At 42.6% G+C, this 141,182-nt stretch overlaps 8 protein-coding genes and 2 long non-coding RNA genes across 15 annotated transcripts in view; 6 read left to right on the top strand and 4 right to left on the bottom strand.

Annotated features, from left to right (window-relative positions):
• Positions 1-219, top strand: part of RPL11 (ribosomal protein L11) — a 9,391-nt gene extending 9,172 nt beyond the window's left edge. Inside the window, exon 6 of the mRNA XM_014071339.2 lies at positions 142-219. Within this exon, the coding sequence (XP_013926814.1) occupies positions 142-171 (30 nt within the window). The 3' untranslated portion in view covers positions 172-219. The remainder of the gene's footprint in view (positions 1-141) is intronic.
• Positions 220-6,695: 6,476 nt separating this feature from the next.
• Positions 6,696-17,187, bottom strand: LOC106552929 (kelch-like protein 31). The gene is made up of 3 exons (XM_087727806.1): positions 16,859-17,187; positions 9,680-10,966; positions 6,696-7,578 (listed from the first exon to the last, which is right to left on the bottom strand). Exons 2-3 carry the CDS (start codon positions 10,867-10,869, stop codon positions 6,846-6,848), a joined length of 1,923 nt encoding a protein of 640 aa, XP_087583932.1. The 5' UTR covers positions 10,870-10,966; positions 16,859-17,187; the 3' UTR covers positions 6,696-6,845.
• A 6,479-nt stretch (positions 17,188-23,666) lies between these two features.
• Positions 23,667-44,293, top strand: ELOA (elongin A). Its single transcript, XM_014060432.2, has 11 exons — positions 23,667-23,803; positions 28,035-28,091; positions 28,664-28,782; positions 29,539-30,700; positions 33,017-33,131; positions 34,253-34,408; positions 35,379-35,476; positions 36,882-37,062; positions 37,580-37,691; positions 38,227-38,384; positions 39,007-44,293. Exons 1-11 carry the CDS (start codon positions 23,732-23,734, stop codon positions 39,066-39,068), a joined length of 2,292 nt encoding a protein of 763 aa, XP_013915907.2. The 5' UTR covers positions 23,667-23,731; the 3' UTR covers positions 39,069-44,293.
• On the bottom strand, positions 38,285-82,574 carry LOC148043099 (uncharacterized). Its single transcript, XR_015698290.1, has 3 exons — positions 82,414-82,574; positions 64,964-65,110; positions 38,285-38,407 (listed from the first exon to the last, which is right to left on the bottom strand). It is a non-coding gene; the product is annotated as an uncharacterized LOC148043099 (long non-coding RNA).
• Positions 48,999-58,460, top strand: PITHD1 (PITH domain containing 1). Of its 2 annotated transcripts, none has more exons than XM_087727042.1 (6): positions 48,999-49,304; positions 51,427-51,470; positions 52,485-52,562; positions 54,984-55,088; positions 56,315-56,500; positions 57,728-58,460. In XM_087727042.1, exons 1-5 carry the CDS (start codon positions 48,999-49,001, stop codon positions 56,463-56,465), a joined length of 684 nt encoding a protein of 227 aa, XP_087583168.1. In that variant the 3' UTR covers positions 56,466-56,500; positions 57,728-58,460. The 2 variants fall into 2 exon arrangements, with proteins under 2 accessions (XP_087583168.1, XP_013915912.2); XM_014060437.2 differs by having other exon boundaries at positions 49,004-49,304; positions 56,315-56,423.
• LYPLA2 (lysophospholipase 2) lies at positions 61,280-91,285 on the top strand. 3 transcript variants are annotated; one of them, XR_015698289.1, is made up of 11 exons: positions 61,280-61,429; positions 77,057-77,153; positions 79,286-79,317; positions 80,788-80,853; positions 82,994-83,041; positions 83,787-83,857; positions 85,636-85,709; positions 87,375-87,476; positions 87,660-87,836; positions 88,553-90,480; positions 90,627-91,285. XR_015698289.1 is itself a non-coding variant. In XM_014060433.2 (10 exons), the coding sequence occupies exons 2-10, from the start codon at positions 77,076-77,078 to the stop codon at positions 88,601-88,603; spliced, it is 699 nt and encodes a 232-aa protein (XP_013915908.1). In that variant the 5' UTR covers positions 61,280-61,429; positions 77,057-77,075; the 3' UTR covers positions 88,604-91,285. The 3 variants fall into 3 exon arrangements, 2 of the variants coding, with proteins under 2 accessions (XP_013915908.1, XP_013915910.1); XM_014060433.2 differs by having other exon boundaries at positions 88,553-91,285; XM_014060435.2 differs by lacking the exon at positions 61,280-61,429 and adding an exon at positions 61,744-61,844 and having other exon boundaries at positions 88,553-91,285.
• On the top strand, positions 69,822-73,346 carry LOC148043100 (uncharacterized). Its single transcript, XM_087727920.1, has 2 exons — positions 69,822-70,705; positions 70,788-73,346. Exons 1-2 carry the CDS (start codon positions 70,052-70,054, stop codon positions 73,203-73,205), a joined length of 3,072 nt encoding a protein of 1,023 aa, XP_087584046.1. The 5' UTR covers positions 69,822-70,051; the 3' UTR covers positions 73,206-73,346.
• Positions 91,286-96,271: 4,986 nt separating the features above from the next.
• Positions 96,272-97,874, top strand: LOC148043098 (uncharacterized). Its single transcript, XR_015698391.1, has 2 exons — positions 96,272-96,608; positions 96,645-97,874. It is a non-coding gene; the product is annotated as an uncharacterized LOC148043098 (long non-coding RNA).
• GALE (UDP-galactose-4-epimerase) lies at positions 96,697-114,783 on the bottom strand. 2 transcript variants are annotated; one of them, XM_087728206.1, is made up of 11 exons: positions 114,654-114,783; positions 104,742-104,868; positions 102,915-103,030; positions 101,764-101,877; positions 100,575-100,751; positions 100,378-100,491; positions 100,222-100,288; positions 99,349-99,434; positions 98,961-99,038; positions 98,300-98,414; positions 96,697-98,123 (listed from the first exon to the last, which is right to left on the bottom strand). In XM_087728206.1, the coding sequence occupies exons 2-11, from the start codon at positions 104,860-104,862 to the stop codon at positions 98,068-98,070; spliced, it is 1,044 nt and encodes a 347-aa protein (XP_087584332.1). In that variant the 5' UTR covers positions 104,863-104,868; positions 114,654-114,783; the 3' UTR covers positions 96,697-98,067. The 2 variants fall into 2 exon arrangements, with proteins under 2 accessions (XP_087584332.1, XP_087584333.1); XM_087728207.1 differs by lacking the exon at positions 114,654-114,783 and adding an exon at positions 105,898-106,049.
• Positions 114,784-118,587: 3,804 nt separating this feature from the next.
• Positions 118,588-136,962, bottom strand: HMGCL (3-hydroxy-3-methylglutaryl-CoA lyase). 2 transcript variants are annotated; one of them, XM_087728223.1, is made up of 9 exons: positions 136,823-136,962; positions 129,323-129,406; positions 127,568-127,675; positions 126,309-126,404; positions 124,224-124,372; positions 123,013-123,076; positions 121,534-121,722; positions 120,257-120,382; positions 118,588-119,284 (listed from the first exon to the last, which is right to left on the bottom strand). In XM_087728223.1, the coding sequence occupies exons 1-9, from the start codon at positions 136,931-136,933 to the stop codon at positions 119,183-119,185; spliced, it is 1,029 nt and encodes a 342-aa protein (XP_087584349.1). In that variant the 5' UTR covers positions 136,934-136,962; the 3' UTR covers positions 118,588-119,182. The 2 variants fall into 2 exon arrangements, with proteins under 2 accessions (XP_087584349.1, XP_087584350.1); XM_087728224.1 differs by lacking the exon at positions 136,823-136,962 and adding an exon at positions 132,548-132,661.
• Positions 136,963-141,182: the final 4,220 nt, after the last annotated feature.

The raw sequence follows: 141,182 nt of genomic DNA, 5'->3' as shown, positions 1-141,182 counted from the left end.
AACTTTGAACTGGCTTGAGCCTGCTGCGTGTTCAGACATAGTTTATAAATCGGGGGGTGGGGGTGGTGGAATAGAAGGTAATGAAACTTGCATGTTTAAAGCAGAGCTTGCCTTGATCCAATTTCTTTCTTGTCTTTGCAGTATGATGGCATCATCCTTCCAGGCAAATAAATTATTTCCACTAGGAAATAAGTGTGAATAAAATTTTACGTTGTTTAATTTACTGTCGTGGAATCTTCTCTCCATGGACTCTCTATATTTGGGCATTGAATTTCACTCTTTGGAAAGCAACCAAGTTGAGTATAAACTATTTAGGGGCAGCAATGCTGCATTGGGTTGGAGCATATGGATTTCTTAAGAGGTTGGTTTTTATTCATCTGGATTTGGCTGTTTCTTGTTGACATCCAGAAGTCAACAGTGTGATCCAGTCAGGTTTGATAGCAACATTAATACCTATGCAAAACACTATCATTGGTCTTCCTTTTTTATCTTTTGTACAACTTGGAAAATATCCAGTTTTCATTCAGCCAATTTCCCTAGATCAGTGTTTCTTAAACACAGCAACTTTAAGATGTATCGCATGGCTATAGCTGGAGAATTCTGGGAGTTGACATCCACACAAAGTTTATGGGTTTGGGAAACACTGGCTTGGGCCAGGAACAGACAGTTCCTTAGCACTGCTGAAATCTGATGGCCAATCCTCAATTATATATAATCCTTTGGTTTTGTCCCAAATACAACAGCAGGATTGGCGCAAACCAAACTCTTTTCTACTAAAAAAAAAAAAAACCCTCATCAAAACAGCTGGAAATGTGTAATGTTTATAAGCTGCATCCTTTCAGTTGTCTCTTGAGTTTGAGATGGAGTGGTTTCTCTTCCCAGAAATCCCTACTTCTTCCCTGATCCAAAAGGCCGCGTTGTACCATGGCTCCAGTACAATCTTCTTCAAGAAAGATGAATTCACAGACTAGACGAGCATAGACATTTGACCTTTGCTGGAGGTGACAGACCCGTGATGGTGAACCTGTGGCATGCGTGGCCAAAGTGGCACACAGAGCCATGTCGCCTGGCACAAGTGGTGTCACCTGTTCTTTTCTGGGTTTCTGGCGCGCATGCCCGTGCGACAATCATCTGGCCTTGTGCATGCGGCAGTGTTGGAAACTGGAAGATCTGGTCTTCCATTTTCCAGCATGAGCATGCATGCGGCCAGCTGATCTTTGTGGGAGCATGCGCACCAGAAGACTAGCTGGCCGGCATGCATGTGCACACATGCAGGAGGAGCCTAGGGAGGGCAAAAAGAGCCTCCCCTGAAGGTCCTCCGGAGGCTTCAGGAGTGTCCCTGAAGCCTCCAGAGTGCAAAAAACTGGCCCTATGGGCAAACCGGAAGTTTGGGAATGGACTTATGATTTGCTCGTAGGGCCAGTTTATGCCCTCCGGAGGCTTCAGGGACCTTCAGGCGGCTTCCCTGAAGCCTTTGGAGCGCTCACAACGACCCTCCAAGCAAACCGGACAGAAGCCTCCTGAAGGTCCCTGAAGCCTCCGGGGGGCGGGGGGAGGCTGTTTTTGCCCTCCGCAGGATCCTATAAAGCCTCTGGAGCCTGGGGAGGGTGAAAAAAGCATGCAAAAATGGGTCGCACCTGTAGTACGTGCATGCACACTGGGGGTTGTCACGTATTGCATTATGGGTGCGGCACGCCCACATATGACCCCCCTTCGCTCCCCCCACTTATGGCACGCGAGCCAAAAAAGGTTTGCCATCGCTGGACTATGCTATATAAGTAAATCCCTTGGATTGGTAATTTTGAAGGCTCATCTGACTGTTAAAACATGTGTAGGCATGTCTTAACTCTGAAGAAAATCTTCCTTCCCTGACAACCAATCTCTCAAGACCAGCCTTGGGCTTAACAATAGACCTCTCTCAGCTGTACATATCCCCTTGGGTTCAATTTGTATAAGAACATTCGTCCTATGCTTTCAAAGTGCATTTGCTGCACCCAGCCTGCAATTACTGGTCTTGCCTCCTTCCTGGTTGGTCCTCTGGCAACACCCCTGATTTGAAAATGGGTGTGAAAGAGAGATGGCAATGAAAGAAGACTAAATCCATTTTCTGATACAAGCTAGGTTTTGGGAAACAGGTTCTGTAGCTAAACGTCTTTAAAAAGAAACTTGGTCATGAAATGCCTAAATGAACTAATGGAAACTACATTTGTTCCAAGTAATAAATGTGACTGCAGATGTCTAAAGATGCTCAAAAAACCTGCCTTTTTGTGCATAGCCAGCATTACTGAGACTGAATCTTGCAAGTGGGAAATAAATGATGTTATCCTTAGAAATGGGGCACGTTCAGGACTCCTACAACACCATTACAAATTAGATACCTCGCTATATCAAATGTATTCTGCAAGATTGTTCCAAGCAGGTGCTTTTTAAATCATTTTGTGGGAAGTTATCATCCAGCCCTCTCCCAGAAAAATGAAATATCCTAGGAAATATTGAAAAAAGACAGAATAGTTGCCTGTAGCTTCCTGCCCATCCCCACTTTGTCAATGGGCCATTGAGAAGGCCAGTCCAGTCCACTTTACATAATAAAGACTTCTCCACTCCCAGCCCCAGGGGGGATGGGAGTAAAGGCATGATAATGTTGGAACTTTACTGAACTGACCACATGGCATCTGAGAAATCCATACCTGGATTCAAAACACAGCCTAGAGAGTAGCCCCTGCATGGCCCCATGGGAGTCTGACAACCAATCAGAATACATTTCTTACACAGGAACAGGAAACAGAGAGGTGGGACTAAACAGGTTATAAAAAGCCTAGCAAGCCCCTCCTTCAGCCCTTCTTCTCCACCAACATTGAAGCATGTGATCACCTTTTCTGTTCAGGGCTCAAGCCATGTGGCCCTGTCCAAAAATAAACCATCTTTCCAAGCAGTCTCCAGTGTCTTTTTCCCCACTTGGAGCTGAACCCAGAAGGACATTTCTTTCATCAATTTGATGCAAAACCAGAAAATTGGGAGAATTGACTAAGCCATGGTCAACTTTAGATATCCATGCTGCATGAACAGAACCATTACAATTTGCTGTGAATGGAAGAAAAAAGTTGACCTGTTGCACACGATACGATTAAATAATCTCGTGAATCTGGCTAGACAAACAACATAGAAGACTAAATCCAGCTCCAAGTGTGAACCAGCTTGTACCATCTGAATCTCAATTTTCTGTTCTTGTCATTATGTAGGAAACATCTGGTGTGATCCCCCATTCCTGGTCTTATTCTTTAATATTTTCCTCTGATTATTATGGCAATAGATGGATGTGGTGGCTCAGTGGCTAAGATTCTGAGCTTGTCAATCAGGTTAGTGGTTTGAATCCCTAGTGCCGCATAATGGAGTGAGCTCCCATTACTTGTCCCAGCTTCTGCCAACCTTGCAGTTTGAAAGCATGTAAAAATGCAAGTAGAAAAATAGGAACCACCTTTGGTGGGAGAGTAACAGCATTCCATGCACCTTCAACATTTAGTCATGCCAGCCACATGACCATGGAGACGTCTTCAGACAGGGCTGGCTCTTCGGCTTTGAAACAGATGAGCACCACCCCCTAGAGTCGGGAGCAACTAGCACATATATGCGAGGGGAACCTTAACCTATTATGCCAATACTTAGCATTGCTTTTTATAAATTCTTGTGCTGATACCATCACAACTGCCCCCATATAGGATGGTAAACGGAGATAGTTTGGTGTAGCAGTTAAGGCATTAGGTTTTGCCATCTTGAAGTATTTCTACAAATAAAGATATAGATACATACTGCTGGTTACAGAAATGTCACTAATGCATGTGTAATCAAGTTTTAGTATTAAATGAACTCAGCCCGTTATTCAGTAAAATCCAAACAAATTAATGTATAAATCTAGCCACCATTATCCACCCCACCCAAATTAAGTACTGGAAGACATTTTTGAGCCTTAAGCCAAGTTCACCTATCCTGCTAAAGCCTTTGTTTGAACTATTTACTGTGTGATTTAAGGCCCATGGAATCCTCCCATCATCCCCCATCAAACTGGCCCACATGCATATTTTATAACCAGATTGTTACCCCAGAGGCTATCTTCAGAGGCAATCAGGATGGAGCAAAAGAGTCCCAACTGACTACTAAGAAGTTTTGTACAGTTCCATACAGAAACTGATGCTTGTATTTTGAAGCATTGTTTCTCCTAGACCAGATGTGAGGATCCTGTAGTCCTCCAGATGTTGCTAAAATGAAACTCAACATGTCTCATTAGTGGTCATTTGGTTGGAGTTGGTGGGATATGTAGTTTACCAAAAAGTAGAAATAATGGATAGTTCCTAGTTTAGTCCTGTATGGAAGCAAATAAAGGAGGCTGGGAATATTCACATCACATTAACACTTTCTCTGCTTGGTTAATGAGAATCCACTCCCAGCTTTATTTTCTTTGGCTCTTTGGCTCTTTTATATGTGGTTTGTGGTTTACTCAACACCTCATTCAGGATATTAGTCATTTCTAGTTAACACAACAGAGATTCCATTCACAAAACATCCCAAATCAGCTATTCTGGGCTTGCAAATGACGTTGATCCATAAAATAGCCAAATGGGCCAGTTACAAGAAATTAACCAAGCCAATCCTTCCCAGTTGCAATGAATGGCTGTGAAACTTGGACCATAAGAAAGGCTGAGCACCAAAGAATGGAGACCTTTGAACTATGGTGCTGGAGAAGACTCCTGCGAGTCCCTTGGACTGCAAGGTGATCCAACTAGTCAGTCCTAGAGGAGATCAACCCTGATTGCTCTTTAGAAGGCCAGATCCTGAAGAGGAAGCTCAAATACTTTGGCCACCTAATGAGAAGGAAGGACTCACTGGAGAAGAGCCTCATGCTGGGAAAGATTGAGGGTAAAAGAAGAAAGGGACAACAGAGAATGAGATGGCTGGATGGAGTCACCGAAGCAGTCTGCATGAGCTTAAATGGATTCTGGGGGATGGTAGAGGAAAGGAAGGCCTGGAGAAACATTGTCCATGGGGTCACAATGGGTCGGACATGACTTCACAACTAACAACAACAAAATTCTGACTATACTCCGTATTTGCAAGCTCATGGCTTGATCTGGTGAAGGAGACTAGGTGAATAAAGATATGACTAATCTTAGGGTCGAAATTTGATTCCTGCTACAGAACAATAGCACCTCTTAGTTTGAATAACAGGTTTGGCAGCAAACATGTCAGTGAGCCACATCACTGGGAGGAGGATGGTGTGCATTCCTAACTGCCGAGAAGGGTTTAGAAGTTGTGTGAATACACATGAAGGAGCAAACTTTTTTTTTTTTCTACAATACAAGAAAGACGCCGGGTCCTAACAGGAGTGCAGAAAAGAGCCACAAAGATGATAAGAGGTTTGGAGGATAAACCATATGATGAACGGCTAAGGGAACTAGATATTTGGGCTAAAAAAAGCTTAGGGGGAGACAAAATAACAGCCTTCCAATACTTGAATGGCTGCCACAGGGAAGAGCGGGATTTATTCTCCATAGCGTTGTGAGGGCAGGACAGGAAGCAATGAGGGAGACCCAACCTGGAACTGAGGAGGGATTTCTGACAGTGAGAACAATTCATCAGTGGAACCGTTTGCCTCTCAAGAGTTGTGGGTGCTCAATTGCCCATTTCACTACAAAGTGACTCTGGGCAGCTTATAGCATTAAAAGAACATTAAAACCATCAACCATAAATATTCCTAACCCAATAAAATGACAATACCCATCAAGGTACAGTCATGCCCCATTTATCAGCGACCCAAACACCTGATTTTCCATTGCATCTCACTTTAGTTGCATCGAGATTTGGGTGCAACTGGTCAACTTAATACATATTTAATGCCTCCAGAAGTTGTGAGTGCTCCAACACTGGAGGTTTTTAAGAAGAGATTGGACAACCATTTGTCTGAAATGGTGTAGGGTTTCCTGCCTAAGCAGGGGGTTGGACTAGAAGACCTCCAAGGTCCCTTCCTACTCTGTTATTCTACTCTATTGGTTGGGGGTTTTCATGAAGAGATTGGACAAGTAGGGGGTTAATCTAGAAAGACGTCCAGGATCCCTTCCAGCCTATGATTGTATGATTCATTATAAAGAATGGTAGAGTGCTAGATGATTAGACTACTTCAAACAAAACGCAATGTAGCTGGCCTTTAATTAAGGGTTGAGGTGTCCAAAAAGCTGGTCACCAAATTCATTAAAACAGCCCCTCCCCAGGACTTCTCAATCCTTTAAAAGTAGAGTCTAGTTTTGGGTGGAGGGGGTGAAGATTTCAGATTGTAGACTGAGGAAGAGAGGTCGCTTGCAGAAGTGAAGTGCATTAGAGCCGAGGTGGTGCAGTGTCTAGAGTGCAGTATTGTAGGCTAGTTCAGCTGACTGCAAGCTGCAGTTTGGCAGTTCAAATCTCACCAGACTCAAGGTTGATTCAGCCTTCCATCCTTCCAAGATGGGTAAACTGAAGACCCAGATTGTTGTGGGCAAGATGTTGACTCTGTAAACCACTTAGAGAGGGCTGTAAAAGCACTATGAAGTGGTATATTATACGTTCTATTGCTATTGCTATTAATGTCTGATGAATCAGGTGTGGACATGTTTCAATTTTCAGTTCCCCAAAGGAATTATGTGAAAAGGTCTACAGATAAATTTAAGCATAAAAAAAAAGTGTTATTATTGGGACATGAACCACAAACCCACAACAACCTGTGCAATGAGAACTCTCTTCAGCAAACTCAACGCATCCTTCACCTTTCCTGTGAAGCCCCTGATTCTACAAGCCACCAGAACCCAAATTTCCAGCTCCGTTTACATGCTCACAGAGGCCGAGGCCACCGAACTAGCTCTGGAACTCCGGGTGTTCGCATGAGGAAGAGCAATGGTGCAGCAGGACACCCCCACGGTGCCTTCCGAAAGCTCCCCTTCCTCGGTCCATTCATTCAGATCAGGGTTGAAGGCGTGAATTGCCTTCTGGTATTTTTTCCCACTTTCGTTCCATCCCCCAACGAGGAGGATTTGCCCACCGAGAGTGGCCACCCCTGCCATGCTCAGGCCAGTGGCCAAGGGGGCCATGAAACTCCACTGGTTAGTGGAGGGATTATAGCACTCCACTGGAATGACGTCGACCCTCTCCCCGCGGGGGCCCAGCTGGCTGCCCCCCAGAACATAGGCCCGGCCGGCCAACATGGCAGCGCAGTGCCAGCCTCGAGGGCTGCTCAGCCAGCTACAGTCCCGCCAAGAATCCAGGGCAGGGTCATAGCTGCAGACGGTCCGGGAGTAAGCATTGTTCACGTAGCCACCAGTCACCAAGATCTTCCCATCGATGACCACGCTGGCGTGGCAGCAGCGTGGCAGCTCCATGTTGGCTTTGGGTTGCCAGCTGTTGGCCGAAGGGATGTAGCATTCGATAGAGACCAAGGTGCCTTTTGCATTGCGGCCTCCGACCGCATAGAGATGCCCGTTGAAAGCACTGAGGCTGAAGTGAGTCCTTTTGTGGGTCATGTTAGCTAAGTGTAGCCAAGTGCCAAACCGTGGATCGTACCTGCGGAGAAAGAGGAGGATTGTTCTTGAGGGTTTGGCGGTATCATTTGGAGACTCTAACCATGAGGCTTGGCACAAGAGCCTGGCAGAAAGGAGGAGAGCACTAATGCCAGAAGTTGGGAGGGATGCAGGTCTACAAAAGTCAATACAGAACCACCATGCAATCAAAGTCAGTCCTTTTTGATGTCTGTTTGTACACGTGAAAAAGGAGCTGAGCTTCGGTTGCATGATTGAAGGTTGCCATTTGATTTGTCTTCCCTCCCAGACACATCTGGATGCAAAATATAAATCCAACCCAATGCATTAGGAATCAGGAAAGCAAGGCACCAATGTAGCAGCATCAAGCCTAGCGTTTCTCAATCTTAGAAGGTTGAAGATGTGTGGACATCAACTCCTATTGAAGCTATACTGGCTGGGGAATTCTGGGAACTGAAGTTTACACATCTTCAATCAGCTAAGATTGGGAATCACTGTCTTGATCAATGTCTCTCAATTGTGAGGACTTCGATTCTCACCCATCACCCTGTTGGCTGCGGAATTCTGGGATTTGAAGTTCACCCACCTGAGAGTTGCCAACACCGGGAAACAGAGATCTGGGACAAAGTTTCTTGTTTTAATCAAGGCCTCACTAGAGGCCTTGAAAGAGTTCTTTAATATATCTTTAATATTCTCTGGGCTTTTAAAATCAGAACAAAGTGTATTCAAATGGCTATATTCAAATATTTTTTAAACCAGGGGTGTCCAAACTTGGGAACTTTAAGACTTGTGAACTCCCAGAAGTCCACAAGTCTTAAAATTTTCAAGTTTGGACACCCCTGGTTTAAACCATAATGTGGTCTCTTTCAGGGGTGGGCTGCTGGGGTTTCGCAGGGGTTCCGGAGAACCTCTAGCTAAGATTCTGTGCAATTCAGAGTACCCCCAAATCCCACTCCTGGCTGGCCCCACCCACCCCTCCTGGGAGTCCCCACGCAGCCTGTTTTGGATGCAGATAAGTGCCGAGCAAGCACGGGGGCTTGGGGAGGACAAAAGCGGGCCTACTGGAAGTTTGGGAAAGGTCTCTGGAGGGCCTCTGGAACCTGGGGAGGCCATTTTCAGCCTCCAGGAGGCCCAAGGAAAGCCTCCGGAGGCCATGGAGGGCAAAAACGCCCCCTCCCCACTGTGGTGCAGAAGGCCGACTAGGCCACACCCACCATGGCCACGCCCACCCAGCAACCAGGCAGAGAACCCCTTGCTAAAAAGTTTTGAAACCCACCCCTGGTCTCTTTGGATTTTGCTTAGTGCAGCGGTACTGGTAACAAACACTGGTTACAAAATGCAAGATGGCAGCTGCGTAATTGAAAATACTTCCTGGTCAGTCGCCTTTTGCACTCCCTGCTCCTGCCAAGTGCTGCTGGTTTAATATAATAGATGAGCACAGCCTTTATTTTCCATAACAAACCACAATTAAGCAATGATTTGCTTTTGTATGAGAAAACATTCATTGGCCTGGTTCACTTAATATAATATAGTAAAATGTAATGTGGTTTGTTGGGATTTTCACCAGGATTTCCCATGCATCAACCACAGGTAGTCCTCGATTTACAACTACTCATTTAATGATTGTTCAAAGTTATGGGGGGGGGGAAGCCTTACGGCTGTTTTTCACACAACTTTTATAGGATCCCCATGATCAGGGGATTAAAGTTAGGGCACTTGGCAACTTGGCATGTATTTATGACAGTTTGAGTCTCCCGGGGTCATAGAATCACTTTTTGTGACCTCCTGACAAGTCATTGAGAAAGCCAGATTCACTTAACAACTGTGTTACTATCTTAACGACTTCAGTGATTCACTTAACAACTGTGACAAGAAAGGTCATAAAATGGGGCAAAACTCAGGCAGGTCTTAAAAGGAAGCATCAGAGTATCCAGTCTCCTAACTTGCAGCAGCAGTGCAGTACCAGACCTGAGAAACACGTTTTTCCTTGATGATTTGGGCCTTTCCCTAACAAAGACGACAGAAAGACGTAACATGGAACAATGATCTGGCCCAGCATTCAATCCGCTTCCCATATTAAACCTCTTCGCTGTTCCCAAAAGATCTGACTTTTGTATTTTTATTACCTGCATAAGTTGTTAATGGCATGTTTTGCTTGGTTCCGGGCGTCATTTTGATCTTCACCGCCTGCCACATAAAGGAAGCTGTCCATAAGGACAACGCATTGGTTGAAACATTTGGTGGGCATCTCCGTCAGCTTAGTCCAGTTCCCTTCTTGATCTCTGTAGCTCACGTCTTTGCTGAGGGACTTCTCTGCAGAGCATGGCCGCCCACCAACTATAAGCAGCACCTTCTGGCTCCCTCGGATTTTGGTTCTTCGGGACTGAAGCTCATTTTGCTGATAAGGAAGCAAATGATAATTCATCGCGTCTACCAGAAGCTTGTGACATTCCGGGTTCTGCATCATACACGGAACAGGCTGGACATAGTTGATCAAGTCATGAGCCGGGATCGTGCCGAACCGCACGTTCTTCAGGAGATCTGCCCCGTACTTGATCCTCTTGGCATCAAACTCAAGCCATTTCATGGCAATTTGGAAGACCATCACTTCACTTGGGAACTCCAGGTTGTCATCCATCAGCAATTCGTTCAAATGTTCAAAGGTGAGTTTCAAAAACTGCTCCGTCTCCGAGAACTCTAGGAAATGTTCCCGAATGAACCTCCTGGCAGCGTCTTTAATCCGACCGAGATTGTACGTGTCTGCCATGTTGGCAATATACATCCAGTTTTCCACGTTCATCTCCTGGATGAGGAAATCCGAGCACATGTTGAGCAGCGCGTACATCTGGAGGTGGCTGGCGGTGGAAATGGTGCTGCCGATGGTGTACAGGGACAGACTCAACTTTCCCGTGTACGCGTACGAGATGACGGTGGCCAGGCCCAAGGAGGAGATGTCACTGAGGACCACTTGCTGAAGGCTGGGATCCTTCTTCAGCTGGTTTTTGAAATAGTCACTGCAGGAGGACATCACCAGTTTATGAACTCTGAACGATTTGGTTTTGGTAGCAACAGTGAGGTCGCAAAGGAAGCGCTCCTGCTGCAGGGAGCTCATCTCCATCAGCATCTTGGCTCCATGGCTTGGATTGGTGACTTCTGTGGCGGTGCAAAGGAAGCCATCAGAGCCATTTTCGAACAAACTGTCCAGTTGATGATGTTGGTCAATGTCAAGAGAAGGATCTTCAGCTAAGGTGACACTAACAGGAGTGTCTCTCTTCACCGGCTTGCTCTTTTTGGAGCTTTTCTTTTTGGGGGCCATTGGGGCGAACGGTGGCCTGTAAGATGATATCAAGAAGCTGCTTGGTCAAGGAAGACGCATCCTACCCAGCCTATGCCAGCCTTCTTCAACCTGCGCCCTGCAAGAGTGGTTTATTAAGGACAATATTATTGTTCATTTTCAGAAACAAAAGTCAAAGCAGTATACAGGATATCAGCAGGACAGTTGGTGTTGATAGCTACCTTTAACGCCCTTTGCGGCACGGGTCCAAGTTACTTGAAGGACCGTCTCATACAGGGGTGAAATCTACTTACCTTTGCTACCAATTCGTAAATGTGAGCATGTGTGTGAGCCTTCTATGCATACACATTGTCAAAAATGGACATGATGACATTGGGAGGGTGATCAGAGGCTGCTACCAGGCGTGTCTGCAAAGGTAAGTAGAACAGCGGGGCGTGGGGGAATCCACTGTGCCACGTGATTTAGATTAGGTAGAAAGCAGGAAATCCGACGATTCTAGCTAATATAAATCGTATGTCACAACCAGTTGGAAATACTGGTTCGTCCAAATGGTAGCATTTTTTTACTACCGGTTTGGGCAAACTGGTCCGAACTGGTAACATTTCACCCATGGGCTCAGGCCATTACCCTGCCCCAGCTGTGCTGGCCGAGGAAGCATGCTGTGGGCCCCATTGGCCAGGAAATTCTGGCAGATGGGGTCCAGGAGAAGGGCCTTCTCTGCCTTTGCACCTGCCCTCTAGATCCTCTCCCATCCCCCCAAGTAAGGGCAATTCCAACCCACCTGACCTTCCTTAAGAGCTTAAAGACCTCCCACTTGGCTTGGGGCTCCAAGGGAGGGGCTTCATCTTGGGAGTGGTTGATAGATTAGCAAGCGATCCCAGCTCTTCCCTCTCTCATCATATTCCCTCTCCCTATCTTTTTAGCTAGGCTAATTTTATAGTATTTTATGTATAGTATATGGGACACGGTGACTCAGTGGCTAAGATGCTGAGCTTGTCGATCAGAAAGGTGGGCAGTTCGGCGGTTCAAATCCCTAGCACCGCGTAACAGAGGGAGCTCCCGTTACTTGTCCCAGCTTCTGCCAACCTAGCAGTTCGAAAGCACGTAAAAAATGCAAGTAGGAAAATAGGAACCACCTTTGGTGGGAAAGTAATAGCGTTCCGTGCAGCTATGTCTACTTCCAATGCCCTTTTCAAATGTATTCCTCCATTTAAATCTGCAATGTTTGCACATTGCACATACCCTTATCATGGTTAACTGAACCACAAATCAATGTTCACATGAATCCAGTGTTCACAAAAACCTGGGAATGTTATATAATACAGTAGTTATCTGATGTGGTTTGCAACTACTGATGCAAACCAGCTGTGATGCTAGTAGAGCCAGACCTTGGAAAAAAGGGAGAAGAGATGCTGCCAAGCAAACCATCAGAAAGGAGAAAGCATAGCCTGTATCTGGAGAGTGGGTGGGACAAGAGACCCTCCCTTGTTTCTCTGACAGTAAAAGAGACAGCAGCAGAATTGTGTTTTCAGTCTTGTAAGATCCTGTTAATGTAGCTTTCCAATAAAGTAGAATTAGCTCATCTGGTCATGGTTCCTGCCTACTCTACCTGGGAAGGCTGGGTTTATCTCAGTCTGCTACATCTGGACCACAGGAACTTGGACAAGCCGCATTTCATCCCAAACTAAGCATGCAGGGAATCCTGCCTTCTAGAGAGGAACATTGGCCTGATGGAGTCCCCAGCTGTTCCTGTCCTCCTCCCCTTCTGAGCAAAGGGGATGAGATTGCTGAGCTACTGGGTAACAGACCTGTTTGGAGCAGGACAGAAATAGCCAAGTAGCTGTGCCTCACATTCCCCCTTCCGAGCTAGGCACAAAGATCAAGTTTCTGGAAGGTTAAGCAATCCGTCATTCTTAGAATAGGATGAAAGGACGAGAAGTAAATCACTGTTCCAGGCTAGGGTTGCCAACGTTTGCTACTGGTCTCTGCAGCTATGCCTTTAAGGGAAAGGTGAAGCACAGGCATGGACAGGTGTTAATATTTATCACTCCCTCCAGCTATGTACAATGGAGCTTCCCTCTGCTACTAGGATAGACTGCACCCATGGCCGGGAAGGTGTTTTTGTCCCAGGTACTGTGAAGGGTGCCAGTCTTGACTCTGATCTGCCGAAGACAAAACACACTCCTTTGATGAAACCCAGATTGGGCTACTGAAGTAGGGTTTAGTTGGGCTGCCCTTGAAGACTGTTGGGTGGCTACACCTGGGTTTCAATTCTAATTGCCAGAAGCCATTTGTTCAGACCATGTGGCTGGAGTAGTATTTAGCAGGCACTTCAACAGGCTCAGATGAAATTTGGGAGCAGTGGAAGATTACAATTTTTATGAGGGTTTGGTAAGAGTTGCTTGGTGTCTCACCCACTACCATCTGAAATGGGTTTTGTGAGCCTTTCTGTTCTTTTCATGTCCTGATTTCTCTCCTACCTAAAACAATTTCCCCTCCCTTTGGATATGCTGCTTTTTCCTTTTGAAATGCGTTAATGGTTGATTGGTTTTGTAAAACGTAGTTTTATAGAAGTTGGTAGTTTTTAAGTTGATAGACTGAACCACCAGCAAGCCAAGTGAGTTTTGAAAGAAGGGGTACAAACACAGGCTTGAGTAAACCATGGTTTAATGAACTCTGGGTAAATCAATGGGGTAAATGCAGTTTCTATTTAACTATGGATGATGTGTGGCACTCTTATTTTTCCTCCATGCATACAACAAATTACTTAACAGTAGTTCTACCTAATAGTATGACCTGCAAAATACACTGTAATATACAGGGGACCATAATCCATAATTAGCAAACCTTAATGGCTCAATTTGCATAATGCCAAAAGAAACCTGGTATAATGTAATGAACCAGAATGGTTATACAACATACTAAGATACAATGGTTGCATTTGTATTCTGTGCTAAAGTTGGTTTTAATGTTGGTTGAAGGGATTGGTGGACCTTCTTAGTAAAGAGTTCAATATTATGTAAATATAGAAAATTGGATAATGATGGATAAGGCATATCAACTGAAAACTTGTGGTTGGGTTTAAGTGGCCTTATCTATTTATCCTGTCGAAATTTATTTTGTGTGAACACAAACACAAAGAAGTCAAAACTGTTTCCTCAGAGATAAAGATAAAATTGCTAAATTACAATTTTTAAACAATGGTAATATTAAGGTTACAAAAATAATTGTAGCACTGTGAATTAGATTTAGTTTTGCAAGCATGCTGGAATCTAACCTATATTAGGTTTCCAAGAGCCCATGAAGGCATATAGCAGATTTATTTACTTTATTTAATTTATTGGAATTTATAAAAAATGAGAACAAGAATTAAAATACAATGACAGGGACGATAGGCACAGTAGTACACTTATGCACGCCCTCTCTACTGATGTCTTAAGTATGAAGTAAGAAGGTCCATGGAAGTAAATTTCTGACTGAAACTTTGAAAATTTGTAGCTGAGACAACTGAATCAGGTAGAGCATTCCAGACTTTGACAACTCCATTACAGAAATCATATTTTTTATAGTCAAGTTTAGAATGATTTACATTGAGTCTATAGCATTTTTTCGCACACATATTATTGCGATTAAAACAGAAAAAATAATTTACAGGTAAAACATTACTATATATAATTTTGTATGCAATGCCTAAGTGATGTGTACCATCAGCATATCTTAGGAGCAGGCTGAACAAACGCTTGTAACATTTAAGTCTTCAGAACATGGTAAATAGAATACAGAGCCTCTGTGTGTATGCACAACTGCCTTTCTTAGGAAAATGTGAACTTTTTGCTTCTTTGATCTGGTTTTATTATAACATTATTTGGTAGGCATTGGAAACTCTGCGAAGGGATTGTGGTGGGGATAGCTGCTAAAATACCTTCATGGGCTCCTGAAAGTCTATTTCGGGCTAGATCGCAGCATGATTACAAGACCAGAGCAAAAACTAAATCTGATGTAATTCAGTGTATGTTACGACAATTATTTTTTATAAGCTTAATATTTATTACCATTGCATCTTGTTTAAAAATGGCAATTTATCAGTAACTTTATGAAGGCTTCAATGGTGACCCGTCTCCCCTGGACCATAGAGAAACATGTCCATCTTAAACCAGCAAAGTGGGTATCCCCCCCATTTTTCGCTCGGTATTGACTCTTCACTAAGCTGAAATTCATTTGATTTTGGTTTAGAGTTATGGGTGAAACCAGCCAGTGTAGCTTTTTCAATAGGCCTTCATTTAAGCACAGGTGAGTATAATGTGGTGGTGAGTATAATGTGGGAAGAGCACAGCGTGTGAATTCAGCCACAGCAATTCCTGGTGAAAAAGATGCTTAGTGTAAGTCATGCCCACCAACAAAACACAGGAGAAAGACAGGTTGTGTTTTCTTAACAAGGCTGAAATATGTATGAGCTCCTGAATTAACAATCTTGGTTTGGTAATGTACACTGAATCAGGTGGTAGATTACACTCCATAACTTTTGAAGAAGATTCTTCCTTGTATTGAATTGATACAAGATATGTAACAGAAATACACATTGGGGCTGAAATGAACTGCATACCAGTACAGGTAGTCCTTGACTACCTGCACTGGTTCATTTAGTGACCATTCAAAGTTACAACAGCACTGAATAAAATGACTTATGACCATTTTTCACACTTACAACCTTTGTAGCATCCCCATGGTCATGTGATCAAATTTGGATGCTTGGCAACTAGTTCCTATTTACGACCGTTATAGTGTCCCAGGGGTCATGTGATCCCCTTCTGTGACCTGACGAGCAAAGTCCATGGGGAATCCAGATTCATTTAACAACCGTGTGACTAACTTAACAATGGCAATGATTCTCTTAAACAACTGTGGCATGAAAAGTCGCAAAATGGGGCAAACTCACTTAACAAATATTCCACTTAGCAACAGAAATTTTGGGCTTCATTGGGGTCACAACTCGAGGGCTATCTATAACTGGGGGATACTCAGGTTTATTCTGTGCATGCTCCAGAACTATCGAGCAATATTTAAGAATTCTACATTTCATGGAATTGCTGCTTTCTGTGCTCACATGGTAGGTAAGTATCTTGCTAAATTCTTCACTCTTAGGTAGGGTATCTCTCTTTGTTCTTCACTCTTTTTTTTAATTAACAAAATTTAATTTCTCAAATTAGATTAAACAGTTTTATGAAGGTTTTTTTTTGGAAGCGACAATCTTTTTGGTCAAATCCACAAGCTAAACTTTTAAAGTGCAGACTCAAGATCAACACCCCCCCCCCTTTTGTGGCATAGTAATCTGCGTCATCGGATACCAAGAACTGCTAAGTGATACTTTAGCTTCACAAGGGATGAAGTTAGATCAGGCCAAGATCTGGATACCGTAATCCAGGATATGTTGTAAGCAGTCTGGCCATTTTCAAGACTGGTGTGATTGACCATAAATTAACCCCTAATGAGTCCATTTCTAGATTTTCATTCTCCTCTGCCTGCCTGTGGATAAGTGCCACACTCTCATCACCCCATTTGCCAAAATATTTTATTTTTTTTGTCTCTGGAGAGGTATTTTTTGTCTCTATTGTGAAAAATATTCAAGGACTTTTAAAAGACTTTTCTATAGTCTATATTCAAAAATCTATAATGTATATGTGGGTGTGTGTATGTATGTATATATGTATGTATGTATGTATGTATGTATGTATGTATGTATGTATGTATGTATAGATATACATATACACACCTTCCAGAGAAAAGTCTGGGGTTTCAGCCATGACATTTTAAGTTTTGACATCTCCTTTTCACTTTTTAGACCTTCACAACGGAGAACTCTTTCACAGAATGACTTCTGTTACCTGCTCAATAACAGCTCAAGAGACTTGGAAGCCCCCTCCCGACACCCAGCAAAAAAAGAATATGGAAAAAAGAGGATCTGGGCTAATTCATCAGCTGGGCTCAGAACCTCCACTGTCTTTGAACTTACCTGGAAGTGGGGGATGGCCCAGTAGAGGGAAAGGACCCGATGCCCGTCTGCTCCACGCGCTGGATGACCCTGCTGGCTCCAACAGAAGCCCTGAAATGTGGCAATGCTCCTGTCCCTCCCCCCTTTTTCCCCAATTTGGCCTGGCCAGCTGACCATCCTTCTCATATCGCCTGTTCCCCTGGCTGGATGTTTGTGACGCAGGGAGGGGCCTGATAGGGCTGGAAAGAGAGGAGGCCAAGCGTCCTCTTCAGCTTTCCAGAACCCAGATGGCTCTGATCTGCTCTAGGCTGGACTGACCGATGGAAGGGGAAGGAGGATAAACTTTGCAGAAGGAACTGCTTCCCTTCTCATTTCCAGCATCTGCTCTCCAGGAGACCTGAGGCCATCTAGTGTTTATCCCAAACCTCTTTTTTTGCTTAAAAAAGTCAATAGTTTCTCAACTTCAGCAACTTGAAGATAACAGAATAACAGAGTTGGAAGGGACCTTGTAGGTCATCTAGTCCAACCCTCCCCAGCTCAAGCAGGAGACCTTACCTCATTTCTTTTTTTTCAAATATACTTTTTTATTTTCCATTTTCATAACATACAATCACATGTATACTATTACATAGCCAGTATCCTATTGTATTAAGTAGTAATTACATCAGTTCCTCTTGTCATCAACGCCCAGAACGATAAAAATCCATTATTAGCTCTTCTGCTCTCCATACACCTCTTTCTTCTACCTCTCTCCTACCTCCTTTCTTCCCTCCATCATCCTTTCCTACTCTACTTCCCCTTCCTTTCTCCTTCTCCTCTCTCTACATTCAACTCCTCCTTATCCTCCTCATCTTCCCCCCTTACTCTCTCTCCTATCCCTCTCTTCCCATCTTTCTTCTCTCTTCTGTTTCCCACTCTTCCTCTCATTGGTGTATTTCCGCTTCTGAGCAAACTCCAATCTATGTTGATGGTATTTATGCTTCCATATCAATATACTTAACATATCCTAGTTTTAAAGAAAAAATAAGAGAAGACAGTATACATGTGCGATCATATTCCATTAAAATCTAACACCCCTCGTCAAGCCTAATATAAATCCCTCCCTCCCCCCCCTCCCCCCTCCCCCCCAACCCGCCCCCAGCCTTCCCTCCCCTGACTTCCCAGAACCCATACACGATATAAATCTTTAACAAAAACAGTCTAAAATATATTGGGGAAAAAATAGAAAATTGATAACATCTTTACATTGAACTTAGCTCCTCCTTGCTAAGCTAGCTTTAAACAATTTATATCATTCCTGATCTTAAATCATATGCTATCTGGAATTTCTTAGTCCCATATTTATTTTGTATATAATCAATCCATTTTTTCTAGTCTCGTTTATATCTCTCATTTGAGTGGTGCTTAAGATATGCAGATATTTTAGCCATCTTGGCTACATTTGTGACTTTCAATGTCCATTCTTGAATTGTAGGCAAGTCTTCCTTCTTCCAGTATTGCGCCACCAACAATCTAGCTGCAGTTATTAAGTGCAAAATCAAATTAATCTCTACAGCTGTACAATCAGTAATTATACCTAACAAAAATAACTGAGGAGTAAACTTTATCCTTTTTTTAAGAACATTTTGCATAATCCACCATATTTTTATCCAAAATGCCTTAACCTTTTTGCAAGTCCACCATATATGAAAATATGTAGCGTCGAGAGAATCACATCTCCAACATTTGGGTTGTAAGTTCGGATACATAGAAGCCAACTTTTTAGGATCTAAATGCCATCTATAAAACATCTTATAAAAGTTTTCTCTCAAGTTTTGGGCTTGTGTAAATTTTACATTTCTTACCCAAATTCTTTCCCATGTATCCAACATTATTGGTTCTTCAATATTTTGAGCCCACTTTATCATACAGTCTTTAACTAATTCTGTTTCAGAATCCATCTGTATTAATACATTGTATATTCTCTTTATATGCATTAAACTTTGATCTCTTATTTGTTTAAATAAGTTATCCTCGACTTGCATAAAACCAATTTTTTATCTGTTTTCCACCTGGCCTGTAGCTGTCCATACTGGAACCATGTTTGAATTACCTTTTCCTCTTTTAATTCATCTAAGGATTTTAGTTGTAATACACCCCTTTCTAGGGTAAGAAGCTGTCTGTAAGTAATTATATCCTGTTTTTGTACTATGTTCATATTTTCTATTGCATGTCTAGGAATTGCCCACATGGGTATCTTATCATTTAATTTGTATTGATATTTTTTCCAAACCCGCAGTAAAGCATTCCTTAAGATATGACTTTTAAAATTCTTGTCCACTTTTTTGTTATATAGCAGGTAAGCATGCCAGCCATATACCAGAACATACCCCTCAATATTAAGTATCCTATCATTTGTTAAATCAATCCAATCACTAATTACAGATAATGCTACTGCATCATAATATAGTTTTAACTTGGGTAATTTCAAATCTCCCCTCTCACACACATCTTGCATTATTTTTAGTTTTACCCTCGGCTTCTTTCCTGCCCATACAAAGTTATTAATACCCTTCTGCTATTCTAACAGGTTCACATCTTTTTTAAGTATAGGTAGCATTTGGAAAAGAAATAAAAATTTAGGTAAAATATTTATTTTCACTGCTGCTATTCTTCCCAGCAAAGATAACTAACTTTTCCCATTTTTTCATCTCTGTCTGTATACTACACTAAAGTGGTTCATAATTATACTTATATAATTTCCCATTTGAGGTTGAAATATGAACTAAATATTTGACCTTCTTAACTATTTCACATCCTATCATTCCTTCTAGTTCTTCCTTTTGTTTAGTATTCATATTTGTAGCTAGTATTTTTGTTTTCCCTAGATTTATTTTAAATCCTGACACTTGACCATATTGGTTATATTGACCCTACCTCATTTCTGACAAATGGCAGTCTAGTCGTTTCTGGGAAAGCTTCCAGGGCTGAAGCTCCCACAACTTCTGAAGGCAAACTGTTAAGATGGGTGGACTTCAACTCCCAGAATTTCCCAGCTGGCTATGCTGACAGGAATTCTGGGAGTTGACGTCTAACCATCTTTAAGTTGTTGAGTTTGAGAAGCACAGCTCCATATAAATGCATGAATGTCAATGCACCTGCACAAAGTTTTTGTTCTTTCAACATCTCTTTTTTTTTAGAGAGAGAGAGTCCATCAACTCCATTTAGCTAGGACTTTCTCAGTTTTTGACTTCATCTGCAGGATTATGAGTAACTTTACAGAGCTGTTGTAAGGCATTCTAAGTGTATCGGTATAGTATATGTATCTCTGAAATTATTCTGGGGTTTACAGAATAGGCTCTCAATCAGAGATCCCAACTTGCTCCAAATACTGTAGTGTCTGAGCACGCATGGAGCAAATCACACAAGATCCATTTGTGTCCTATTGGACAAGTGCTAATTGTCCAGAACTGTCCTTACCATTAGCAAGGAAAACTGCATGCGGCATAGGTGTAACAAAAGCTGGGAACCAGTTTTACACCACCTTTGTATTACTAAACATCTTATGTAAAAACACATTGGATCAATCACAGTCGTTGTGAGCAACAGAAGTTAACGTCTGTGGGTTCCTGTACATCTTATGTATTGTATCAAATGACTTTAATTTCTTTGTACTTTGCAAAATGCTGTTGACCTAGAAAATGGGAAGCACAATTGATGTGCATGTATGCTGATTGTAAAGATTTAGTGCCTTTGTCCTACAGTGGCAACAAAGCAAAGTGGCAGAATCTGAAAGCTGCTTTGTACTGTCAGTTTCAGGCTGCGTAGGGAGTAAGTTGTTGTTTTTTTAAGTGAAATTTTCTTTCCAGATTCCTTATGCAGGGGGGGGAAACTGCATCGAGTTCAGTGGAAAGAGCCAGGTAGAGCAGAGTGGTTTATTAACTCTCACAACTTCTTAACAATCTCCTTCAGCGTACAGGTTGTCCTTGAACTTACGACCACAATCGAACCCAAAATTTCTGCCGCTAAGCAAAACAGTGGTTCAATGAATGTTGACCCCCTTTTACGACCTTTCTTGCCACAGTGAAGTGAATCCCTGCAGGTGTTAAGTTAGTAGCATGGTCTTTAAGTGAATCTGACTTCTTCTCCATTGACTTGACTTGTCAGATTGTCACAAAAGGACATGGCAGCCATCATAAATACAAGTCAGTTGCTGAGCGTTTCAGTTTTGATGACATGACCGTGGGCATGCGGTAATGGTCATGTGAAAAATGGGCACTTTTTTTTAGTGCCATTGTAACTTCAAACCGTCACTAAATGAACCTTTCTAAATTGAGGACTACCTGTATTTCCTCCATTGGAATTAATGACTTTATTGGGTTTTTTTATGGACGATAACTGTCTTTTCTCTTCACCCAGCCTGACAAGAGACCATGAAAACATTCATCTAGAACAGGGGTGTCAAACTCGATTTCATTGAGGGCCGCCTCAGGGTTGTGTTTGATCTGGGGGGAAGGGAAGAGGCGGGATGGCATGGCCAGCTTGAAGTCACTTTTGTCGGGGTGGCAGTGGTGGCCCATGTGTTCTGCCAGTGAAAACAGGCTCCCGAGCTCCGTTTTCGGCTGCCATGGCCTCCTGTAACTCTCTGCTAGTGAAAATGAATGCGGCCCTCCTGAGCTCCATTTTCATTGGCAGAGGGTTGCAGGAGGCCATGACTTCCGAAAATGGAGCTCGGGAGCCCATTTTCTCTGGCAGAAGCAGCATGGGCTGGTCCTTCGCCATTTCCAGGGTGGCCCTGTGGGCCAGATCCGCCCCCCCCCGGGGCTTGGGTTTGACACCCCTGACCTAGGAGATCTCTTATTCCCCAGAACTGGCCTCCAACTCTCAAAGAGCCCTGTTGTTTTGGATCAAGGCAGCAGTAAACACCCCAAATTAACTTTGCCTCACACCAGTCTGAGGAGAATAGCTCGTCTGTGCTATTTTCTCTCTCCTAAATGCCAAGCTTGTGTGTGTTTGTGTGTGTTCTTGGTGGGAGATTATTTTGCACAAATGTTTCTCTGAACAGGGAGTTAAAATCCAAAGAGTGGGGGTTTTTTTTGTTTTGTTTTTTGTCTGGGTGCTTTGTGGAGTATAAACATGGCATTTGAGCTTGGAACCCATCCGCCATGTTTGCCCTGTTCTCAATTTACTGGATCTCATCCCCATATTTTCCATTTAGCCTCCCTAACTGGAAATTTAGGAAGGGACAAAAGCACTCAGTCCCAGTCAGGGCTGCTATATACTGTGAATGGATATTCTGCCCCATCTCATGGCATGTATTTTCGGAGAGCTTCTACAAGGTGTTTTCAATTCTTCAGGTGTGCCTCTCGACCCCGAGTGATTTTAAGACTCCTCCAGAGATGCTCCTAAGAATGGATTTATATACAAAAATCAGCAAATATTATCATAATCCAATAAATGCACATTACTCCTCAGAAATGGATTCCATAATCTTCTCAGCATCCATTTTGTGGGTTATGTGAGACAATAGTGGGCAAAAAGATCTTGTGACAACCTGGCCTACCTCATGTAATGCATACAAACCAGCCAATTGTGGCTTGTTAAAACATACCATGTTTCCCCGAAAATAAGACAAGGTCTTATTTTCTTTTGACCCCCAAAATAAGTCTTGGCATTATTTTTGGGGAGGTCTTATTATTTTTGAGGTGCAGGAGGTGGTGACAGTGATCACCTAATGGCTGCTGCTGTGTTGCAGTATTTTGGGGAGGGCTTATTTTGGGGGAAACAGGGTAATAATATAACCCACAGCTGACCTGGATGCAAAGTACGAATTTAGTCTGAGCCTGCAGTGCATTGCCTTTTGATTGGGAGATTAAAAGCACACAAATCATAATTGCTAGTCTCTAGCATAGACTATAAAACCTGCTTTTGGGGTTGAAAATCATGGTTTATGTGTGGTTGTGCTGTATACTTTATTTAACAAACTCTTGCTTGGTATACTGCATGAAATACAGTTCTGCGTGGACATTTGTAAGCTGCTCTTTAAGGCGAGTCTCAATCTTGATAACTTTTAAGATAAATGGACTTCAATTCCCAAAATCCCCTAGCCAGCATGGTTGGTTGGGGAATTTTGGGAATTGTAGTCCATATAAAAGTTGTAGAGACTGAGAAATGCTGCTTTAAATTCTCTAATTTGTAAATGTGCTTTAAGAAGCGGTGGCAAATGGTTGTTTTAAACTTTGTAAACTGGATTCCTGCTTCTGGGAAGGAGTATATGTGATATAAAGCATTTTGAGTGAATGTCAATTAATCTGTGGTCATGCTTATGTCCTTATCCAGCTTTCTCCAACATGATGAGCCAGCCCAGACGGATGATGACCTCCATAAAGGCCAAAAAAAGCCTCACACTGGTAATGAAGACCTTATTTGAACTCTTTCGGCAATAAGTAAAAAATCGGTGAAAAAGCAGAAGCGCTTTTTGGAGAGGAACGAGCCAACCGTGGCAGGCAACGTTCTTGCCAATTTTCAAAATGGCCGCTATGCCACAGCAGGAAGGGTTTTGCCCTCATTTAAGATGGAGACGTTGTCATCCGTCCGTTTAACAGCTGTTTCTTAACTGTTTGCCCTGACCCGCGATGGCGTTTTTCCTTCTTCCCTGCCTTCTCGGCTGTGAAGCCTTTGCCAGATTGCAAAATGGCGGCACCGGCTTGTGAAGGGGGATGGCCGATTGGCTTCTTTTTCAGCCCCGCCCCTTTTCCCCGCCCCTTCCTTTTTTTGCCCGGGATAAACATGGTGCCACGAAACGGGATTCGAGAACCCCCAGGAGTTCGGAAGGAGGAAAGCCCAGAGTTCTCTTGGGAAGCCGTTGAAGCAACGGCCACTTCCGCCGAGCAGGAGACCTCGCCAGGAGTAAAAATGGCGGAGTCGGTGCTAGAAGATGTCCGAAAGCTCCAGTCTCGGCTCACTAGCGCTTCGGAACCGAAGAAGGTAAAAACAAAAAAAAGGGGGGACCCTGAGGGGAAAAGCGAATTGGGCGGAGAGTGGTTGTGGGGTGGCCGAATGGCGGCTGGAGCGGGGACCCCGCGAGGTGGGGGGCAGCGGGGGTCCCTTTAGGATGGCCACGGCGAGAGGTGGGAGAAACGAGGGGTACCCCAGTGAAAGAGGGGCGCTAGCTGGGAGGGCGAGGCTGAATTGCGCAGCGAGTGGGGTGGGGGGAAGGCAAAAGGGACTGTGTTTTTGGGGGGAGCAAAAGAAAAAGGGGGCGAGCCAAGGTGCAAGTGGGGCGCCCCCCCTCGGCCGTTACTGGGCAAACGAAGCCCTGCGAGTTTTTCAGGCCAATTAAAAGAAACCCCTTCCCCTCCCTACTCCCTCCCCCACCCCCCTATTGAGGATATATTATATATATATTGGAGGCGGAGACTCTTTGAGAGATGAACGCCACGAAATTTCATTTAAATGTATGCCGATCAGCGTACATGCAAAGTGGCAGCAAAGTTACTCATAAGTCTAAGGATGGCGAGACTTGTGCTGGGGAGGTGTAACAAATCACAGACACACACATATAGATATATATCTATTGAACGGCCATCCTCCGAGAGATATATTTATATGTGTGGACATATATGGATGGTCAATGGGAGAAACGGGTGGGGGGGAGAACAGCCGTTTAACGGCTGAATTTTGAACGCCGGAGAAATCCATGTCCGTTGATGGGGAGGGGGGGGGCTGGTTGTATGAGTTGTCGGTTATGTTCCATGGACTAGGCAAGATTGTGGGGTGGGTGGGGGTCGTGGATTCCAGAGGGCTAGTCCTATCCCTTGAAGGGGTGAGGGCTTAGCCAATGAAAAGGCTCTAGGGGTGTCTTATTGCTCTGTGTGTTTTTAATAAAAATAAATAAATGTAAAAACAGTATTGTAGTCATTATCATCAAGTGGGCTGCATAGTAATTGCCAAAGGCTTGTAGAAATGTGTGAGTCTCAAAAAAGTGCCACCACAACACTGGCAAGAAGAGGAACCTTGTGCAGAATTGGGAAGTGGGTTGTGCAGGTTGCCCACCTTTTAATTCCAAACATTCAGGGAGGGTCAGAAGAAGATGCTGGCAATGAATCACCTCTGGTGTTCTTTTTTTTTTTAAATTAACTCTAGTGCAGGATCTCTGCTGTTTGCATCACCTTTACATAGATAACTGCTGAAAGAAATCTCTCTTGCAATCCTGAATATTTTTAATTATGCTAACAACCCGTAAAGAAAACTTCTACCAGAAGTTAGAAATCTGCAAAGGAGTAACTGCTAAGTGATTTTCTTTGTGTCCTAAAGATGTGAGAAGCTGATACTGAGAGAGGCTCTTTGAATAACAGTTGAAAGGATGAAGGACTGGCGTCCCCCCCACCTCTTTTGGTTCAATGGATTTCTCCTCCACCTTGCAGATTAGCATCCACTGGATAGTTTATAGTTGTTTTTACATTGAAAAGACTTAATGTGAGGACAGAAAAGAAGGGAGGTGTGTGATAGACTAAGCACTGGGCAGAACTAATTCTAGAGCATTTTCTTGCACTTTAAGTCATCCAGCAAAGAGATGTTACTTCTAAAAGCATTTCACGGAAATGGTGGCTTGAACATTTTGTGTTTTGTCAGGAGCAATCTGAGTTTACTTCTTTACTTGAAAAAACAAATTTAAATGGTCCCTTCCTTCTGGTGACTGGGAATTAAGAACTATGGAGAAGTGTACTTAAAAATACTTTGGACATGCTTTGAATCACTTTAAAGTGCAAATTTGAGGGGGTCACTTAGGAACATATCCTTTGAAAAATGTTGTTAGTACTTGGCTGCTATTTATTGCAGGACAAAAATCAATTATGAAAGAAAGGAAAAGTACAGCTTGTCTGCTACCTTTGCCTTTTCATTAGTGCCGTCCACAAGTATGTGTATTTGGGAGAAAGGCTTATTTACTGTGGAAAATCTCAACTTTTGCTTAAAGTGTGAACTTCTAGCCCATTATTGAGATGAATGCAGTTTTTTTTTTACTCCATTGGGAGAATTTATAAATGTAGTATGATTTTTGGAGATATTGGGGATAATCTTTAATGTATTGGAATGTAGAGAAGAGACAGCTTTCTCTTCCTTTTGCTGGCTTTGGGAATAAGGGCAGATACTTGGCAAACTTGTTGCTGTGGTTAACTATGCCAGTTGGTTAAAGGGCTCTCTGTGTCCCTCTGAAGAATTGTGAAGAGTTGTTCCCCTGGCTGGTTTCTAAATTTTCTCCGATAATTTACCCAGGAAGAGTTTCCAAATTCTGTGTGCAAATTTTATTGTGGCCTTCAATAATCCCTGCTTGTCCTGATTTTGTACAGCACACCTCTGCCATCCATTTTCATCTCTGTTGTAGAAAAGAAGAAGGAGAAATTTTATTTTGCAACTGTAACCCCTCTTGAGTCATATTTTTTCTGACGGAAGAACCTGCAGGGATAAAGCATATTGGGCTGCAAACACATGCCAGACAATGTAATCAAAGCAATTCAGAAAGATTTGCCCCCCACCTCTAATTCTATCCCCACCTCATCTACACCTTTATGCACCCTCTATGGAATTCAGTAGGTCTAATAGTCTATGATCAGTAGATGGCACTCTTGTGCTCTCCAGAAATCCTCTTTTCTGTCTGATTTTTGTTCTGCCACCTTTTGTTTTACATTTATTTAATTTTAGCCAACCTTGATTATTTTTATAAATAACTCAAGGCAGCCAGCATACCTAATATTCCATCCTCCTCTTAATTTCTTCACAACAACAACTTTGTTAGGTGGGCTGGGCTGAGAGAGAATGACTTGAGTTCAACAGGCAACTCAAACACCAGAGAGCTTGGTATCCTGATAACCCAAATACTAGAGTACAGTAAAATAAACCTTGATTCTGAGTTTAGGACAAATGATGGAAATTGTTACGTAGAAACAAATTTTAGAAACATTGGCTCTTAAAATTCCGCAAATTATTGGTGAATGGTCAGATGGAACATGTAAAAAAATAGTTCAGAATTGAAAAAGCTGTTGGAATGGAAGAAAGCATATTCAGCTCTGTTTGGGATTAGATGTTAAAAATTCTAGAAGAATAAAGGTATCAGAACAGCTGAGTACTAATTTTAGAGATCAAAAATGCTTCTGTGTGGATGTAAGCCACTTTTAACCCCAGTTGTCATAAGTCTATAACGATTTTCAGTCATCCAGATCTTAGTTGTATTAAAAATGGTTTTTATTTTGAAAAGGCAACTGGGCTGGGTTTTTTTTAAAAAGAAAAATAAGATGTTTTGCTTCCTATCCTGGAATCTTGATCAGCTGTATTGGATGGTATGAGAGATAGAAGGTCAGTCAACTGTCCTTCAACTGCCAATAACTGTCATTCCATGTCCCACACCATCCAACGCAACGGATCAAGATTCTAGAATAGAAAGTGAAGCCTCTTCCTTTTTCTTTAAAAAAAAATCAGTCCAGTCACCTTTTCAAAAATAAAAACCACTTTTGATACCCAGTTGTCATTGTCCAGAGTTTTTACAGTTGGGACTCCCAACTGTTGGTCATGTTGGTTGAGGACACGAGAAGTGGTCCTCTCCAGCAGCTGCATGGCTCCAGGTTGGGGAAGGCTGCCTTTAAAAGAAAATGTATTACAATTTGGAAGGCTGCCATTTGATGGATGTTGTATTACATTTGTTAAGCTATTGGTTGGTTTAATGAAATTCCCTACCATGATGAAAGATGAGAGTGGGTTTCCTGCCCCCCCTTATTATCGAACACTTCTGTTGATCAGCATTGTTACACCAAGGCTTAGCTATCATGAGAAGAAGGTCAATGAGGCTGATATATGGGGAGCCTTTCCCAAACTCTTCAAACTGTTGCAGGTATCCAGAAATATTCTCCCTGGGAGAAACTTGCCTCTAATCCAACTGGATTTTCTCTTACTTTTGATTCAGGGATGGGGGGGTAGTCTCCAAACATATTTGGGGCAAGCAGCTCTAGAGCCCTCTGGGCAAGCCTACAATCTTTGGATGGGATTGCTGCAACTATAAGATTTTTGATCTGCTTCATTTGTCTGCAAAATATTAGGTCTGTTCCTTCTGTGGCATCTTAGCAGCTCTGTGGGTTTGTTTTTTGAACTTCTTGACTACTGTGGGGGAAAAAAAGCTCTCCATTACAGAGCTGAGTTCTCAACCCTTTTCTATTCCCCTCTGCAGCTGTTGAAGAGTTTGAAGAGACTTTCTGAACTGCCAATGACAATTGACATTCTTCAGGTAAGTTATTTTGTAGTACCATGTCTTACGCTTGGAAACTTAGTTCTGTTGGAGATTCCAAGTATAGCTGCCCAGGATGGAGGTTCTGCGGAGTAAGAAGTTGGAAATCTGCATAGAAAGAGGGCAATCTCACTGAAGATTGATTGGTTGATTATTTATTTATTTAAAAGTTTTGATGGCATGGTGTCTCACAACAGCAGTAAAACCCAATAACAACAAAACATAATTCTCCCTCCGTCCCTCCCTCTCTCTCTTACACACACACACACACACACACCCTGCCCTAACCATCTAAGCCAGGATGCGGCTAAATCTGTCCTGTTGTGATGGCTTGGTCCGAATTACAAATGGGAAGGCTCAAACCCTGCAAAATATAGAAAGAAAAATATTTTATTGTTCCATGTATATCCTGCTAAGCCATCACTGTGCTTTGAATAAGTTACAGTTGGGTTGGGTTCATACCTTGCATTCAGCCATAATTGGTTTATTTGTTGTAGGCTTAGCATGTTGTATGAACTCAGCTGTTAACTAGCTGTCATTGTCAAAGCTGTTTTCCTACATCCTTTTCGCAGGAGACTGGAGTCGGAAAGAGTGTGAATAGTTTACGAAAACATGAACAGGTTGGAATCTTTGCCAAGAACTTGGTAGCAATATGGAAGAAGCTGCTGCCAGTTTCACAGGAAAAAGTGCGGTGAGTTGGGCTTTTATAATATCTCTTTCTTAACAGACAATCCCCTTGTACAGTTCATCTGCCCTCAAAAACAATTTGAAGCTCTGTTTCCTGATACAGCTCCACTGCCTGGTGGAATGTGCCAAATGTTAATAGCCAGAGAGAATATAAACAATGAAAGATCAAGATAGTTTGGCAAAAATAATGTAAAAGGGGGGAAAATGTGCAAGCTTTATAGATAACATATGAAGAATGGTTGCAGGAACTGGGTATAGCTAGTCTAGAGAAAATAAGGATTAGGGGTGACATGAAAGCAGTGTTTCAATATTTGAGGGCTGCCACAAAGAAGAGGGGGGTTAGCTTATTTTTCAAAGCACCAGAAAGTAAGACAAGAAACAATGAGTGGAAACTAATGAAGGAGAGAAGCAACCTGGAATAAGGAGGAACTTCCTAACAACGAGAACAATTAACAAGTGAAACAGCTTTGCCTTCAGAAGTTGTGTGTAATTCATCACTGCAGATTTTTAAGAAGAGACTTGACAGCCACTTGTCTGAAATGGTATCGGGTCTCCTGCTTGAGCAGGGGGTTGGACTAGAAGATCTCCAAGGTCCCTTCCAGTTCTATCCTATTCTAAATTCTAGTCTAGAAAGATAGAGGTTGGCTGCATTCTATTTCATTGTTAAGAAGATGGAACTAAGCAATCATAGCTTTAGCTTAGGTTTTCAGTAATCTTTGATCAAAATCAATAATCCAATTCTTTCTCTGTTTTTTTTAAGGCATAATCTTGAACCTACAGAACATGACCGAAACCTTTCTAGGAAACGACACCGAGATCTGTTGCCCAAAGAGGGCTGCTCAGAGACACACCAGCCTTCTTGCAGCCAGTCATACGAGTTGGATTGTGGAACTAAAAAGGTCAAGAGGTGTTCAGAGCCAGAGAAATCCCATCAGGAGGTCAGCTATGGCATCCCACAAGACAGGTCATGGAGGAGAGGGTCCTCTGACCAGGAGTGTTCTGACTATGGCCATGCCGTCTCATCTGAGCTCAGTGAAAGTCCTCAGGAACTCTATGTGGACCTCTGCCATGCTGAAGAACAAGAGAAGGAACAAAAATCCTTTTCTCAAAAGGGGATGAAAAGCCCCCCATTTCAGGACCGACCAGAAGTTACTCATCATAGGCATTTCAGTGACTCTCAAGAGAAACCTAGTACAAGTCAGAGCAAAGAGCCTAAATCTTCTCACAAAGAGAGGCAGCGGCCAGAAGCCAAGGGTGAAGACAAGGCCTCCGTGTTCAGCTCAGAGAGGCTGCCAAAGGCTTCTTCTTCCTTCCACGAAGCTTCCTTACCAGGCAGCAGCAAGGAGAAGCTGAAGGCCCCAGACAGCCTCAAGCGAGAGAAGAAAAAAGATGGCGCCAGCAGCAGCGGCATCAAGAGACAGAAGACACACTTTGACTTGGAGGATAGCTTGAATGAACATAGGAAGAAACAAAAAACTCATGACTTGGAAAAGGCCAAAGCAGAGAAGATAAAATTTAGCCTGGAAACCATATGTGTAGATCAGGAGAAACCAAAACCTGAGGGAGACTTTCCTCATAAGAACAAGGAGAAGAAGAGTTCCAGCAGCTTTAAAACCTCTGAAGCCAAACCCAAAGTCTTCGAATCACACAAGAGGCCTGCAGGGTTCTCCCCTCCCGGAGAGGTGGAGGATGAGTACGAGAAGCCCACCATGTCCTTTGAGTCCTATCTGAGTTACGACCAGCCTCAGAAGAAAAAAAGGAAGCTGGCCAAGCCGACTACCGCTCCAGCCCCAGAGAAAGCACACAGCAGCAAGCAGAATGGCTCCAAGTCAAGTGCCAAGAGCTCGGATGCCAGCCGGAAAGCTCCCAAGCCACCGAGTGAGAAGAAACCGGTGGAGGCCTCTGCACCTAAAACAAAAAAAGTAAGGGTTCTCGTGGGGGGAATCATTGGTTCACTGTTATCTTTTCTTGGCCACATTGGTGTTGAAGGCAAACTGAAGGTTTTTTTTTAGCATTTTGGTTCACAAGGCACAATCACAATGTGGCTTATTTGGGTGTGTGTGTGTGTTATGGCGCACCAGCAGCCAGCAGAACTGGCAGCAGAGTTGGATAGTGAGGAGGTTGGGGAGGAGCACGGGCCAGTCCTGGAGGCTGGAGAAGGCTCTGACAAGTGCTTGGCGTCGGAGGCAGAGATGGGACCAGGGCCATCTGGCAGTGGTCAGATGCCTACGGAACTAGACAGCAGTGAGGCAGAGGAACAGCTGGATCCTGTTGCCAGTGTGCGCATGCCCAGAACTGCCAGAAGAAAAGAACAAGTCAGAAATCAGGGTGGACTTGGAAGTAAAGTCACAGGTGGAAGGTGATTGGCCCCTGCCATAGGAAATAAAAGAGGAGCGAAAGGGGAGGGGGCTTTTGCAGGAAACAATTTGTTCGTTCGGTTAGATTCGTTTCAGGAGTGTGTGCTCCATCTTTTCTTGTATAGCACCTCATTTGGGAAATATTTACATGGCAGCTTTGCAAAATAGATAAAGTCTGTAGACATTAATATTCCTTTGAAAGACTGTTTGCCAGGCCTTGCTGAATGTAAATGAGTGGAATTCACATTTGTTTAATCAGAGGGGTTTTGACCGGACCAGGACTCTGCCTCGTGCTTTTTGGGGAAGCCTAGGTCAGAACAATGTTGTTATATGCACCTAGCCATTGTAATTTGTAAGTCATCGCTTATCATTAGACCTGACCTCTAAACTCATCAAATGACGGTTCTTTCGGCAATATTGGTTGAGGAAATCAGGACTTGCATGCACCTGGGACATTTTAATATACGGAAGTGAATACCAGACAAAGGTTCTGCAGGCTTCAAAGGCAGCTTGTGCTTCTAAGAGTTTGGGCCCATTAATTACTAGTTCTGACCAGAACATCATAAATGACATATTATGCAGTGGAATGGGCTTATCTATTAACTTACACAGGAATAAAACATGGAATTCGGTCCTCTCCAAAAACTTGCTGAGTAAGTTAGCTTGGGGTCGGTGCAGTTTTCTCCCCAGTGCAAATGAAGAGAGTCCTTGGAGCTCACCATGCTCCGTTGTTTGCTTGGATATTTCATTACCCAATTAGGTAACATAAGTGCAAGTGAGTGGGATTTGCCCTCTATCACTATAATATTACCTGCCAAAGAAATATTTAGCTACATCATTTCTATTATTTGTAATGGAATATATTTAAAATAATGTTTTAACATTATTCCCAAGACCTGGGGTGTCAAACTCAAGGCCCGGGGACCAGATCCAGCCCACAGGGTACTTCAATCTGGCACACGGGGCCACTCTGGAAACAGCGATGGACTGGCTTGTGTTGTGTCTGCCAGCAAAAATAGGCTCCTGGGTTCTGTTTTTGGCTACCACAGCCTCCGGTAATCCTCTGCCAATGAAAACGGAGCTTGAGAGGCCCTCCCCAGCTCCGTTTTCGCTGGCAGAGGGTTGCAGGAGGCCATGGGAGCCAAAAATGGAGCTTGGAAGCCTATTTTTGCTGGCAGAGCACTAGGGCCAGCACAGGTGCTCCTGACAGGAGTGACGTTGAGCTGGCCACAGGTGGCATGCCGAACCATTTGTTAGGGCATGTGAGACATTGCCTAGCTGACTTTGGCCTTCTTTTGAGGCTGTTTTTCGCCCTCCCGAGCCTTTAGGGGGCTTCCCTGAAGGCTCTGGAGGTCGAAAAACGGCTCTATGGACAAACCGAAAGTCACTTCCCATTTGCTCGTAGGGCACATTTTGCCCTCCAGAAGGTGAAAAATGGACCTACGGAGAACCCGGAAGTTTGGGAATGGTGACTTCTGGTTTGTCCGTAGAGCCAATTTTTGAGCATTATAGCATTATGGGTGTGGCATGCCAGCGCACGCGCCCCCCCTGGTGCTCCCCCCCCCCGCTTGTGGCACGGCAACCAAAAAAGATTTGCCATCCCTGCCCTATAAGTTGGTAGGTAGACAGCACTTAGCACTGAAAAAAGTAGAAGATAAGAGAGTTGTTCTTTGAACTCCCCATCGTTCCTAATGACAGAATACTCAACACGTTTGAATTTACCTCCGTTGAAGTACAGCCTACTCAAAATGTTGAGTGGACAGTTTTGTCATGAGTCTGTTTGGTTTCAAAGATGTTTCCCCCCCCCCCCCCAAACGCAGCAAATATGGACTTTTGCAAAGCTGTCTTAACCAAACACGAGCTTTTCCCCCCCCTCCACAGATCCTCATTGATGTGCTGCCAATGCTCCCTGACATTCCATTGCCTCCAATTCAGGCAAATTATCGCCCTCTTCCCTCACTTGAGACGGTCCCATTTGTCCAACCAAAGAGGAAAGGTAAAGTTGGAGCGGAATCTTCTTTTCATTTACTATTTCTAAAAGTTGTGGTTGAGGACAGGTTGGGTGATACAGGAAAAAAATCACGTAGAAGTTCTGAATTTTTCTTTGTCTTTTATTCACTTACCTAGACCCCTTCCTCCTGTGAAAGAGGAGGAAGACCACTCTATAAATATAATGAGAATAGATGCCAATTTGGATTCAGGGAAATAGTTGAGTAGCTCAATGGTAGTTGATCATTTCTCTGATGCTTCCCGAGACGGAAAGAAAAGAGAATAGAATAGAATAGAATGAAATTATGAAAGAAAGAATAGAATAGAATTAGGAAAGAATGAGGAAAGAATGAATAGAATAGGGATAGGAATTAGGAGAGAATAAAAACAGAATAGGAATAGAATAGAATAGAATTCTTTATTGGCCAAGTGTGATTGGACACACAAGGAATTTGTCTTTGGTACAAATGCTCTCAGTGTACCTAAAGAAAAATAAAATAGAATACGTCAAGAATCATAAGATACAACACTTAGTGATAGTCATAGGTTACTAATGAATCAAATTATGCTAGGAAACACATAAAACAATATAAATTGAAAGATACAAGCAAAAGTGGGAAAAAGATAGGTAGTAGGAAGGAAGAGAAGAATAATACTAATACAGTCTTAGTAAGTAATATGACAAGGAATGTGATTGTGGCTTTGCTTCCAAGCACATTGCATCTTAGTTGTTCAACCATGAAGTTTTTTTTTGTGCAGTGAGGAATCATCTGCCTCATATTAAAAGCACAAATAAATCATCTTTTTAAAGCACAAGATAGCCTACATTCACTATCCACAATTTGGGTTTAGTCCCTTGAGTTGGAAGCAGTGATTTTCCATGCAAGCCACCCATAGTAGTGCCACAGTGAGATTGGAGGCCAATAAATCCAACAAATAAATAAATAATGGAAATGCCTTTACAAACAGGCGTGCCTGTATGTAAACGTGTCCGGTAGCTATAAATCAGTGCAAACACTGTGAATTTTTCCAAAATCATCTGGTGGGGTTGGAATAAGTTTTTGGTCTTCTGTGACCTCCATGCTGGATACCCTGGTCTCTAATGAGTCTTTTGCTCTGACCTTGCAGCCCTCTCCTCCCCAACTGCAGAGGATGAGGCTGGTTTCACAGGACGTCGGCTGAATTCCAAGATGCAGGTGTACTCGGGCTCCAAGACTGCCTATCTTCCGAAGATGATGACTCTTCATGAGCAATGCATCCGGGTGCTCAGCAATAATATTGACTGTGAGTCCGATAGTTGTCGGCCTGTGAAGGGGAAGGGGTTTGACAGTGAACTGGATCGGGATAGTTACTTATTTACTTATATGGCAGTCCAACTCCCTGTAATACAGGGAGTCCTTGACTTACAACCATCTGGTTAAGGACTGATTGGAGTTGAAAAAAGGGACTTACAGCTGGTCCTCACACTTAACAACTGTCAACAGCATCTCCTTGCTGGGCGATCAGAATTTAGACACTTGGCAACCAGCATGTATTCATAACAGTTGCAGCATCCTGGGGTCACGCGATTGCCATTTGCAGTCTTCTCAGGAAGCAAAATTGGGGGGTGGGATTTGCTTAAGGACTGCATGATTCACTTAGCAACCCTGGCCAAAAAGGTCTTAAATCAGGCATAACTCGCTAGACTATCTTCATTAGTTGTGGAGATTTTGATCCCAATTGTGGCCAGAAGTCAAGGACTGCTTGCATAACTGTCACGCAAACATTTCCATTAGAGGACTGCTTAATTCATTGCTCCTCCATCCAGTTGACAAGTTCTCTTTCAAAGCTCCTTTTCTCTTACAATCATGTTATTTTCTGATTTGAGGTGAAGTTGGGATTAACATGGAAAGATCCATGAAAGAATAGTTCATGGTTAAGCAAATGGGATAAACTGACAGTGGCTAAGTGGCTTACTTAGTTTTGTTTAGTCCTAAAGCAATCAGCCATTCTGTTGTTCCTTGCCTTTCTTTCTAGTTGGTTGGGGAAACTTGATTTGGACAACATCTAGGTTTTATATTTTGCATGACCATGGTTCCTTCGTGCATCGTAGAAAACATTCTGGTTCTTCTATCCATACTTAGCTGATTTTATGCCTCCTGGATTTCAGAAGATGCTTCCATGTCTTGCTATGCATGTAAAACCAAATACCTGTCTCCTGTTTGGAAAATATGTCCTGAAAATGAAAAAAGATCTGTCTGCTTTTTTTTCCTAGCCATCTACGAAGTAGGCGGTGTCCCATATTCTGTACTTGAGCCTGTTTTGGAACGCTGCACCCCAGAGCAGTTGTATCGCATCGAGGAGTGCAATCACGTGAGTGTTACCAGATAAGAGGGAATGAGGTGTGGTTTCTATCTATGGATGTAACTCAAAAACAGCTGGTATAAAATTAGGTATAGGGAATGCTGTATTTAAAGAAAAAACCCTCTATTTTTATTCAGATGACATAAATATGCAAGACCACAATATATACAGGAAAAATCTAATTGAAGGATATCAATTAAGTATAATAAAAATAAAGTTCATTATATAATAATACAACCTCTGACAATGATATCTTAAAGAGTTAGTAAAATGATAGCACTGTGATTAGATAATAGAGAAGATCCTCAGCCCTAGAAAATGAAAACTTTGTGGAAAAGTTTTGAGAAACTCTTTGTTTCTGTAGAGTGATATTTCTCAACCTTGGCAACTTTAAGATATGTAGACTTCAACTCCCAGAGTTCCCCAACCATCCCCATTGGGGGGTGGTTGAAGTCCACACACCTGAAAGCTGCCAGGTTGAGAAACATGGCTGTACAGGTCAACTAATTTTGACCTGCTCTGCAAGGTGAATGGATGTCTCGGAGGTCCTTAGCAGAAATTTTACACGGTACATGATACCAGTACCATCAAATTGGCATTTGGAATTGGGATGAAGATACTGGGATTGCATTGTAACACCTCTTCCCCCCCCAAATGAATTTTGGGACTTGGCTATTAGCTAGTGAACCTAATGGACAAGTTCCCTTCTGTGGCAGCCTCTCCCATTAAGGGTATAGTAATAGGTAGCTCAGAAACCTGCTCTTAATCACCCAAGCATATTTGGCAGAGGGAATTCAACTGGATCTTGGTGAAGTTGCCATGTGTTTGTCACCAGCTGCTGTTCTCCTTAAGTATTCCTCCAAGGAACAAATAAAGAAGAAGCAAGACAAAGGGACTTTAGAGATGGGAAGCACCTCCACCCCTTAATTTTCTCAAACACCACGAGGATGAATGGCAGCAAAAGGACTAAGGGGCAGGGATTTAAGAAGTCTCTTAAGAAGAGCCAAAGAGGCTCTGTGCATCCAGAAGGCCATTATGTAAGCCTTGGCATTGCTTCCTTTATCACCAGTCCAAATAGTAGAGAGGACAGAATTTTCCTTCCTCCAAGTTGTCCTTGTTGACAAAAGTGATTTCATTTTTCTCCAGCAAATAACCCCAAAGGAAAAGATGTTAAGTTCGCAATTCAAACCTGTAGTTGGGACCAGAATTTTAGTTGTAAGTTGTAAGGCATTCATGTGACTGCACTTGATTTTACAAGTTGGAGTTTTGTAATATTTCCCTGGACTTGTTTTGAAACTTGAGGGTATATCTTCTAGTAAGCAAATTTGCATCTTGGACAACTAGATCTTGGTTCATAAAGATTTCAGAGATATTCCAACTCTAGGCTCAATCTTCCTTTGCTCTTGGCCTCCAGGTTTTAACTGAAGACACAGATCAATTGTGGCACAATCATTGCCAGCGTGACTTCAAGAAGGAGAAGCCAGATGAGTTTGAGAGCTGGAGGGAAATGTACCTACGGCTGCATGATGCTCGAGAGCAGCGACTTCTGATGCTAACGCAAAACATCCGTTCAGCTCACGCCAATAAACCCAAAGGTAGAAGGCTGGACTGAGCGATTGAGCGGGCATGGAGATAAGAAGGGGCAGGGGAGAAAAAGGCTAGCAAATCATTTTTTAATCGGAAAGAAGTGTGCGGTGTTTTTTTTTCTTTTGTAAGTCCTTGCATTATTTGACAGTTGGGAAGTTAGCGACATACATGAAAAAAGGGAAGGGAACAGTTTTCCCTTTGAAATTTGACTGTCCTGGCACAAGGGCAGGATAAATAATGCAAAATTACTACTTCTGCATGCTATTACAAGTAGCTTTCAATTTACAACCATTCATTTAATGACCATTTGTGACCTTTCCAGCCATCTTCCAACAAGCAAATTGAAGAGGGGAAGCCAGATTCACTTAACAATTATTCATTTCACGAAATACGGGTCTCAGTTTTGGTTGTAGGTTGAGGGCTGTCTGTACATAAGTCTTAAAAAGCCTTGCTCCAGAAAGTGTCTTCAGTAATGTGTGGGAAATTCAAATTGTCTTAAATTTTGGTTTTGCTCTCCTCTTTTAGCCAGAGTAGCTAAGATGGCATTTGTCAACTCAACAGTCAAGCCACCCCGGGAAGTGAGGAGAAGACAAGAAAAATTTGGGACTGGAGGAGCGGCTGCTCCAGAGAAGATTAAGTATGTTTTCTATGAAGGCTTTGACTTTATCTTCTTCTTGGGAGAACAGTGACAAGCTGCAGGGAAAAGAAATATGGGAGGCTGTGTCTATCCTGCCTGTCAGCATCCATTTGGAGAGGAGACGCAACATTGTGCGTGATGATGCCATGGCTAGTTTAGATACCTATGAACCCAATATAGGCATCACATGTGCTTCCAGCTGTGTTTTCATACAGCAGCTGTCATCCCTTTTATGATTGTAATTAAATCATTCTCTCTGAGAGAAGGAATTGTTAACCTTTTTTAAAAAGGTGATGAGCAGGCCACTAAGAGAGAGTAACCTGGCTCTCAACAATGGGGAGAAAAGTAAAATGTATTTTTCCAGATCCAAATTCCTGATGATGCTTGAATGAAGAGGGAGTAATTGATCTTCAGCAACTCTGGTTGCTCCTGGGTGACACATTTTCTCTGTCTATTACAGTCCAGGCTCTGCAAGCACATTTTTTGACTCTGCAGTGGTCAATTCTTCACCGCTCACCATCTTCTCTTTCCTCAGAATCAAACCTGTATTGTTCACGGCAACTAAAAGTAGCAGCGTTCACGCAGAAGAGGAACAGGATTACGACAGGCCCAGTACTAGTAGTGGCCCCTCATGTTCATCCATGGGCAGCACTTCATCGGTGTCCTATGACCCAAGGAAGCCCCAGGTGAAAAGTAAGTGAGCTGACTCCTCCATCCTGCAAAAAGATTGAGGGTTTTCATGAGAAATACTTCATATTAATCTCGAATGGGATTCAATTATTTTTACATGGTGCCATGCATAAATATTTTTGAATGTGTCCATTTTAACCTTTGATATAGGTAAATAGGCAACTAAATAGGCAACTAAAAGCTCTTTTTGGGGGGCAGGGGCTTCTCCATAATTTTTAAAATGGGAAGCATTCCTGAAGACAAAAAAGCTGAAGAAATGCGGTTTTTGATCGTGTAGAATCCTATCAGACAGTCTGTAAAAGGCATATTCAGAGGCATGGTTTGGTGGGCAAAATGTCTGATTCTGCACAATTGCAACATTATAGCCAAAATCAGAATGATGTGTAAATTAATGTGATATGTAAATATATAAGTCCTTAGGTCCATAGAAAAAGAAATCACTAGCCACTTAAATATGTGCATTGCAAAGATTTTTTTTCTACCTGTAAAATGGAATTGGCTTCTATTTTAGTGGAAACTGTTTCCTTCAAATGCAAATCCAGATTTGTAATCTACATATATCTGTGTGTCTTAATGCAACTGCTTATATGCAATAACCTCTATCTTTTCTCCTCTTGTTTTGCAGAAATTGCACCCATGATGGCAAAGACTATCAAAGCTTTCAAAAACAGGTTTTCTCGACGATAAAGGAACTGTCAGGCTCCCGTGAACGCGAAGGAAAAAAAAAAATCTTATGGAAGCAGTGCTTACAGGAAATTGGGGGGTTTTGGGGGAGCCCTCCAAAGCCCTGTTTAAGACCAACTGCACAGTATTGTTCAAAACCACCTTCCAATTTCCTCTCTTTGTCCCCGTAATTTTTGTTTTATCTGCCAAGCGTTTTGCAAATGTGAAGTCTTGGCACCTGGCTGAGAAACGAAGGTCCACAAACTATAGCGCTTTCTTCAGTCTCTTTTTCTGGATTCCAGAATGGAAAGAGAACTGCCTTCCACCATCTGCAGTGTTTTTTTTTTTGTTTTGTTGTTTTTTTGTCTCCCCTCGGCCAGTTGTAAGACTTCAGATCTGCTCTTCTATTCTCCACTGTGAAAGACCATCTATTTTGCAGATACTGTTCATGGTTAGCAACCGGTACTAAAGGACCACTTGGGACTTTTATGATCTTGGTCAACCTTCCGGCAAGTGATTTCCCCCAAACATCATTTTCTCCTTCTTTCTGTTTTTCAGTCTCAGCTTTTAAGTGTTCATCTCATGCCTAAAAACCCTTTGTGCCAGATACAAGCTGATTGGCCTTTCTATACAGGGACATCTGGAAGGGCCACTGTCGTTCTGTTCATTTGGCAAAGGAAAAAAAAAAATAAAGTAAGAAATGGGTACACGTTATTTTAAACTCGTAGGAAAAACAAAAGCAGCACAACTCAGGAAGCGAAGAATAAGTCACTTTGCACAAATCGGGATTTAAAGCATTCATCTGAGGTTTCTTATTTTAAAAATGTATAGACGATAAGGGGGATAGGTTCTCCTCTCCCCATTTTAAATTGAAAAGAAGGATTCTCTTCTTTGATCCCTCTGGTTTTAACAACAGAGCAGGCACTTTAATTCACTGTTACCCCTTAAAGAGCTTCAGTGACAAAATGTCATTCATCTAGGTGCTCTCTACGGGGGATTCTAGAAATTGAAGTGACAACACATCAGCTTGGGTTAGAAATCATTTCCATGGAAAGGATTGTAGGAACCCCCAGTTTATTTGTCCCTCTCTAATGTAGAGGGTGTTTTTATTTTGGTTAATGTTGTTTTAAATTTAGGCAAAGGTTACATGAATTGGCTTTTAACTTATGTTTTTATCTTGTTTAATGCAGGTTTAAATTTAAGGAAACATTACATGAATTGGCTTTTAACTTGTGTTTTTATCTTGTTTAATGTAGGTTTAAATTTAAGCAAATGTTACATGAATTGGCTTTTAACTTCATTAACCAGATCCCTCTGGTTTTAACAACAGAGCTGGCACTATAATTCACTGTTACCCTTAAAGAGCTCCATTGACAAAGCTTCACTCGTCTAGGTGCTCTTTACGGGGGATTCTGGGAATTGAAGAGGCAACACCTCAAGTCGAGTTATAAATCATTTCCATAGAAAGTATGGTAGGAACCTCCAGTTTATTTGTCCCTTTCTAATGTGGAGGTTGTTTTTATTTTATTTAATGTTGTTTTAAATTTAGGCAAATGTTACATGAATTGGCTTTTAACTTCATTAACCAGATCCCTCTGGTTTTAACAACAGAGCTGGCACTGTAATTCACTGTTACCCCTTAAAGAGCTCCATTGACAAAACTTCACTCATCTGGGAGTTTCCTTATGTCCCAGAACAGAAAAGGTAGGCCCAGCCAAGGGGGCAAGATTTGGTCTTTAGTAACAGCATCCGTTATGGAATAATCTACAAGAACATTTCATGCACAGGACAAGCCAGGGGAAAAGAATTTTGAGAGTGGTCCATCTCTCTCAATGCTTATTGGCTGCTGCTATTTTAGTCCTGGAAGGGACTCTGAGCTCATGATCTTATATGTGCTGATGTTGATAGGTGTGTGTTGTGCAGGGGAAAGACAGAGCTGGTTTTGGAAGGCTTGATGGTGTGTTTCCTTTGTGCCATGGTTGAATGAATGTAAATGTCCATGTGTTTTATGAAGGACCCTGACCTTTTCCTGATAATATGGATGGAGGAAAGAGTGGTTCTCCCAGTGACCTCCTAGTGGCACCATTCTGAACTCTGGCCTTTGGGCTTTCTGCTGATACCCAGGTCATCATGAGAGTAGCAGTCACAAGAGCCCTGTTAACTTAAAAACCAGTAATTCCTCCATAAAAGTAAAGCTGGAGTGGATATGTAGTGTGTGCCATGTGGGATAAGAAAACCCTCTTGATGTTCTATGTTCAGTCCAACAAACAACATTCTCTCCAACATATAAGAAAGAGACAGCGCCTTTTAAAAAACCATCATAGAATTAAATTTTTATATGCATTTATATGTATTTTGTGTATTTATGTATATATACACATACATACACTATGTGTGTATGTACACCCACATGAAATGCATATAAATTGTAATTACGGTATATGCATTTTGTGTATGTATGTATGTGTATATGTATGTACACATATATCTGTATGCGTATATATATGCGTTTGTGTATATAGATAGGTATAGATAGATATAGATAGGTATAGATAGGTATAGATAGGTATAGATAGGTATAGATAGGTATAGATAGGTATAGATATAGATAGGTAGGTATAGGTAGGTATAGATAGATATATACACACATACATATATATACGCATACATAAATATGTGTGTACATACATATACACATACATACATACACAAAATGTATATACGTGTGTGTATGTATACACCCACGAAATGTATATAAAACATATAATTCTAATTATATGATATATGCATTTTGTGTTTGTATACACATTGATGTATGTATCTACACTCGCACATACACTACATACATATAAAAATTTAAATATATGATGGTTTTTTTTTAAAGGTGCTGTCTCCCACATGCAGGTTTGGAGATGATTTTAAATCCCCAACAATTTTGTGTAGCCTTTTAATTTTAAGGCGGATTGGATTTAATGATGTTGGATTCTAAGAAATGTTCCTTTTGCTCTAGTGTACCTAATTTTGCGGTATTTGACTTACTGATATAATCTTCTGCTGGTTGTTGTGCGTGGTGTATTTTCTCCTCTTTGTTGTTGGATTTGGTGGTAAGAGGAGAGCCCAGGAAACATCTCAACCACAGAAGGCAAAAGGACATTTACAAGACTTTGTTGGTCCAACCGTTAGCTATCAAAATTGATGGATGGTTTTCGCCAACCACTTTTTTCCCATTCAAGGAAATATCTGGAGAACTTTAAATAATCAACTGGATGGCTGGAGCCCCTTTCTTGGCACTATCACATTTTTGTTTTGCAATGGGCTTACTGTGGGACACCATTCCCAACCTGAGATGGTACCAGTTGTATAGGAATTGAATGCCCATTAACCTCTGCTGACTACAAGTTATGGGGTTTCCTAGCCAATCTATCTGGAGGAGGTGATTGCAGGGAAGGTTTGCTAATGCCACCGTGACACCTTTTCATAGCACAAACCTGTCACCAGACGGACTGATAGCAGTAGTCAAGAACTTGTGTCAACTACAGGAATTATGGGCTCATCAATGATGGGCAATCCCCTTTAAATGCAGTTTTGGGGGGCCTTAATGGCCTAGAAGAACACTTGTAGATTAACCACTGCACAGTAGTTGCTGTTAACATGTGAAACCATTGGCTAAATTCCACTATAATACTGAGGACTATTTGAATACTTCATCTGATTAACATCAGAGTTTGAATTATGTACTGCAAGCCTATCCAAGCAGGCTATTCCAGATGTTTTAACCAATTCCCACATTCTTTGCCAGTGCTCTCTATGGAGGGGGGGGGAATTCTAGGAATTGAAGTGACAACACCTCAAGTCAGGTTAGAAATCATTTCCATGGAAAGGATTTTAGGAACCTCCAGTTCATCTGTCACTCCCTAATGTGGAAGGTGTTTTTATTTTATTTAATGTTTTAAATTTAGGCAAACATCAAATGATTTGGCTTTTAACTTCCTTAACCTGATCCCCGATGTTTTAACAACAGAGTAGGCACTGTAATTCACTGTTACCCCTTAAAGAATTCCATGACAAAATTTCACTCATCTAGGAGTTTCGTTATGTCCCAGAATAGAAAAGATAGAGCAAGCCAAGGGGGCAGGTTTTGGTCTGGAGTGACAGCGTCTGTTATAAAATAATCTACAAGAACTTTTCATGCCCAGAGCAAGCCTAGGAGAAAAAGTTTTGAGAGTGGTCCATCTGTCTCTGGTGCTTATTGCCTGCTGCTATTTTAGTCCTGGAGGAGACACTGAACTCATGATCTTACCTATGGTGATGTTGATAGGTGTGTGTTGTGCAGGGAAAAGACAGCTGGTTTTGGAAGACCTGATGGTGTGTTCCCTAGTGCCACAGTTGAATGAATGTTGATGTCCTTGTGCCTTTTCCTGATAGAGGAAAGAGAGGTTCTCCCAATGGCCTCCTAGTGCCACTATTCTGAACTCTGGCCTTTGGGTTTTCTGCTGATACTCAGGTCATCATGAGAGTAGCAGTCACAAGAGCCCTGTTAACTTAAAAACCAGTAATTCCTCCATAAAAGTAAAGCTGGAGTGGATATGTAGTGTGTGCCATGTGGGATAAGAAAACCCTCTTGATGTTCTATGTTCAGTCCAACAACATTCTCTCCAACACATAGGAAAGAGACAGCGTCTTTTAAAAAACCATCATAGAATTAAATTTTTATATGCATTTATATGTATTTTGTGTATTTATGTATATATACACATACATACACTATGTGTGTATGTACACCCACATGAAATGCATATAAATTGTAATTACGGTATATGCATTTTGTCTATGTAAGGATGTGTATATGTATGTACACATATATCTGTATGCGTATATATATGCGTTTGTGTATATAGATAGATAGGTATAGATAGGTATAGATAGATATAGATAGATATAGATAGGTATAGATAGGTATAGATAGGTATAGATATAGATAGGTAGGTATAGGTAGGTATAGATAGATATATACACACATACATATATATACGCATACATAAATATGTGTGTACATACATATACACATACATACATACACAAAATGTATATATGTGTGTATGTATACACCCACGAACTGTATATAAAACATATAATTCTAATTATATGATATATGCATTTTGTGTATGTATGTATACACATTGATGTATGTATCTACACTCGCACATACACTACATACATATAAAAATTTAAATATATGATGGTTTTTTTTTAAAGGTGCTGTCTCCCACATGCAGGTTTGGAGATGATTTTAAATCCCCAACAATTTTGTGTAGCCTTTTAATTTTAAGGCGGATTGGATTTAATGATGTTGGATTCTAAGAAATGTTCCTTTTGCTCTAGTGTACCTAATTTTGCGGTATTTGACTTACTGATATAATCTTCTGCTGGTTGTTGTGCGTGGTGTATTTTCTCCTCTTTGTTGTTGGATTCGGTGGTAAGAGGAGAGCCCAGGAAACATCTCAACCACAGAAGGCAAAAGGACATTTACAAGACTTTGTTGGTCCAACCGTTAGCTATCAAAATTGATGGATGGTTTTTGCCAACCACTTTTTTCCCATTCAAGGAAATATCTGGAGAACTTGAAATAATCAACTGGATGGTTGGAGCCCCTTTCTTGGCACTATCACATTTTTGTTTTGCAATGGGCTTACTGTGGGACACCATTCCCAACCTGAGATGGTACCAGTTGTACAGGAGTTGAATGCCCATTAACCCTTGCTGACTACAAGTTATGGGGTTTCCTAGCCAATCTATCTTGAGGAGGTAGATTGCAGGGAAGGTTGGCTAATGCCACCGTGACACCTTTTCATAGCACAAACCTGTCACCAGACGGACTGATAGCAGTAGTCAAGAGCTTGTGTCAACTACAGGAATTATGGGCTCATCAATGATAGGCAATCCCCTTTAAATGCAGTTTTTGGGGCCTTAATGGCCTAGAAGAACACTTGTAGATTAACCACTGCACAGTAGTTACTGTTAACATGTGAAACCATTGGCTAAATTCCACTATAATACTGAGGACTAATTGAATGCTTCATCTAATTAACATCAGAATTTGAATTATGTACTGCAAACCTATCCAAGCAGGCCTATTCCAGATGTTTTAACCAATTCCCACATTCTTTGCCAGTGCTCTCTATGGAGGGGGGGATTCTAGGAATTGAAGTGACAACACCTCAAGTCAGGTTAGAAATCATTTCCATGGAAAGGATTTTAGGAACCTCCAGTTCATCTGTCATTCTCTAATGTGTAAGGTGTTTTTATTTTATTTAATGTTGTTTTAAATTTAGGCAAACATCAAATGATTTGGCTTTTAACTTCCTTAACCCTATCCCCGATGTTTTAACAACAGAGTAGGCACTGTAATTCACTGTTACCCCTTAAAGAATTCCATGACAAAATTTCACTCATCTAGGAGTTTCGTTATGTCCCAGAATAGAAAAGATAGAGCAAGCCAAGGGGGCAGGTTTTGGTCTGGAGTGACAGCGTCTGTTATAAAATAATCTACAAGAACTTTTCATGCACAGAACAAGCCTAGGAGAAAAAGTTTTGAGAGTGGTCCATCTGTCTCTGGTGCTTATTGCCTGCTGCTATTTTAGTCCTGGAGGAGACACTGAGCTCATGATCTTACCTATGGTGATATTGATAGGTGTGTGTTGTGCAGGGAAAAGACAGCTGGTTTTGGAAGACCTGATGGTGTGTTCCCTAGTGCCACAGTTGAATGAATGTTGATGTCCTTGTGCCTTTTCCTGATAGAGGAAAGAGAGGTTCTCCCAATGGCCTCCTAGTGCCACTATTCTGAACTCTGGCCTTTGGGTTTTCTGCTGATACTCAGGTCATCATGAGAGTAGCAGTCACAAGAGCCCTGTTAACTTAAAAACCAGTAATTCCTCCATAAAAGTAAAGCTGGAGTGGATATGTAGTGTGTGCCATGTGGGATAAGAAAACCCTCTTGATGTTCTATGTTCAGTCCAACAAACAACATTCTCTCCAACACATAAGAGACAGCGTCTTTTAAAAAACCATCATAGAATTAAATTGTTATATGCATTTATATGTATTTTGTGTATTTATGTATATATACACATACATACACTATGTGTGTATGTACACCCACATGAAATGCATATAAATTGTAATTACGGTATATGCATTTTGTCTATGTAAGGATGTGTATATGTATGTACACATACATCTGTATGCGTATATATATGCGTTTGTGTATATAGATAGATAGGTATAGATAGGTATAGATAGATATAGATAGGTATAGATAGATATAGATAGGTATAGATAGGTATAGATATAGATAGATAGGTATAGATAGGTATAGATAGATATATACACACATACATATATATACGCATACATAAATGTCTGTGTACATACATATACACATACGTACATACACAAAATGTATATACGCGTGTGTATGTATACACCCACGAAATGTATATAAAACATATAATTCTAATTATATGATATATGCATTTTGTGTGTGTATACATACACATTTTGTGTGTGCATACATACACATTGATGTATGTATCTACACTCGCACATACACTACATACATATAAAAATTTAAATGTATGATGGTTTTTTAAAAAAGGAACTATCTCCCTCCTCCCTGCATGTTTTGCAATGGGCTTTATGTGGGACACCATTCCCAACCTGAGACGGTCCTTGCCAGTTGTGCAGGAGTTGAATGCCCCTTAACCCCTGCTGTCTACAAATTATGGGGTTTCCGATCCAATCTATCTGGAGGAGGCAGATGGCAGGGAAGGTTGGCTAATGCCATTGTGACACCTTTTCATAGCACAAACCTGTCACCAGACGGACTGATAGCAGTAGTCAAGAGCTTGTGTCAACTACAGGAATTATGGGCTCATCAATGATGAGCAATCCCCTTTAAATGCAGTTTTTGGGGCCTTAATGGCCTAGAAGAACACTTGTAGATTAACCACTGCACAGTAGTTACTGTTAACATGTGAAACCATTGGCTAAATTCCACTATAATACTGAGGATTAATTGAATACTTCATCTGATTAACCTCAGAGTTAGAATTACTGCAAACCTATCCAAGCAGGCCTATTCCAGATGTTTTAGTCAATTCCCACATTCTTTGCCAGTGCTCTCTACGGGGGATTCTAGGAATTGAAGTGACAACACCTTAAGTCGGTTTAGAAATCATTTCCATGGAAAGGATTGTAGGAACCTCCAGTTCATCTGTCACTCTCTAATGTGGAAGGTGTTTTTATTTTATTTAATGTTGTTTTAAATTTAGGCAAATGTTACAACAATTGGCTTTTAACTTCATTTTGGAAACTTTTTGATGGGTGGGAATACACAAAAGACTCAGTTGCTGGATTATGACAACTTGGCCTCTGATTCTCGTTGGGGATCCCACATATTTTAAAGTAGGTGCGATTTTCCGGTTGCACACTACACACAAAAGAGCCATAGGAAAATGTGGCCCCCTGCTGCTGCTCCCCCATCCCTGTGTATACTACAAATAAAAGGTAATACATTTGTCTGTTGATTCCCCTCTTGTAAATAATTTTCTATTTTACTTTTTTGGTGGTAACTCTCGAGATAAATATTTTAATTAGATAACTTATAAGAAATGAATTGTGTATCAATAAAAGCCAAACACTGGAATTTGCCTCTGTTAATTTTTTCTCTCTTCTCCTCTCTCACTTCTTGGATCCCAAAAATAAAAGTAACAATTCCTAGACTGTCCCCCAGGCTGTGTTGCTATGCCAAAAAAAATGAGGAATGGGGTAATTGGGAGTTTTAGCTAAAAACAGAGGTATGTGAGAACTTAACAGACTTCCCTGGGAAGACTTAAGAGCAACAAAGACAAAATTTCACTTGGACCCAGGCCAGAGACCTTCGTGGCCATTTTTGGAAAGGAAAGGCTGGGCATGCAATATAGATGCAATTATGAAGTATTGAATTGGGGAGGCAAAAATTTTGGTTTTGAAGTACTGTATATACTGTGTATTGTAGAAATCTCTTTAAATAGTCAAGTTCATACAATAATTCATAATCAGAGTTAGTTCTGGATCTTTCAGCTGAAAAATTGAGATGGCTAAAACTCAGATACCCAGAATTAACTTCATACAATGTTCTTTCCTGTGTATTTTGGTTCCTATTCGTATGTTTTTATTCTTTGTCTTGTATTCAGAAAAAGTATTGGAGGTGGTTTTATTGTTCTAGATATTGTCCTAGGTTTTAGATTGGGTATTTGTTCAAAGAAGATTATACAATTCTCCCTTCCAGCAACTTATTTGTAGGAGGTGTTTTTTGTTTATCTTCCATTAATTGTACAAAAAATCTGTCTGGAGAGAATTATTTATCTTGAAGAAGACAGTCTTTCAATCATGGCAATACATATGTGGAAAATCCAGCCTTCTCTAACTGGCTGAAAGTTCTGAATTTTATAATCCTAATATATCTGGAAGGCACTGTGTTGAGGGACCATGGTAAAATCCAACCTTTTTGGGGGAGTTCACTTTAAATTTAAAATTTTCAGATGGCTAGGACAAATATTAATATTTATTTCCTTTAAAAGAAAATAATTGTATTTCACAACTGTAACTCCAATATCATCATCTTCCATCTATATCAATCTACTAAAAAGGTAAAGGTGCCCCTCACACATATGTGCTAGTGGTTCCTGACTCTAGAGAATCATATATATATATATAAATGGCTGTGTGTGCGCGTATGTTCCAGCATAAATTTGGGAGTTGAAGTCCACAGTCTTAAGATGGCCATGTTGCCCGCCTCCCCCAGCCACTCCCATCCGAGGACCACGGTTTAAAAAAACACAGGCCTGTACTACGGCAAAAAAATCAGCTGCTCGGTTGCCGGGGCAACCAGAAGGCGCCGCCCTCCACCACGTGATGGGGATGTCCGGAAGAACGCTACTTGCGTCTGCGCGCACCTTTGTTGACGTCCGTGCGGGTTCTGTCGGCGGCTCCAGGTGGGGGGCGGTCTTCTCGCGCTTGGCCATGTCTCACGGGCACAGCCACGGCGGGGGCAGCTGTTGTCATAGCGACGACCACGAGGAGCCACCTGAGCGGCGGGGCCAGGCCTGGGGCCTATACCTGCGCATCGACCGCGAGCGCCTGGAGTGCCTCAACGAGCTGGTGGAAGGCAGCGGGGCGCGCGTCTTCCGCGCCTGGGAAGACCGCGGGGATAAGCAGAAGGTAGGTTATCCCCCGGGAGCGGGCAGGGCAGGTGGGCCGTGACTAGCTGCGGTCCAGGGGTTCCAAGGAGAGGCGCCTTTCATGCAGAGCCCGTAACCCTGGCTGGAGTCGCATAATGTAACTTTGGTGCTTGTATCCTTAGGATTTATATTGATTGTTTCCTAATATGATTTCATTGCTTATTTGTACCCTATAACTATCACGAAGTGTTGTATACTTTTATTCTTGATGAATGTATTTTATTTTTCTTTATGTACACTGAGACCATATGTACCAAAGACAAATTCCTTGTGTGTCCAATCACACTTGGCAATAAAGAATTCTATTCTATTCTATCTATTCAATTCTCTATTCTCTATTTTATTCTATCCTATCCTATCCCATTTTCTATTCTATCCTATTCTCTATCCTATCCTATCCTATCCTTTTTTCTATCCTATTCTAGCCTCTTTTCTATCCTATCCTATCCTCTTTTCTATTCTATCCTACCCTATTCTCTATCCTATCCTATTTTCTATTCTATTCTAGAATACAACAGAATAGAATTCTTTATTGGCCAAGTGTGATTGGACACACAAGGAATTTGTCTTTGGTGCATATGCTCTCAGTGTACATAAAAAGACAAGATACATTCATTAAGAATCCTAAGGTACAACACTTACTGATAGTCATAGGGGACAAATAAGCAAACAGGAAACAATGCCAATATAAATCGTAAGGATACAAGCAATAAAGTTTACAGTCCTGCAATCATAAGTGGGAGGAGATGGGTGATAGGAACAATGAAAAGACTAAAGTAATAGTAATGCAGCCTTAGTGAAGGTTTGACTGTGGTGAGGGAATTATTTGTTTAGCAGAGTGATGGCGCTTGGGAAAAAACTGTCTTTGTGTCCACGTTCTGGTGTGCAGTGCTCTATAGCATCATTTTGAGGGTAAGAGTTGAAACAATTCCATTCCATTCTATCTCTATCAAAATAGGACTCCTCATAGCTAAGGGGTGAACGCAGCCACAGAATGAATATTAGCCTAGATGAGGGTTTTCTCAACCTTGGCCACAATGGGTGGACTTCAACTCCCAGAATTCCTCAGCCGATATGCTGGCTGGGGAATTCTGGAAGTTGAAGCCCATCGATTTTAACTAGGGAATTCTGGGAGTTGAAGTCCACCCATATGAAGTGGTCAAGTTTGGGAAACCTCGATCTATACACATGAATTATGTCAATTAAGATTAACTTCAAATCCTGAGTACAACCAAGGAAACTAGCTCTGGAGAGGATTTGGACTCACTGCTCAAGAAATCAAGGATCTGGGTGTGCCAAAGACCTGTGAAGCTTGATTGAGAAGCTATGGCTAAATTAAACCATGGCTAAGTACTGTATGTCTTTTGAACTACTTTTTTACCCAGGACAGGCGTATGTTGTGCTGCTCAGGTCAATAAGGAAAACTAAGTGTATTAGAAGATTTCCTGCCATCCCCCCAGATCTTCTGAAATGTGGATAATAGAGCAGAAGGACAGGGTAGAGGCGTATAGAAATGCAGAATATAGTTAGCTTGATGCAAATCCTAAAGCACAAATGACATGGTTTTGATAAGCATGTTTGGATATTGGCACCTGTCCTTTTGCTGGTGGAGAGTCATTTGCTAAGGCCCATTGACGTTTTTAATGACAGGATTCCTAAATGGAATAAAGCATTAGGATATGTTACAATGTGAATTGCAGTTTGTAATATAATGCTTGCATTTGAAAAGCATGAGCATATATTACAGGTACATGTAGCATATTGAGCAAACCATGTCCAAAGAAAGCAGTGCTGAGTACTGTCTATGAGGCAAGCTGATATAATGGTTTTTTGATTGTACAAAAAAAAAAGGCTCCCAACTTTCGTGCACCTTCTGATTGGAATATATATTCTATTTTGATACTATTTGGTATAGCTCCAGTCTTCTCTGTGTATTATTAATGTTTAAACACTTTTTCTAAGAACTTAAGTTGAAAGTCCCCTGTGAGATCCTCAAGCAATCATTTTGAACATACTGGTTTTTATGGAACAATTGTCCTTTGCAATATATATTTCAGATTGAATGTAAAACTCTTACATTAAATCCTATTCATTTTTTCTAGTTTGTAGAAAGTGATGATGATGAAGAGCTCTTATTTAATATTCCGTAAGTAGTCTTTTTCTAAAAAAAAATATTGCTGGCTTTTGATTTCCTTTTGGAGATTTCATAACACAGTTTTTGGAGGTGGGCTGATAGCAATAAAATAGAGAGAGAGTTTGTTGTCCTAGAAGCCAGGAGACTGTGAGTTCTAGGTCTTCCTTAGGCATAAAAACCAGCTGAATGACTTTGGACAGTTCTGTCTCAGCTCAATCTATCTCACACAGTTGTGGGGGAAAAGAATATTGGATATGTTTGCTAACTTGAGTTATATATTTTAAAAGGATAGGATAAAAATCTAATAACAACAACAACAACAACAACAACAACAACAACAAAATACGGACAAAATACTGGCGCATAATACAGCAGACATCACACTGGTTGAGAAAAATAAGGTCACAATCATAGACATCGCAATATCAGGTGATAGCAGGGTCGCCATAAGGAACATGAAAAAATTGCAAAATAGCAGGACTTAAAAATCGAAATTCAACGACTATGGCACAAACCAGCAGTGGTAATTCCAGTGGTAATTGGCACACTGGGTGCTATTCCAAAAGCACTGGAATTACATTTAAAACAGTTAAAAATTGACAAAATCACCATCAGTCAAATGCAAAAAGCCGCACTGCTTGGATCTGCATGCATATTACGAAAATACTTTACGACGTCCTAGGCCCCTAGTAACCAATGCCAAATCCAGCGAAACAACTGGCCGCTGTGATACAATTGTATAATAATAATAAACTATTTTTAAAATAATTATGTGGCCTTATTTTAACTAGATCAGCCAAGATTGGTTAGTAAGACAATTTAAGGTGAAAACCTCACAGTGTCCATAGGGTTGTGTTAAGGATGTGTGGTTATTTTGTTTAAGTCTTAACTGATGACGATGTAGTTTATTCCAGAACTCCATGTTAAGTTAATGGGACTCCAGTGGCAGATAGTGAAAACAATAAGATTCCTTTCAGGCTGAACTGAATATGAAAGATCAATGGCATTTTTTTTTTCTTTTTGCAGATTTACAGGCAATGTGAAATTAAAAGGAATAATTGTGATGGGAGAGGATGACAATACACACCCCTCAGAAATGAGACTGTAAGTTGAAACAGTGGACAGATCATTCATGTTGCAGAAGCCGCTAATTAAGATGACAGATTTTTTTCTGCAATGAATAAGTGTGGTTTTAGCTTTAATTTTTGCTTTAATAGTCTGAATTAATAATAACTACCGGGCTGGTTTGCTGAAAAATAATGAAATGTTGATTTTGATCCACACTGAAATTCTGCAAGAAAGAAAATTGGCTGGCTTACTGAAATGCAGGATCCAACATGCACAAATATATGTGATGCTGTCTGGTTTCTTTGAAGTTTTCATATCTTCTGCCTATATTAACACAGTTGCCAGAACATGTTATTCAGGATTCGGTTTCTCTACATCCTTTCAGTCACTTACAAATTGTATCCTCTTCAGCAAGATTCTCTGTGATCTATTTATTGGATTCCAACTTTTCTTTAGCTTTTTTTGTAGTAGTAGTGATTTCCTGAACTTGCTATTTATTTCAGTCAAGAATAAATAAAAGACTGGAAAAATAATTGCTGGAATTATAATAATGATTCTTTCTTCATCTCAAGGAATTCTTTATAAATCGGTTTACCAGCCTTTGCTTAAAAGTGTAGATGTCTTTAAATGGCTACAATTTTAAAGTCCTGAGAGGTTAACAGCTACTAAAAGAATCTGTTTGGAATGTCTTTGTGTTATCACCACTTTTTAAAGTTTTAATTTCTTTCCAACATTGTAAGTTTTAATACACGTGCTGAAATAACTACACTTTTAGAACAGCTATATGATATTGTTGATGGCTTTGCCTGACAACCAAATTTTCATTTGTCATTTGCTATTCTTAGTGTCTGGTTTATTTATACATTTATTATGAAACTTTATATGCCTCACTACCTCCAAGGACTCAGAGTGATTTACAATAAGAGTAAAAGAAGAGCCAATTTGGTCTGGTGGTTAATCACCAGGTTAGAAATGAGGAAGCTGTGAGTTTAGGCATGAAAGCCAGCCAGATGGCTTTTGGCTGGTTATACGCTCTCAGCACATCCTATCTCAGAGGGTAGTTGTTGTTGTGGCTGGCCAGCGGAGCTGACAGCAGACTTGGACAGTGAGGAGGTTGGTGAGGAACATAGGCCAGTCCTGGAGTCTGGGAAATGCTCTGGTGAGGACTCTGTGTCGGAGCAGAAAGGGGGCCAGAGCCGTATGCCAGTTATCAGAGTCAGACATCAGTGAGGCAGACAAACAACTGGAGCCTGTTCCCAGTGTGGCATGCACAGCCTGGCCAGATGAAGGGAACAAGGGTTGACTTGGGAGTAAGACCACAGGTGGACAATGAATGGCCCCTCCCAGAGAAAATAAAAAAGGAGCGAAAGGGGAGTAGAGTTTGCAGGAGTCAATTAGTTCGCTTAATTAGTTTGTGATTCTCTGAGACTCCTTGTCAAGTTTTGCAGATATCGATCTGGCCACTCTCCAAGCCAGATAAGGTCAGTGACTGTAAATCCACCCTTGAAAGACTTTTCTGGATGTGAATGAGTAGAATGCATAGTAAATTAATACAAGGTTTTTTTTGGGACAAGGAGTTTGCTTCATGCTCTTGGAAAGCCTAGGTCAGCACAGTTGTGGGGAAAATAGGAGGAGGAAGGAATACAGTAGTACATTGTGTATTTGCTACCTTGAGTTATCTATAAAAACAATAAAGGCAGCACAAAAAAATCTTCAATAAAAAGTTTCAATAAAAAATAGCTCTAAAATGGAAGAGTTACAGTAGCATTCCAGTTCCACCTTCTGTGCCAAAGAATCCTTGGAAAAATATTTTGTACTTGCCCTATGAAAAGTAAATAAGGTGGTGGGATTTTCCCTGTATCTCAAGGAATATTGGCGTTGCTGCTTGTAGGTATTTAACTGGGACCTTGTTACTTGTTCTTCAATGAGCTGAGCGCACAAGATGGACTAAATCTGTCAGGAGAAATTGTCCTACATGTTTACTCGTGTTGAGCCTTACAGGATTTCCTAGATTAAAAACAGTATCTTCAAAGAAGCTAGAAGCTCAGTGCCAACCACTGAGCCTTGCTCTTGGTTATTAATTTCGGGTGCTATACTGTTCTGATATTTGAAGATGCAGATTCTTTTTTAGAAAATGGGAAATTTGTAGAGTAGGTGTAGACTGAAGTCCTCAAGTATAAAATCAATAATTAATATATCATTGTTGACTTACGTTCTTAGTTACTTATAGACTTGTAAATTATAATTTTATTATTATTTGGGGGAATAGTCTTTTTATACAGTGTTCTAAACAACTGAAACTGAACTTTTTCAATATTGCTGTTTTGATTATCATGTTTGCGTTGTCCTAAGAACCAGTTTGAGTATTTCTCCATTTCCCAGTTCAGATGACTACAATGGCTAGCTGTTGAAAACATCGGGTAACATTTGTACAAGCTGACCTTTGCCTTTTTCTAGGTTTAAGAATATTCCTCATATGTCCTTCGCTGACACTGCCCGAGAACCAGATCAGATCTTCAGCCTGAATCATGACTTTTTAGGAGAACTGGAATATCCAACAAAGTATGTCATGACTTATTCCGTCTTTATTCAAGATGTCCGGTATTTGAGCCCCAAATTCAAGTAACATGAGCCTTGGGCTCTAATAATTAAGGGTACCAAGATGGAGAAGTTTTTCTCCCCCAGTTCTTTTTTGTGGAGGATGTAACAGACTATAGAGGAAACCATAGCAGTAAAAACTGTGCTCTGCTTCAGGTGTGGGAGGGACTCCAAAGAGTTTTTCTGATTATGAAACCATTTCATAATCGGTATATTTTAAAATGTTAACTTCTTTCTAAAATTAGTTAGCTGCCATATGACAGCCTTTCTGCAATCTCCCTCCCTCCAGTAGTGTTGGAACTGAAATTCCAATCCCAGCATGTTTGCCTACAGCAATTGACTGCCCACAAGCAACAGCTCTGAGGGACAATAAACAATGGCACAGCTAAAAATTAAAAAAATGACTTTATTTTTTAGTGAATGAATTATATGGTAAAATGTTGCCATTACATCTGGGGCGGGCGGGGTGGAGGGAGGTAGTGAGGTCCTCATGGAATGGAAGATTGAGGATAGCCCAAACTCTTTCAACAGTTATTGCAATGTAAAGCTGGGGTTGCTTTTTCTTTCAGCATTTCTTAGCTTCTGAGAATGTTTCTTTATTTTAGGCAGGTAGAAATTCTGGTCCTATTGAGCTACAGTGAAAAGTTTTACCAGTATTGCTTACCCTGAAAGGGAACAGTATGATTGGGAAGGTTTGTGCGTATGTAAATGTATGTTCTGGCACAAAATGCCTCTGCTTGGTTCCTTTTGTTATTGGGAAGGACTAAATGGAAACCTCTATTTTTCTAGCCAATCAACCTGACTGTGCTGTACAGATTGGTTAGTCTACTTGGCTTGTTCTTTTACATGTCAAAACTTTTCGCCAAGAGCTTTTAACATTTTTAAAAGAATGAAGCAACCTAGGAATCTTGGTTTAGACATGAAATTGAATAAAGATACATACAGGCTTTGTGGTTTGTTGAATTGATGTGGCTGGCAGGAAGATCCAAAAAGAGCAATATAGGAAGGCATACATACCAGTGTGCATACTTGCTCAAGGTGACTACTACAGTATTTTTATTGCAGAGTTTTAATTTTTGTGGGGAAAAAATCTGGCTTTCATGCAGTTTAGTTTTAGTGGTCAAAACTTACAAAAGTGTCCTATATGTATGTTACAATTGTAAATGCAGAATTTTTCCCCCCTTTTCCAGAATTGCTCGCTTCTCAAATGTTTATCATCTCTCCATCCACTTCTCCAAGAACTTTGGTGCCGAGACAACAAAAATCTTTTACATAGGCTTAAGGGGAGAATGGACAGAAGTAAGTGTGGGGATGAAGATGACAGATGAAAACACTAAATAAATAGATGCAGGTTGCAGAAGCTTTTGGGATTGAAGGTGCACCTCAAAATGCTTATTAACAGTTAAGATTTACGAACAGGAGTCTGTGAGATTCTGGCATAATGCTCATACTTAAGAGGACGTAACTGTTGTTTTATAATGTCTTCCCAAGCAGACCTTACTCATCATGGCATCCTTCAGTTTATCTTGAACTGCATGACTTTAAAATTTGTGTTGGTTGGGAATTCTGGGAGAGGTTGTCTTAACATGTCAGCTAACCCCATATTCCACCCTTAAACTTCCTCTTTCTGTTTGGGTTGGATGATGAGGAGTCTGAAGAAAACCTCTTTGAAAATTACTTAGTATCCCCCCTTCCCATGTTTTTGCCTGCCTGAATCACTATTAGTCAAATACAGCACATCATAAAAGACCTGTTTTCTTCATTAAATAAACTTTCCTGCCACCTCACTGGTTGGTTATTACTGTGCCTCAAGAGGCAATTGAATGGGTGTTATTTTAAGCCTGAATATCTCCTTCCAACTGCCACTTTCATGCACTTACAAATGGATTGGCATGAAGGTGCCCCAAGGTTTCCTGTTTTTAGATAAACCAGGATTTATTTTTCTATGTTGAGCCAGGAGCTAAAGCGAAGCGTTTGAAGTAATTGTTAGTGTCTTGTCTTTTTTTTTTCCAGCCTTGTCCCTTTTGCTGTTTTCTAGCCCAGTGCCTTTCAAGCTAAGCAACCATTGGCAAGTGTTGACTCAAATTCTGCCATGTTGAGTAAATGTGTGAAAACATTTCAGTCAAAACATCTTCACCAAGAAAGGTCCCATTCTGTCCTTGGAACGGCTGTTCTGATTTCACTGGAAATGTTCCAAGGTCAGAATAATTTGTTCTGACTCATCAGAAGTGTTATGTTCTTGAAAGGGATTTTTCTCCTGGGAAGACCAAGGTCACAATAGCTCATTTGGGCTCAGAGTATGTTCAAAATGCGATTTTTGGGGATTGCACACCTCTAATTTTAAACCTGTGCAGACAATGCAATGTGAAGGAGTGACGTGTTACGAATTTAGGAGGAAGGTTAAAAAGGGACAAGTTGCAAATTCCTCAAAAGAAGTACAAGTTATTCAGAATGAACTACATGTTCTGTAGTTTGAAAGAGTAGATAGATGTAATGACGGCTGGTGTAAATGGAGAGGGAAAATCAAATGATTGCTTTAACTTTAACTTTACCAAGATATACAAAGAGACCTCTGAAGAAATGTTCAAATTGTTTCTCTGCAGCCTCATCGACACGAAGTGACCATATGCAACTATGAAGCAGCAGCAAACCCGGCCGATCACAAACTTGATCAGATCACGCCACAGACACACTTCATTTCCTAACTGGGAAGGCTTGTTCAACGACAGAAGTCTGGGTGGACTGACGAAGGTGTTGAACATTTGAAGCTAAAAAGGATGGTGTGGCTGTTATCTTTTTGGGAGGTATGCATGTGGTTTTGAAAGCATTTGGTGTCAAATGCTTGGCAGAAAGGTACAAAATTACACTGTTGCTAAGATCAATTGTGAAAGTTGATCTTAAAATCATTAATTCTTCCTGGATGTCACCATGACTATCTTGGCAATATCTTTCTTCTTGGCCCAGAATGTTTCTAAGATGGTGAATTTTTTGTTTAGTTGCTGCTACTTTTCTTGCTGACGTACATAAGGGGTGAGACTATTGGGTGGTGGCACAATCTCTAGGTCTTCCATCTCGCTTTTGAATATAGTTATGATATACAAAAATGAAATGTTCCTGGTGGGAACTTGACTAATTTCCAGTTTATGTGATTTCTCTAGCATAATAGTGACTGGGCTGTGTATCAATGTGCTACAGGCATTGCTATGAGCATAATTTAGTAGCTATCTTGCTGATGCATAACAATGTTAGTTGTTAGTTTAAAACCTAGAAAATAAAAAGATCTATGAATTTATCTTGTCTAAAATGGAACTTTTTGTAAATAAACATGCCAAAGAATCCCTTGATTACTTTTTTTAAAAATTCTGAACTGAACTTTAATGTTGAGATACATTATTAGTACAAAGTAAAGTAAAAATGGTATAAAAAATAAAATTATTGTGGAATGCTCTCAAGAATAGGAACATTTTGATCTGGAGTATCTAATTTTGTTCCTTTAAAAAAATCAGATTTGTAGCCTATCAGAGCTGTCCTTTTAAGACCAACCCCTAAACTATTAAGAAAATCTATTCAAGTGAGTGGCCTTGTGATTTGTTTGGTTTCTGCCTAACATGTTGTATGAATCTAGTTCAAAGTTTTTCAACAAACTTAGTTGATAACTCTGCCCACTAAATTACCAGTAATAGTATTTCTGTTCTTGCTTTATCTCTTACTTTAGAGTGGTAACCACTTTATGATATCCTAGAACTGATTTCCAAAGTTCCCAAAATATTAACTACCTCACTTTGTATTTTTAAAAGAAATGCTTGCTGCTGTCTTCTTCGGCCAATGTTGGAAGTGGTTTATGAATATATGCTTAATTGTTTTCATTTTAAACAAAGATGAAAAATCTTCCATGCAATTGAGCCAAGAGAGATGGAAGTTTTCCTGCTACACACTTTTCTTTGGGTTGTCCATATAGAGCAGGGTTTTTCAGCCTTGGCAATTTTTAAAGACTTTAAGGAGTTAAAAGCCCACCCATCTTAAAAGTTGCCCAAGTTTTTAAAAAAACACCAATAGTGTAGAGCTTCAGAACCAAAGGCTGAACCCTACCTGCCAAACTTCATCAAGGTATTAGACAAATGCCCCCACAGGGATTACAAAGCAGGACATCCTGTTCTCCCTGCAGTGCACCAGTTATGTGGATGTTGTGATTAAGCCTGACAAACATAGCCAGTGGCGTTTCCAGTTGAATCGCAAAAATAACAATCAGCCACGCCAAACTTTGCTGTTTACCATCCAGTGATGAACACTTAAATCAAAGCCAGTTATTAAAACCCAGGATCCACTACCACAGAGGTCTTCAAATTTGGCAACTTTTAAGACTTGTGGATTCAACTCCCAGAATTCTCCAGTCAGCTATGCAGGGCTTGGACCTTCGGGTGGCTTCTGCGTGCTTGGGATTACAGTTTCCTGCAACTCTGGCGTAGAGGGTGAATGGCAGAGGATTCTGGGAGTTGCAGTTCAATAATAATAATAACAACAACAACAAGTGAAGCAAGCAGTTGAAGAAGAAAAACAAGCACTGGCTGATTATTTAAAAGAAAGTCAAGAACATCTATTAATCGAAGTAAAGAACAAAAAACTACTGAAGGCCCAACAGACGAAACAAGAATACAGAAAACATGTGATAAAATCAAGAATGGAGAGTTGGCAGAACAAAGCACTGCATGGCCAATTTCTGGAAAAAATAAAACATAAAGTGGACAGTGAACAAACTTGGTTATGGTTAACAACAGGTACATTAAAGAAAGAAACAGAGTCACTAATCCTGGCTGCGCAAGAACAAGCTATCCACACAAATGCCATTAAGGCCAAAATCGAAAAATCCTCTGATGATGCCAAATGCAGACTTTGCAAAGAAGCTGATGAAACTGTTGATCACATACTCAGCTGCTGTAAAATAAATCGCACAGATTGATTATAAATTGCAGCACAATTCAGTAGCACAAATGATCCATTGGAATTTGTGCAAAAATTATAATATAAAACAGCAACAAACCGGTGGGAACATCAGCCTGAAAAAGTCACCGAAAATCAGATGGGGTCAAGATCTTGTGGGATTTTCGCATACAAACAGACAAAATACTGGCGCATAATACAGCAGACATCACACTGATTGAGAAAAATAAGGTCACAATCATAGACATCGCAATACCAGGTGATAGCAGGGTCGCCGAGAAGGAACATGAAAAAATTGCAAAATACCAGGACTTAAAAATTGAAATTCAACGACTATGGCACAAACCAGCAGTGGTAATTCCAGTGGTAATCGGCACACTGGGTGCTATTCCAAAAGCACTGGAATTACATTTAAAACAGTTAAAAATTGACAAAATCACCATCAGTCAAATGCAAAAAGCCGCACTGCTTGGATCTGCACGCATATTATGAAAATACGTTACGACGTCCTAGGCCCCTGGGTGGGGCCCGACTAGTAACCAATGCCAAATCCGGCAAAACAACTGGCTGCTGTGATACAATTGTATAATAATAATAATTAATAATAATAATTATTATTATTATTAATAATAATAATTTATTAATTATTAATAATATTAATAATTATTATTAATGGAGGGCAGTCACCTTGCCTGGGTTTCTTAGCCAGGGGGGCTTGTAAACCCGTGGCTGCATTCACTTTAGATCAGGGGTCCCCAAGACTTGGCAACTTTAAGACTGGTAGACTTCAACTCCCAGAATTCTCCAGCAAGCATAGTTTGGCAACTTAAGACTTGTGGACTTCAACTCCCAGAATTCTCCAGCAAGCATAGTTTGGCAACTTGTGGACTTCAACTCCCAGAATTCTCCAGCCAGCTAAGGCTCGCGGAGCGGCGGGGGGGGGAGAGAATCCCAAACTCCGTCTTTCGTGATGGCCCCCACACGATACTGAAAGAACGAAAGCATTATCAAAACGAAGGGGCAGGCAGGTGGAGGGGGAAGAAGAAGAGTACGGCCACGGAAAAGTCACCGCAAGATGGCTGCGCCCTTTAGAGGCTCTTTCCCATCTTCCATCCTTTTTCCGCTTTCCGTACAAACCTAGCCAGAGCGTCACAATATCTTTCCGGCCAGGCTGAAGGTTTACAAGGGGTCCCCGCCCACTGTGTCTAGCGCGGGCTCTGGTGGTGTGGCGGAAGTTCCGGAGGTAGGGAGGGGGGAGGAAGGAGAGGGAGAGAAAGAGGGAGCGCGCGAGAGCTCGAGCCTGACTGAGTCTCCTCAGTCAGAAGAAAAGCCGGGTCGGAAGAGTCGGAGCCGAGAAAAGAAAAGAGGTGAGGGAGGCCGGGCGGGGAAAGGTCAAGGCAGGGAAGGGAGGCGGACAGAGGGAGGGAGGAGGTTCGGGATGGGAGCCGCGCCTCTCTCGGGTCTGAACCTAAGGGAAATTTTGGGAAGGGGGCGGGGCAGGCTGCCCCCCAAAGGGGCCGCGTGTGGCAGTTGGGGTGGGGGAGGAGCGGCCTGAGGGGACGAGGGAAGAGGCCTCCCCGGATCCAGGGAAAGGGCCCCGAGGAGGCCTGGCGCGGAAACGGGGAAGAGAGAGCGGGGCTCCGGTCCTCGAGGCGCCCGGGGTGGGAGGAGATGGGGGTGTGGGGATGGGCCGGCTGGTGCCTTTATTAGGGCCGGCCGAACCCGGGGCAGGTCGAAAAGGTGTGCAAGCGTTCGAGCTTCCCCGATTCTCTCTCTAGTCAGGTGAGACGCCCGAGAAGCTGAGGGGGGGAAAGGGAAGAAAGAACGTCTGAAGGGGTTGATTGGGGAAACTGAGGAAGGAGCGGGGGTGGTGGTGTGAAGGGGGGGTGTTTGAGCCCTTTTCTTCTTTTGGGACATCCTGAGGTAACCAGGTGGCCTTCGCGAAAAAAGCGGCTGCCCTGTCGGTTTGGCTTGGCTCTTAACGGGGAGGTGGAGGAGGATTTTATTCACCGAATGGAGGAGAAAGCGTGTGGATGGATGAGCAAGGTCTAAAGCAGGGCTCTCCAAAGTTGGCCCCTTGAAGACTTGTGGACTTCAAGTCCCAGACCTGTTAGGGGAATTCTAGTACTTGAAGTCCACAAGTCTTCAAGGGGCCAGTTTTGGAGACCCCTGGCCTAAAACAGTGTCCGAGAGTGCAAAAGACGGGTATTGCAGGCAGTCGGGCAACTGGAGAGGCAAAGGCAAGCCACACAATCAGGTGGGGCTTCTTACATCGTTCTGATAGGATAGAAGAGGAACTCTGGAATTTGCAAGAAGTTTTCCTCCAAACTTTCACTTGCCCTGTTAAAAAAAAAAACTTTGCTTGGAAATGGAAGGAAGCAGGCAAGACAGGTCTGGCTTCCTTCTTGCAGTTGGTTGCTCTTAAGGGAAGATGGGGAAGTGAAAAAAGTTGGGTCTGGCAAGGAAGAATAATTTTCAGATGAAAGTCAGTAGTTGAGTACCCAACGGAGCATTATTGGTGGCACTGAGTGGTTGGTGTATGTATGCCTTGTCTTGGATAAAGCGATTGTGATGCCTAATGGGCAGTGCAGGGTGTTGTTATCTGATGCTATAAAAGAAAACAGATTTCATCACAGAAGCATTTTTAAAGTGATGGGACTTGTAGGAAGGGCTTTTAAGAAAAACAGCAGATTTCCAAAAGATACGTGTCTGTCACATATGTATTGTGAGTTTGTAAGCAGAAACCGGGTTTACAGTGTATCACAAAAGGTATGAGAATATTGGATATCTTCAAATCTCATGAGGAGGCAAGGTATAAAAATAAAGGCTTGACATAGATTTTATGTAAACGTAACAAACAGCCTGTGCAATAAGAGGAATAAAATTAATTACCTTATGTTTATCTTTTTCTTAAGAAAATCAGTTTATATTTAACAAACACATACAACCTGTTTGAATGCCCAACAATGCTTACAGCTAACATAATAAAGTAATGGGTTTGTGTGTGTGTAGGTTAAGCACTTGAATGCTTATTTAAATAATCCATCTGATGTTCTTGTAATAAATATAGTAATAGTAGTTTTGGTTGTAAGTTATTTATAAATATAGATATTTAAATAATTGAATGTGTCAATTTAAAACTTTCTGAACTTCCTATTTTGGTGCTCTTGTCATGGTTATATGTGAGACTGTTATTCTGTATATGTAATATCTCTTCTGATGAACATCATGATATTTATAATATAGTTTATGATTTTGCTCATACATTAATGACAGCATGTTTTTTTCATTTCTATTGTATAGAAATATCCTTAGGACATGGGACCAAGATTGGCACTGTATCTTTCATAGCAGTCATATGCCTCTAAAACATATTTACAGGATGTGTACACGTTTGTCTGTTGCTATCATCTGATATTTGATTATTGATGTTCCCAAGCTTGTGTAACACTGAATTTAATTTGAACTCAATTTTACAAAAAATGTTTCAATAAACAAACAAACAAAAAAGGAAAATAACAAGCACATATAAACTTCTACTCCATGTTTTAGGGGCAGGGCTGAATTTCAACTTCAGCAGAAATTTGATTACATAAAGCTTGGATTATATAACTTCATAAATATCTAATCCTGCATCTAAACATGGGGCTCTGTCCCACTGGAGTTTCTATGGCTGATAATGGTTACTGGTTTTGCCTTCCATGACTTTGAGCAGTTCTCCTTCAAAATTTGTAATTTGGGCATTAGCCATTCTTGGAGTATTTGTTCCCACCTAAAGATAATAGCTCTTTATTAAGAAATATTATACATACATACATACATACATACATACATACATACATACATACGATTGAAGCCATATGGTAACATGGGGAAAGTTTTAAGAGGAACAATTTGTTCCTCTTTTCATTTCCCAAATAACAAGATTGGTGAACCAAGCCATTTATGGTATCAGCTGATTTGTGGTACCCCTTTATATGAAACAATTTAAAATTTGTTGACTGCTGTATTACAATGATTTTTTATTGATTGAAAGGACCAGATGAAGAGAAGTCCCTTTTTATAATATTTACCCTTGATTATAGTTAGATTTTAAAAATCAGTATCGACTTATTTTCAAAAGGGGTTTCATCTTACCATAATTTCAAGGAAGTCTTCTCTGATGTCACCTTTGGATGAATAAAAATGATCATATATTTGCAGCCTAAAAATACAATAGCTGGTTGGAGTTGGAGGAGTAAATATCAGTAACATAGTACCTGTGTTAAGGCCACAAAAATACTATAGACTAATGAGCTGGCTTTCAGGTTCTTTGGAAGTTTGCTCACTCGTTGCTTTGTGATAGCTAGATCTAAGATCTAATGAAGAAACTAATTGTTGTTTTAGAATGTAGGGCCTTGTAGCAAACTCATATCTGAGAACTATCATTTCTGAGCAAGCATTATAAATATTGCATAGCTTCCTTTTGTTAACAGGCCATGCAATTGAAATTCTGTTTACAATTGTGAACTGCTTCCCTCTTTATGCAAAGTTGGGTAAAGAACTCATTTAGTTCTCATTCTAATAAAGGAAGGTAGTATGTAAGAACCATGCAGTATTCATGCCAAGTTCCTTTTCCACGTTTTTTGTTTTTAACAACTGTATGGCTAACCAAATTGCTGCAGAATCTCACAAACTGACTCAGAAGGAAATTCTTTACTGCCTTTGAACATGAATTTATCTGATCTCCTTAATTAGCCAAGCCAATTAGTGATTGATGCTCCAGTCTGTGGTAACAAATTTCAGAAGCTTATTAAAAATGTTTTATTGTTCTCTTTCTACTGTGTGCTGAGCTTACTGCCGATAAACTTTCTTGTGTTACCAAAAGAGATGTCTACATTCCCCACTCTGTTCAACATTACCTTTCTCACATCTTTTCTTGTACTTTTAGCAAATGACCTTCGCTTTCGTTTGGCTTATCTTTTTTGTTGACAAATAGAAGTCTGTATCCAGCCTTTCCACCAGTGATTCTGATCAGGAATTGATTGATTTGAATTTACAGTCAAGGACTAGAAGGAAAAAGAGAATGGTAGTAATTCTATCTGGTACATAGAAATTACAGCAAATATTCAGAATTCTTGTAACTTTGATTATTAATATATAGGTGTCCTGGAACCTGGAGGTTTTTTCTAACTTGTCAAAAGGATAATTATTAAACGTGTTGCCTCCTGGACTTTCTTTTGTTAATCAGACAATGGCATGAAATAGAAGTGAGAAAACCATGGTTCTTTCTATATGACATTGTGGACATACCTGCAATTTTGTATTCCAGTCTTCTCAGTTCTTCTCACCTATTATTTGACCTACTAGGCTAGTTACCCAGCATAAAATCAGGCATAATTAAATTCCTTGTTTCAGATAATTAAATGTACCTAGTATATAAGGTTTTTCCTTGATTCAGTTCATCATAGCTTCCTTTTTATTTTGCAACTAGGCTTCAGAAATACTATGGTTGGTCACACTGTCAGTGAGATGTTTAGACTGGATTAGGCATTTTTAGCCAGCTATGAAAGCTTTCCCAACGGCATGGGATAGACAGATATTACTGTTTAATAATATTAAGATCTTTGAACGATGTAACCTATTCCAAGTAACACTGCCTTTTCAATTGCCTGAGGGTGATTTTGTCAATACTGATGGTGGTTTTAGTGGTGCTCCAGATGTTTTGGAATTGTGCCCAAGGGGCCTATTATTATTTGTACTACCTTTCTTTTGCCACAGATAGTTTTGCTTCTATTTTCTCCCGTTCTTTCTTTTCTATTGTTCTATCTCCAGATGTAATGTTCAGTATCCAACTTTTTTTGTCTTGGTCCCAGTTTTTTGCTTGGTTCTTAGTTTTTGCTTGGGGACAAGAAGTAATTTTTGCAGATATTCCAATGCATTATTATTGTTACATTGTTATTTTCTTCAGTTTGTAGGATCTTCCTGCATCAGCTAACTGGGTGGTTCACTGTTTCTTCAGCTTCTTTGCAGATATGACATTTGCTGGATATCTTCTCATTGCTGGATTTATGCATTTATTTTTAAGGCTTGGTCTTGGGTAACCAGAATTAGTCTCTCTTGTCTCTTTCTTCAACTTTCTTGCTTTCAGCCATTGCCAGGTCTTGCTATTATCTGTTTGCCTGCTCTTTTTAATGTACTGATCATAGAATATTTTGTCTTGCCGTGTGTCTATTTTTCGTTCTTCATCTGGACCAGTTTTGTTTCTTTGTATTCAGTAAAGCCTTCATATTGTTCTAGATTTCAGTGCACCTTCTTCACTGTCCTTCAACTATTCCAGTGCCCTTTTTTATTCAACTGTCTGGTGTATTTGCAACATTACATGCCTACCTGTGCTCCTTGGAAAGTACAGTCAATATTGTGCACAGATGAAGGGCATGATTCATTGTCATTATTTTTCTGGTCCTTCTACCCAGTGTTTCTAGTTCAGCTTGAGGCAGTCCCCTGTTCAAGTTGTGTATCTAATGAGTAAATTGCCCAGGTGTTAATTGTGATGATGGCATTTCCTCCATTGAGATTGAATTTTAAGATTCAAAGATTTTCCGCAATTTCTGCGTTAATTACAAGTTGCCTATGAAATCTCCCAAAGGAGATTTCAACAATATGTGAATTGCTTGGCATGAATATTTCTATATGTACTTTGAGATGAGTAATTAGCACTTCAAATCAGAATAGACTTCGCCAAGGGACCACTAAGTGAATATCTCACAATTCCTCTCACCACGGCATTCATATTACAGCTAGAAGAGCATCTTATTGTGTTGGAGTTGGATGAAAATTGTATATATGGACAAGTTGCCTAAGAAATGACTTGTGTCTTAAAAATGTTTTATTTTAAGTTTCTTGTGGATCTGTACGAATGATGGGCAATTAACTTTCCCAAGGGCACATGAGAAACTGGGACTGTTGTGGAGGACTGAACCAATAGAGCTATGAAGGTACAAAGGCCTGCATACACACACATATTTAATTTTTCTTAAAAAATAGAATTCATCTTCAAAATAAAAGTAATCCACATGGGCCAGATAGGGAGAGCCAGAGGGCCCAATGTGGTCTATGAACTGTAAAATGCCCAGGTCTGGTCTATGCTGTATTAAGAGAAGGATTTGGGCTTTTAATAAAGGTAAGGAACATTGTGAGGGGAAGCTGGCTGGTAGATGATCCAAGTGAAGAATGTCATCAGTGCTTTGCATTGTAGAGAAAACTGAAACTGGGATTTCTTCTGCAAACCTAAAAGACTAGAACTTTTATCTATTCTGGAAAGGGTGATTTTCAGATAGATTGTGCAGTTTCTGAGTTTTCCTTTCCAGTGTTGTTTTCCTGGCTGTGATATTTTTCTCTTCTTCTGACTGTGCCAGCAGCAATAGAACCAGAATGTAATATGACTGCACTGCAAGAGACAAGTCACAGAAGACTTTCCGATGGCCCTTTCTGATCAAGCCATATGCTGTAGATAATATCTGGGGTAGTTACTGTTTTTTCCTTATTATCCGCTATATCAGTAGTAGTGCTGTGGTGATAAGGACATTCAGTTCTTCATGTATGCCTGGATTGTTATTGGCACTTATATAAACAGCTGTGCCTTTTACTTGGTGGGCATAGGAGAAAAGTTTGTTTTAATTCGGTCATTGGGATGTATGTAACTATGTTTAAATGAACAGTGCTTAAGCTGTCCTAAGTAAATGACTTCTTCTTGTGAGGTTTCTCAGGGTTCTGTACAAGGCGTTGATAAGACCTTCTCTTCAAAGTGGGTGAAACCTAAGCTTTGAAGTGACACCTGAGTTAATGATAAAGTAGCTCTTAGTTTGGTACTGGTTTCAAAGTGAGAAAGGCTTTTCACAATGATGGCAAAGTCATTGAGATGCAATATCCCCAAAAGTGAAAGCATTATAGAGAAATGTACATTCATGTTTTGCAAATAGAAGCATCTTAGCAATATCCTATTGATCTGAGAGAAGCTGAGGCTGTTGAGGAAGGTGCTAATTTATTTTCCTTCATATCGAATGTATAAAATTGCTGCTCAGTCCAGTTGACTGATAATCATTTATTATGAAATGTTACGTGAGGGAGAGAATTCATATCAGAGACAAAATGTTGCTAGAACTCTTGTCATTATCATCCGAAGAGGCCAATAAATTGAGAGAATTTTATATTTTTTTATTAGTTTGCCTTTTTAAAATTATCATTTTAGCTATGGGCAAATGTAACATTCTCTAGCTCCAATCAAAGTCTACTGTTGAGTCTACTCACTGGGCCAATGGCTGTAATACCCCAAAAAGTATTCAAGGCACGAGATTTTCTGTTCCTGCCAAATCTATGGCATTTTGTAATTTCATGGACTTTACCCATGAAACTTTCTTTCCAAGTCTAAGATAGCATTCTTGAATGTGGCACTGTGCAACACATTGTACTTTAGATAGTATTTTAGTCTATCAATCTATCCTATCTACCCCTCATATCTATCTCTCCTATCTGAGTCTGTCTGTCTGTCTGTCTGTCTCTATCTTATCTATCGTACATGCTGGAATGTTGAGACTACAGCTCCCAAATTCCTAGCTAGCATGTTATTCTCTGGGAGTGTCAATCCCAGTGCAACTGAAGTGTGTCAAGTTGGGGGAGGCTTTATTAAAACATATAGGCAAAACCGCCCAGCAAAAGAAACCCAAAATGTAAAGGGGATTACTAAATAGAACTTCATTGTATCTCATAATCCAGGGGTTCCCAACTTCTCCATAGTGAGGGGGGAGGAGTATCCAGGATGGGTTTGACCTTATCCTCTCGTGATTGGTTTGAGTCAGATAAGCTCTTTGGGCTCCGCCCCTTGGCAGTGAGCATGCCCAGTTTTCTGACTCAAAACCTTCGTGAGAAGTTGCTCATTCGAGAGCTCCAGGAATTTACTAGGAAAATTCAATTGGATCCGTCGAGTTTGCCTCCCTGCTTTATACACAGCCTCCTCCTGCAAGATTGGAACTGCCACTAGCCCCCCTGGGGCGGCAGGCTGCCCTGGACACTGAGGAGATCCGAAGTCTCTCAGTGAGGAGCTTGACCAGGCAGCAGGAGAAAGGGCAAAAGCCTCTAGCAGGCAGCCCCAACCGCTGAGGCTTGTAAGTCGCTGGAGCGCTCCGTTGCTCCCCTCAAGGGTTGAGCGACGAACCAGGGCTTTCAAACGCCCTGGAGCGCCCGTGCTGCCTCCACGTGGCCAGAGGATCGTGAGGAAGCCGAAGAAGCTGTTCCTGGCCACAGCGGCATCGGAGGAGAGGCAGGAGGAAGAGAATCCGGCTGGGAGCGCACGTGGCAAGCTCTCAGGAGCTCAAGCCTCGCTTCAGGCACTTTTAAATTTCGCGCCCCTTTGCAAGCCGGTCGGCGCCATTTTGAAGCCGGGAGGACCCACGTGGTCCAAAATGGCGGCGCCCAGCAACTACCAGGAAGGAGAATCCCAGGCAGTTGCAAGCAGGGACTGCAGCCCCACCGGAGCGGCAGAAGAACAAGCACCCAGGTCAGTGGCTTCCCCAGAGACTGCCCGAGGAGGGGGGGGAAGAGGAAAGGCTAAATGCAAAACCAAGCACCTTTCCCCCAGGGCAGATCCAGAGGAAGGGAGGGGTCACAAGCCCTCCAAGCCCTCTAAATACGAGCGGAGGAGGCATAAGGCTTTAGAGAGACTTTGCAACCAAGCAGCCAGCCATCAAAACGCCCCAGGCAAAGGGGGGGAAAATTCAGGCACTCCCTTATCCAGCGGAGGCTCAGGGGAGAATCCAGCCCTGCCAACAAGGATCCCTATAGACACCTCGGGGCTTTGGGGCTCCACTCAGGGGTGGCAATCCCCTATCACCCCTACTGTGGGGGCAGCCTTGCCTACTGGCTTTCCCCTTTTGGGCAGCCCCCCCCCTGCTCAGGGGGGCTTCAGCCCCAACCCAGCGCCTCCCACAGGAGCCCCCAACTTCCAAGAATTAATGATGCAGGCTTTTCAGCAATACATGGCTGCAGCATTCCAGCAGCCACAGCCTCAGGGGGCCCCCCTCCCCCCCACCCCCAGGGCCCCTGAATTCCCAGAGGCCCAGGAGGAAGAGATTCACAGCTCCTCAGATTCATCCCAGGAGGACAGTGACAATGAAAGTGAGGAAGGCGAGATCAGAGAACTCAAGCTATCAGAGGATGAAGGCATGCCTCCTCCTAAACCCACATTCACTGGGTTGTTCCAGCCCTCACTGTTTGAGTCCCTGCTCTTCAAGGCCAAGGCAACGGTCAAGCTAGGCAACAGAGCAGCGGAGGCCACACCCCAACGCCAGGGCCTCTCAGCAGAGAACATCTTTGATGAGCAGGCCATCGAGGCAGACACTGTTCCTACGCCCAAGACCTTCCTAGGCCTGATAAGGCGCCAATGGGCATCTCCTACAAAGGGCCCATCACCCTCCTCTTCAGACAGGATGTTCTTCAATGTGGACCAAGAGCTGGCTAAGCTACTTGCACAGCCCACCATAGATGATCCAATAGTGGCCCTTCATACATCCACCAACATGCCTGGGGAGCCAGAGGATGCCTTGAAGGCGGAGGACAAGAAGGCAGACCTCACCTTGCAGAGGGGCCATTTAGCAGCGGCCTGGGCGGTGAAAGCATCCACCACAGCCTCTTTCATCATCAGATCTTCCTTGCTGTGGCTGCAGGAGCTACAGCAACGCACCCCCATAGCAGATGCCCGGTCACATCAGGACATCAACAGGCTGGCAGCGGCCATCCAGTTCTCATCGGATGCCACCCTGGCTGCAGCCAGATTCGCTTCCAGGGCGATCGCATCGTCGGTGGCATCACGCAGGCTGCTGTGGCTTCGACAGTGGCAGGTGGAGGTTCGTCACAAGTGGCGCCTGGCCTCAGCCCCCTTCACAGGGGACTCCCTCTTTGGCTCGGCTCTGGACCGGTTCCTGGTTGAGAACAAGGACAAGAGGAAGGTCCTCGCCACTGCCCAGAAGAAAGGCAGCTTCAGGTCAACTCCATACCCCAGACGCTCCTACTCCCGGGGTCAGGACTCTGGTTCCTTCTTTCGGGGTCAGGACTTCCTTAGGGGGTCAGAGGCAGGTTTCTCAGGAGGCAGGCAGTATCAAGGGGGATTCCCTGCTAGACAGAGGTACCCAGACAGACAGCAAAGAGGCAGGCAACAGAAGCGGCCCTTTCGAGGGGGCGGAGGAGGCGGAGGGGGGCGCTCCTTCCGCAAATATTAAAGCTAGGTCCAGCACTCTCCCCATTGGGGGGTGCTTAGCGCACTTCGCTGACCGCTGGGACCTCACCTCCTCTGACAGATGGGTGCAGAAGACCATCAGGCATGGCCTTTCACTCGAATTTCTTTCCAGTCCCCCGAGCTTCTTCCGGATATGTCCGGTTTCTAAGAACCCGACCCGGAGGCTGCTGATGCAGGAAGCCATCCAACACCTGTTGGAGATCCGGGCGATCCAGCCAGTGCCTCCAGAGCAACAGGGTCAGGGGCACTATTCCATCCTGTTTGTCATCCCCAAGGCCTCTGGGGGCTGGAGAGCGATCCTTGACTTGAAACGCCTGAACCGTTCCATTCGCTATAGGAGGTTCAAGATGCACTCCCTACACTCTATCTTGGAGGGGGTTAGACAAGGAGACTTTCTCACTTCCATAGACCTCACTGAGGCCTATCTGCACATCCCCATTGCCCAGGATCACCGTAGGTACCTCAGGTTCTGCTACATGGGTCATCACTATCAGTACCGGGCCCTCCCCTTCGGGCTGTCCTCGGCCCCGAGGGTATTCACAAAGGTAATGGCAGCGCTGGCAGCGCACCTGAGACAGGTCCCGGTGCGCATCCAATGTTACCTGGATGATCTGCTCCTGCAGTCATCTTCCTTTAGGGGCGCTCTGCAAGACCTAGACATCACCATGACAGTCCTGAGGGACCATGGGTTTACAGTGAACCTAGCCAAGAGTCACCTCCACCCCTCTACTAGTCTGATTCACCTAGGAGCCAGAATAGACACCCAGGCGGGCATGGTCTTCCTGTCACCCGACAGACAGATAGCGCTTAGACAGCTAGCCTCCTCGATAGCCAGGAAGCGCAAGGTGTCCCTAGCCACTCTGTCTAAACTACTAGGCACCATGGTCTCCGCCATTGGCATCGTCCCGTGGGCTCGCCTCCACACCAGAGATCTCCAATGGTTCCTCTTGCCGTTCCAGCGAAGACGCACGAGCTGTTCGCAGACCAAGGTACTTCTCCCGCTAGACGTCTCCCGCTCCCTGGCTTGGTGGACATCCCCAGCGATCACAAAGGGCGAAACCTTCTGGACACCAGACCGCTTGACGGTAACGACGGACGCCAGTCTGAGTGGGTGGGGTGCCCATCTGCTGGCTCAGATGGCGCAAGGAGAGTGGACTCAGGCGGAAGGGACTCACAACATAAACTGGTTGGAGCTCAGGGCGGTCCGCCTGGCTCTGTTACGGTTCCAGAATTCGGTCAGGGGCCAGCACATATTAGTCCTCACAGACAATATCACTACCAAGGCTCACATAAACAGACAGGGGGGGACAAGATCAAGGGCCCTCATGAAGGAGGCCAAACGTCTGGGTCAGTGGGCCGAAAGGAACCTCCGGTCTTTGAGGGCAGAACACATAGCGGGGGTGGACAACACCAGGGCCGACTGGCTCAGCCGGGCCGAGGTGGACAACTCAGAGTGGAGGCTACAGCCTGCGATATTCGAGGAGGTGGCCGAGCGCTTCGGGCGCCCGGAAGTCGATCTGTTCGCCACTCCCCTCAACACTCAGCTCCCGAGGTTCTTCTCCAGGTACCGGACACGGGGGGCGGAAGGGACGGACGCTCTGCGGAGCTCATGGCCCAGGGGTCTTTTGTATGCCTTTCCTCCCTTGCCCCTGATTCCCAGGGTCATACGGAAGATCCTTCAGGAGGGGGCGGAAGTGGTTCTGTTGGCTCCTCATTGGCCCCGGAGGCCTTGGTTTGCAGATCTCCAGTCTCTGTCAGTGGAGAGGCCCTGGAGAATTCCCCAGGAGAGGATCTCCCTCAGCCAGGGGGCGCTGGAGCACCCGGATCCTCAATGGCTCCAGTTGACCGCTTGGCGGTTGAGCGGAGCATCCTGAGGAAAGACCTCTTCTCCCCCAGGGTGATAAGGACTATCCAGGCCGCCCGCAGGCCCTCCACAGAGCGCATCTATGGCTCCACTTGGCGGGCCTTTGACTCTTGGTGCAACTCCCGGGGGTTCAACCCCATCCAGGCTACGGTGCCTCAGGTTCTGGACTTCCTCCAGGCGGGCCTGGATAGAGGGTTAGCTCCTAACACAATTAGGAGACAGGTCTCAGCCATCTCATCAGTTCTCCTGTGTGGCAGAAACCAGAGCCTGACGCACCACCCCATGGTCAGGCAATTCCTTAAGGGGGCCTCCAACCTCAGACCACCTACGGTACACAGGTACCCTTCCTGGGATTTACACAGGGTATTGGACGCTCTAACGGGCGCCCCATTTGAGCCATTACAAACAGTTTCCCTTAAGTTCCTGACCCTGAAGGTGGCTTTCCTGGTGGCCATCACTTCCGCCAGGCGGATATCCGAACTGCAGGCGCTGTCCACCAGGGAGGATCTCTGTGTCTTTCACCAAGATAGGGTGGTGTTACGGCTGGATCCATCCTTCATTCCCAAGGTGTGCTCCTGCTTCCATCGGGCCCAGGAACTGATTTTGCCCAACTTCTGTCCAGACCCTTCTCACCCATTGGAGAGGAAGTGGCACACTCTGGACGTTAGGAGGGCTCTGAGGATTTACCTCAGGAGAACCAGGCCAAACAGGAAATCCGAAGCCCTGTTTGTCTCCTTCCAACCAGGATCCCTGGGTAATAAGGTAACTTCCACCACTATCGGCAGGTGGTTGCGAACCTGCATTGCCACTGCTTACCAATCGCAGGGGTTACAGACACCAAATCATATCACAGCCCACTCCACACGGAGTGCTGCCACATCCACGGCCTGGGCCACACAAGCATCCCTGGCCGAAATCTGCAGGGCAGCCACGTGGGCTTCCCCCTCTCCCTTTGTTAGGAACTATAAGTTGGATTCCTTTGCCTCGGCAGAGGCCTCGTTCGGCCGCAGGGTGTTGCAGGCGGTTCACAGGGCAGGACCCGTGCCTCAACAGGCCTGAGAGGGGGACATATGGCCTCAGGGATCTCCCTCCCTAGGGACGTGCAGGCTTTGGTACGTCCCATCCTGGATACTCCTCCCCCCTCACTATGGAGAAAGGGCGTTGGTACTTACCTGATACGCCTCTTCTCATAGTGGGGGGAGGAGTATCCAGTCCCTCCCTGACTATGTTTGTACAACTAAGTGTTATGTTCATTGTTTATATTGTTATTTAATTATTGATGTTGAAGACAATAAAAGCAAAAAAACTGAATCAAGAGTCTGGAGTGAATGATGCAACGAGTCGGAGAGAGTTCTTCGTCATAAAACTGGGCATGCTCACTGCCAAGGGGCGGAGCCCAAAGAGCTTATCTGACTCAAACCAATCACGAGAGGATAAGGTCAAACCCATCCTGGATACTCCTCCCCCCACTATGAGAAGAGGCGTATCAGGTAAGTACCAACGCCCTTTCTGGTCCATGGACTGGCACGAATTAATGGCATGCCACAACAACATACCGCGCAAACAAACAAAGCCCCATCCGTGGGAGGGAGGCAGCACATAAAACCATACCCCCTCAATCCAGGGAAAAAACTTTCCCTGGTGCCCAAAAGGTTGGGCTCCACTGTCATAGTCAACTAGGTGAATAACTAAATAAGAATTGGGGAAGAAAATATTTCCAAACTGGAGAAAAGTTAGGGTTTTAGGCTTCCTGTGCCATAGATGTCTCTCTCTGTGGATGGAAGGACATATGCCAAAAACATGTAAAATGCCTCCCCCTCCAATGGCTTCCTTTGCTTGTTCATCAACTGGACTTTATTCTGATTATTGTTACCTCAAGGCTCTTTCACAAAATTGGTGTAAAATAAATTACTGCATGTTGGCTTTCTTTTTTAGAAGGTGGTCAGTGCTTAGTTTAGGGGTAGAATGTTTAGGCTTTGGAATATGGGCCACTTGAATTGCTATTTTTTGTCAGGAAGTCATACTACATTGGTTAGACTTACACAAGCTAACAGATTGTTCACTTATTTTTTGTAATGGGTAACTTAGCTAAAAATCTGGAAATGGCACATAGTGAATTTTTCATTGTTAATTCCTGATACTTCGGGGAGTGTTAGAGGTAATTGCTGCCAGCAGGCTGGCTCTTTGCAGATTATATTTTACATAAGGAATGAAATGTGTGTTTTAGTCCTGCCACAGGCATGAAAGCTAGCTGGGTGATTTTGGATCAATCCCTCTCTTTCAGCCCAACCCACCTCACAGGATTGTTATTGTGGGGAAAACCAAAGGCAGAAGTATTAGGCACATTTGCTGCTTATTCTAGCAAAAATCATGGCTTGCAGAACTTGGGTGATATTTTATTGTTGTTGACTCAGGGTTCCCCCCCCCCCAATTTTTCATTTTGCCATTTGTGTTTTATTGTTCTGAGATAATGAAGAAACTGAAATGAAACCAGTCAGCTTAGACTTCAGTGGGTTTTTAAAAATCTTTTTCCTGTTTATCTCCCATTAAAATAAAAGGCTGTTCTTCCTGTTTGTAATACTCTATGAGGTTTTTATATCCACAAATGAAATAAACTAAAGAAAAGTTGAAAACATTTGGAAGTAGTTTGAGTTTCTAAGATAAATCTGGAAAGAGGGAAGCAATAGCTAACACTGAGCAACCAATTCTTAATACATTCTCATGTACAAACACAAATACACACACTATGTGTGCAGTCTATATGTGTATACTAAACATATATTTCTTTGTGTAGCTATGTTTTAATTTTTCTTTTGCAAAGGTATTATCATTCATTGTTCTTTATGTATACCTAATTTACAATTTATAGATATATACAAGAAGTGGGAAAATAATCTTTAATAAAATACTTTTAAAAATTCTTTAGAGCAATTCAGCAAATGAATTACTTGTCTAGAAAAATGTTTCCCAATCTGAAGCTGCCAGTTGGCCTTCAACACATAATTCTCAACCAGCATGCTGGCAAATGTACTAATATGGAAAAGCTAATCTAAATATGCAGAACATGTAATGTTTAATACCTATGACTTATCTTAATCCCAGCATGTAGGTCATTGTCCAGTTGCAGAGAAAACTAAGACACCTTGGAGTGCTTTTCCTATTATTTTTAACATTCCCATACAAAGAAAAACTCTTATTGCCCCAGCAGGATGGAGCTTTAAAATATTTACTGCTTTTGACCATCAGGTGCAAAATGTTCTAGTTTAGGTAGCCCAATTCTGTTTTAACAGTACCCTTGTAAAATTGTTAAAACATGCTGTTATGAAAAATATAAAATATTTTCAAAACTGAGTTGGATTTTAATATGAACTATGTCAAGGTTTTGTGAAGAACATTTTCTAGACAAGCACTGTCTTCAGAATAATTGAGTGCAGCTTATTTTTTCCTGAACTAATAGCCAAAGACATTCTTTAAATATGAATGTTCTGGGTTACAGTTGTTACTCAGGAAATGCTGATTTCATTAAAAATAGAGAAAAAAAACAAACTTTAAAATAGCAAACCCCTATTCTTCATTGTTTATGGACCAAGAGAAAACTGAAGGAGCCTGAGAGTGAACTTGTAGGGATTTGATAGGAAGCTGTGAATCTTCTGGATCCTAAAGTGGTTTACTTACTTACAGCTCTGCTGTCAGTTCCTAAAAGGTAAAAGCTGTGGAGTATTTCTTACATTGAAATTTAAGGTAAATTAAGTGTTTAGAAGAAACATTTCACTCTCAAAATTCCCAACCAGGATCTGAATCATCCAGCTCTAGGAAGCTGATTTAATTAAATTAATGGGTTGTGTTTCTCATCCTCTGCAGGTGTGAATTGTATAGTTGTATGTGCGGTAACAACATGTCTGTCCCCCTCCTTGCTGATGCTGTGACCGTTTCAGGGACAGAGCGGGAGACTGCAGCGGTAAGGGCATGCGGTTTTGGTCTTACCATCTGTTGGCATCCAGAAAGCTTAGGGAATTAATGGGTTTTTCTCCTTTAGCCCATTCTCTCTGCTGATACTGAAGGCAAAGGGATTGTTCTCCCCATAACGGGGAGGCTGTTTCTGAGAAAGGAATACTGCTGGTGGTAAGAATTTGATATTAGCTTTTTTGGAGGTTGGGGGGACTACAGAAGGAGATCAGCTCAGTTTCCTTCCTTTCCAATAAACTGTAAAATGTTGTTTGTAGGACCTCTACAAAATCTACCCCGTTGCCTCTGGCAGGTAATTAGTCCAACTGTATCCTACTGTGTTGCCCTCAGTGCTGTTCTCTTGAACTAATTAGGTAATAATTGACTAAAACCTGCTTCCTCCCCTCCCCTCTCCAGTTGTGGGGCTGGTGTGGTGAATTATTGTAGTAGGTAATACTGTGCTGTGGCACTGAACCAATGCTACAAAACTACTTTAATTTATTAGTCCCATTGCTGGCCTTGCCTGCAACTTGTGCCATCCAAACTCACCAAAATGTATTGCTTGCATTGTGGAAGAGAGAATTTTGCTTTCCCCTTCCCCAAGATCTAAAGTCTAAAATTCAGCTAGAGCAGTCATGAAGGCCCAATAGGTTTGCCAAGATTGGCTTATTTTATACAATTCTGCTTCCACAATATAACCTGAGGAGTATGTGGATAGGAACATAGCCATTCTTGGCACTGAAATCATGTCTTCCCTGACTATGGTTAGTGCTATCCAATTTGTGGATTCCTCCTTTTCATTTTTTAGCATCTTAAAAATTGGTCTTTCCAAAACAGTCCGAGATGCACATATAGTAAACCATATAACCCTGTACCATATTCAGCTCTTGCATGGCTTTTGCGCAGATACCACAAATGTGTGAGTCCTGATTTTGATCAAATTCAGCAGTACAATTCCAGCACTGGGACTGTATCCTTTTTCTAGAATATTATTTAAATGTATATAACACACTTAAAATTGAGTTATAACTTTTATATATTGAGGGAATGGGTATGAATTTTTGGAGCGTTCTGCAGCCATTGGAACTCATGGGATTTTGAATGATCAAAAGTCCCAGCTTCCATCTAGTGTGAAATTCCATTGAGAAATGTTAAAATATTTAAATGCTTTCTTCAAATATGTATTGATAATACATGAGGTTCAAAGATGGGAGGGAAAGTCATTGTAGAATTTGAAATATCTTTGGCAAACAACAGCGATAATAGAAGGAGTCGATTATACGAAGAATGAAACTCAGGCAGTAGATGGTTTTCTAACCCAGAGATTTGTGACCAAGAGTGGGGAGGGGTATCCCATAAGTTACAAAAGTTTCTGCTCTTCTGCACAATAATAAAATCCACAAAATTAGCTTTCTATTAAAAAAAGTTGTTGATCACACTCCAAAGTGACTTGAACCAAACTAGATCCCAAGATCTGTGCTGTGAGTGAAGCTTGATAACTCTCTGAGGGTTCCTGGAAACAGCTCCTTTGCCTTCTGGGATTTCATCTGGCACTGCCTGCTGCTTCTACCTCTACTTCCACGGTCTTTAGGGAAATTGTTCTCTATAGCAATAGAAGCTTCACCTCTCAGGAAGCTGAATTCTGTGCTCTGGTAGAATCATTTTATATCTTGCTTTGGTGGAAAATCAGAATTGAACTAGGAAGGAATCAGGGAGAAACCGGCGATGGCCATCTTGATTAAGTCAAAGATGGCAATAGCTTTGGCCCAGCTGGTGCCATGTAAGGAGAAAGCTTTCTTACCTAGATATGAAAATTCCAGATGAAGGAACTTTGCTCATTTAGTGAAATGTAATAAATATTGACAGATATATTTGCATATTTTTTCCCAGTGAATCATCTTGTTGGGGAGAAGGCATCATGATATGATGGTACCTTGGTCACAAATGATTCAGTCACACATCTTCGTTTTCATCTTCTTCTAACTACCTTAGGTTGAGTGATTCCTTCTTCTTCCCTTCTGCATAATCTATTTTTGTTTTGAAACTAATTGACCTCACAGAACGCTTCCTGATTACAGTAGCTTTGGTAGCACTTTCTTGCTTGCTGAGCCAGCTAATGTGCTTATTTTCTACTTGACTTTGCAGGTCATTTTTTTGCACGGGCTCGGTGACACAGGGTGAGTATTGGGGAAATCTGGCTGTATAGCTATGCTGGTAACGGGAGTGGGTAATGGGAGTTGGGGAGGCAAAACCCCCTCTGCATTTCATAAACCTAGATTGGGGAAATCAGGAGTTGGAGGTAAATGTCGGTATTGTAGCCAACATAGGGAGCAGAATATTAAAGGATTGGAATGAGAAGATACTGAAATGAAGTTGATGAATTTAGAGTTTAGAACCTAGTTTTTGCATTGAAAAGAACCTAGGAACTGTTGGTCCATCTAGTGCAGGAGTTAACAACTGTGGGCTAATGCAGCTCCCCAACAACCCAATTTGATTTTAAAATGGACAAATTTTGTGGCATTTTCATTTGTTGGCTTGTTAAAAAAATTAAAGGTGAAGAGCATGAGTCTTATAGGAGACAGACTAATTCCATTTCCTCGTTTACATCAATCTAACTACAAAACTCCTGCCCACTTAGCAGTCTGCTCTCCATCTAGCAGTTTGAAAGCATGCAAACGGGAGCAGATAAATAGGTACCTCTTTGGTGGAAAGGTAATTGCATTCCATGAGCCTTGGCATATGGTCATGCTGGCCACATGACCACAGAAAGGGTCTTCAGACAATCCTGGCTCCCTTGGCTAAGAAACTAAGGTGAGCACTGCTGCCTAGAGTCAGATACAAGAGGACAAGGGAAACTTTTACCTTTATTTTTAACTGAAAAAACCTTGGTGAGAAGACCTGTGGAGGATATGTGGGGAGTGTGAGAGGTGTGGTTTGGGGAGGGTGCACAAGAAGTACTGCATGGATCAAGGAGGGGTGAGACCATACAAATGTAAAAGAGGTAAAGAGGGTGCATGAGAGGTACCATGTGGTTCTGGAAGAGAGGTACTGCTTGAGTTGGTGAGGGTGTATGAGTGGCTGTAGCAAGCACGCAAGGACTATGGGAGAGTGCACTGGTGGTGGAGACTTAACCCAATGATAGTGTGATATTCCCTGCTGGCTTCCCTTTGACTTTCTGGAGATGCTGGCATAGAAGGTTGCTAATGGTGGTCCTGTGATCACAGGGCACTTGGCAGGCAACTGAAAGTGCAAGTGGGTTGCCAAGTACTCATATTGCAGTCATGTGATGGGAGGGTTGCTGAGATGGCTGGAACTCTGAGTACCCGAAATAGCCACCATTTATTCAGTGCCAATGTAACTTCGAAGAGTCTGAACAAATGGTGATAAGTCAAGGACTACTTGTATATCTGGATGTTGCGCAGATATGGGGATATGATCTCCTCTACCAAGCTGTCCTCACTGATGCAGTGTTTGGGAATTTTGGAAAAACCAGGCACAGATCCTTATCACAGCTGGCAGATATGAGCATATTCCCAACTGCCTTTTTCAGCAGAAAGAGCCTCTGGGATGATCAGTGAAAAATATTTGCCTTTTCATGTTTATGTTGGATGGTGACTTGACCTGTTTCTTTTGCCCTCCCCCTTCAGGCACAGCTGGGCTGATGCTCTGTCTTCCATCCGGCTCCCTTATGTGAAATACATCTGCCCTCATGCGTAAGTATCACTGTTATTCTGTTTTTAAAATGCAGGTTGAGAAGCACTGAATTTCACCCCCAATTTGGTGATTTTCCCTCAGGGATGAAAACATGAAAGCACCTATTCTATGATATTAATGCTATCACTGGCCATACCTCTTGTATCTTTTGGGCAGGGCAGAGAGATGAAATGTGGTTACTGCACTGAAAAGAGTACTGTTGCTTTTCAATAAAATATTTCCATCCTTCATTCCATGGCTTTCAGGGCAGTGTACAATCGATATAACCATCATTACAAAAAAATGCAATAGCCTAGTGTTTTCCATAGTGCCTATAACATGCTTGGATTCTCAAATACTGGATTCTGAAATATTCTCCCTGATACATTAGGAAATCCTAGATTCCTGGGAAGAACTTGATGCAAATGAAGGCCAGCACCAGCTGAAGACCTGGCAGATGCCACTTCACATTGTTATGTATATAGTGATGATAATACCTTCAAATCACAACATCTGCCTATCTCAGGTCCTTTTATCCACCAAATAGATGGATAAAAATGCCAAATCCAGCCTAAACATCAGGCTGACTGTAACCAACCATAACAGTAATAATATACGTTTGTAGCCACCACTACCTAAAACACAATAAAAGACCACCAAGGGACTCATTCACCATCATCTTGTGCTAAATTAGGACTTTATCTTAATCCAATGATAGAAAGTTTAATGGTGGGCAGGGATAGATGTTGCTATTTGAAAAGAGGGTTGCAAAATCAGGAAAAAATAGTATCAGCAAGTGAGAGAACTACAGGTTGCAAGCAAAGTATAACAAGCCAAGGTATTATGTCGCTCAGAAATTGGCATATACTTCTGATATCTGTTTTATTGTACATTACTCTGATGTATTAGGCTTTCTCATGCTTCCCTACTGCTCACTACTGTGTAGTTCTTAGAAGTCTGCAAACTAATGGTTAATAATGGTTAAAATACTGAACTATAGCTATTTTCCCTTTGACCCTATTGTCTTTTCCTGCAGCTTCCATTTTTTTCACTCCTACTTCTTTAATAGACTGAGGAAAAAAGACCTATTCTGATCTCTTTTAGGCTTGAGTTTGCTGGCTGGAATTATGTGCAAGAGGTGACATAATTTGCGCCAAGAAGTTTCATTAATAATTTATCCTGATTATGTATGCTTAGCCATTGTGTTCTCCTCCCTATTAACAGCTACTAGGGATCCAGAATTCAGACCATCACAAACCCTAGCTGAGCCCCAGCTCTCTATTTGGCCATGTACAGAATTCCAAACGTGAGATCTTGTTAGCAATTGAGATTGAGATGCAATGGACAGGAAGTTGATGAACCCAATAATGAGCAGGAATGCATTTCCCACATGAATATCTCCAGATCCTGAACAGGCAAACAGCAAGGCCAAAATGAATTGGGGCCTTCAAAGGAACTGTACAATGCTGCTTCATCCTTACACACACATAGTAAATATGAGAGATGCTCTAGGAAAGTATGCCGAACTGTGCCTGAACCTACCACCAACCCTCTTGCCTTTCTTGATGTTCATCTCTTACCTTAGAAGATTGTCCCAGTGGTTCTTACAGCACATTCTGCGGCTGATTCTATGGCGTCTTGCTGTTAATCCTGTTGCTTGAGCTTCCGTGAATGGGCAGTAGGCAGATACTCCCCAGTCCCAAAGTCAGTGTTGCTGAGGGCAGACTCAATAGAAAGAAATGGTGTTGTGTTTCTCAGCTGCTTCCTAGCAAAAGCACCAAGCCCAGGATCAAGTCAGTCCCCTAATGGTCAGATCCCAGGGTAGTTTACTAGGCAACCACACCAAACACAGCTTGATTGAGCAGGGACTCTAAATGAAATAGAGAAGGGAGAAGGAGAGCAGCTTTGCTTTCTCTTGCTTTACAAACCTGATCTGCCTGAAAAATGTCTTCCCAACTGCCAGTTTTATGGGGAAGGTTTAGGCTATAGTGTTGATCTAAACTGCTCTTGTGGACAGTGCACAGTTTAGAGGAATTTTGAGAATGTTGCTGTTACTTTTTAAAAAGTATGATCTTTTGATATTTATCATTTTTAAATTCCTTAGCCTTCTTACCTGTGGCCCTACTAGAATTATACCCCATTTTCTGTTTCTCTTTGCAGGCCCAGGATCCCTGTCACTCTCAACATGAAAATGGTTATGCCCTCCTGGTTAGTATTAAACAATATTCCTTGTATTATTAGCAGCCAAACTCTTCTCCTGCCTTAGGAGCAATGGGAAAAGATCTTGGAGAAGTGATTAGGGAAAAGGTGAAGACTAATGGGTTGGTAGAAATTTGGAGAGAATACATGGAATTTACTCATGGAAGTATTCACTTAGTAACATTAAGTGTGTGATGTAAAAATGGCCTTCTTACACAGCCTTATTATAATCTTAGCAGAGTTTATGTATTTTCACTTGTTCTTTTTGGCCTTTTTTTCAAATTGCTGCCTGCCACAAAGCTTCCAATTAAGCTTTCTCCAAACTGCTACCCTCCAGATACGAGATAAATATCATGACAAGGCCAGCTGGTGGGAGAGGCAATCCTAATGTTTTGGATTAAAAGTTGTAGTATCTGTTAGCTTCAATTCTGGGCCATGACATGGACCCTATTCTTACTCACCATATCAGATCAATCCTGATTACAGTCCTGTAATCTGGCATGCCTTCACCCAAAAGTAGAATGGAGTTGGTAATTTTATGCCTCTTTTTAAGGTCTGGTGGAATGGAAGTCAAATGAACGATGCTGAGTGGAAGACAGAATTATGCCCCTGTTTCCAAATGCTGCTGCTGGAGTTCCATGCGGCCAAATTACCATGCACCATAATGCTATGCCCCAGGGCACTTATTTGGCCTCAGATGAATGTCTTAGAAGATATGACAGTGATGGTCTTTCCTTTTTTCTCCCCATTTCAGGTTTGATTTAATGGGGCTAAGTCCGGATGCACCAGAAGATGAAAACGGAATTAAAAAAGCTGCTGAGAACAGTAAGAGAGGCGTTTCCTTGGGCATTTTCCGAATTGGCCCACATTTCTCTTAATCATAATTTCCAGTGGTTGGAAATCAAGATAGGTGATTGGGGTCGTTTCCCAAGGCTAAAAAAGAACTCTGAAGCCTTTCTGTGTTTGCAGTTACTGCCTAATTCACACAAAAACTAAAGCCAGCAAAATGGCCTGGAAAATTTAATTCCTTGTACATCGCAGAAGCCAGATGTCGAGATTCTCCAGCTGGGTGAACACTGGGCCTCCTCTGCATGGTACTTTTTGAAGAACATATGCAGTCCTTGGGAATGTGCAGACATGCAGGTCATAAATCTGAATAGAAAAACAAAATAAATCTTTGAGGCATGAGGGGATCCAATTTGCCTTGGAGCATATATAACCTTGCTTTTAGAAAACACAATGTCTTTAATTATGTCAGGCCCATATGTCAAATAATTTATACCCTGGTTGGACAATTCAGATGATCCTACTGAATACCCAGTCTCTCCTTTTTGTGGCCCTTGCATCACTTACAGATTATTCTGACTAAATTCAATGTTCATTTTTGTTTTGTTTTGGGATATGTATATGGAATTACGCAAAATAGCTGCAATTTTAATGCACTTAATGAACTTTTCTTTTTTTTAAAAAAAAAGATGAATGCCATTAGAGCCCCTTCCTAAGGAAAGAGCCAACATTGTGGCAATAATATTCAGAGTGATATAATGATAGCTTCCACTATTCTTGGAGTCCAGGAAAAAAATAAATTGTAAAAGGTGCAATCCCTGACTGCCAAAAACATTGCCTGCCGCATGGGATGTGTGGCTCCTTAAAGCAGTCGGCCTCTACCTGCCTCTTGTCTGCGGACCATAGTTTCTGGGAATTGCATACACCTGGAGGGCCCCAGGTTGGGGAAAGACTTCTCCTAACTGGAAGCTTTCCCAGATCTAAGACAAAGACGAAAAGACAGAATCTGGGCTATTGTCCAAGAGACCATGTCATTTCCCCCTGAGCTACAGCCCTTCTTTGATAAATGTAAAGGTTAATGGTGGCAGGAAAGGGAGGATCAAGGAAGTCTCGGTTTGCACACCTGGCACTTTCCCAATCTCTGCTTATTTCATGTGTTCATTTATCGGTAAAACACCCCCTCTCCTAATCCCTCTACTACTTACATTGCTCATTGCAACAAACCAGAATTAATATGATGCATAGTAACAACTAAGGAAGAGCAGTTATCCAAAAGTCAGGTAAGAGGAGCTAAAGTAAAAGCATTGAATGAAATATGTACTCTATGAAAGAAATGCCTTCCTAAACAAGGGCTTCTCCAACTGGCAAATTGCTGCCTGAGGAAATAACCCAGCCTCCCAGGGAGTTCTAAAATTCAGTGTGGCCAGAGAGTAGTTCCTTTCTTCAAGGCTGGCTGAAGAAGAGAGTCACCATTCTGCCCTGTGTGGTCATTTGAAACCACTTCCTTCCTAAGGCAAATTCCAGAGCTGTTTTGCAAAACCAAAGTGGTTGTAATGCTGCTGTGGACTTTTGCACCCACCCTCACCATCTCCCATGGCTTCTTGCAGCATACTCCCCGTTTACTTGCATTACTGTTCTTTGAGTGCTGATTCTGTAGCTAATTCAGCTTGATTTTTTAAAAAAAAAATGTGTGGGGGGGATTTCTAACAGCGAACCACGCCATAAATCCATATTAGTAGACCTATTTGCTTCACAACCATTTCCAACTCTGTGTTAACTTGTAGTCAAACTGTCTCTTTTCTCTTTCTGCATTCCAGTTAAAGCTGTAATTGACCATGAAGTAAAAAATGGGATCCCAGCCAACCGGATCATCTTGGGAGGCTTTTCACAGGTGGGAACTAATGGGGCGTGGAGGAGGCAGGTTTCTATGCTGACTAAGAGTAGACACCTCGGGTCTCCTTTATGGGGTGCCCGGGAAGCCCCCTTGACAGTTGGAATGGACATGACCCGTTTCCTTTAGGACAGTATTTGTTAGGCTGGCTGGTGAATTCTGAAAGTTGAAGTCCACATATTTTAAAGTAGCCAAGGTTAAGAAACACTGCTTTAGGATGTCCATAGCTGCACCAAAAATGGAAGAAAGTGAAAGATATATATATAACCTCAGAAAACAAATATATATATATAATAAAGCAGCAGGACTCAAAATAAGGCCTTCTGGAGCAAGTTTGGACTCATTTGAGAGTCCAAACTTGCTCCAGAAGGCCTTATTTTGAGTCCTGCTGCTTTATTGGAAAAAACACATGTGCAGCTTTGTTAGGCCAAGTGTCAACCATAATGCAAAAAGAGGTAGAGTCACATGAAAAAGGAAAAAAAGAGAACAGCTAAAAAATTAAATTATAGTGATGTAATAGTCATGTTAATTAAAGAATTGGAGCGGCACGATGGTTCAGCAGTTAAGACACTGGGCTTGTTGGCTGGAAAATCACAGCCTATTTTAGCAATAGCAATAGCAGTTAGACTTATATACCGCTTCATAGGGCTTTTAGCCCTCTCTAAGCGGTTTACAGAGTCAGCATATTGCCCCCAACAACAATCCAGGTACTCATTTTACCCACCTCGGAAGGATGGAAGGCTGAGTCAACCCTGAGCCGGTGAGATTTGAACTGCAGAACTGCAGTCAGCTGAAGTAGCCTGCAGTGCTGCACTTAACCACTGCGCCACCTCGGCTCTAGAAGGCCGAACCTTCTAGAGCTCTAGGCTACAGGGTGACATCCCGTCCCTGCCCCCAGCTCCTGCCAACCAAGCAGTTGGAAAGCATATAAATTCAAGTAAATAAATAGGTACCACTTCGGTGGGAAGGTAACAGTGCTCTATGACATCATGCTGGCTACATGACTGCAGAAATGTCTTCGGACAATGCTAGCTCAATGGCCTTGAAATGGAGAAGAACACCGTATTGACTGCAACGACTAGCAGAGTAAAATCCACAGGACTTTTTTCCTTCCCTTTACCTTAATTAAAGAATTGAGTTGTACAGATTACAGGACTGTAAAAAGGGAGGTAAAAAGTAAGTTCTAATACAAGTATATAGTTCAAAAGTCAGTTCAAAATTTAATTGAGAACTTCCTCCTCTCCCACAAATTCTTTTTCTTAGAAGCTTCTAATTCTTAAGATCCTGGGAAACATGCCTTTACACTTTGCAATAGTGTCTGCTAAGTTCCTCTAAGCTAAGAATAGAGAGAGAATGGATTTTTAGCATTCTGGTTATTATTTTTTCTGGGGTTTTTTTGGTCAAACAGTTTTTTCTCAAATACTCTTATTCAACTTCCCTATAGAAACATTCAACTTGCAGACAGCTAATGATTTTTTTTCATTTATGAGATTCTGATAAGCAATTGGAAGGGAAGAGTTTCTTTAGGCCCATGTTTGGGAACGGCATTATTTGCTGTGAAATGGGGTGGGGGGGAGGCATTAGAGGAGAGATTGGGGAAAGACTTTCTGGGAGAAGATCCTTACTGGAATAAGCTCTGACCAGTTTTCTGATGTTGTGCTTCAGGGTGGCGCCCTGTCCCTCTACACAGCACTCACTTGCTCTCACCAGTTGGCTGGCATTGTGGCCCTCAGCTGTTGGCTTCCCCTGCACAGGACCTTCCCTCAGGTAGGTGGCCTAACCTCGCTTTTGGAACCGGGGTGGGTGGGGGACGGGGGAGATGCATGCTGGGCCAAGGTCTGTTGGATGGAATCACTCCTTTGCAATGACCATGGCAAGAGACCAACATCTGTTTGTGGGTGATTCACAGCTTACCATGCTGCTGTTGTTTTTTCCTCATGATGACTGCAGGCAGCAAATAATGGTGTGAACAAGGATATCGCCATTCTGCAGTGCCATGGTGAGATGGACCCGATGATCCCAGTGCGCTTCGGAGCTCTCACTGCAGAGAAGCTGAAGGGGGTTGTGAATCCTAGTAGAATCCAGTTCAGAACCTACCCCAGAATGATGCACAACTCTTGCCCTCAGGTTGGTTGGTAGCCACTCCGCTTCTCATAGCTGGGCCTGATTGCAAAAAGGTTCAGACTGAGATAATGGGGTTAAGGTACCTTATGTTGCTTGACAAGCTCTGTCCCTAGATCTTGGATCTTCTTAGTTTCAGCTGGCAGCAGCTGGAAATGAATCCCTTTTTTGTAGAGGTCTCTCTTAATAGGGAAGCCTTTCTTATGTAATACACACTACAGCTTTCTAAGAAAGTCTCCAGTATCCTGTGGGATGAACTTGAATTCTATGTTGGACTTTTGCACCTGTCTGCAGAAATTTATAAATATGGGTATTTAGGGGCTCAGTGACTAAGACGCTGAGCTTGTCAATGAGAAAGGTTGGCAGTTCAGCAGTTAAAATCCCTAGCGCCGCGTAATAGAGTGAGCTCCCATTACTTGTCCCAGCTTCTGCCAACCTAGCAGTTCGAAAGCACGTAAAAAATGCAAGTAGAAAAATAGGAATTACCTTTGGTGGGAGGGTAGCGCTCCGTGTGCCTTTGGCATTTAGTCATGCCAGCCACATGACCACGGAGACGTCTTTGGACAGCGCTGGCTCTTTAGCTTTGAAATGGTGATGAGCACTGGGGTGTGCTAAGCTTGGGGACTAGGAAGGGAGGCATCCATGCTATTAGGGTGGGTCTGTCTGTCTAACATGGCCTCAAGAAGTAAAAGAGTATTTTCCGTCCTCTTCCATCTGTGCAGGAGATGATGGCCGTGAAAGACTTCATTGAAAAACTGTTGCCCAGGATTTAAGCTGAGCTAGTCAAGACTGTTGCAGGGAGAGGAGACAGAGGTCACCAGCTTTGATCTTGAACCCTTGACCTGTTGGCTGCAATTGGAAGCCATGGCAATCCACCTCCTCACCAGTCACTCGTCTCCTTTCTCGAGCCTTCCCCACCCGCCTGCGCTGTCCCCCCTCCTGTGTAAAGGGAGGGGAGAGGGCCCTTCTCTCCCACATGGCGGGTGAAGGTACCAAGTGGTTTTAAGGTACAGCTGGGATCCTAATCTTGCAGATTATTATTTCAGTCACCTTTCAGTATTTCCCTATTCTCTCCTCTCTCCTGTTCTGTCTATTCCCCCCTCCAAACCCCCCCAAAAACCAAATCTAAACATAAACTGCCTGCTGTGGCAAAGAACTGCGTGGTAGCCAGAGGCTTAAAGCAAAAGGTATTAAGAGACGGTGTTCTGGCTATTGCAGTACTTTCAAAGGAGTTTTATAGTTCAGTCTTCTGAACTGTCCATCAAGCATCCTTCCCCTCATGATGCTCAGCCCGTCCCACTTCATATTTCACTGGAACCATTTTAGCGGTGCAGGGCGGGCTCAACTCAGGCCAGGCAAGGTGAGGCAGAAAATTTGTTTCTGCTCCGTGCAGGCTACCGGCTTGCTAGGCTCTGTACTACATATTCTCCAAGCTTCCATTAACAAAAAGAGGAAGAGTTGCATTGTGTTGAAGGGCCATGGCCGGCCGGTCCCCCAGATACAGCTTGTAACTGGGGCAGCTGCTCCACCAGTCCCTGCCCTGACTGGAGTGATAAAAGTGGTGGAGAGGACCCACTGCGCCAGGAATCACTCCACGTTGTGTGTGTTATGGACTGTTTTTGTTGTGTTCTGTCCTCTCATCCACACTGCCTTTATCCTGACCCATGGGATCCTTTTTGTTTTGTTGGGATCAAGAGAAAATGGCGATTCAGGGGAGTGGACTCAAGATGGCTCCGGCCAGTAGGCCTCTCTTAGCGTATGGTCTCTGACAATTCCACTTACCGCCTGGGCAGTGCTCAGACAATGGTTGTTCTAGCCTGCTATGCTCCTGCCCAGTCACACCAAGCAAGTACAAGCTGGGTTTTGGTGTGTGCCATGTTGCCAGAATTGTGCTCCTGCCACTCCCCCCCCCCCCACCAATTTCTTGTGTGGTCCCCTGAGTCCATTGTCTCTTGTTTCCTCCTTGAGATCAGGCTTGTGCCTCAGAGCAGTGTGCTGTTGAACAGCAGCAATGTTTCTTTTCCTTCTCTCCCTTGCTCCAGTCAGTCTCTCTGTAGGGTCCTGGAAGCCAGGGAGAAGATGCAACTTCAAAAGGAACTCCCTTCCCCCCTTGTTTTGTTTTGGTGAAGGGCTAGTCTTGTCTTGTGTGTCAACCCACCACCTGTGTGCAGACTTTGCGCCCTTCTCCATGTCCTACACAGGCCTTGTCATTGGGCAACAGCAATAAGAAGACCCAGGACTAGGTCAAATCTCTCCTTTCCCCTCCTGGCTTTTGTGATGGGATAGAGACAGGCTTACCCAACAAGCCATTGAGATTCCGCTGCTTTTTTGGGAGGTGGGGAAGAGCTAAATTGAGATACTTGTGAACCGCAGCTCCCTCTCATGTCCCATGCTTGGTAATCCAGCCAGCATTGCCAATGCCTTCTGCAAAATTGGCTCATCTTCTCAGAAGATGGACTTGTGGAGATGGCATGAGTGTGGTTGTTGTGTGGCAAAGCATCATCATCTAGTGGAAAGGGATCCACGGTTTGGGCAGATGAAGAGGCCTGGCCTCTTTGTGCATCCCCTCCCCAGCAAAGGATCTCCAGTTTGCAGGGGCATCTCAACCAGAACCTGATTTGTGAGCTGAGGGCAGCTCCTATTCCCACAGGTCATAAGTGGTGGTGGAAACGGATGATGTCTTGAGCCTCCTATAGGAAAACAAAATATTCCTCTGCAGCTCATTTGTGTTTCCCCTGTTTCAAAGGAGTGGCCTCTGCAGATGTCTGACCTGCGCTTGGAGGTGCTAATGGATAGGAAAAACGCTCATGCCCACTCTTGCCACTGAGTATCACCAGAAAATAGCAGTCAAATTCTGAAATGGTAAAATGAGCTGTACCACCTAACGGACTACAAGTGTGTGCAGATATCATTCCTAAAGTTTCCATTAAAAAAAGAAACCTTTGCAAACATAACAACGCATAAAGGGAATCTTGGTTCACCCTTTCCACCCCTTTCTGCTTATTTTTTTTTAGAATATGGTTTGTTTTGCTAAATTTGGTTCTGCATACATTTGCAGCCAGAAGGGTTGCAGCCTCCTTCACCATCTCCATGTTCTTCTGCATTTCTGCACCAAATAGCACGCAAGGGGTTTTGTGGGGACAGGTCAGTTGCCTGTTGCCACCACCACTCAGCTCCTCTCAGGCCCTTGACTTGCAATGCCCTGCAGAGCAAGTGGAGAGATCTCTGCTCTGGTTTCTGCTGGCTCAGTTTCCTCCTTGGGCCTTCCCAAAGCTGCTGTCAATGTGGCCTGCATGGTATAGAAAGGATGGGAAAGAAGACGGAAGCCCGAGGAAGAAGATGGCTTCTCTCTGTCCTTGCAAGGGGATCTCAACAATCTCTTCTCCCTTTCCCTTTGTCTTCCTCGTATGTCATTTTAATTTTTGTGTTCCTTCAAGATTAAACAGAAACCATCATTGGTGCTTCACCTTTTGGTTTGTTAAAAGCCTAGTTGTGGGGTGTCGCTTTCTCCTGCAGGGAGAGGTTGAAGTGTTTGACAGTTCTTACAAACACCTGAAACTTGGGGTGGTCTGGACTTGACTACTTGTGAGGAGCTGGATAACCAGAGCTATCCCAAAGGTGCTTTTCAAAAGGCAATGGGACTCTTGGTTTTTTCCTTGAAAAAAATTCATTTCTCATCCAAGGAGTTTCTTCAGAAGCTGAAGAACGATTACAGGATAATACAAACAAGGACAAATAGGCTGAAAAACAGCTTCTATCCCAGGTCAGTAACTATATTGAATTCTATGGTACATTGCAATATTAATGCAATAGCGGGGGGGTGGGGGTGTTCAATTTCAATTGCATAGCATGTGAAGGATGTGTGATTGTGTTTTTATTTTTATAGTTTTAACGTACACTGAAGATGGCATTTAGTTTAATTGTACAATGTGCAGTGGCAATAAAGTAAACTAAACTAAGCTGCTTGAATGAGAAACGAAATATTTTCATGAAAAAATCCAAGAATGTCCAGTTGCCTTTCGAAAAGCACCTTTCGGACAATCGTGACCTGGATGATTGAGAATCTCCATAGACAGAGAAAGAGCTTTTTACTACCTCCGAGCTCTGCCTCGTTATTCGAATAAGCTTATAGCAACTTTTGCCATGCTGGCCTGGTATGTTGAGTAACCGTGGGTGGTGATCTACCTTTGTGCAGTGTGTGCACCCAAGGATTGGTCTGGGACTCTGTATAAAGGATAGGAACACCTGTGTGCAAGATTGCACTGTTGGTGATTGGAAGGGAGGAGTCGTCTCAGGGAGGGTTGATTTTAATTTTCTTGCTTTGCTCTTCTCTGTTCTGCTTCACGGGGGTTTTTTCCAATGTTTCTTTGAGCATTGTTATTTGACCGTTGTTTCAGATTTGGGGCATTCTGAATGCAAGCAGGAGCTTTCTCTCTGAGCAACCAGCCTCTCTTCCCTCCTGTAACTCCAAGCAAAAACCGGAAATTTCACTGAAATTTCACTTTTTATCTGAAGCATTCTTCCCCTATGGGAAATTGTCTCCGAGTCCTCTGAGAGCATCTCTTCAGGTTCTGCAAATCCCTGCCAGGCAGAATCAAGGCCATCCCACCCACCAGTCAGCAGAGTTGCTTCATCACATGAATGTGCCTGTTTGCATAGCAACTAAGCCAGGCCTTCCATCAGAACAAGACCTTGAGGGTTGTCACTGACAAAGGGGGCTGTAAAGTAGTCTTGAACAGGCTTTCATTTCTTCCCCTCCTGTTTATTTTTTTTAAGAGAGCTCTAGATCACTTAATAGTGATTTTGATTGATTACATGCCATCAAATTGCTGTCATCTCTTAGCAACCACATAGATAGATGTTCTCCATGATGATCTCCTTAATGTGGTCCTTCAGGTCTTTAAAGCCTAAAGATTAACTAGAAAGACCAATCTGGTTGTTGCTGGTTGTCCCCCTTCTACTATCTCCTTCTATCTTTCCCAACCTCAAAGCCTTCTCCAGAGAGATGGATCTTCAAATCATGTCCAGAGCAGCATAATTTGAGCCTAATCACCTAACATACTAATTTTAAATGTTATGTACAGTAAAAGACATTGTCGGAATCCAGCCAGAGCCCTTTATAAGCCACTTTCAACAATTGTAGTTTATTCAAACCATAACAAAACATGGTGCATGAGGGCAGCCAGTGAATTCTGCAAATTTATTACTTATTTAGATGCCACTGCAACCAATAGCCAATCCGCATTACCATCTCAAAAGTTTTTCAGATTTACAGGAAGCTTGATTTTAGGGAGCAGGCAATCTTAGTGCAGCTTTGGCTTCCTTTAAAGAGGGCCAATGGGTAACTTAGAGCAACTGAATGTGTTGCTACCTTTTTTGTTACAAGATCTTTCATAGCATATTTACTGTTGTAGCAATCTCTTAAAATCTGTGCTGAAATGCTTCTTTTACCACTTTGAAAATATCTGAAGAATCAGAATAGCTCACAATTGAACTGTAGTTCATCTGTGAGCGTGGTTGCAGATGCTAAATTACCTGACTAAGTAACCATCAGTTCCAGTGAGTATGAGGTCAGCTCCCTATTTATATACAATAGCTTGCCCTGCTACTATTGCTGGATGTCTAGTTTTTCTCCTCGATTGTCCCTTCATTATTGGGTTCTACCACAAAACCGCGGACGACAAAATCGCGGTCGACGAAAGCGCGTATGTGACGTCATCACAGCGCGACGAAAAAGATCGGAAAATGTAAAAATAAAGCTAAAACCTTCCCCTAACCCCCCCAAACCTAACCCTTAACGTAACGAAAAACCTAACGCTAACCCTTAACCTAATGCTAAACGTAACGCTAACGCTCTAACCCTAACCCTTAACCTAATCCTAACCCTTAACCTAACCCTTACCTTTATGTGAATCGGCTTGCTGTAATTTAATTTTTATTTCAATTTTTCGATCTTTTTCATCGCGCTGTGATGACGTCACATACGCGATTTCGGCGACCGCGCTTTTGTGGAACGCGCTTTTGACGGGTCACGCATTATTGTACAGTTTTCTGCTTGATAGTTTGTCTGATGTTGATCCCTGTTTATCTGGGTGTAGGCTGCTAGAGAGATGTATTCTAATTTTTTTGTTTCCTTCTTAGCTTTTTTATTGAATCTTTTGAATGGGGTGTAAATGTAGTTTATTTCTTTAGGTGTCTATTGATGGCTGATTTATCTGAATGTTAAGCTTACAGGAATTATCTAGCATTTTTAGATTTGGCTTGATCTGGAGTGCTCATTGTTTCCTAGTTGAAACTATGGTAGATCTGTCCATGTGTTGTGAGATTAAGGAGTTTTCATTGTGTCATCTGATTACTAGTTGGCGTTACTCTCCTAATCTTATACTTCTCTGTCTCAGACAAGTTGTAGCTGGGTCTTTTGGTTTACTTAAGAGGTTTTGAAGAGCTTTTATTGAATTGTGTGCCTTGTGGTTGTAATAGTCTGTTGGTTGTTTCTGAGATGTTTTTGATATTTTGCAGGTTGAGTGGCTAGGCATTTTTGTGATTAAAATATTTCCTTAAAAGCATTTTAGTGCAAATCTGTACAGTAGTGGCCAAAATTGTGGAAATCTTTTGGGGAAAGTGTGCAGTATTTTTGACGTTTGATGGCTAATAACACCACTTTATTTGGGGTAGTATGATAAAATTATATATCAATGGAAAGATAATTTAATCAAGAATGTAATGTAATAACTTTTATGAAGGATTTGCTATTAGAATAGCAGTTATAAAGAAGAAAATTGAAACACGTAGAAAAAACAAGATATACAAAAATTATCACCATAGAAAAACTGAGATATACAAAAATTATCACCATGTCAGTTAATACTTAGTTGTGTAACCTTTAGCATGAATAGAATAACCAAGGCTTTTAGTTCTGCAGCTGTTATAATATGAAACCAAGATTGAATGATTGCTTCTATTAACTGGGTTTTATTGCTGGCTATATTTGGCTATAACTTTTCATAGATTACAGATAATTGAACAAACCTTGTTGTGTTACATTCTTGATTAAATTATCTTTCCATTGATATATAATTTTATGGTACTACCAAAAAAAGTGGTGTTATTAGCCATCAAATCACAAAAATACACTTTTCCCAAAAGGTTTCCACTGTAAGCCTACCTTTAGGGTGGGGGAGTTGTTCACTGCATTTTTGATTCTTGCTGTTTTCTTCCTAATAGAGACAGAACATAGCTTGGTGCACAGTTCACCAAAGTCCATCCTCTTTGGCCTGAGAAATAGCAATTCTAAGAGGAGTTCCAGCAAAATAGGAAGGGGGGGGGGGTTGCTGTTGAATAAATAATGTGCTTGCTTTAGTAAAACACAACTTGCTTAAAAAAAAAAGGATTCCCCCCCCCTTCTTCCAGGAATATCACTACATCACCATTCAAGCCCTTGAAGCCATTTTTTTTAATTTTTAAGTGAAACTCATGGCTCCAAAAAAGTTGCCCACTCCTACTCTTGAAGCATCCAGAAAGGGTTCTTTTTAAAATGTATGTGCACATTAATATTAATTATATAACATTGATGTCCTGAGCCTTGAAATCCATTTAAATCTCTTGTTGTTCTCCAAATGAATATCCTCACAAGGCTAATATTAGGGAAAAATCAGGGAGATTTCAAAAATTCATGTGTGAATTACTGGCCAGAAAATGCGCAGAAGTTCTAGATAATCTGCATAATAATCTGAGAGGCAGAAAGCATAAAGATTAAGAAGAAGAAAGAACACGTCCATACTTGCTAATAATTAAAAAAATCAAAGTAGCTTCTAACAGAGGAATGGAACAGGAATGCAAAAGAAGATAATTTATGGCCAAGCAGAGGGAGTTGTTCCATCTTGCCCCTTGCAGATTTCACAAGTGTCTGTCACTTGCTCTTCTGGGTTAACACAAAGACCGGAATTTCATTGGATATTCAAGAATGTTTGGGTGTGAATGAACCCTGAAGACAATCTAATCACTTCCCTAGTGGATAATCATGATCATCATCAATAGGATTCTGACCAAGTTGTTTGCAGGATGAAAATTAAAATAAAATTTCCTCTTAAGCTGTAAACTTAAGTCGGCATAAGAAGCTAAACATAAATGCTAACCACACAGAGCAAGATTCCTTATGCTGCACGAAACGCTGTTTGTAAACAGATGGCCATTGATCCAGAGCCTAAAATAATGGCTTCCATTGGAAACAAGAGATGGGAGACGGATTTAGATTATTTTCAGTATATCAAAACTAACCTGTATTGGGCTTCATCCTGCATAAAGAAGTCATTTACACAACCAAGAAAAGAGGTAGTGATTTCCATTAGAACATTAGAATAGGGGTGTCAAACTCACATCATTATGGCATTGTCATGTGATTATCGGGAATCCCCCCCCTTCTTTGCTAAACTGGGTGGCCAGCATATGACGGAAGTTTGATAGCCCTGCATTAGAAACATTGGTGGTCCTTACGTCAAAAAATGGAAGTGGGCAAAAGCAATTCTACTGCAAATATTTTAAAGGGCACACCTGTCTAGTCTTCTATTTGCAACATGAGCAGATACTTTCACAGCAATGAGCAGAATTATCTTGTACTTTCGACCTGGATTTGAAGTTATGATGGTCAGATCTATCCTTCCCCCAGTCACATGAATATATTTCAAGTACTCAGCAACTGGGCCACATTTATGGCCATCTGCAATGTCCAATGTCTGTCACACGACGTCATTTCATGATGGCTTTCAGCAAAACTGTTAGGTAAGCTCCCCATTGGGGGAGAGAGTGCATTCAGAGAAGCATTGTGAGAGTTGTGTTGGAGAACACACAAACCAGCATACAGAGACACTGCAGTTTAAATAGGCTTTACTTTCGTGGAAATAGAGGTATCAAACAGTCCAAGTCATACACGGATAAGAAAGTCAGTCACCAATGTCTTTCAGTTAAGGGACAATCCAAATAACATAGTCCAGTATCATATAAACAGTTCAGTACTCAAAGTTTGCTAGCAGTTGCAAAACTTACAATAGCTCACGGCACTTTCTAATAGCCAGCTTTCAAATCAGAGCAGATCAGCCCAGCATCTAACGAACAGAGAGCTAACAGTCATTCTGGCTCCCTCTTATGGCCGATTGAGGAAACAGCAACCAATCACATTTTACAGTATGATTTAAAGAAACAGGTACAGCATTGGTATATGGTTTATATATTGCTAACCCAACCGTTAGATTATATTCCTAACAAAACCATGCCCATAGTGAGCTATTGGTCCACCTAAAGACTACAGTGTTTACTTAACCACCACCACAAAAAAGGTAGTAAAATTGATGCTTTATGACTGTCAGCTATGATGAGAAGCTCCATTATAGTCATAACCTGAGGACTATACTGTATACCTACATTACTGGCAGACGCTCTTCTGCTTTTTCTCAATTTACAATCTTAAAAGAAAGCTATTAGTGGGAGCCTCTCTTTTTAAGACGTTAGAAACATCACTGCATGTAGTACCTTTAGTTATACCACTATCCAGGAGAACAAAAAGCTTCACTATTAATCTGTGATGTCTCGTTTTGAAGACCAGCCAGCCCAATAAGCTTTGGACTATAGACTGAGCAACGTTAAAATTTACAGCTTATGTAGCTTAAAGAGGTAATTCTTTTTGCTCAAAAAATATAAGTGTACAGTTTATAATTTAGAAAAAGAAATGGCGATAATGACAAAACCCACTTTACCACCCACAGGCTTTGTTTTTTTGACCACTTAGATGTCCTGGCTCTTCCGATCAAATGAAAGAATCAGGTCTCTGAAATCTTGCTTTCTTAACCCTAAGCAGCTCTTGTCTCTTGAAGCCGAAAAACCCCAAAGTGTTATGGATTACATTCCCCCAGAGCTAACCAGGCTCTAGGGAAACATTTGGATTTAGTCCTCCAGTGATACCCAGCTAGTTGTCCTGCTGCTCATTCAGTAAAAAAAAAAAACACATCGCCTCAGCCAGTAAAAAGACTCTTGAGTTTCTGACAAAGAGATGGGATGAGGAGAAAAGAACAGGCCACTGAAGAGGCCAATGGCATCCTTGTTTGGTGTGATCAGTCGGCTCCAAAAAGGAAAGAAGAAACGAGCATGGGCCATCTTCCTTTTTCAAAACTAGTCAGCTCTTGGGTCTGCACCAATGTGCTAGTAGTGGTTGTATGTGGGAAGAGCAGGCAACATCTTCCGTCTCCTAGTTCTTGCTGAAACCAGTGGGGTTCTGTGCCTGCCATCGCCATAAGTCCTCACCTGAAAACGAGGGAGAGGAAGGAGAATAGAGAGGAACAATGAGGGTCCAGCATCTTGCCCTTTAGGTAGGTATGAAAATGTACCAGGAAGGAAGGATGGCCACTCCATTCTCCAGCAGGAGGGGGAAGCAAAAAGTTCCAGGAAAAATGAGCAGCAAGCAGAAAGTCTCTACTTACACATTTTGTCCAGACCAAAGATAGCTTTCCAACCCAGCTCCCGCTCAGCTAAACCAGGGTTTGCATAACAAGAGGCTACGTCTCCTTCTCGGCGTTCAACAATCTTGTAGTTTATCTAAAATAAGTACAATACAATACAATAGCAGAGTTGGAAGGGACCTTGGAGGTCTTCTAGTCCAACCCTCTGCCTATGCAGGAAACCTTACACCATTTCAGACAAATGGCTATCCAACATCTTCTTAAAGACTTCCATTCACAACTTCTGGAGGCAAGCTGTTCACTGATTAATTGTTCTAACTGTCTGGAAATTTCTCCTCAGTTCAAAATTGCTTCTCCTTGATTAGTTTCCACCCATTACTACTACTTCTACGCTCAGGTGCTTAGTAAGTAATAAATAGCCTTAGTAAGCAAGTAAATAGCCTCCATTCACATTTCTGAAAAATGAATTGGAGACAGTTGTTAAGATGCCAACTGAGAAACTGGTTGAGGTTATCATCAAATCTAACAAAGCAGATAGTGGATTTCTGCTGAAAGCTCCAGAAAGTGGACAGCTTCACAATAAGATCGCCAGGTGCAGGTCCCAGGCACTTTTAAGCCTTGGCATAGGAGATCCCCATATTGGTTGTCAGTCTCTGCATCTCATCTTGGTTTGTCAGCTTACCTGTCTTCCAGATGCCTTCTCCATGGCTTTGACCATTTGCAAGACCGAGTAGCCAACACCAGTCCCAAGGTTGTAAATCTGTAAGAAAGCAATTTCTTTTGCTCATAGTTATATTCTATGCTCATCCTTTGTTGAAGGAGATGGGGAAGCAAAGAAGAGCTTAAATATGAGAAGATTGGAGGGGATGGTTACACCAACTTGTTTTCAGTGTAAGTCTAGTGGGTGGATGCAGAGGGTGCACCTGATTTAAAGCTATTAAGTTTGGTCTCCTGTATTGTAAGACCATTCAGAAATGAGATAAGAAAAATAAGGATTACGAAGACACTCTGCCCTAAGCAAGGCATTTTCCTTCTCAAAGGGTGGACACTTTTATAAAGAACATCCTTACCTTGCATCTACAGTTCTCCTGGAGCTTCTTCAAGGCTGCAATATGGCCCTTCGCCAGATCAGTTACATGGATGTAATCCCGAATGCCTATCAAAGGACAATCGTTCAATGTTCTGTTCATCCAGTGGTGCACATGTATTTCCACAACTTTAGGAGATATGCATTCTCTTGGGCAAATACACACAATAGAACAGAGAACAAATTTTGCACATTAAATCAGGGATGGTGTTAATAGAGTCTCTTTCCCAAGCTATTTAGGAATCCTGCTCAACCAGAACTGTCTGTCTATTTCTTGAGGTCTGGAGCGGCTCTCTAATATGTTTCAGTTCCCAGCAAAGAAAATTAGTATTTGAGACCCAGGAGATGAATATATCTAGTAGTTCCATTTTAATCTAGCCCCTGTACACTTCATTGCCCTTTTAACTAGTAGTTTAGTAATTCTACCAGGAAAGGATTTTAGAACTTGTTAGTAAATTATTGCCATAAATGACACAACCATTTAACCCCAAATAAATGTACTTTTATAAAGCACTTGAAATTTTATGGGACCATAATGTCTTCTGGTATTAAATCCTGGAATGTCTCAGAAGGCAATAATGGAGATTTTAAAGATTTTTTTTTAAATGTACATGAAGCAAAGATGCCTGTCTTACTAAAGATGCTTAGTCCTGGTTTAAGATGGAAAGAAAGGAAGTCCTAGTTTCAGAATATATATTGGTGGACAATATATTCACATCTTCCTCGGGGGGAAAGTTCCAAATTGTGACTCTCGCTATGTTTTTCTTCATTGAGCTTATCCACTCAGCTTTTGTTTTTGTTTTTTTGGAAGGGGGGTCTTCATTTTAAAGTTTGGATGATACTCAGCCCCACCCACCTGTCCCATCTACTGTGTCATAATCATTCCCGAAGATGTTCAGATGTTTTCTGCGCCCCACAGCCACCTGAAAAAGACAGAAGATGAAAAAAAAAATGAAAAGGTAAACTGAGAAAATCTTAGTGCAGCTGATCGAATAGCACAAGAACTGTATACCTGGGCAACATAAGGCATCAGATTGTTTGGGATGCCCTGGGGGTCTTCTCCAATTTTTCCGGACTTGTGAGCTCCAATAGGGTTAAAATATCGCAAGAGCACAGCGTTCCACTCCTAGGATTAAAAAAACACATAAAGTAAATCCAGTGGGACACAGCAGACTAAATGGGAATTAAGGTGCAGTGTTGCTCTCTTACTGGGTCTGCCTTGCACAAATCTTGGATCATCTCTTCAATGAAATACTTGGATTTGCCATAGGGGTTGGTGCAGCTGCCAACAGGGTGCTTCTCATCAAGAGGGAGGTAAACAGGGTTTCCGTAGACGGTGGCTGAACTGCTGAACACTATGTTCCTGACTCCATGGGCTTTCATGGTCTGAGAGAGGCCAAAAAAGGAAGGACAGATGAGCTAGATTCTGAATCCAGTCACAGGCAGCAGATAAATCTGACAACAGGGGATAATATTCCTTGCATAGGAACCGTTGTTTTATCCAGGCCAGCATGGCTCTGAACGAAGACTGGTGCAACTGACTAGTGCCCATCCCAGTACTTAATGAGAGGATACTCTAGGCCAGTAATGGCTCAACTTTTTGTCGCGTGCCAAAAGCGCAAGCACACACCCAAAATGCAATGCACACGTGCCCCCCACATGCACACGCAACCCCCTGCATGTCCCCAACCCTTGCATGCATGCGTGACCACCCCCTGCAACCCCTGTTCCATGCATGCCTGCGCCCCCCCTGCATGCCTGCTCGGACCCCCGTGTGCTCCATTCCCCTGTGCATGTGCGGCAGAGACCCAAAAACCAGCTGGCTGGTGGGAGGTACTTGGGCATGCATGGTGGAACTGAACTGGGGCGATGGCTCGCGTGGCCTCAGGGCTCTGCCTGCCACTTGTGGCACGTGTGCCACAGGTTTGCCATCAATAGCTCTATGCTGTGGGGTTTTGGTATGGGGTCTTGTGTTAGCATCCAAGATGGCCTTAAAAGATCATAAACCAGCTGACTCCCAACTGCACAGCTTCTAGATGTCTTGGAATCCATCTCCCATATACTACTTGGGGGGCTACAGAAGCTGAAGTTGAACAAATTTGGAGAATTTGGGAAGACTCTGCTAAACACTCGCAGGATGCTGCTGTATAACACACTAACGGTTTCAGGATTTCAACTTCTGGCCAAGTGATTCTGGCCTATCAACATTTCAGCCCTAGAAGTTCTGATCTGCAGATTGGTGAAAATGGCCACCCGAACCCTAGTATAAATTCTGGCTTTTTTTGCTCTTCTCAGTTAACATTTCTGGTGACTGAGTGAGAGCTCCTTCTCCACAACTATCTTCTATTGACTGACTATAGCTAAACATTCATTATAATCTTGCATAACAGAAACTCACCTCTAGCAACCGGATGGTCCCTGTCAGATTCACCTTGTAATATTCCAGTGGCATCTGGACCGACTCCCCAACGGCTTTAAGACCAGCAAAATGTATCACTGCAGAAAAGTGATGCTGAAAATGGAAGAAGGAATATATAAAATAAAATAATGTTGCTGTTGTTACTCAGAACAAAATTCACCTTCATTGTGGGTCCCGTCCCCCCCTTTAAGTCAAAGGATATTTAACTTTTAAGCCCACTTTCCATTGAATTATTTTAAGGTGGTGTTCTAAACTGAGAAGGCAAAAATATGATGCCTGGATCAGAATGACTATTCAATATGTAGCCGATACAGTGACTACATTCCACCTCCAAAGATTCACCAAAATAACCCCACATTATCTGAGGCTGCGTTTTTCAAGAGTTTGGATGTACTTGTGTCTCATTGGTTTTTCTGCTCCTATGCCCATTTTTAAAAGTCTCACAAAGGAAAAAAGAAACTCTGAAGAAGGAAGGAAACATTCCACAGGTGCAAGATGTTCGTTTTGCTGCTGAATTTCAGAAGTACAAATCTGGACTCCAGGGCCACCAACATATGCTTGGGAGTCTATGTGATTCACACTGCCCATTCCACTGACAATTATCCACAGAGTACAAAAACACACTGGCAAATAGTTTTTGCCCATTTTGGGGGGGAAAAGGCCAATTCAGATGACTTTCAACTGTGGTGGCATTGCAAAAATCACTTAGTAGCGTCCTTTATAAGCAGGTTACTTCCCAAAGCTTTAAGATCCATGACGTGATAGCAGAGATCTCCCCCAACAAGAATGGACTGAGTCATTTAAGATTTTTTCCATGCAGTTTTTCAGCACAACCAGGCACACTAGACATCAATGCAGCCACGCTAAAACAGATGTGGCATCAAACTTTTGGAGCAGTTTGCAGAATGTCCTTGGGCAGTATAAAATCTCTCAAGATTGATAGGGTGAGAAATAAAAAAAAGGGGGGGGATCACAGGAAAATACAGATGAGCCTTTTACCTAGGCAAAGTTAGTGGTACTGCTCAGCAGGCAAAAATTCAGCTTACTTGCAGAAACTGAGCCAGTTTCATAATTGGTACAATGAAAAAGGATAGGTAAATGATTAACTTAGATTAGTGATATCATCTTGCCTTTTTGAAGAGCTCCTGAAGGGCTCCCTCATCAAGAACATCCAGTTCTTGGAATGGGATCTCCTTCCCCACAATCTTCATCACACGCTGAATACTCTCTGGGATCGCGTTTTCTCCTGTAGAGAGAATTAGTGTTTTGATGCAATGCTGGATGGACTCGGCATCATGTGGGTGCCCTCTTTAGGGAGAAGAGGGTCAGAAAGCCTACCCTCGCCATGCCCTTGGTCTGGATGCTCCTTTGGACCTTAGGGATGCCTTGGCTTTTGACTGAAACCATTCCGATCTCCACCAACCCGTGGCTCTGGAGCTGCATGTGGCTCTTTCATCCCTCTGCTGCAGCTCCCTGTCACTAGTCGACTACACAATTGATAGGGCTTTCGGTTAGGATAGGTAAAGGAAAAGGACGCCACACTAGGAGGAGACTCTGATGGGGGAACTGGATTTCCAGTCGGCTCCAGAAATGAACGGGGGGCTTCCAGTTAGGAACTTTGTGGCTCTTTGAGGGTTTAAGGTTGCTAACCCCTGACATCGGCCAGTCATCTCCCCCTCTTGTGAACAGCCAGAGATGCTCTTCCTCTCTGCTATTTGCTCAGAAATACTCTGTACTGTCAAGGCCTTTGAGGCCAGCAAACTCAAGAAACAATCCTCTGTATTTCTGAAGCATCTTGAGTGCTCATGGGTCATTGAAAGAGAATCTTCAAAGCCTGCCACAGCAATTATCCAGCTCAAATTATAACTAGCATAACCAAGGTGGAGTCTCACTTTCCTCCCCTGAACCTGACTTTTCTGTAATGGTCCTCTGTCTTCCTGTAATATCTTCCATTCTTCTCCCTTGTTCCCACGACTGTTAGCCATTCCATCATAAATCCTCCCCCTAACTCCAACCCAGTGGCTATCTGAGTAGGAAATGAGAACATGACTAGAATCTGGCCTTTCTGTCAGTATTTTAAGGGATCAATAAAGGACATTAAGACAAGGGTTTGGCCAATGCCACCCTGACCCGAAAGTGAAATAGCACTTTTTTCTATGGGAGTCATTGGGGAAGGCGACATTGTCGGCTCCTCACTCCAACTAAGTCACACTTAGCTTAGTAGAGAAGATCCAACCATGATTTGCAAGATTGATGTTACTTACACACTGGGGATGATTTGATTCTGCTTTAGTGTGTTCTATAAAATCACTCCTTGTGGTTTGTAAACCATGATTTATGACTAATGTATTATAAGGTATGGCTGTGAAAGTTGGACCATAACAAAGGCTGAGTGCCAAAGAATAGAGGTCTTTGAACTCTGGTGCTGGAGAAGATTCCTGCGAGTCCCATGGACTGCAAGACCATCCAACCAGTCAGTCCTAGAGGAGATCAACCCTAACTGCTCTTTAGAAGGCCAGATCCTGAAGAGGAAGCTCAAATACTTTGGCCACCTAATGAGAAGGAAGGAATCCCTGGAGAAGAGCCTCATGCTGGGAAAGATTGAGGGCAAAAGAAGAAGGAGACTACAAAGAATGAGGTGACTGGATGGAGTCACTGAAGCAGTTGGCTTGAGCTTAAATGGACTTCGGGGGATTGTAGAGGACAGAAGGCCTGGAGGAACATTGTCTATAGGGTCACGATGGGTCGGACATGACTTTGCAACTAACAAATTATCAGTAAAGTAACCATGATGATAAACATGGCTTAAAGTAAGGCCTGAATTCTGCCATTGGCCCAAGCAAACAGTTGTTTGAACAGTCTGTCTACAAACCAGGCACTTCTTCATCAATTTAAGGCATTCTACTATGTGGAAAAAAACAGCCTTGGATGTCAACCTTGCTGTCAATCGCCCTTACCTCGGATGGCATTGTGGAAGTTATCGATAACTACCGGGTTATAGCCAGCCTCAACCAGTTCCAGAACACAGTGGCTTCCTATATAGCCAGCTCCACCTGTCACGAGGATCTTTTCCGACATGGTCTTCTGAAAAGTAACAGAAAAGTCTTTGGAGGAAGAGAAGTACTGGTTTCTTTCTGGGAGCAGCAAATTGAATAGATAGATAGATAGGTAGGTAGGTATAGGTATAGGTATAGATGATATAGATATAGATATATAGATATAGATACACACACACACACACACACACACACACACACACACACACACACACACACCAATCACCTTCAAAATAAAAGCAACCCCCGCAGGCCAGACAGGGACAGCCAAAGGGCTAAATGTGGCCCAGGGTCCATAAAATGCTCAGGTACGATTTAGGCCAACCTGCAACATTCCAGATGTTTAGGGATTGTAGACTGAACATTCCAAATCTCTAAATTGGAATTCTGGAGGCTGTGATTTCAACAGGTCCAGAGAGCACCAAAATGGGTAGAAGCGGCAATGCCTGTTCCCAACATAGATTTTCTTGGTCCGATTCAGTGCCAATAGAAACCTTCCTGAGAGAAGTCACTCAAAACTAAAAGGCTAATAAGCTTTCTGTCAGAATCCACAATTGTTGATCCTAGGCTAGAAGTCAATCTCTGTTTATGCGAAAGGGGAGGAAGAGGCAGGTAAAAGTCTGGACCAAGGCAGTCGGAAAATGGGGTTGGTGCCTGGGGACCATTCAGAAACTAAGTGATGAGCAAGGTGGATTTACATGGAAGCAAAAGGATGGGACAGCCTGAGCAGAAGGGATGCCAAAGAGATAGCAAGGGCCATAGCTCTGCAGAAGTGAGAATTACATGTTTACTAAGCTCTGAATGGGACTCTGTCAAATATATATATATATATATTCTTCCACCTTGCAAAGCTATTGGGAAATTACCAAATCAAACTTAAAACACTTTGCATCAATCTGATAAATTGATACTCCTGAAAGCTTTTAACAGCACCGGGAACCCCCTTTATATACCCCCACATACATTTCTTCCTCAAAAAGAAATGACATGCCTCCTCTATGTTCTAAGAAGCGTGATGGCACGGTGGGTTAGAATGCAATATTGCAGGATAACTCACTGTTGACTTCAGGAGTTCGATCCTGACTGGCACAAGGTTGAGTCAGCCTTCCATGCTTCTGAAGTGGGTAAAATGAGGAGCCAGATGGTTGTGGGCCATAGGCTGACTCTGTAAACTGCTTCGAGAGGGCTGTATAAAGCACTGTGAAGCAGTATATAAGAATCAATATTGATCTTGGCTGGAAAAAGAAAAATGTGGTTTACTCAAGTAATATAACCTTCCCAAGAATAAGCTTTCGTTAATAGAATCCTTCCTTCTTGGTCATCGATCTGATGTTAATAAGTATTTCCTTTCCCCAGACTTGTACTGGAGTTCCTGGCAAAAAGTAAGCCAACCTCTGAGCATGAATGGAATTCCCCACCCCTGTCTAATTAATGTCAGTCTCCATAAAAGTCCTACTTGCCAGATGTTAATGAGCCTTTATAGAGCTCATCTAACAAATTGATAGTGTTTGCATTTGCACAATCCCACGTAACAAGTTACAGACCTACTGGCTTCATTTGTACAACATGATTAATCTTTGTTAGCCTTTTTTAAAGTTTAGTGCCCTCTCTGAGCCTGGCCCATTTGATTACAGACCCAGAAAATGGGTTAATTCAGTAACCAAGTTGTCTTTTGTTATGAGATTGTGATAAATGAAAAAAAAAAAGGAGACAGAAGAGACAACTCTTCCTCCCACCTATCTCGTTCCCATTTTTTTCATGATTCAGACACCAGATAATTTAAGTGTTGAGGGATAGAAATTTCCTGACAGAACAATTAATTACTGGAACGACTTGCCTCCAGAGGTTGTGGATGTCCCAACACTGGAGATTTTAAAGAAGGGATTGGACAACCATTTGTCTGAAAGGTATAGAGCAGGGGTCCCAGGCTGTGGCATACCAGAAACTGGGCCGTGCAAACAAGTGAAGCCGCATCCATGGGATGCAGGCAGCACACAAGACCACGTCCCCTCCGGTCCATGGAAAAACCTCTCTCCATGGAACCAGTCCTTAGTACCCCAAAGGTTAGGGATATAGGGTCTCCTGCTTGGGCAGGGGATTGGACTAGAACACCTTTAGGGATCCTTCCAACTCTGTTATTCTGTAAAAAATATTTTCAGGAGAAACCAGAGAGATCTAATCCTGGAAACACCAGTGTCCTTCCTGTTGTCATATTTTTAAAACTTTTAATTTCCTGGTCTGGTTTCTGATCGTTCACACTGGCCTCCCTAGCAGATATTTACCAGGTGAAGAGTTGCCCGGGCTCCAGAATTTAGACAGAACTCAACTCTAGCTATCTAAGTCTCTGGGGGAACAAGAGTAAACTGAAGCTTCTTAGATCCGTTTGTCAAAATCACATTTAATCCAGGAATGTTGTAGTTCTTACCCTAAAACCATGTCTTTGCCAGTTCCCTTCCATGCTCAATCATGGACAGGGCCGCTCTCTTTAACACAGAAAAGTTTCTGTCTTTCTGTTCCAGAAGCCTATTAGTATTTATTTTCCAATCCCTGAAAATAATATTTGGTGGAAACAGACATACTTCAGTCTGAAAATGACATGGTTGAGGCTTTGCCGGGAAGAGAAGAACTGGACTCTGAAGAGCCTGCTGAGAAACGGGAGGGAGCCACCTGGACAGAACTGCCAACCCCAAAGGGCCATGAAAAGGGAGTCTGTGTGCACACAGCCACAAGGAAGGCATTCATCTTGAAACACACACACACACACACCCAGTTTGCATGCCGGTCAAAGTTTAAGGCTTGATGCTGGATTCAGCCTCCGATTTAACTTCAACTGTACATCTGAGCACTCAGATGTCACTGGTTCAATTTTCCTAGCACCTTAGAGTGTGTATCTATAAAATATACTGAAGAGACACGTGGCTCAGTGGCTAAGACACTGAGCTTGTCGATCAGAAAGGTCAGCAGTTCAGCGGTTCGAATCCCTAGCACCGCGTAACGGAGTGAGCTCCCATTACTTGTTCCGGCTTCTGCCAACCTAGCAGTTCGAAAGCATGTAAAAAATGCAAGTAGAAAAATATGGACCACCTTTGGTGGGAAGGTAACAGCGTTCCGTGCGCCTTCGGCGTTTAATCATGCCAGCCACATGACCACGGAGACGTCTTCAGACAGAGCTGGCTCTTCGGCTTTGAAACAGAGATGAGCACCGCCCCCTAGAGTCGGGAATGACTAGTACATATGTGAGAGAGAACCTTTACCTTTAAAATATATTGGTTTCTGGGATCCAGTCTTAGTTCCCCATTCTTGCTTTCAAGATCTTCCTTCACTTTCCTGCTCCTAGTTTCTAGTTTCTCAATAATACTTTCCCTTGGACCTTTGTTCCTTCAACTCTACTTAGCTGTCCAAAAGCCATTCACGAGAACTTAATCCTTTCTCTGTTGCAGCCAAGAATGATCTGAAGCTGTGTCGAAGCTCCTCTCTTCCTCCAGCTCAAAAGTTGGCACAATTTCCAGTACAAAAAATTGTACTGAGCACAAGTGTCCCTCTGCATGTAAGAACCAGACCAAAGCCTCATCCCTCCAGTGCTTCTTTCGCCCCCTTTTAACTACTCAATGAGGTAGAGCAGTGGCCCCCAACTTTTTGGGCATCAGGAAGTAGTTCCATGGAGAGAGGTTTTTCCATGGACTGGGACGTGGTTTTGCATGCTGCCTGCATCTCATGGATGGGGCTTTGCTTGTTTGCATGGACAGGTTTCTGGTATGCCACGGCCTACAGATGACCCCTGAGGTAGACTGCAGGCTGAAAGGAGTGGAGGGTAGGATATCATTTCCTTCCTCCAGAACAGGGGTCTCCAACCTTGGCAACTTTAAGTTTCCAATCTTGGCAACTTTAAGGCTGGAGGACTTCAACTCCCAGAATTCCACAGCCAGCATAGCAGGGAATTCTGGAGCACATAGCTGGCTAGGGAATTCTGGGAGTTGAAGTCCTCCAGCCTTAAAGTTGCCAAGGTTGGAGACCCCTGCTCTAGAACAGTGTTTCTCAGCCTTGGTCACTTTAAGACATACGGACTTCAACTCCCAGAATCCCCCAGCCAGCATAAAGCACTTGAAGTCTAGGCATTTTAAAGTGGCCAAGGCTGAGACTCACCGCCTTGGCCAAAACAGAAGCTCAGAGCACTATTAGTAGTTGCAGTGCTTTCCTTTTCTGCTTTTTCTCAAGGGGAACAAACAATATGTCTGGCTCTCCCTTGCTCCTCCACCCATCAACACTCATGCTGGGCCAAAATCATGCTGTCACTCCAATTTTGCTTGCTTTACATCTGCCTCTGCTGAAGAGCAATGAAACTTTTGTTCCAGGAGAAAGCAAAGAGATGTAATCCTCCCGGAAATGGTTATGTCCTCCTCCTTGTCATTTTTAAAAATAATTTAATTTCCTGGTTTGGTTTCTGTGACCTTTTATATTGGTTTCCCTAACAGATATTTAGCAAGCGGAGTGTCCTTTTACTAGCGGGAGAGTCTAATGTCCAATGTTTAGTTCCTCCTTGTCAGGTATTCATGAAATATGGCGGATCATTAGAGCAATATAAAATCCTGGCTATGGCTCCCATGCTGCTAGCAAGGTATAAGGTAAAAAAGTTAACGGTTCCTCTTGCACATATGTGCTAGTCGTTCCCAACTCTAGGGGGCAGTGCTCATCTCTGTTTCAAAGCCAAAGAGCCAGCTCTGTATGAAGACGTCTCCGTGATCATGTGACCAGCATGACTCAAAGCTGAAGGCGCACGGAACGCTGTTTCCTTCCCACCAAAGGTGGTCCCTATTTCTCTACTTGCATTTTTGCATGCTTTCGAACTGCTAGGTTGGCAGAAGGTAGGACAAGTAACGGGAGCTTACTCCGTTACACGGCGCTAGGGATTCGAACCACCGAACTGCCGTATAGAAGGGATTAAAAAAGGATTGCAGCAGTTCACTTTCTTCCTCCATCGCCAACCTTTTACTTGGCTAAAAGCCAACCTAGTTCCGGATGTAGTGATTATTCACTATTTACTCAGAGAGATTAAAAACCAGGAAACTGAACACTTGGTATGACTGGTATAAACAAAACGTTCACCCACTGGAAGAAGAGATCTGAGTTGGGCTGCACTTCCCACAGCTAGTTCCACGTGGGCAGAACAGGCCAAACCACCATCAGGCATGCAATTGCACAGCCAAGTTGGCAACACCTTGTTCACACCTGGGCCGTTCGCTGGAATCAGAACACAAGGTAACCTTAGCAAAGGGGCAGCGTGATGTTCCTTCTTTGTTTTTATCCATCAAAGCCGAGACTGGCCCAACCGGAGCCTGGTGCAAAAAAATTCATTCATACGCAAGGACATCACATAATAGGATTTGCTCGCCTGTAGTCCAATATAAAGGGACGTGGGGGCTCAGAGGCTAAGACGCTGAGCTTGTCAATCAGAAAGGTCGGCAGTTCAGTGGTTGGAATCCCTAGTGCCGTCTAACGGAGTGAGCTCCTGTTCCTTGTCCCAGCTTCTGCCAACCGAGCAGTTCGAAAGCACGTAAAAAATACAAGTAGAAAAAATAGGAGCCACCTTTGGTGGGAAGGGAACAGCGTTCTATGTGCCTTTGGCATTTAGTCATGCCGGCCACATGACCACAGAGACGTCTTCAGACAGCACTGCTCTTCGGCTTAGAAACAAAGATGAGCACTGCCTCCTAGAGTCAGGAAGAACTAGCACATATGTGCGAGGGGAACCTTTACCTTTAGTCTAATATATTGGGTGAACCAAGTTAGTTGATTTTTAAAGCACATTTTAAAGCAAACTTAATAGTGAATCTAGCTGACTGGCTTATTCACAAACCATAGTTAAAACAATTATCATTCAGCACAGGGATTCAGAAATTTTTGGAACAAATTTGTAGTATCTGTTAGAATACTGCTGAGAACAGTTCTCCAAAAAGTAGCAAGATAGCTCCAAAATGAAATTTGATTGCATTTCATTGATTTTCAAGACTTTCCACATTTCACATGCAAGAGTTTGAGATGGGACCTTTTGTCCACTCTTACAAGTTGGTAAGATTTCTATTCTATAGCGGTGCATGCTTTGCTCAGCCCACCATGGGATTCGTTTGGTTTTCACTTAACACAGGGTTGGGCAACTTCCTCACAACTAAGCTACAACTGTCTCCCTCTCCAGATTTGCAGGTGAAATTACTAACCAGGGAGGGCTGCCCCCCCCTTTGTCTTTCAGGTTTTTAAGAGTGGGAATGGAAACAGCCTCTCCACACCCTCAAATAAATTTGCTGAGAAACTGGTTGATTTCTGGCTGCAACTTTGGGAGGGGGAAGTTTAGGGACTGGATTAATAGTGGAATTGGAGTAGTTTCTCTTCAGAGCCTCCCACTCCAATATTTATCCTTATTGCAACAAAAATAAAGTGTACTAAGCATTAGTCCTTCACTTTAGTAAAGGGGGGATGGGATGCTGTGATCTCCTAGTGTGCTATAGACTGCCTATTCCTGTTTTAACACGTTGTTAGTTGCGACGTCGTGTCTGACCCATTGTGACCCCATGGACAATGTTCCTACAGGCCTTCCTGTCCTGTACCATCCTCTGGAATCCATTTAAGCCCATGCTGACTGCTTCAGTGACTCCATCCCGCCACCTCATTCTGTCATCCCCTTTTTCTTTTGCCCTCCATCGTTCCCAGCATGAGGCTCTTCTCCAGGGAGTCATTCCTTCTCATTAGGTGGCCAAAGTATTTGAGTTTCCTCTTCAGGATCTGGCCTTCTGAAGAGCAATCAGGGTTGATTTCTTTTAGGACGGACCGGTTTGATTGCCTTGCAGTCCAAGGGACTCGCAGGAGTCTTCTCCAGCACCAAAGTTCAAAGGCCTCCATTCTTTAGTGCTCAGCCTTCCTTATGGTCCAACTTTCACAGCCATCCATTGCAACTGAGAAAACCATGTCCTTGATTATACATGCTTTTGTTAGCACTTTAGGTGAGCCTTACAAATTATGGTCCATTTAGATAACAATAATCATATCAACCAAAAGCAATTTACAATATGTGAAGTTTGTTGAAATACATTTACTGCAACAAAATGGTATATACTTATATACAACTTAAATTTGAGCAGTTGGATATGGAACTTCCTGCCAACTGTACAATTGTGTTACTTCCCCCATCCCAGACAATTTTTAAATGACAAATTATGGCAAGCTGATTCACTCAAAATAATTGCAGGCCAATACTCCTTTTCAAATTAATTGCACCCAGTCAAATATTGCTCTTTCCATTATTTTCTTATTATGCTTTATAGCATGTTTTTTTCCCCAGTAGACTGTTTTTATTGCAGACGGTTATGCTGAATTGAATTTTTATTACAGTCTTTGGCCAATCAACAGATTGTTATATTGTTCTTTTTTTCCTGTGCTGTGCTCGTCAGGAATATAAGGGCTCTACTAAGAAAAGCAAACCATACTAAATAGTATCCTATTACATCCCCTCAAACAGAGCAGTGTGCCAAAATATGCAGACATTTGATGGTATTCTGCTAAGTTAACCGCATACTCAGCTTTCCTCATACTGGAATGGTCAAGGGGGACTATTCAAGACATTGCTCAAAAGACAATCAACTTCTTTACATTTTCCCCAGAGGGGGTATTCAGAAGGTTCTGACCAGTTCTGGAGGACCAGTAGTGGAAATTTTGAGTAGTTCAGAGAACCTGTAAATACCACCTCTGACTGGCCCCCATTTCTTCTCTGCCTCCCGAGTCCCAGCTGATTGGGAGGGAATGGGGATTTTGCAGTATCCTTCCCCTGCCACGCCACGCCTACAGAACCGGTAGTAAACATTTTTTAATCCCACCACTGATTTTCCCCATGCAAAAGAACAGCTTCCATTCAGTCCTTCCAAGAGAAAAACCAATCACTGTTGGGATCACTATGTCCTCTTGCTCCAATATTGGATAGATCATCTATGGAGATTCTCAGTCATCCAAGTTGTCCCAAAGGTGTCCCCCCCCCGCCCCCCGCAAAAAGGCAACTGGACTCTGTTTTTCCTTGAAGACATTTCTCTTCTCATCTAAGAAACATCTTTAGGTCTCATCCAAGAAGCTTCTTCAGTTCCTTGAACATCTTCAAGGAAAAACGAAGTCCAGTTTCCTTTTTTGGGGACACTGGATAGTTTGATTGCTCAGACCTGGAACAGATTTCAGGAAGGTACTAGTTTGAATTCCTAGAACTGCCAAGATATCCATCGGAGGGTTAAAATGACAGAAGCAGCTTTGCACCATAAGCTCTGCCCTGCCTGGGTGTCTGCTTGGACACTCCAAGTTGTGTGAAAGGGAGTGGAGCTGTTATTGTAGATCCAAAAGATATGTTACCAACTTATAAGAGCGTGCAAAAGATCCCATTTCAAACTGCTGCATGTGAAATGTGGAAAGTCTTGTTTTCAATAAGAAACTGGTTTGTGTGTGTGTGTGAAACTATGTCAGGTATGAAATGGTCCATTCCTTGACAGGGAAGTTTTAAAAAAAATACAAAAGGCATCTATAGTGAAACTCTTAGGCATTATTGCCAAGAAAAGCATAGAACCTCCTAATCCTCAGCAGTTGATCTTATTTTTTTAAGTACTTTGCTTTTTATGAGTTTGAACAAGCAACTTGTACATTCTCAAAGTTCACATAGCCGCAGTGGTTTCTGCCTGCCCCACAGAACAAAAATACTGCATTTCCTTCTTCGGACAATCTTTCTAGAGTAGGGGTCTCCACCCTTTGCTGGCTGGGGAATTCTGGGAGTTGAAGTTCACCAGGCTTAAAGTTGCCAAGGGTGGAGAGCAGTGTTTCTCCACCTTTGCAGATGAACATGGGGAAGGAACTTCAACTCCCAGAATTCCCTAGCGTAAGTATGCTGGGGAATTCTGGGAGTTGAAGCCTACTCATGTTCAAGCTGTCAAGGTGGAGAACACTCTTCTAGGGATACAGGATGTAGAAAAGTTTCCCCAAAGCCAAAGAAATCCAAGCTCCCCTCCTCAGCCCTTCCCTTCCCAGCTGAAATACCTGCCTCCCAGTCAAAGCAGGGCGCTGGGTACCAAGCGGGAGAGGGCCGCTCCCGGCTTGCCAGTGCCCAGCAAAACTTCCCACCCTACAGAGAGTCCTCAACGTACGACCACAATGGAGCCAAAAATTTCAGTTCCTAAGTGAGACAGTGGTTAAGTGAGTTTAGCCCTATTTTAATGACCTTTCTTGCCACCTCTGTTAAAGGACTACTGCAGTTGTTAACTTAAGTCACCCGGTTGTTAAGTGAATCTGGTTGTCCCATCGCTCATCAGAAGGTCGCAAAAATGGATCACCTGATCCTGGGACACTGCGATCATACCTTATGAATCAGTTTTGCTAAGCATCTGGAGGTTTTTAAGATGAGATTGGATAAGCACTTGTCTGCAATGCTATAAAGTTTCCTGCAGAAACGGGGTTGGACTAGAAGACCTCCAATGTCCCTTCCAACTCTGTTATTCTATTTCTTTTTCTATTCTATTCCTAATTTTAGTTCTAATTCTATTCCTATTCCACCTTCTTGCCCGTTGTCCGATCCACCAAGGCGGAGACCCGCATCGCCTCCCCGTGACCGTTTCCCTTCTTAAGCCGGGCGGCAGGATTCCTGCCCATATCTCACTGTACTGTCCCGCCAACCGGGAATACGGAAGTCCCGTCTCCCTCCCCGCCCCCGGCCATCGCCCTCCATTTCTCCCGGGGGCGCCATTCATTCAACCATTCACACGTGCAGCCGCGCCGCCACTCAGCCTGCATCTTCCTCACCTGCAGCCTCCGCCGACTCCTTTCGAAGCAGCGAGGTCGCGGCCCCTTTAAGGGCTGCTCCCGGACCGGCTGCCTTCTCCCCTCTAGGCCACCCCCCAGCGGGTTGCACGGCCGCGCGCCGCCGCTTCCCCATTGGTAACGTGTCACTTTTTTTTGTCCCGCCTTCTTCCCGCCCCTCCTGGTAAGGAACGTGGCGAGGGCCAAAAAAAAAAAAAGGTGTCCCAATGCCACGTTAGTTCTCCTATCCTGTTTTAGGAAGGCAGCTAAACGGAATTTTTCCCGCCGGAGGCTGCAAATGGGGATTCTCAGCCTGGAAGAAAACAGCAAAGTTCTGAGGCTGCTGTATATTTTCAGTAACAAGCTTTTTTTTTTCAAAAATTCCACACTTATTTACAAATATTTACAAATATGTAAGTGTTTACAAATGTAGGCACTATCCATTCTGTATGCTGTGTTTGATACTTATGCATAATGAAAGTATCTGAAGATTATGATAAAGTAACTTCATCGTTTTTGCACAGCTGTCTTGAGAATGTCAACCATTATGTTTCCTGTCCCACAACAGGATGGAAAAAACCCTTAAGGTGCAATGCTTCGACTGTGGGCAAAACCAAAGCCAAGTAGTCTGAGCAAAATGGTGAGATTAGTCTTTATTTAATTATCACATACTTTTATTTATTAATTAAATTTCTATACTGCCCATCTCACCTAAGGGACTCTGGGTCAGGAATAGGCAACTATGGCCCTTTTATAACACGTGGACTTCAATTCTGCAGAGGTTTTTTATATTATTTATGAAGATTTTTATTAGATAAACATTAAAAACATTGGACATAGTGCGACATTTCTGGCATAAACGTTTCCATATAGTGATTAGATCTTACATCAATTACATTTTATATCCATTACATAAGGTGTGTGTAGTCAGTCAGATTACCTGTCCGTTGATCCTTTCTTATATATAATTACTAATCATACAAATACATATCAATTTTCTACATATCACACATTCTTAATTCTGTACAGTTGGTGTCCACAAGTCATCAATGAACTTGCCCATCCGTGCTCTGGGTGGTTTGTTAGGACGCAGTGGTTAGAATGTAATACTGCAAGGCTCCTGTCAGCAGTTCAATTCTGTCTTCATCTTTCTAAGGTCTGTAAAACGAGGACTCAGATTGTTGGGGGAAATATGCCGACTCTGTAAACCATTTAGAGAGGGCTGTAAAGCTCTATGAAGCTGTATATAAGTCTAAGTGCTATTGCTGTTGTTACTCTCTTGCTAGAAGCAATTTCAGCATTTGGCTTGTGCAGTGTGACACTTGGAATCTACTGTATTTTTCAGAGTATGATGCACCTTTTTCCCTCAAAAAAGATGCTGAAAATCTGGGTGTGTCTTATACACTGAATACAGCATTTTTTTGCCTCCTGAAACCCTCCCCCCTCCCCCCAAATGGCTATGCATAGCCTTTAGGAAGCTTTCAGAGAGCTTTTGGAGGCTGGGGAGGGCAGAAATGAGTGAAAAACGGGCCGTTTTCTGCTCAATTTTGCCATCCCCAGCCCCCAGGAGTACTCTATAAGCCTCCTAATGCCCTTTTGTGACAAAAAAACTGGCCCGTTTTTGTGAAAAACAGGCTGTTTTTTTGCTCATTTTTGGCCTCCGCATCCCCCAGGAACACTCTGCAAGCCTCCTAAGGGCTATTTATGCCCTTTTTTGAAAAACAAAAAACAAGCCCATTTTCACGAAAAACAGGCCGTTTTGGGGAGGCTTGCAGATTGTAAAAACTTTTTTTTTATTTTCGTCTTCAAAACCATGGTGCATCTTATGCTCCAGTGCATCTTATATTCTGAAAAATATGGTAGTTACCCATATTTTTCAGAGTATAAGACACCTTTTTCCCTCAAAAAAGAGGGTGAAAATCTGGGTGGGTCTTATACACTGAATACAGCATTTTGGGCCTACCGAAACCCTGCCCCCATTGTAAAATGGACTTGCAGAGGGTTTGGGAGGCTTGCAAAGTGCTCCTGGGGGCTGGGGAGGGCAAAAATGAGCAGAAAACGGACTGTTTTGCCACTCCAGCCCCAAGGAGCACTCTAAGAGCCTCCCAAAGCTCTGCATGCCCCCCTTTTTTTGCAAAAACGGGCCGTTTTTGCTCGGTTTTGGCCCCAGAAGCTCTCTACAAGCCTCCCAAAGCTCTGCATGCCCCCCCCCCTTTTTTTTTTTGCAAAAAATGAGGCATGCAGAGGGTTTGGGAGGCCTGCAGAATGCAAAACCTTTTTTAAAAAATTTACATCTTCAAAATCATGGTGCATCTCATACTCTGGTGCGTCTTATAGTCCGAAAAATATGGTATTTACAATCCTGGTTGTCGACTAAGCACAACTTTGTCACCATAAATCTTAAGGATTTGACTGCTTGACTTGGAAAATGCCTTTTCCAGAGAAGTCTTATTTACAATTAATTGCTGTTTCACCCATCTTGTTGTTTGGATTTATAGAAGCATGTTTTCTCCTTAACACTACATGACTACAAATCTGAAAGGGTATTTAAAACAAGCCAGGATGCAAAACCTGGCTTTATTCTGGCTCTCGAGCTGTTGTCTTCATCACACCTTTTAACTCCTTAGCCTTTTAGACAAACCTTCCCTAAGCTGGAAGTATGTTCAAATATCAACATGGCCAGTGTTTGGGAGCAATAACAATGACAATTACTTTATCTTCACAGAGGAGTTGGTATAATTATTAATATTTTTAGAAATAACATGCCCTAATTTAAATGTTTCGTTGTTTAAATCACCTAAAACCATTTGGATAGGTTCAAATCAGCAGTGAACTTTTGGCGTATACTGCCTCCTAGTGGCCATGTCTTTAAATAGCAACTCTGTATTATTGACAGGTAGTTCTTGACTTGTTTAGTGACCATTCAAAGTTACAGCAGCACTGAAAAAAGTGACTAATGCCTGCTGGTGATGAAAATTTGAGGTCTTGGCAACTGGCATGCAATTATGACAGTTGCAGCATCCCAAGAATATATAAGCACCATTTGTAACTTTCCCAGTTGGCTACCAAGTAAAGTCAAAAGGGAAGCCAGCTGGAATTTAGAATGGTTGGGGCAAAAAAATGTGGGGGAAGAAAACACTTTAGGCTGTGGGCAAAGGTGATACCATCAGTGGCTAAGTCAGGGCTGTTCAACTTTGACCACTTTTAAGACTTGTGAACTTCCAACTCCCAGAATTCCCCAGCCAGCATGGCCAAGGTTGGACACCCTTGTTAACATCCAGCTCAGACAAGGAAATATCCAGAAGCGCCCCAGGCGCATAGAGCTTCGGTCTGGGACCTTATTTATCTTCATGTGTGGGACCTGGACTGGACGCCAAGATCGATCCCCCCCAAAAGTAGTGCTAAAGTGCAAAGTTCAATGACAGGAGTAGACCCAAATTGCAAGGTTGAAAGTCCAGCAACAAGTTAATCAGTGCCAAGCAAATCCAGGACGCGCTTGGTCAGTCGGTCATAAGTGGACAGACCACTCGCAAAATTACTAGAAACATTTGCAAACATCAGTCCTGTCACTTGGAAACTCTGAACCACAGTTGTTAAGTGAATCACTGCAGGTGTTAATTTAGTAACCTAGTTGTAAAGTGAATCTGGCTTCCCCATTGACTGTGTCACGACGCAAAAGGTGGTCACATGACTCTGGGATCATAAATTCATACCAGTTGCCAAGCGTCTGAATTTTGATCACGTGACCATGGGAGGCTGCAATGGCCATAAATGTGAAAAACAGTCATGTGTCACTTTTTTTGCCGTTGTAACTTTGGTCATTAAATGAATGGTTCTAAGTTGAAGGCTACCACCTGCATGATTGCCTCTGACTACTCCTTGATTCCCTTGGGCAGATCATTAGCACAAATCAAATGGCACAAATAACATTCAAACCCAGAGTAAAAATTATTTTTATTTTTAGAGAAATCCCAGCGTACGTTTTCTTGCTTCAATGTTTGACAAGAACCACTAGACGGGTGTTTCTCAACTTTGGCCACTTTTAAGATGTGTGGACTTCAACTCCCAGAATTCCCCAGGACCACTGCATCTAAAAAGGATGATAATGATCCAAGAGCTTATGAAAAGGGAAGCTTGCCCTGACAGTTAAAACCTTTAGAAAGCCCAGCACTGGAGAGACAGTGGAGGTGCTGGCCAGTGTGAATGGCCCTAGGTACAAAACAGATTTCAGGCACAAGAGACCCAAGTCAAAAATAAGGACAAGAACAATACATTTTCTCCTTAAAACAATTGCAACATCCATCTTCAAATACATCCAACCTGCTTGATAGGCAGATGTGGTGTTCTACAGTCTTTTAATGTCCTCTTCTTCCTCTTAGTGTAAAATCCAGCAGTTTCATCTTCTTGTCTTTTTAATTCCGAGTCATTGGATAGTGCTTAAATAAAGTTGCGGGGACAAATGCTAACAAGGCAGTTTCCAGACTGTCATGCAGTTTTGATCCCAGCAAGTCCAGGAAAGGCACTGGTCTACTTCACAATTTGCAGGTGGCCTGTGCGACTTTTGAACTGGTCTTCCGGTTCAGCATCTTGCAGATGAAAGTGCCTGCTTCAAGGACCTTTGATAGATCCACACCCTTGATAGGTAAAAAGAGGGGGGGAAACAGGCAGCTGTTTATTTTGCATCCACAAAGCTATAAAAGATAGTCCTCAACTTCCAACCACAACTGAACCCAAAAGTTATGCTGCTAAGCAAGACGGTTACGTGAATTTTACCCCATTTTACGACCTTTCTTGCCACAGTTGTTAAGTGGATCGCTGCAGCTGTTAAGTGAATCTGGTTGGCTTCCCCATTCACTTTGTCAGAATGTCACAAAAAGTAATCACGTGACCCTGGGACACTGCAACCGTCATAAACATGAATCACTTGCCAAGTGTCCGAATTTTGATCATCGGACCACAGAGACGCTGCAACAGTTGTAAGTGTGAAAAATGGTCATGTCACTTTTCCAGTGTCACTGTAACTTTGAATGGTCACTAAATGAACTGCTGTAAGTCAAGGACTATCTGCATAATATTCTGCCAATATTCTGTTTCATGTGGCTTAAAATCATTTGCAGAAACATCCAAAACATTCAAATGCAAAATCTTTTGAAGACAAAAGGCTGCCAGGCTAATATTTGCAAAACTTGGCAAGGAGTCTCAAGAATCATGAAACAATTAAGCGAACTAACTGTCTCCTGCAAATTCCACTCCCCTTTTGCTCCTCTTTTATTTCCTCTGGGAGGGGCCATTCATCGTCCACCTGTGGCCTTCCTCCCAAGTCGACCCCTGTTCTTTAGCTCTTCCCTTCATCTGGCAACTCTGCGCATGCGCACACTGGGAACAGGCTCCAGCTGTTCATCTGCCTCACTGATCTCCGACTCTGAAGCCAGCTGATAACTGTCAGATGGCTCTGGCCCCCTCTCTGCCTCTGACACAGAGCCCTCATCAGAGCCTTCCCTAGACTCCAGGACTGGCCCATGTTCCTCCCCAACCTCCTCACTGTGCGAAAGTGCTGCCAGCTCCGCCGGCCACTGGTGGGCCACAACACTCAGCTTCTCACTTACTGTATGAATCCCAAGGCCGTGCAGCATGTACACCATGTCTTCTGTTGCCACATTCCCTGATGCTCCCTGAGCATAAGGACAGCCTCCAAGGCCAGCAACCGATGAATCGACTACATTCACACCCATCTGCAAACAGAAATAGAACCCTTTAAGAATGGTTTGCAATCATAATCTATTGTGAGAAATTAAAGCTTAGGAACTGAGCAAGCCTTTGAAGATCCAAATAAGGTTTCTCTTCTCTCACACTCTCTTTTTTTGAAAAATATATAGTATTTACTCTGTTTCCCCGAAGATAAGTCCTCACCAGATAATAAGCCCAATCGGGCTTTTGAGCCCATGCACTAAAATAAGACCTCCTCACAAAATACACCCCCACAAAATATTGCAACACAGCAGCAGCCACGAGGTGACCACACTCACCGTCTCCTGCACCTCAAAAATAATAAGACCTCCCCGAAAATAAGGCCAAGCGCTTCAAAGTCAAAAGGTCAAAAGAAAATAAGACCCTATCTTATTTTCGGGGAAACACAGTAGTACATAGACTTATATATCACCCTAAAGTGCTTTACAGCACTCTCTGGGTGGTTTACAATGTCAGCACATTGCCCCCACAATCTGGGTCCTCATTTTATTGACCTCAGAAGAATGGAAAGCTGAGTGAACCTTGAGCCGGTCAGGATCGAACTCAAGGCTGTGGGCAAAGTTTGCCTGCAATACTGCATTCTCTTTTATATGTATGCCTTCTTTACCGATATTCTCATTCACAGGACCTGCCTAATGCTCAGATTTGATTTAGAGAAGGTAAGTGGTGAGCAAACTGGTTTCATTTTATTACAGGTGGTCCTCAACATATGACCGTAATGCTCAGATATTGTTAACAAGTCATAAAATGCAGTCTCATGACTGTGGTATGCAGCAAATGTGAGTTTTGTTGCTGAGCATCTGGTTCAGTTACATGGTTGCAAAGGGGGCCCAACTGCTGGAACTTTGAATCTACATTTGTAGGAGATGACGTGGCCCGGGAAGTCAAATGCGTCATCACTCTAGAGTCCATTCGTGCCAAGAGATCTAAGTCCAGGCCTACTTGAATTCCTTTCTATTCTTATCTCCCACTAATTTCCCTTGACTGTTAGTAGTTCAGGTTCTTGTAGAGAACATAACCTTGCAATAAACCTTGGATTTCTGATTTTCCACCCCTGACAATGTCATTTTTTGTGACAGTCATAAGTCAAGGACTACGTCTAAAAGTTGCTTCAAAGACTGAGGGAGAAACTCACCTGTAGTGCAACTAGTGTATTGGCAAGAGCTTGTCCGTAAGTGTCGTGGCAGTGGACAGCAAGAGCTTCAACGGGCACCTCTTTCATGACTGCCGAAAGCATCTCCTTCATGTTACCAGGGGTCCCCACACCAATGGTGTCGCCAAGGGAAATCTCATAGCACCCCATCGCATACATTTTCTTTGACACCTGTCACATAAAAACAGATGTTTTAAAATAAAATTGTAGCTTCTTATTGTTTTTCTTTGGTTGAAAATTCAACACACAATTGTATAATCAGGATGGATTCATCTTCAGGATTTTCTTTCCCTGGAAAAGGTGAATGACTCTGTTGCATTTCCTCCTCTGTTAATTTTTCCCTGCCGCTATGAAATGCTCTGCTTTGGGTGCTCAATTGCTCAATCCAGTTTGCCCTCATTATCTTGCCATAATAGCTGCAAATGGCAGGTAAATATTAGAACTTTGGGTTGAGCCAAATGTGTTTTTTCCCCCCAAAAGGCAACTGGACTTCCTTGGGTGTTTTCTTTGAAAACATTTTGCTTCTCATGCAAGAAGCTTCTTTAGTTCTTGGATGAGGAGTGAACTGTCTTCCAAGAAAACTCCAAGAAAGTCCAGTTGCCTTTTTGGGAAAAAAACACCTTTGGGACAACCATGATGATTGAGAATCTCCATAGAGCAGTGATGGCGAACCTTTTCGGCACCGAATGCCTAAACTGCAACCCAAAACCCACTTAGCACAAAGTGCCAACAAAACAATTTAACCTGAATAATGAGGTTTTACTACCTAAAATAATGATAAACAAGGCAGAATTCAACAATTGTTCTAAGAAAAACGTGATAAATGCACTTTTATGCCCCTTCATTTTTTTCTGCTTTTGAAATATATTTAACAAAAAGAAAAACTTTTGTAATATCATTTCTCTTTCTCTCCTTCTCTTTTCCTCCCTCCTTCTCCACCCCCACCATCCTGCTGAGAGAAACACGATGGATCTGGGCTGAAGCAACGCCACCCGTGCCCACAGAGAGGGCTCCAAGTGCCACCTCTGGCACGCATGTCATAGCTTCTCCACCACTGTCATACTGTCATAGAGGCTCCCAGGTTGAGCCTCTCAAGTGAGGCCAAGAACAAAAACTGTTTGCGGAATCCATAGCACAAGTACAACTGAGATCATGAAGATTGCAATCAGTGATGGCGAACCTTTTTCTTATGGCGTGCCAAAATTGTCCCACAGGGAGTGTGTGCACGCATGTTCCGGTTTGGGCATTCGGGTGCTGAAATGTTTCTCCCTCACTTCTCTAATTTATGGTCTCTCGTGTCCTTGCAATGACATCAGAACAGAAGGCAAATCCTACTGAGTCAATACACGAGTGGCGAGATTTAACTCTCTTCTCAAAGGCTCGTCTTTCTTTTTTGTAAAAGGTAGGATTTCGTTTACAAAAAAGAACACCTCTTCTGAGCAGCTTACACCACGAACTCACCTCTGCCACTTTAGCGGGAGAAATCTTTCCTTCATAAGGGCAGCCAAGAACGCAGGAGACGTAGCTGCATGGAGAAGGGAAGAAAATGCAATGTTGTCATGTAAAATCATGGGAGATGGGTTAATGAAAGTTAGCAGCCCCTGCCTCCCTTGGGTCCAGTCACGAGAGATCTATCCATAACATACCTTATTTTTCACACTATAGGACGCACATCTCCCCCCCACCCACAAAGTGGTTGAAAATGCCTGTATGTCTTATAGAGTGAATGTTGCTGAAACTCCATCCACCCGCCGGCCCCCACCCTTCCGCCTCTGCCTCCCAGCAATTTGCCTCCTTGCAGCAAACAGTCTGGTCAGCTTCAGCACAGCCTAGTTTAGCATGAGCAGCTGATTGGTGGTTGGATTGTCCTCCCGGAATAGCTACAATCAGCTGTTCCAGGCCGTACCTATCGCCGTCTCTGTGCACCCCATTTTCGGTCTCTGAGTGTCTGTTTTTGGCCTCCACCTGTCCCTTTCTCGGCCCGGATGCGCAGAGGCCCAAAATGGGATGTGTGGAGGCGATGATATGAAGCAGCAGCGATAGGTGGTGGCAATCTCCGCAGCCTGGAACAGCTGATTGGCGCAACTCCAGGCGGCTGATCCAACTGCCAATCAGCTGCTCGTGCTAAATCAGGCGGTGTTTAAGCTGACCACGCTATTTGCTGTTTGCTGCAAGGAGGCAAATTGCTGGGAGGCAGATTTTTTTTTCTTGTTTTCCTCCTCAAAAGCTAGATGTATCTTATACTTTGGAGCATCTTACAGTCGGAACAATACGGTGATACTTTTTTGATGGGGGGGGGGGACAGAATCAATATTACCTCTTCCCACAATTACTATTACAAAGGGAAGTTACCAGGTCGTGTAAGGTTTTTTTTTTTTTTTTTTAAAAAACCATCTACAGAGAAGAAGGAGACTTTTTATTATCATGAGGACTAGCTGCTATAAATAGAACTTTCAATTTGGGAGTTGCAGACTGAACACATGTGAAGAGTGCCAGATTGGGGGAAGACTGAGCTAAAAGAAACATTTTTGTGTTTTCTGGAAAGGATGTTGGATTGTCTCCAGCTAAGATCCCTCTTTCTTCCATGTCTCAGCCTTCCTTTCTCCTCCTCATAGGCTACATATAAGGATGCTTGTTCATCACTCAAATCAGCCTGCGGTGCTAATATTTACCCTCGGACTGGAATACTGGCTTCTTTTGATGCCCGCAGAACGTCGCTAAACCTTTGCAGACTCTCCTCTATGGAACAGTTGATGTTCTTTTTTGTGAAGAGCTCGGAGGCTGCCCCGAAGATTGAGACCTCCTTGGCTCCGGCTGTCACCTATCAACAACATAAAAAAGAGCTTAGATATTATACATTTCTCGCTTCAGAAAAGCATAGCCCTTGTTCCTTCCCTCACGACAAATTTATCTATTATTTACTCATTAGATTTTTATCCCACCTTTATTGCTTTCATAAGTAACAGGAACAAGGAATCAGAACAACTCCCTGAGCTGTTCAAAGTTACTTCTTCATTGTTGCAATGCCTATTTACAGGAATCTTGCCAGATGCTCTTGGGGTTAGTCAGATAAGGTTTCAGAGATTCCGGAGGTGTCAGGCCTGCACCGCTTCCTGCTGTGCGAGGACTCTAAGCTCAGCCCCCACTTCACTCCTCCCCCCCTCCCCATGCTAGCTGGAGATTCCACCACAAGATAACAAACGTACCTAATACTCCCTTCCTCCTGTTTTTCCCACTGCAATAACCCTATGAATCAGTTGGCTGGGATTGTAACTGGCCAAGGTCACCAAGCCAACTGTTGACTGAGGCTTCCCAAGAGCCTGAAGCAAACTCCTCCTCCCGACAAAAAACACTTTTCTTAATTTACTGTGAATTCTGCTCATTCACATCCAGCAAAGTCTTTCAAGGGAGGATTTACAGTCACAGACCTTATCTGGCTTGGAGAGCTGACAGGCCGATATCTGCAAAATTTGCCAAGGAGCCTCGGAGGATCATGAACCAATTAAGGGAACTAACTGTCTCCTGCAAACTTCACTCCCCTTTTGCTCCTCTTTTATTTCCTCTGGGAGGGGCCATTCATCATCCACCTGTGGCCTTACTCCCAAGCCGACCCCTGTTCTTTATCTGTTCCCTTCATCTGGCAACTCTGTGCATGCGCACACTGGGAACAGGCTCCAGCTGTTCATCTGACTCACTGATGTCTGATTCTGAAGGCAGCTGATAACTGTCAGATGGCTCTGCCCCCCCCTCTGCCTCCGACACAGAGCCCTCATCAGAGCCTTCCCCAGACTCCAGGACTGGCCATGTTCTTCCCCAACCTCCTCACTGTCCGAATCTGCTGCGGGTGGGACACACCACCAACTTGCTGAGAAACAAACTGTTCCAGACAACCACTTCCTCAAGACACAGGGAAGCAGATACTCTGGATGAGAAACCGGAAATGCAGTGCCAAAGCAGCAAATGGGAGAGCCAGCTGTAGCACTTCAGCCTAGGCTAATGATGTGCCTGGCTTAAAATATGGATCTGCTTTTTCTTTTTCTTTTTTAAATAATTTTGATTGAATGTTTTAATCTTTGAAAACAGAAAGAAAACCTCCACAAGAACAAACAAAACACAAAACATACATAACAATATAAAGTAATTATACAGCCCTCTGTATCAGCTTTCCTGTTTGGCTTTTATAATTCTCCATTCTGCATTGCCTTCCTATTGCTTTATTGGATCTGCTTTTTCAATTCAGACAGAGAAGATAGATAGATATTCCTCGACTTACGACTGGTTGCTTGGTGACCATTTGAACTTCTGATGGACCTAACTGGGAGGTCCTTGCGACCTGGATTCAAAGTTCTGACGGGAGGGAGGGAATAATGAGGGGATCCCCCATTGTCATATAACCGCACTTTGGGTGTGCTTAGCAACCAGGCCATATTTACAGCTATTAGCAGGGCCCTGTGTTCATGTGACCTCAATTTAAGACAGTTTTGTTGAAAACCGGCACTTTTACTTCCGATGTTCAGTAAATCTGGCCCGTAGCAAACCATGGATTTGCTTAACAACCACCAGAGAAAAGATGGCAAGATTGTCACCACTTACGACTGTAATGGGAAGGCTCCCTTATGGTCATTACCTGAGGACTTCCTGTGCCTATCGAAGAGCACTGTGAGAGAAAAGTTCAAAAGGTCTTATAGCTCCACTCATTCGTACCTTCCCTACTAGCGCAAGGGCCTAGGAGCTTTTCGACTGCAGATTTCTCTTACCGCTGCTTCAAATCCCTTGAGGTTCGGCGTGAGGACGGGGTAGCTGACCCCAGAGACCTTCCTGATGCCTTGCATAACTTCTGTGTGGTCAGCCATCTAGGTACCAAAAGGAAGAACAAACAGCAGGCTTAAATTCCTTAGAAATAATCCCGCCACATGCAGTACTAGAATAGAATAACAAGAGCTGGAAGGGACCTTGGAGGTCTTCTAGTCCAACCCCCTGCTCAGGTAGGAAACCCTACACCACTTCAGACAAATGGCTATCCAGTGCTGGAGCATTCACAACTTCTGGAGGCAACTTTGTTCCATTGATTAATTGTTCTAACTGTCAGGGAATTTCTCCTTAGTTCTAAGTTGCTTCTTTCATTGATTAGTTTCCACCCATTGCTTCTTTTCCTGCCTTCAGGCGCTTTGGAGAATAGCTTGACTCCCTCTTCTTTGTGGCAGCCCCTGAGATATTGGAACACTGCTATCATGTCTCCCCTAGTCCTTCTTTTCATTAAACTAGCCATATCCAATTCCAGCAACTGTTCTTTATATGTTTTGAGCCTCCAGTTCCCTCATCATCTTTGTTGCTCTTCTCTGCACTCTTTCTAGAGTCTCCACATCTTTTTTACACCGTGGCGACTAAAACTGAATGCAGTATTCCAAGTGTGGCCTTACCAAGGCATTATAAAGTGGTATTAACACTTGACATGATCTTGATTCTATCCCTCTGTTTATGCAGCCTAGAACTGTGTTGGCTTTTTTGGCAGCTGCTGCACACGGCTGGCTCCTATTTAAATGGTTGTCTACTAGGACTCCGAGATCCCTCTCACAGTTGCTACTATTGAGCAAGGTACCACATATACTGTACCTGTGCATTTTATTTTTCTTGCCTAAATGAGATGACTAGTCACACTTTGTAAAAGGAGAACAGGAATGTCCAACCTTGGCAACTTTAAGTCTTGTGGACTTCAATTCCCAGAATTCTGGGAGTTGAAGTCCACAAGTCTTAAAAGTTGCTAAGGTTCAACGTTCCTGGTGTAGAACACCTCCAAGCCCTTTGATTCAGCATTTACTGCGATTAGCTGGAAAAACATAAATTGTGCCTCTCCTTATGAAAGAAACCAAGCTGAGACATTCATTTATACCAAAGACTAAGCCAAAGACTGTGCTTTAATTAAGGTATGTCAAATAAGCCGAACTAGATCTTGCAAAGGAGCAAAGTAACTGTAGCTTGTGTAGCCAAATCCTTTATGGCCTTTTCCATAACTGACCTGAGGTACCCATTTTGGAGAAACAAAACTGGTGGCTTCTATAACGGAGAGACCCGTCTCTGACAGCATGTTGATTAAATCAATTTTCACCTGGGTGGGAACAATATTCTGAAAAGAGAAAGACAGAGATTTTCCCTTTAACAGCAATTCCATACCCTATTTTTCCAAAAACAAGCCTTCCCCAGATAAGAAGCCCAACCAGGCTTTTGAGCGCATGCACTAAAATAAGCCCCCCCCCCAAAATATTGCAACACAGCAGCAGCCATGAGGTAACCACGCTCGCCACCTTCTGCACCTCAAAAATAATAAGACCTTCCTGAAAATAAGGCTGAGGGCTTATTTTTTTTGGGGGGGGAGGTCAAAAGGAAATAAGACTGTTATTTTCAGGGAAACACGGTAATTGCATTTCCTTCTCAACATTTAGTTGTGGCTGAATCACTACATTCTAAAACCCTTTCTGTTTTTTTCTCCTTTGTATCTTCCCTAACTGTGGATTTTTAAAATGAGCCCACAAACCAGCAGGAACACAGAAACAACATACCTATTATAATAAACAGAAACACATTTGCCGGATTTAATTTTGTTGACGTTGTGACATCATTCAGATTTGTAAACACTTCCTTTTCTCAGGTTTGCCAATGCCAGCCAGCCAGCCTTTGAGACTGACCATTGCAAGAAAGCTCCCTACTTGTGATTCTGCATACAGGTAAGTCCCCGACATATGAACACTTATTTAGCAACTGTGCAAAGTTAGAACAGTGCTGAAATTATGGACTTATGACTGGTCTTTGTATTTATAACCATTGCAGCATCCCCATGATTGCAGTTTGGGTGCTTGGCAACTGACGTGTATTCACAAAAGCTCATGTGACCACCATTTACTTCCCAGTTGGTTTCCAAAAACAAAGTCAATGGGCGAAGCCAGATTTGATTAACAACCAAAACAAAAGTGGTTGTAAAATCAGGCATTGGTAAAGGTAAAGGTTCCCCTTGCACATATGTGCTAGTCGTTCCTGACTCTAGAGGGAGGTGCTCATCTCAATTTCAAAGCCGAAGAGCCAGCGCTGTCCGAAGATGTCTCCATGGTCATGTGGCCGGCATGACTAAACACCGAACGCTGATAACTTGCCACCAAAGATGGTCCCTATTTTTCTACTTGCATTTTTATATGCTTTCGAACTGCTAGGTTGGCAGAAGCTGGGACAAGTAACAGGAGCTCACTCTGTTATGTGGCGCTAGGGATTTGACCTTTCAGATCTACAAGATCAGTGTCTTAGCCACTGAGCCACTGCACCCCTTTTAAATCAGGCATAGTCATATGTAAACTCACTTAACAACCTTATTGCTTACGACCAGTATTCAATTTATAACCACAATTGGCAGCAGAATTTCAGTCATAAATTATTGCAGTCATAAGTTAGAACACTGTGTGGCTGGACCTGATTTTTTGGGCATTTCTAGGGCAGATTAAGCAAATCACATGGTCATAAGTCCAAACCCACTCTCCCAAATGGGTATTTTTGATAAGCATTGATTTACTGGCACAATCCAGCATATTTCAAGTAATTAAACTGATAGGAATTTTGGGAACATAGACTTGAGGTTGAATTTTTAAGCTATGCCAATACTTTACCTAGGAGAAGAATCAAAATAGCACTGATGTCAAAACATCAATTTCACAAGCATAAAACCACCAAAGCCACTTATTTCAAACTTCAGCCACAGCCCAAACACAGCTTAGCAGAGGTCACTTGCCTTTTCATTCTGCAAACCATCCCGTGGACCGACCTCAACTATTTTCACATGCTTGGGAAATGTTCCAGCTGCTGATAAACTGAGCTGTAAAACAAGGGAAAGAAAAGAATGCCAATTCAGTAGACCATCTAGCATCCTGAGTGTATCAAATGTTAAGAAGAAAAATTATTTTGTGATTCTGCAAGAGATGCAATTTTGCTAGCGATAGTTGCGTTAATATTCTTTAACCTTTCAGACTCCAGATGTGTCTGATTATAACTCCTTGAGAATCATGGGATTGTAGTTTGTCTTTAGAAAACATCAGGCCCAGGAAGATCCGATTAGCTGCACAAGGCTGGCACTTATAATTTCAAGCATTTTTTTTTCAATTTACTCCTGTTCCTGTATTTAAAAAAATTACCTTGCCCTCCCAACAAAGTCCAAAGCAGCTAAGGCTATTTCATGACTAACCTTTTGGAATACCGCTTCCATTCCAATGAATTTTGTTTGCAAAACGATTGTACAGAGTTGGCATCCAATTACAGATGCTTCATTGAGTAGCACTGGCGAGCCCGAGTCACACGTTTGGAAAATAAAAAGTGCCTTGGCACAGCAATAGAGAATCCATTCTGAAGCACAAGGTCCCTGAGGCAGTCTTGGCACATCCAGACAGGGCTGGGAAAGAGCTTTTAGAAGTCATGGACTATCACTGTCTCAGATTTCAGGCAATGTTAAACTAGAGGATCCCAAATCAGGTAGCTTTCTACCTCCCTTAGGATGGCTCTGCCTTGCTTCCTACTACTGTACTGTGATTTGACTTGGTTTCTCCTTTTATATTGCTTCATTTGGGGTGTAATTCACCACTGTCGTAAGACATTCCTGCATGCGGATATTATACACACTTCTTCAATGCAGAATATGGCTGTTGTTTTCAAACATCTGTTTTTGAATACCACTGTATTCTAAAGCTATGCTGCAGGAAACCTCAAAGTTAAAAGTTCATTGTGAAATTGGTGGTAGTTAACAAATCTGCCTATATGTCAACTTTTTTCAGCTATCCTTTCTGGCTACCTCACATCTTCTGATGTGTATTTTTAAGATAGATCATAAATATATTATAGGATGCTTTCTTCGTTTAAGACAGGAGTGGGTAATCTGAGGCTCTGTAGCTATCTTTGGCTCCCAAGCCTCAATTTAGTGGCCTCTGAACCCTTCCCTGTGAATTAAAAACTAGCTATGTTTCTGCACATTTTCAGGTATGAAAGACACGAGATTTAAGGCTGTACAAAGCATACAAAAAACTTCATGAAGCTTATGGGCACAATCAATGCACACCTCCACAAAGCACTGAGGCAGCCATGCCTGCCAGAAAGCTCAATTTGGCTGTTGCAAAGCCTTTCCCAGCTTGTTTGTTCATGAATGTAAACAGGCATTGGACAGGCAACCTGGGAATGTCCTTGAAGCAGTATAAGTGAGTGATTTGGAGAAAGAGGCTCAAAGGTTTGAGTGCTACTGAAGCATGAATATTTAAATCATCATCTCCACCCACATAAAAGTCCTAGCAGAAAGTCCTAACCCTGCATATACAGGTAGTTCTCGACTTACAATTGATTTAGTGACTGTTGAACGTTAAAACAGCACTGAAAAAAGTGACGACTGTTTTTGACACCTATGACTATTGCAGCATCCCAATGGTCACATGATGAAAATTCAGACATTTGGCATCTTACTCATATTTATGACGATTGCAGTATCCCAGGGTCATATGGTCACCTTTTGCAACCTTCTGACAAGCAAAGTCAGTAGGGAAGCTGGATTCACTTAGCAAATATGCTATCGACAACTGCAATGATTCACTTAACATCTGTGGCAAAGGTCATGAAACAGGGGCAAAACTCAGCTTCTTGCTTCGCAACAGAAATTTTGGGCCGAGAATGCATAGGCTACATCGTCTGACCCATTTCTTTCCTTTTTAAAACAACAACAACAACAACAACAACAAGCACAGTTCCACAAAGTAAAAAGTGGACCATACTTAGCTTAGGATAAGAATGACCCACCCACACTCCCAAAAAACCTAGCCACCAAACAAATTGGAGTGCATCATGTTATTGTTGTTAGTTGTGAAGTTCGTGTCTGACCCATTGTGACCACATGGACAACGTTTGTCCAGGCCTTCCTGTCCTCTACCATCCTCTGGAGTCCATTAAAGCTCATGCAGACTGCTTCGGTGACTGCATCCAACCACCTCCTTCTCTGCTGTCCCGTTCTTCTTTTGCCCTCAGTCTTTCCCAGGCTCTTCTCCAGTGAGTCATTACTTCTCATTAAAGGCCCAAAGTACTTGAGTTTCCTCTTCAAGATCTGGCCTTCTAAAAGCAATTATTATGAGTGCATCATAAGTCCTTGGAAAAGTTAAAGATACTATTCTTATCCTGCCCATGCTGCAGCCACGTATCACAGTTGTGCATGTGGAAATCACCTCTTTCCCCAGTACTCCCAGCCAAAGTCGAAGGCTCAAAGCTGCAATCGCAGCTCCCTGCTTCAGGCATAACTCACGCATGCACACTCATATCCTAAGGAGGTGTGCACATGTTCTACCCATGTTGTTATTGAGCAGGCTGACTTTTATCCCAAATATCTCAGAACACTTCAGGGCTCGCAGAAACCCATGTCACGACCCAACTTGTTCTGATCCCGGAGTGCAAACAACACAAACCCCCTCTGGCTCAGGCGAAGCTTGGGAGTTTTTCCAAATATTTTGCACTGGCAAACGAATCAAGCAGGTGGGAGTTCTCCCAACACAAATAAAACACAACCCACAAACCCAACAGCCAACCTTAAACCTTAAGTCAGTATCTAAAGCAGAGGTCTTCAAACTTCTCCACTTTAAGACTTGTGGACTTTAACTCCTAGAATTCTGGGAATTGAAGTCGACAAGTCTTAAAACGACCAAGTTTGGGGATCCCTGATCTAAAGCGAATGCTTTGCAAGCTAAGAAACCCAGGCAAGGAGAGACTGCCCTCCAGGTGATCATTATTCTTTGCTGCAACTGCAACTCCCAGAATCCTCTGCCATTCACCCTCTGCGCCAGGGTTGCTGGAAGCTGTAGTCCCCAGCGCGCGCGGAAGCTGCCCTAAGGTCCAAGCCCCGTATGGAGCCTCCTTCCCAGCCACGGCAGCGCTCGAGGCTGCCACCCCGCAGAAGGCCCGGGAGGAGCCGCGCCCGCTGGCCTTTAGGCTCGCTCACCGGCCGCAGCGAAGCCACCAGCCGCGGCAGCCCCCGCTTCAGCGCCACCATCGCGCCGCGTCCTCTCGCTCCAGGAGGAGGCGCAGGAGACTCACGTGATAGGGCTTGGGCGCGGTCACGTGGCCGCCCGCAGATCAGTGCTTCGAGCCCCCCTCTCTCTATCCCCCTCTCCCTCCCTCCCCCTCTCTTCCCCTCCCTCCCCCTCTCTTCCCCTCCCTCCCTCTCTCTCCCCCTCCCTCCCCCCTCTCTCTGTGTCGAGCTACTATGACTCCCATCACCCCCAGCCAGCAAGATTTATGGGACTTGTCACATACTTTAGAATAACAGTGTTGGAAGGGGCCTTGGAGGTCTTCTAGTCCAACCCCCTGCTTAGGCAGGAAACCCTATATACCATTTCAGACAAATGGTTATCCAACCTCTTCTTTTTTAAAAAAAAATACGTTTATTTCCATTTCCATTTCATTTCATACAATCACAATGTATACTGTGCATGACCGGGGCATATAACATTGAGTAATAAACACAGCCCTCGCTTTCATAGACCATACCCCCCAAAATACAAATCCAATATGCCACCTTGACCCACCATACACCCTACACCTCTTCTTAAAGACTTCCGGTGTTGGAGCATTCACAACTTCTGGTGGCAAGTCATCCCACTGGTTAACTGTTCTAATGACATGATACTTCTCTTTAGTTCTAGGTTGCTTCTCTCCTTGATTATAGTCTCCATCCATTGCTTCTTGTCCAACCTCGGGTGCTTTGGGGAATACTTTGACTCCCTCTTCTTTGTGGCAGCCCCTGAGATATTGGAAGACTGCTATCATGTCTCCCCTAGTCCTTCTTTTCATCAAACTAGACATACCCTGTTCCTGCAACCATGTCTTTGGAGATTCTTATCATCCAAGGTCCTAGTTGTCTCAAATTTATTTTTTTATAAAAGAGCACCTTTTGAGACAGTAATGGGAGATATAATCCAAGGCTCAGGGGCCTTCAGTTATTCCCTCTGTGCAATGGAGGTGGGCAAGCTTCACCTACCTAATGCCTGCCTGTTACAAAGAGGACAGGAAGGGAAATGCCTGTGGCGGATGCGCTGTTGGTGAGGTTCAGCTGCAGCCTGTGCAATAGGCAGTGTTTGATTAACAGGGACCTTGTAGGTCATCTAATCCACCCCCCCTCCAAGCAGGATACATCATTTCTGACAGGTGATCAAGCAAGCAGCATATTCAGCCTCTGTATTCAAAATGGGTCATGCAGAGTAGTAAGCATGGCAGTTTCTGCTTATCCTAGCCATAGTAGGTCAAATGAAAGATAACCAATGGTACTAGGAGTTTCTCTATAATTAAACATAGCGCTTTATAATATAGTTTAAATGAGGAAACTCAAGGCCTCTTTAAGGACATTTAACTTTTATGCATCTCACATAAGGATCTCAAATTTGTAGGCCTGCTTAAAGGTTACATTTTGGGGGGGGAGCCTGCACAGCCATTTGAATGCACTGCATTTTGAAACATCAGTTTCAAAATGCAGTGCATAAGAGCCAAGGTGGCGCAGTGGTTAAATGCAGCACTGCAGGCTGACTGCTAGATCAGCAGTTCAGCGGTTCAAATCTCACCGGCTCAGGGTTGACTCAGCCTTCCATCCTTCCGAGGTGGGTAAAATGAGGACCCGGATTGTTGTTGGGGGCAATATGCTGACTCTGTAAACCGCTTAGAGAGGGCTGAAAGCCCTATGAAGCGGTATATAAAAATCTGCTATTGCTATCAGTTCCTCTGAGAGTGTGCAAAGTGCACCTAAAGAAGCCCCAGGCAGCCTGAGATTTTAAGCATTGTGGGGGCGGGGGGAGAGAAAGAGACTGACTGACTGACTGACTGACTGACTGACTGACTGGAAAGCGACTGGAAGTGCTCAAGGACTCAGCAAGAATAACAAGCGTTGGTTGTGTGGACGCAACATCTTTAATCAGGCCAGTTTCAAATCTAGCAGTGGCAATTTCGTGAGCTGCTACATTTATGGTTTTTGTGGCTTAACAGAATAGAATGGAATGGAATTCTTTATTGGCCAAGTGTGATTGGGCACCAAGGAATTTGTCTTTGGTGCAGATGCTCTCAGTGTATATAAGGACAATAAAATACATTCATCACAAATAAAAACATACAACACTTAGTGATAGTCAAGGTTACTAATAAACTATCAAATGGTAATAGTAAACAAAACAATATAAATTGTAAAGATACAAGCAACATGGTTATAGTCATAAGTGGGAAGAGATAAATACTAGGAAGGAAGAGAAGAAGAATAGTAATACAGTCTTGGAAAATTATTTGACAGTGTTATGGGAATTAGTTGTTAAGCAGAGTGAAGGCATTTGGGGGAAAAGCTGTCCTTGTGTCTAGTTCTGGTGTACTGTGCCTTATAGCGTCGTTTTTGAGGGCAGAAGTTGAAACAATTTATGTCCAGGATGTGTGGGGTCTGTGGATATTTTCCCAGCCCTCTCAGCTCCCTGCCTTAGTTTATGGGACGGATCCTGGAAATGGGTTAATTTAAGAAACCAGGTTAAACACTCCATAAACAACACTCATGAAGCTCTTAATGTGCTTTTACTCCAGATCTTAACCCACCCTTCCTACCTTTGAGGCTTTGTTTGCTTTACTCCTTTCTTGGTCTCTGCTGAAACCCTTCTACCCTCCAACCTGACACCTACTCTACTCTGGTTTCTATTCTTTTACAACAGCACCAAATTGGTGTGGATTTTTCTGCCACTATGAATTGAATTGCCTGCTTATCTTCTAACAGAGGAAACTGCCAATTCCAGTATTTACATTGTCACCAGCTCTCCAGGATTTGGGGGAGGAGTTTCTTGAGCATCAAACCTGGGATTTCCTAGGTGCAAAGCAGGTGTCCTCTGTATTACCTGTTCTTCCAGCCTACCCAGTATTCCTATAGGACGGTGGTCATCCCTCTTAAATATATTATGCTACCTCTCTCGCCTCTTAAAACTAACCTTTGCCAGGAAACAGTTTCTGAGCCTACCTATTTCAATTCCCCTTAAATGAAGTTTCAGTCATAATCGTATTGTAATCATTACTCTTGGAGACTTAAATTTTGAATAACTATATTTGAGGTTTAATTACATTCACAGACCAGCCAACGTTTGCTGATCCTTAAACAGCTATGCTGGATTAAACCTGTCTGGTAAGGAATTCTAGGAATTGAAAGTTCACAAATATGGAAAGTGCCTAAATTAGGAATTATATAGGTATTTAGGTATTTTAGGTATTTATTAATGCTTATAGGCCGCCCTTTTCCCTGAGGGGACTCAGGGCAGCTTACATAAAATAAGGGGGGGTGGGTATACAGACAATAGACACAACAATACATAGAAGTAAAATAGTAAGCAACATTCATTCATCATTCGGGTGGGGACAGTTATCTTTGTCCCCAGGCCTGACGGGCTAGCCAGGTCTTAAGGGCTGTGCGGAAGGTCTGGACGGTGGTGAGGGTACGAATCTCCACGGGGAGATCGTTCCAAAGGGTCGGAGCTACTACTGAAAAGGCTCTCCTCTGTGTAGTTGCCAGTCGACACTGACTGGCAGATGGAACTCGGAGGAGGCCTAATCTATGTGATGTGGTTTGGTATTATGGTTAAGTGCACTGATCTAGGAAAGACTGAGTTTTACTTACTTACTTACTTTACTTTATTGTCATTGTACATGGTACAACAAAATTAAATGCCATCTTCAGTGTACATTATAACTATAAAAAGACTTCCCTTACACTCAAAAACAGTTGGGTGATTTGGGAGTCAGTCCATACACTCTCCAATGAAAACTCCTGAAATGTTGCCAAGAAAACTACATGAACTATCCATATAATCATCAAGAGTCAAGATTGATATTGGATATTAAAAGGTTATATCCTTGATTTAAAAGTCTTACTTGAATCCAAGATGGAATTTCATTTTGTAGTACCTTTTTATATCGTTGAATTTAACTACCACCATTCATAAACCTTTGCCATTGTAAATTCTCTTTTGCTTGGAACATTTCTGGTTAATCCAAACCTCTTAGAACCTGATTCTATGCACAGTTGTTAGAAATCTCCCACTGAACCCCATGGGGATTATCCTTATGCTGGCATGCACAGGATAGTAACTGAAATCTAAGAACCATACCATCTTTCTTTGTTGCACTGTATACCTGTTGCAGCAATTTAGATAATTCTACTCTCATTTTGGTAGTATTGGGGGGCAAAAAATAAAAATAAATCACATACCTGCCCTATCAAGCTTCCTCTTCGTAAAGGCCCCATTTGGCACTCTGGTGCTTCTTGCTCACTGAGAGGTGTAGCTTGTGCTGTAGACCTGGAGAAGTGTCCTAAGCACATTTATACCATTAAATCAACAAGAGAAGATGGCTTGGAAACAGACCCACTGTTTGTTTTGGCTCTTGAAAGCAATATCCCCTTCCATGAAGAGAAGCGTATCCTTATTCTCTCTCTCCCAGGGTTCAACAATAATTGTGCTTCATTGCCAAGGCCACATCCTTCACGTGTACATAAAGCACGTGTCAACACCGTGGCTCTTCACGGTGGTGCAAGGGGCATTCTGTGCCAAGCCCCATTTGCCAATGCTCTAAATTGCCTGAATTGCTGTTGTCTCGGGTTTTCACAAATCCTATAAGGCCGGTTGAGAGCAGTGACATCAATTTTGTCTCTTGATCTTTCAGCTGGAATGGATGCCAACCTGGCAGTCTATTTGGCAGACTGTTCTTGCATAACCCGGCATTTAGTGACGTTCATTGGCAGTCACCTTTATTTGGAGCAAGTGGACCTTGGCTCTTTCCCCCCCACCCCAAAGGTGTTAAGAAATCCCTTCAAAAGCGATCCAAAGTAATGAAAGGAGCAGAGCAGGGATTTCTTTGGCTCAGGGGAAAGAGCTACAGTGACAACCGTCCCCTTGGCCTGTATGGCAAAAGAAACTACTGGGACATTTTTTTTTATTACCAAGAGTAAAAATTTACTGAGAGATCCATACAGGCACAGAAGAAGAAAAGCCGGCTCTGAGGTTTTGTACTGCGAACCGCAGTATAATAAAACCCCCTTTAGTTCTTCCTCCCAGGCCGCCCAGTGCCCATTGTCCACCAATCCTGGGCAAGGTGGGTTTCATATATGTTTACCACTGATTTGCCACACATCAACAATGTGAGCATGCGCACACACTCGCTTCATGAGCGTGTGTGCATTCCATGCATGGGTGCGGCCTTCCACGCATGCACTTTGCTTGCACAGGCGGTTTGCACGCATGCACGCAGCTTAGAAAACGTGGCTAAATAGGGCTGCATAGAACCGGGGCAGGTGGGCTCGTGCACCCACAGGTCGCCATGGACCGCCCGAACCAATCCGAACTGGCTGAATACCACCGCTGAATCCAGGTCAATCATTTTATTTTGGGAAAACAAGTCTGCACCTTTCAAAAATCTTCTGCTCGTGACCTTGGGGTTGTAAGATTTTCTCAAGCTGCAAACGGCTCACTTGAATTCCTTCTCTCCCTCCCAGCTCCCCACACATTCCCATCATAGCCTCCCTCTCTCCCGTGTTTCTTTGTCAAGCTGAGAGCACAGAGGTGTTTTGCGAGTCAACTTTGACATACTACAGCTGTGGTTTGAAAGTAAAAGTTGCTTTGAAAATGTAGTTAGTCCTCGACTTATAACAATTGGTATCAGAACTCTTGTTGCTAAGTTAGATGGTTGTTGAGTGAAATGTGCCCACGTTTCAGATACTTTTGCCACAGTTCAGCGAATTACAGGTGGTCCTCGAGTTATGACCACAACTGGGCTCAACATTTATGTTGCTAATAGTGAAATATTTGTTAAGTGAGATTTGCCCCATTTTACAACCTTCCCTGCAATAGTTGTTAAGTGAATCACTGCAGTTAATAACACAGTTGTTAAGTGAATCTGGCTTCCCAATTGACTCTGCGTGTTGGAAGATTGCAAAAAGTGATCACATGACTCCAGGACACTGCAACCGTCATAAATACGAGTCAGTTGCCAAGAGTCTGAATTTTGATCATGTGGTCATGGGGATGTTTGCAACAGTTGTGAAAAACAGTCATAAGTCATTTTTTTACTGCTGTTGTAACTTCAAACAGTCACTAAACGAATGGTTATAAGTCGAGTTCTATCTGTACTGCAGTTGTTAAGTGAATCATGAGGTTTTTAAGCAAATCCAGCTTTCCCCCATTAACTTGTCAGAAGCTGGCTGGGAAGTCGCAAATGGGGATCACATGACCTGGGACGCAACAATCATAATCACATGACTGCTGCCAAGCACCTGAACGTTATTGACGTGACCATGGAGATGTTGGTTTGCAAGTCTCTTTTTCAGTGCCATAACTCTGAATGGTCATTAAATAAATGCTTGGAAGTTGAGTACCACCTGTATTGTGCTGACAAAAGCTTTTTGCTCAGTCATTGACGAAGAGTAAATTAAATAATTAAAACTCAGGCTAAAATAAATTGGATTATTGACAAACTATATTCCCCTATCTTGTGAATGGACAGTTAATATGGAATAGAATAGAATAGAATAGAATAACAAAGTTGGAAGGGACCTTGGAGATCTTCTAGTCCAACCCCTTGCTTAGACAGGAAACCCTACACCACTTCAGACAAATGGTTATCCAACATCTTCTTAAAAACTTGCAATGTTGGAACATTCACAACTTATGGAGGCAAGCTGTTCCACTGATTTGTGAAATGTGTTAAAACTTCTGGATTAATCAGTTGTTCCACTTATTAATTGTTCTGTCAGGAAATTTCTCCTTAGTTCTAAGTTGCTTCTCCTTGATTAGTTTCCACCCATTGCTTCTTGTCCTACCCTCAGGTGCTTTGTAGAATAGCTTGACTCCCTCTTCTTTGGGGCAGCCCCTGAGATATTGGAAGACTGCTATCATATCTCCCCTAGACCTTCTTTTCATTAAACTAGACACAGCAAGTTCCTGCAACCGTTCTTCATATGTTTTAGCCTCCAGTCCCCTAACCCTCTTTGCTGCTCTTCTCTGCACTCTTTCTAGAATCTCCACATCTTTTTTACATCGTTGTGACCAAAACTGGATGCAGTATTCCAATTGCAGTTAAGTTACTTAAGAGGTTGCAGAAGTCAAACCTGAACTGTGTTTCCCGTCTTCTGCCCTACCTTCTCTTGAGCAAACATTTTGGAAATATTAAGGTATGCACCAGATGAGATTGCCAGTTTCACCTTTGCCCCAAAAGAATTTGCTTTTATTCTGTGAGTTCAACTTCCCCCTTCTTTAAAAACTCTACTCAGAAGTGCAAGCCTATGTAGAATTTCTGTAATTACATTATCCTAAATCAAAAAGTGATTACAAGTATGGCTTAGGTACTACGTTAATTGAGAAAGATTACCTTTGATTTTGATTCTTGAAAAGAGGATTAAAATGTAAGGACCTCTTTGTCTCCATTGTCTCTGCGAGTTATAACAATCCTCTCTTAAAGGATAACATTTGGAGAGGGAGGTAAAATATTTCCGGTGGCATATATTTTGTCTTTCAACTAAACATTTAATTCTATTGCACATGATTTAATGGAAAGTCAGGCAAAATTCGTCTTTCAGTTGAAAGGCATTTTAGAGGTAACTTTACAAAAATGTGTGCTCCTGCAGAAGTTTTAATATGATCCCCAAAAGCATGCTAATGATCTTGCCAAAACTAATATCTCTACTCAAATTTGTTCCAAGGATTGCTGCACCATGAAGTGGGACCAATGCAAACATTTATATGTATTTCAATATTTATTTATTTAAAAAAAAAACATTTAAAAGCCGATAGGAAGAAAAAGACACCATGGTTGATATATTATAGAAATCTGTATTAGAATCATCTCTTGAAACCTTACCTAGTAGTCCTTGACTTACAGCCACAATTGAGCCTAAAAATTTATGTTGTTAACTGAGACATTTGTTAAGTGAATTTTGCCCTATTTTACAACATTTCTTGTCTCAGTTGTTAAGTGAATCGCTGCAGTTGATAAATGAGTAACCCAATTATTAACTGAATCTGGCTTCCCCATTGACTGCTTTTCAGGAAGTCGCAAAAGGTGATCGCACCACCTTGGGACCCTTCAACCGTCATAAATATGAACCAGTTGCCAAACATCTGAATTCTGATCACGTGATCAATGGGGATGCTGGAAAGGTTGTAACTGTGGGGAAAGTGTCATAAATCACTTTTTCAGTACTGTTGTAACATTGAATGGTCACTAATTGAATGGTCACTAAACAAACTATTGTAAGTCGAGGACTACCTGTACAGACTACATGTTGCTGTATCCCCACCCCTCCTTAATTTACCAGCATTGATTTAATTTACGCATGCAAAAGGCTATTCTTTTTGGAAATTTGGTTCTAGCCTATTTCGCCCACTTTCTCATTCTCTGTCTTATCTGACCATTGGTGATGCACATTCATGGAATGGGAAGGGGATGTTCTCAGAATTGCAAAATGCCAGCCACACAATACTTAAAGCTCTTTGTATTGGCTAATTCGTTGCTCCGTTCCCTTCTCCTAATGTGGAGAGGTGAAAATATTCAACACACTGCTCCACACCTCTCTCAAG

This window comes from Thamnophis sirtalis, unplaced genomic scaffold, assembly GCF_051295495.1.
Source record: "Thamnophis sirtalis isolate CommonGarterSnake01/CBP01778 unplaced genomic scaffold, rThaSir2_p1.2 scaffold_13, whole genome shotgun sequence".
NCBI classification, from domain to species: Eukaryota; Metazoa; Chordata; class Lepidosauria; order Squamata; family Natricidae; genus Thamnophis; species Thamnophis sirtalis.
The sequence above is the reverse complement of the archived record's forward strand: the minus strand, read 5'-3'. Positions and strand labels throughout refer to the sequence as shown.

Excerpts from the sequence above, each read along its gene's own strand:
- ELOA (XM_014060432.2), top strand. The coding sequence starts at position 23,732 with ATGGCGGAGTCGGTGCTAGAAGATGTCCGAAAGCTCCAGTCTCGGCTC. Across the intron at positions 23,804-28,034 it reads GCGCTTCGGAACCGAAGAAG|CTGTTGAAGAGTTTGAAGAG; the intron begins GTAAAAACAAAA and ends TCCCCTCTGCAG. Across the intron at positions 37,692-38,226 it reads GCTGCTCCAGAGAAGATTAA|AATCAAACCTGTATTGTTCA; the intron begins GTATGTTTTCTA and ends CTCTTTCCTCAG.
- LOC148043100 (XM_087727920.1), top strand. The coding sequence starts at position 70,052 with ATGATGCAGGCTTTTCAGCAATACATGGCTGCAGCATTCCAGCAGCCA. Across the intron at positions 70,706-70,787 it reads ATTTAGCAGCGGCCTGGGCG|CAGATGCCCGGTCACATCAG; the intron begins GTGAAAGCATCC and ends GCACCCCCATAG.
- LOC106552929 (XM_087727806.1), bottom strand. The coding sequence starts at position 10,869 with ATGGCCCCCAAAAAGAAAAGCTCCAAAAAGAGCAAGCCGGTGAAGAGA. Across the intron at positions 7,579-9,679 it reads GCCATTAACAACTTATGCAG|GTACGATCCACGGTTTGGCA; the intron begins GTAATAAAAATA and ends CTTTCTCCGCAG.
- PITHD1 (XM_014060437.2), top strand. The coding sequence starts at position 49,005 with ATGTCCGGAAGAACGCTACTTGCGTCTGCGCGCACCTTTGTTGACGTC. Across the intron at positions 51,471-52,484 it reads GAGCTCTTATTTAATATTCC|ATTTACAGGCAATGTGAAAT; the intron begins GTAAGTAGTCTT and ends TTCTTTTTGCAG. Across the intron at positions 56,424-57,727 it reads TAAGGGGAGAATGGACAGAA|CCTCATCGACACGAAGTGAC; the intron begins GTAAGTGTGGGG and ends GTTTCTCTGCAG.
- GALE (XM_087728206.1), bottom strand. The coding sequence starts at position 104,862 with ATGTCGGAAAAGATCCTCGTGACAGGTGGAGCTGGCTATATAGGAAGC. Across the intron at positions 103,031-104,741 it reads CTTCCACAATGCCATCCGAG|GAGAAAACGCGATCCCAGAG; the intron begins GTAAGGGCGATT and ends TTCTCTCTACAG. Across the intron at positions 100,289-100,377 it reads TGATGCCTTATGTTGCCCAG|GTGGCTGTGGGGCGCAGAAA; the intron begins GTATACAGTTCT and ends TGTCTTTTTCAG.
- HMGCL (XM_087728223.1), bottom strand. The coding sequence starts at position 136,933 with ATGTGCTTAGGACACTTCTCCAGGTCTACAGCACAAGCTACACCTCTC. Across the intron at positions 127,676-129,322 it reads ATGGTTTGCAGAATGAAAAG|AATATTGTTCCCACCCAGGT; the intron begins GCAAGTGACCTC and ends TTCTCTTTTCAG. Across the intron at positions 123,077-124,223 it reads GCCAGTATTCCAGTCCGAGG|CTACGTCTCCTGCGTTCTTG; the intron begins GTAAATATTAGC and ends TTCTCCATGCAG.
- LYPLA2 (XM_014060433.2), top strand. The coding sequence starts at position 77,076 with ATGTGCGGTAACAACATGTCTGTCCCCCTCCTTGCTGATGCTGTGACC. Across the intron at positions 83,042-83,786 it reads AAAATGGTTATGCCCTCCTG|GTTTGATTTAATGGGGCTAA; the intron begins GTTAGTATTAAA and ends TCCCCATTTCAG. Across the intron at positions 87,837-88,552 it reads TGCACAACTCTTGCCCTCAG|GAGATGATGGCCGTGAAAGA; the intron begins GTTGGTTGGTAG and ends CCATCTGTGCAG.